At 40.0% G+C, this 144,179-nt stretch overlaps 2 protein-coding genes, 2 long non-coding RNA genes and 2 pseudogenes across 5 annotated transcripts; 1 reads left to right on the top strand and 5 right to left on the bottom strand.

The window, feature by feature from the left end:
- The first annotated feature begins 7,925 nt into the window (after positions 1-7,925).
- On the top strand, positions 7,926-40,006 carry LOC139644101 (protein TMEPAI-like). The gene is made up of 4 exons (XM_071519483.1): positions 7,926-8,025; positions 35,899-36,050; positions 38,184-38,234; positions 39,449-40,006. Exons 1-4 carry the CDS (start codon positions 7,926-7,928, stop codon positions 40,004-40,006), a joined length of 861 nt encoding a protein of 286 aa, XP_071375584.1.
- Positions 40,007-69,758: 29,752 nt separating this feature from the next.
- On the bottom strand, positions 69,759-71,244 carry LOC139644100 (uncharacterized). The gene is made up of 2 exons (XR_011695123.1): positions 71,168-71,244; positions 69,759-71,071 (listed from the first exon to the last, which is right to left on the bottom strand). It is a non-coding gene; the product is annotated as an uncharacterized lncRNA (long non-coding RNA).
- Positions 71,236-75,789, bottom strand: LOC139644099 (uncharacterized). Its single transcript, XR_011695122.1, has 3 exons — positions 75,751-75,789; positions 72,363-72,420; positions 71,236-71,281 (listed from the first exon to the last, which is right to left on the bottom strand). It is a non-coding gene; the product is annotated as an uncharacterized lncRNA (long non-coding RNA).
- Positions 75,790-86,658: 10,869 nt separating this feature from the next.
- Positions 86,659-112,122, bottom strand: LOC139644098 (serine protease FAM111A-like). Of its 2 annotated transcripts, XM_071519481.1 has the most exons (5): positions 92,983-93,062; positions 92,624-92,877; positions 90,499-90,556; positions 88,878-88,940; positions 86,659-88,781 (listed from the first exon to the last, which is right to left on the bottom strand). In XM_071519481.1, the coding sequence occupies exons 3-5, from the start codon at positions 90,523-90,525 to the stop codon at positions 87,195-87,197; spliced, it is 1,677 nt and encodes a 558-aa protein (XP_071375582.1). In that variant the 5' UTR covers positions 90,526-90,556; positions 92,624-92,877; positions 92,983-93,062; the 3' UTR covers positions 86,659-87,194. The 2 variants fall into 2 exon arrangements, with proteins under 2 accessions (XP_071375582.1, XP_071375583.1); XM_071519482.1 differs by lacking the exons at positions 92,624-92,877; positions 92,983-93,062 and adding an exon at positions 112,083-112,122.
- Positions 95,112-106,841, bottom strand: LOC139644104 (serine protease FAM111A-like; annotated as a pseudogene).
- Positions 112,123-122,447: 10,325 nt separating the features above from the next.
- On the bottom strand, positions 122,448-124,911 carry LOC139644097 (serine protease FAM111A-like; annotated as a pseudogene).
- Between the last annotated feature and the right edge of the window lie 19,268 nt (positions 124,912-144,179).

Raw genomic sequence — 144,179 nt, 5'->3', positions numbered from 1 at the left:
TCCTTGTGGATTTGTCATTGATGATTATTTTGTATAGTTGTATAGCTGCCTATTGTAATATGTATTCATGGAGTAAGTCCTGTATGTGAATTGTATCTGACATTAATATAATAATAATATCTACCCCAGGCTGTACCACATTTATACAGGTATTAGTCTATTTTGATACGTTTTCCTAAGCAACATTATGAGTTGTCCTAGTCTTTAGCAGATTTATACAGGTCAAAGCCTGTTCCGATATGTTTTTCTAACTTACAGGATGGGCTACCTTAGTTTTTACAACATTAACAGAGATAGTATCCTATTCTCATACATTTTCTGACACGACAGCATGGGATACCCTAGTCTGTACCACATTTACACAGGTAGTAGCCTATTTTCATAAATTTTTCTAAGCGACAGGATGCGCTACCCAATATGTTACCACATTTACACACTTAGTAACTTTTTCTGATACATTTTCCTACCTAAAAGGATGGGCTATCCTAATTTTAATGACATTTATACAGGTAGTAGCTGATTCTAATACATTTTCCTAACAGGATGGCCTATCCAAGTCTTTACCACATTTATACAGGTTGTCACTCATTCTGACACATTTTCTTAATGCTAGGGTAGGCAATTTATTTTAGAAACATTTTGGTTATATTTTTTGAAATTCTCTTTACATTCCGACAGCTACCAATAAATCAAATGCTCTGAGAAAAAAAAAGCATACTCCGGTCTCTGTGACTGTCCCAGGCCCTGTAACCAGCCACTCCAAAATTTCATTCGGGACGAGCTAACTAACAACCAATCAGGACAGCTCTTTCGCAAGGAGGCATGCCACCGCTGCCTGTCGATCACACGCGCACAGACAATCTAGTCCTGCCTGTCCTGCAAACTGCAGAGAGAAAACAAATATATTCACAGAAGAGATTAGATGAAACAGCCATAATCCAAACTGAATACTGGGACTGGAATATGCTTGTTGTGTAAGGAAGCCAGTTATTTTCTTCACTGCACAAGACTGTTCATCAGGAAGGAACAACATTCAGGTCAGTCAACCTGTTAGGTGGCCTACTGTAGCTATGGTTTTGACACTGTGGGAGCTAATCTGTGTAAAAAATTGTTGTTTTTGCCGGCAAATACTTTAGTAACAACTAGACTGAGCTAGCAGACCTCTGGATTATTAATTTATTTGGTCCAGACCTCTGCTGCTCTTTCAAAATAAAAGAATTCTGTGGAGCAGCTAGAAAGACACATTGACATCACGCTAACAGCAACACAATGCCTTTAGTGGAATTAAAGGGGAGAGTAGTCTGGTGGCTCGCCTGTCCTCTGATGGACATCCAGAGTTACTGAGTTGACCGACCACTGAGATGTCCAATCTGTTCTCTCTCTCTCTGTTGGACACTCTCTGTTCCACACCAATGGCAAAACTTAGCTGCTGTTATATCCTCAAAAAGAGTCTTGAGGATGTGTGTGTGTGTCAGAGGAAAAGCCACAAATCCTAGTTCACTCTCCCTGTGATGATGATGATGGTGCTGACAGTGATGATGTTGATGGTGATGATAATGATAATGATAGTGATGATCATGACAACAACACATCACAATCGCATCATTGTGTTTGCAAGCCGATGCTTTTAGTTCAAGTTTGAACCAGTTACAGGGGGTATAGTTAGCTGTACCTAATCTCCGTATGCCTCCTCACTTATGCATACCTTACTTTTGTGTCAGTTATCAACTGCAAGCTTCATGTTTGGAAACAGAGGGAGGGTTTATCATAGTCAGCACTAGGGGGCGACTACAGTGAGCATCAAACTTAGTTACCAGTTACCAGGTTAAGAGGCTTCAACACTGCTCCCGGGTCTGTTTTGTGTTTTCACCACTCAACAGTTCTATCTTTGATATGGCAGGACTAAATATGACATAATGAAATAAACAGATGTGACCAATGAAAAGAGTATTTATAGAAATATAGAAATATTACATATAAATAAGTAACTGAATTGGCAAGAATTTCTATTATATTAATAAACTACATCTTTTACACACTAACACTGGACACAATGACCAAAACCTGACACTCGTGCCCCAAACCCTTAAACCAGGTCTGCAAAAACGCAAACATGCTTTCTGCTTTTCACTCAGACTACAATTCTAAATTCACCATTTTTGCACAGCTTTACACAAGATTCTGTACATTTGGTACAATCTTCATAATTTAAATCTCTTGTATTCACATGGAACGTTCTGTGATTCCAAATGCTAAACTGAAATTACCAGTTTGTCACATTTACTACTCACAGGTACAAACACTAGTTGCTAAATTGTTCAATTACGAATCAGAGCAGAGGGCCAAAGATAAGGTGTCATGTTTTGGAATGGGTGGCAACATTGCAGTGTGAGGAAGAGGGAGAGGAAAGGTGAGGGTAAAAAGAAGAGGAGGGGGAGGAAGACAAAGAGTTAGGAGAGCAAACATCTGAGATGAGATCTGGGCCACTTTGGTTGACCATGTGGACAACTATATGGTTTGACAATGAGGGAGGCTGGGCAAAGTGTACAGCCTAACAGCCTGAGCCCCTTCACTATAGCTTTTATTGTCCACACTTTCAAAATGAGAATAGGTAATGCTACCTTTTTCCTGTAATACTACATATGCACACGGTATTCAATGATTACTGTACAGTATAATACACTATTGCAAGTGGACCATAGTACTGTAAACAGCAAGTATGTCCTATGTATCATATGAAATGGAGTTGGGAATTCCTATTTTCTCAATGGAAATGTATGTTTACTGAATAGTATGTTTTCTGTTACAGTAGGATTTACAGTATTTGAATATATTTGTGCATTTTACAGAACTGAAAGACTGCCAGGCCATGGTTGTAGAGACCTGAGCAGGAGATTTGTGAACATGGTACTGGCAAGCAATGCCATTAGACTGTGTTTGATGAAATATATACACTGTTTTGTTATGTATTGTATTTCTGTGTTCATGTATGAGTAGGTAACATGATAATATTTTACAACAGGTGTAACTGTTGTAACCGGAAAATGCAAAAGGCATACGCCTACTGATAAGATATTGATAGTAGTGTTTTTCATTGAGCAGTGTGTAGTTAGTTGTTAGAAATATGTATTCACACTTGAGTGTCATTTTGATGCAAAATTCCATTTTACAAAGAGATAACAGTTTTGAATGCAGTGTTTCGTTGTGCAAGAGATTTGTGGAGTTTGGCCTTTTGCGTTAGTGTTTTGGTGTTCAGAGTTTTGAGAAAATTAGCCTTAGTTTCAGGAAATGTGTATAAGCAATTTTCAAAAAACTGCAACACTTTTTTACTGTAGTATTATGGTACATTTTATATCCTTTTCTCCTCAAGAAACTAGGTTCTTCGCACACCTGTACCAGGAGACAGGTGTGTATAGTAGAGGACTTGGAAGCTGACAGAACATGCGAAGAGACTCCTGCACACTCCTGAGATGCAATTAAAACATTTTATTGAAAAATTGCAACGTTTCGGTTCTGAGACCGAGGTCAGGCTCTGCACGTCTTTCGACTAGTCTCTCCACTAGTCTCTAGTATCCATCACCGTCTCGAGTAGTATTCGCTATTTTTTTTTATTTATTTAGCTTTTATTTTACTAGGAAGTCCCATTGAGATTCAAAATCTCTTTTCCAAGGGAGACCTGGCCAAGAAATGGCAGCAGGGGTTACACAATAAAAAGTACAAAACAGTAGAAAATAAATAGTAAAATATGTAAAATAAAAAAAGATCACAATTTAGATCAGAAACAGGAGCATAAGACTGTGGATATTTTGTTTGAACTGATTTAGGGGAATAAAATGTCAAGCTGGAGCTTTAACTGGAGATTGTTCCAGGACGAGGGTGCAAAGTAATTAAATGCCTTTTCACCAAAAACAGTTCTGATTCTGGGAACTTTAAGAAGAATGCAGCACTGATCATAGACTATATAATAGGCATTGGTGGATATTTGGAGAATGGTCAAATAAGAAAGCAGTTTACCAATGGCTTTGCAAATAAAAATGTACCAGTTTATCAATCTTCTGGTGGCTGATACAGGACACAGTGAGTTAATGGTCTGAGGTTAGTGATAAAACGTAAAGCTGAGTGGTAGAGGGAATCAAGAGTGTGAAGTGTGGAGATGAGCGTGCATAAAAAATAATGTTGCGGTAATCTAAGACTGGCATTACGGTAGAGGAAACTAGTCTTTTCCTGGTGTACTGAGAAAAGCAGAATTTGTTTCAAAAAGAAGCAACCAAGCATGACTTTGAGTTTGAGTTTTTTTTTCAATTCGCTAATGTGCTCTTTGAAATTAAGATCCTTATCCAGCCAGACTCCCAGGTACTTGGAGCTTGTAACATGTTCAATGTGCATGTAATTTGCTGCCATAATGGGCTGAGTTGTGGGAGTAAGGGATTTTGACCATGAGCTTGGTCTTGTCAGAATTCAGCACAAGTCAGAGTTTAATTCAATTTTCCTGCAGGGTGTTAAAAGACTGGAGTTTAGATAGAGCGCTGACTGAGGAGGGGGCAATTGCATAAAGAACAGTGTCATCTGCATAAAAGAGATGCCAGCATCAAGATTGTTTATATAAACACTGAAGAGGATGGGAGGCAGAATCGAGCCCTGAGGAACACCATTTTTAACATTTAAAAAACTGGACTTCAGACTATCAATGAAGACACACTGCTTCCTGTTTGAAAGATATTGTTTAAAGGTCCCATATTCTACACTTTCCAGTGTTTTATTTTATGTCTTGAGGTCCATTCAAAGCTGTTTGTGTGGTGTGATGTATCAAAAACACCAAAGACACGGCAGCTACAGACAGCGACAGGTAGGAAAAAAAACCACTTTGTTAGTCTATTATTTCTTACAAAAATAATAATGAGCGAACCTTTGTGACGCCACAAAGTTACGGAAGTCCAAACGGCTCGTTTAGAGGCTCGCTTTTCTAATATGGATTGTGTGGATTTAGTTGGCTGTCTTGCATCTTGATACTTTTGCGATGTTTAGATAGCACATCCAACTCCTTTATAATCAAAGAGGCAATTATTTTGAAAATCGCCATACGGACAAATATTAGAAGAAGTGAAATTATCTACTGAGACCATAATCTTTTGTCTAAAAAAATTATTGACTTTATATTTTGAGTGAGAAGTTGGGCTGTGGTCCCATAGACATGAATGGAGTTTGGGCGGGATTTAGAGTCTTTTTGGAGCCAACCCTAGCGGACGTTAGAGGAACTGTAGCTTTCAACCACTTCCTTATTGGCTTCAAAATTCACCCGTGGTTTTGGCCGCTTGGTTTCAACTGAGATTTCATGAGGCTCTCCAGGGTTTTTGCCAGGGCAGATAATTTAGAAATGGGTCTGTAGTTATTCAATTTTGAAGGATCTCCACCATTGTGCAGTGGCAGAATGTGAGCCATTTTCGAGATAGAAGTTAGTTTGGATTGTGAATCGTGAATTGAATTGAATGTGAGTTAGTAGCATTGCAATTATGTCAGCCGCAGTTTTTAACAGACGAGGTGTTTAGCTTGTTGTTAGCAAAAATATTGCTTACAATGGAATACAATGTATGTAAAAAAAGTTATATAGTCTTCTTATATCTTGACTGTCAACAACCTTCTCCGTCTGCTGCTTTGATGTTGAGAGAGGGAATCCCACCACCAGGTGATGCAAATTATATGTGCCCAAGTGTTTAGCTTGTTGCTAGCAAAAATACTGCTTAGACTAGAAACGGTTACAGAAATCAACTGACCCAGTGCCATTAGAGAGATATACATAGGTAAAAATGGACCAACTTTGAAAACCATGCATGACTGTGACAGGGACAATTATTTGAAAACCCCATTCATTTTCCCCATAGAGAGATCGACGTCATTCAACCTACAAGATCTACTGAGGCTGGGTCCCCCTAGTGGGGAGTTCTGACACTCTCCACAAGTCTCTGCCAGTCTTTCCGCTTGTTTCTCCGGTAGTCTCTCTGCTAGTCGCCCTTATAGTCTCTCCACCACTCTACACTAGTCTTTCCATGTATTTCTCCACTAGTCTCTCTGCTACTTTCTACTAGTCTTTGCTAGTCTCTTCAGTAGTCTCTCTGCTTACGACTAGTTTCCCCTAGTCTATCTGCTTATCTCCACTTGTGTCTGCTAGTCCATGGACTGTGGAATGCATCTCCACAAGTAGGGGCCATAAAGTCAACTCACCCAGAGAGACATATTGCCATTGAGTTTAGTGCGTACTGCACAGGCTTCTACTAAACTTATTTAGCCTATATCTAGCCCATAAAGTCTCCACAGAAAACCCGGAAAATAATGCTAATGAAAAATGAATAACAGAGATTCACTGCTCCTGAAAACTTCCCATTAAAGTGCATTAGCGGTGATTCTCAACTTTTTTCATATCAAGGACCCCTAATTTAGTCCACATTAGGGCCACAGACCCCCATTTGATGAGATTTTTTTTCTCTCTGACCCACATCTGAGAATATTTGTATTGTTAGATATGATTTTGTCCAGAATTCCACGACTATCTGTATTGTAGGTAGAGAGATAACAGTGAAACTATGATCAAAATGGTCATTCTTCTACATTCTCTACTTGTGTTAACTTCATGTAAATGAAATAATGGTGAAGTTTAACAATTCATTTGCTGGGGACCCCCTGGAACCCCTCCAAGGACCCCTGGTGGTCCCCGGACCCCATGTTGAGAACCACTGGTATTGGAAACTGTAGCATGCTCTGCTTTTGAAATAATTGGTTTGATTTATGTAACTTATGCTGCCTATTATCTACTATTTTTTTCAGCTGACTGGTGACTTTCAAGTTGATGGGTGCATAGTTAGCCAATGAAAAAAAAAAAAACATCTAGAATGTGTCACTATTAGGTATTGTAGAGCAGGGGCGGACTTAGTGATTTGGGGGCCCTGGGCAAAGGCAAACATGGGGCCCCCTGAATCCCAACATTCACCCTTTTTTTTATATAATTTATTCTCTCCTCTTATACACTTTACAGTATTATCTCTTTAATCGTTTTTCTTTATTTATCTTATCCTGTATTTCTTATCTAATGTCTTATATACCTTCTATTTTCCACCACTTGCTAAGTTCTTTGCATCTTGCAGAAAATGGTGCAGTGGCAAAGCAAAATAAGGTTTAAGTCAAGAGGCAATATTGCGCTAGAAGTTGGAATTACCACTATAACCTGACATAAGATTAAAACATTTTTATTGTAACAAAAAGAGGGTTTCTTTTTAGTGTGTCTGTTTCTTTTAAACTGATGAGAAATATGTTTATTTAACTTGTATTCTAGTATATTGTGGGGCCCTCTGGCTGCTGGGGCCTAAGGTAGTCGCCTACCTTTGCCTAATGGTAAGACCGGCCCTGTTGTAGAGCAACAGAGGGACCAACAGAGTCTCTGCTAGTCTCTCTGCTAGTCTCCAGGGTCAATGAAAGGCTAGCTTTTTCAATGGCTGTCTGGATTGTTGGTGGCTGGCTGTAATTGTAAACGCCAGACAAGCCCCTCTCCCCCCCCCCTCCGCCATTGTCACCAGCCAGCCAGCCTCTCTCCCTCCCCCACGGCTGGCTGGCTGGCTGAGGAGGAGGAGGAGTGTCAAAGCCAGCCCACATCCCACAGCACTGAACAGTCGGCTATTCTTCTGAATGAACCGGAGGGGAGCGCACCGGGGGGAAAAAAAAAAAATATCAATACAGTATCTCAAGATGTGGGCGATCTATTTTCCACACGGAACTGCAGACATGTATCCAGGGAAGAGCAGAATGTCGTGATGGAGGATGTGTATGAAGGCTAGGGGCCGGCGCTGACAGCAGGCTGCTGGACCAGTCGTCCCCTCCGCTCCTCGGCTGGCGGCTGGCAGCTCAAGCTCCCCCGGCGTCCCGTTACTCCCAGCCCCATGCAAAACAGAACGGTCCCGGGAAGCTCCAGCAACACAAACTCCAATGTTTTTTGCTCCTGCAATTGCACCGGATCCCAGCCACAGGGCATGGATATATGTAAGTCATCCGCTTTTGGTGTTATTCGAGCTGTTTTTGGGCACAAATCTGTCCGGTTTTGCGCATTTCCGGGCGAGCTAAAGCGCGTCAATGTACGGTAATTGGTTTATCCCCAGACTCCGCTGCGTTGTAACGGCATAACTGTTAACTCTGTCGAGCTCTTGTGTTTAATCCGGTTCGAAAATGCGCTGAATTAATATCTGAGCTGAGACATATCTGGTGTAAAATCATTTAGGATAGGCTGAAGCCACTGGGAGTTTGGAAAGCCCAGCCATCGCGACGGCCGTGGCTCTCCGGCTGTAGCCCCACTGGTTTTCGAGGCCGGATTAATTCTCGGCTGCAATTTAACTGTCTGTGAGCATGGCTGGTCACAATATGTCATATTTATGTGGAGTTGTATGCTTATCGGTGTCTTTTTACGGCTACAGTTGAGTAATGCATCCCGGCCTATAAAATGCGGTTACAGCTGGAGGATAGGGGAGAGAGATAAGCTTGGCTAAGTTGGCATACTCCTACTAATGAGGCGGCTCAGAGTTGGCTAGACGTAGGCTACAGTAGACTGCGGTAGGTTAGTTTTTTTGGCCCTGTTTGGCCCAGTTCGGCCTGTCTGCTGTCTGTGCGGACAGGCTGATAGATCAGGCCTCCACCCTCCCCCACATCACCTCACCTCCCACCGCCAGGCTGCTGCCAGACAGCCCGGTCCCAGCAGGACAAAGACGGTAATGGAAACCAGTGGGGCCTCACTGGTGACAAATGGCCAAATGTATTGTCATATTCAGATGAGAGCAGACTGGTCCAGACTACTCCATCTGGCTGCTGGAGACCGCAGGCTCCGTGCAAGGCGCCGCGCACTAACTCACTTTTCTGTTCACTTTGTTTTCATTAATAATTGATTTGATTAATAATGTGTCCCCAATAAATGATGCCTTTAAATTGGTCTTGTTACAGCTGTTAATGTAATAATTTACTGTTAATAAACCAAATCAAATTGCAGCAATAGTGTAGTAATCCTAATGTCAGAAATTTCCCATTAATAAACAAATTAATAAATAAACGAATTAAACTTTTCGTGTTAACATAATAATTATTACGTTATTGTGTTTTATTACATTATCAAGATGGGTGATATTGCCAGTTTCCATAAATAAACAAATTAAATAAATAAAACTGGACTGATAATGTAATAATAGTTCACATTTAATACACAGCTGTCACCTTGATTATGACAGTATGTTGGGCCGCTGGAGTGCAAAACACCAAAGCAATGAGAATTTATCACCAAAATCAAGAAAAACAAGAATCTTGTGGATTTTCACGTTAAAATATTGAATAATTTTCGAACCAAAAAAAAGTACAGAGTTTAAGTCTATCTTAGAACATTATAGTTTTCCAACTTTGCTGAGTTGTAGGAAGTGTGAGAAGGAACAACTTCAAGTTACTGAACAACAACTTGAAGTTGCTGATGATTATGGCCTTCAGTCTCATCATAAAGATGTTTTTGCTCGGCGGTGTTGGCCTGTACTGTGTAGCTCAGTGGTTCTCAACGTGGGGTCCGTGGACCACCAGGGGTCCATCAGGGGGTTCCCACGCAAATTGATGAATTGTTAAACTTCAGCATTATTTTATTTACAAGAAGTTAACACAATTAGAGAATGTAGAAGAATGACTGTTGTGAATGTCTCTACCTACAATACAGATAGTCATGGAATTCTGGACAAAATCATATCTAACAATAAAAATATTCGCATATTTGGGTCTGAGACACAAAATCTCATCAAATGGGGGTCCGAGGCCCAAATGTGGACTAAATTAGGGGTCCTTGATATGAAAAAGGTTGAGAATCACTGGTCTAGCTGAACACAGGCATAGCTGCCTTCCAATGGCAACTCATCACTCTCACTCCTATAGCAGATGGCTGGGAGGGACATGGAGGACTTCTGTCTTGCTGTAGCAATGTTACGGCGCTATTCTAGAAAATTCTCATCCATCTGTCTTGTATAGTGAGATGTATTAGGTAGGTATATGTGTGCACTGAAGACCCACTACATGCTTATTTTAGTCAGAAGCTCTTATCTGCCAAAAGCCTGCTAGCTGGCAGCCATTTTCAGAGAGAATATAAGGCTATTTATAGACTGGTGTTGAGAGAGAAAGGTAGAAGAAATATCTCAATATCTCTGTTATTTGGTTGTGAAGTTGTTACGACAGTATTTAGGCAGACGGATCCATGCAGGCTTTCCTCCGACGAAACCCACGATCAAACACCACACTGTGAAACAGTTTTTCAAAGACTGGGTGAGGATCCAAAGTTGGGTTGCAGGAATATAAAAGGGCTACTAAAGAAAGTAGGGCTGCAACTAACGATTATTTTCATTGTCGATTAATCTGTCGATTATTTTCTCGATTAATCGATTAGTTGTTTGGTCTATAAAATGTCAGAAAATGGTGAAAAATGTGGATCAGTGTTTCCCAAAGCCCAAGATGACGTCCTCAAATGTCTTGTTTTGTCCACAACCCAAAGATATTCAGTTTACTGTCATAGAGGAGGAAAGAAACCAGAAAATATTCACATTTAAGAAGCTGGAATCAGAGAAATTTGACTTATTTTTCTTTAAAAATTACTCAAACCGATTAATCGATTATCAAAATAGTTGGCAATTAATTTAATAGTTGACAACTAATCGATTAATCGATTAATCGTTGCATCTCTAAAAGAAAGTGGCTTAGATTTTTAATATCTGAAAATAAATGTTCATTTTTAAATCATTCATTCATTCATTCATATTTCAAATGTCATATGTCAAAAGTATTGCTCTAAACCGTCCTCCTTTCCCCATGTTTGTCAAGTCGGCACCGCCAAAGATTGTAAAACAAGCAAGATTACCTTGTAGGGAACAGCTTGTACACTGACCCACAATGTATATAGAATCCGAGAAAGGTGATGATTTACTTCCACAGCTCAGCAATCATAGTTTTAGAACATCTTTGACACTGGAGTTCAGCTGCTGCTTGTGTTTTCTAAGTTGTATGGTACAATCTGTGCATACTGGCGGCTCCAATAGGCAGCAAGTGGTAACTGTTTGAATTTTGAAGCCTTCATTACCTAGAAATCCTGTAAGGTGACTTCGGTGAACCGCACACTGCCTCTTTTTCCGTCCTGTTTTTGTGTTTAGCTGATGCACTTGCACCTTTTTAGGTTCATCACTATGCATTTGTGTTGATACATTTATTATTTTGGCTAGATTTTTGTCCAGCTAACTCTCAGCAGTGTGTGGACTATGTACGACTTTTTTGGCGCGGCATTCTTCAACGTTTTTTCAAAATTACTTCCTTTGACGTAACCTGATGCATTGAATTTCTTATTCTGATGCTCATAAAACGCGCATTTTCCAGTTCTGATTTTTTCACTTCCTGTGTGGAGAAGATTTCCCACCAGTGACCATACCGACACCAGAGCTTAATTGGGGCAAATAGCAATCTACAGCATCTCCATTAGATGCTACATTGTTTTTTACCTAAAAAATCTTATGCATAGTGCAGCTTCAAATCAAAGGAGTTCTCCAGACAGACTGCATGGTCCACTGAAAAGTGAAAATGTGAAAAGTCTGCTCTTAACTCTTTGTTGCCATTGGAAAATGCATAGTTTGCTAGATGATTAGGGCTGGGCAATATATCGATATTATATTGATATCGTGATATGAGACTAGATATCATCTTAGATTTTGGATATCGTAATATGGCATAAGTGTTGTCTTTTCCTGGTTTTAAAGGCTGCATTACAGTAAAGTGATGTCATTTTCTGAAATTACCAGACTGTTCTAGCTGTTCTATTATTTGCCTTTACCCACTTAGTCATTATATCCACATTACTGATGATTATTTATCAAAAATCTCATTGTGTAAATATTTTGTGGAAGCACCAATAGTCATCCCTACAATATTGTCGCAATATCGATATCGAGGTATTAGGTCAAAAATATCGTGATATTTGATTTTGTCCATATCGCCCAGCCCTATTGATGATGATGAAGCTGCTGATCAACGTGAACCATAATCAGGAAGATAAGCGTGTAATGATGATTGTAAGCAAAGTTGTCTTTATGATGTTTGTCATAAAAGAAACTGCTTCAGTGCAAAGTAAGGAATTTCATGTACAGTCCACTTCCTGTTTATTTGCACTGGGGACATAATGACCCAAAAGACCCAAAAAATAAAGCATGGGTCTTTTTTCTCTGCATAAGGCTGAATGAATGAATGAGTAATGGATAGCGCCTGTTCCTGGCATGTAGTTTCAGAACTGTCTCAGGTTTGCCCACTCACCCCTTTTTGAAGCATGTCTGTGTGATGACAGTGCGTATTGTCTGATGTCCTCATAAAACAAGCAGATCAATAAGAATCCACGAGGGATGGGACGATATGCTTATCGATAGGATTCGATACGCGATATGGGCTTCACGATTCAATACAGCCACGATACAATGTAATAAATAACAGTTCAATGATAAAGTCTGAGTTTGCAGAATTCTGTTTATTTCTGAGACACAAATCTTTCTAGCGGTGGCACTGGGTTTAGAATGTAAACAACAATTTAAAAATGTAATTACAAAGTGCAAATAATATAATTTGGATGGAGAGCTTGTGAAATTGTGATGGGCAAGCCGTCTCATTTGTGATTGCTACAGCAGAACGACATGGAGATAATATCGCGATTCATTTTTCTGCCCCACGATGCGTATTGTCACATTTGTGTATTGTGATATATTGAATTTCAATATATTGTCCTGTCCCTGCCAAACTATCTGCCCTTTGCCTCTTCCATCCTTTCCCTCTTTTCTCTCCTAAATGCTGTTTCAGAGGCTTTTCAACCCCAACAAGAAGAAAATTCACAAAATGTAAAAAATGTAATGTAAAAAAAGATTATTTACTATGCAAAGAATGAGTGCCTCATTTAAAAAATTATGTTGTGAAAATTGACACATTTAAAGATATTGAATATTGGCACAAAGTATCATCTATAGGCAGCTTAAATCCAAAAATGTCTATCAGTATCAGCCTTCAAAAACATACTTTCCATCCTTTCCCTTCTTTCCATCTTTTCCATCCGTTGTCTCCTTTTCATCCTCTCCTATTCATTCTTTCATCCATGATCTCCTTTCAATCCTTTCTCTTCTCCTTCCCATTCTATTCTTTCCATCCTCCCTCCTTCCTAACCTTTCTCTCCTTTCCATTCTTTCTCCCCTGTCTCTCCTTTCCATCCCTTCTCTCTTTTCTCTTCTTTCCATCCTCCCCATCCTAACCCCTCTATCTTCTCCCTCTCTGTCCTCCTCCCTTGTTTCCAAGCAGAGGAGGCTCATAGTTCCAGCCCAGCAGTAATGTAGACCGTGTGTGTGTGTGTGTGCGTGTGTGTGTGTGTGTGTGTGTGTGTGGTTCGGGGGGGGGGGGGGGGATAATATCAGCTGTCAGACCAAGGAGAACAATGGAGGGGAGGAGGGGGATAGAAGAAAGGAAGAAAAGATGATAGGAAAGGTGAGAGGGGAGGAGAGATGGAGACAGTGGAATGGAGAATGGGAAAATGAGAGAAGACACTCGCTCTGTTTCCAAATGCCAAGAGAATCATACGCAAACTTTTGAAATGTGAACATAAAATGCAAATTAGGTACGTTTTCATCAGCTGAACTGAAGAATTAAATTTCCTGCATGTCAAAAAATGAGAAAAATGCAAAGAGTTTCTCAAGAATTGATTAGTATTGTGTAAGTTATTGTTTTTTCATGTCAACTAATTAGGGCTGGGCGATATGGTTGAAACCAGTATCATGATAATCATAAGGATTTTTCTCAATATCAATATATATCACGATATGGTTCATGTGTGCAAAATCACATTAAATAATCAAATTAATGTTCATCTCATTGAACCGAATGGTAATGTTAGGTGTGATGTCAAACAAAACAGAAATATTCAAATAATATTCCTACCATACCTCATTTTATGAGAGTTTTTAAGTCAAATTTGCTTGTCATCATCAATTCAGACAGCAGAAATGTGTGTCACAATATCAAAATATCTTCATATCATCACGATATGATTCCACTGAAAGACGATAAACGATAATATTGAATTATCGCCCAGACCTACAACTAATGTTGGTCATATTTCATGCTTTCATCTTAAGACAAAAACAAAGAAGTGTACTTGGTGATATTCTGTACCAGCCAACAATCATAAAACCACAATGGAGACTCCATGTTAGAAACAACACATTAGAAGTGATATTCTAATGTATCAACTACCAGGGATGGGAAGATATATCGAAATTCAACATACGTGTGGTGGGCCAGAAAAATGAATGGTGATATATCTCCATGTCATTCTGCTGTAGTAATCACAAATGAGACGGCTTGACCATCACAGTTTCACAAGCTCTCCATCCAAATTATATCATTTGCACTTTGTAATGACATTTTTATATTGTTGTAAGGCTGGACGATATGGACAAAATCAAATATCACAATATTTTTGACCAAATACCTCAATATCGATATTGCAACAACATTGTAGGGATGACTATTGGTGCTTTCACAAAATATTTACACAATGAGATTTTTGATAAATAATCATCAGTAATGTGGATATAATGACTAAGTGGGTAAAGGCAAATAATAGAACAGCTAGAACAGTCTGGTAAGTTCAGAAAATGACATCACTTTACTGTAATGCAGCCTTTAAAACCAGGAAAAGACACTTATGCCACATCACGATATTACGATATCCAAAATCTAAGACGATATCTAGTCTCATTTCACGATATCGATATATTGCCCAGCCCTATATTGTTGTTTATATTCTAGCAGCCAATGCCATTGCTAGAGAGATTTGTGTCTCAGAAATGAACAGAATTTTGTCACGCTTTGGTGACATTAAACTGTTATTTATTACATTGTATCGTGTTTGTATTGAATCATGAACCTCATATCGTGCATCGAACTGTATTGTGAGATAAGTATATCGTCCCATCCCTACTAATTAGTTAGCATTAATCAAAAATAAACAAAAAAAATCAATACAATGAGTTTAGAGCTTACCATAGACTCGTTCTCCAAACATCATTTTGTCATCCTTCAAGTAAAAGTTGTAAAGAACTGGGAAGCTTTGAATGACTGTAATCAACTTCTCGCCCTTTTCCCACTGGCCAGGCAGAACTATTCATGAAACAAAACCTCATTGGTAGGGAAACAAGGGCTTCTGGTGTACTTGTTTAAAGTGTTACTTGCAATGTGAACTCACCGCTAGTGTTTTAGGCCAAATATCAGCCTGATACAGGGTTCCTACGCAGGTCTGGAAAGTCTGGAAAAGTATTAAAAATGAATTTGATCATTTCCAGGTCTTGAATAGTTCGGGAATTTTAAAAAAATGTCTGGAAAAGTACGGAAAATGTTGCGGTTCAGGTCTGATACACACATAATTCTAGCTTTTATGTTGTTGTAGACCCACTTTGAGTCCACGGTTTTTGTTGATGTGAAGAATAATGTTCAGATAGAGGGACGCTCTTATTACCCAGCCGCTGTCAGCATGCATTATATCAAATACCCACCAAAATCAAATCCAGTCAAGAACATAGGGTCTGGGAAAAATATGGAATTTGAAAATGGAAACCGTGTAGGAACCCTGCCAATCATCTCACATATTCTGATATTTGTGGCTGTGAAGAACAATCTTCATCTATACAGTGATATGACCTAGTGAGCAGGGGCAAGATGTCTATCTGCGTAAATCATATTGAACACCAGGCAAAATCTTCAAAACAAATCAAGGTCTGGAAAAAGGATGGAATTTTTGAATTGAAAATGTGTAGGAACCTTGCTGATAGCAATGTGTAAGTATTTCAATTGAAGAGTGAAATCCTCCAGTCCACCAATCCGTGGACAAACAGTCTTCTACTGTCGGCCACTGAGCAGCTCCACTGGGGCAGTTGGGGGTTCAGTGCCTTGCTCAAGGGCACTTAGACCGTAGTTGTTGAGAGAGGGGAGAGCATTACTCGTTCACTTTCGCCATCCGGTCTGATTCGAACCAGAGACCTACCAGTCTGCTGTAAAAAAAAAAATCTCCAGGCTTTGTTATCTGGATGCACCGTCCCCTCTCCTCCCCCATTTAGCAATATGCTAAACTAGTTGTGTGGGGGTCGTGTGTGTGTGGGGGTGTGTGACCCCATGCTTATTTGTGTGCATTGCCCTCTGCCAGTAGCAGCTGAGGTCCCTATAGTGAGCCAGCCTTGACATTGGCCATGTTTCCCCTGTATGTGTGTGTGTATGTGTGAGTGTGTGTTCCATCCATAAATGACTAACTCCCCCAAGGGAGCTGCTGGGCAGATTTGTAGTCTGTCCCATGGTAGGGGCTGTCTCAGTGTGTGTGTGTGTGTGTGTGTGTGTGTATGTGTGAGGGGGTTATCTGGCTGTTTATAGATTCAGTGTGTGTTATGGTGCATCAGTCTGAGGTCTGGGTCTCGCCTGCTTTGTCTAAAAGACCTACAAGCTGATTGTATTGGGTTGGTTGGTAGTTGAGCAGCTCTACATTCCCTTCTATAGAAAACACTACTGGATACTGGATGCTGAAGACGGCTTCCAGGTTGGAAAGTAGGGATGTGAATAAGGTTGTGTTCATACCCAGCATCTGGAGTGTTTACTCCAGTTTTCTGGAGTGTTTCTGGAGTGTTTACGTTAGTTTTGGCCAGCTGAGAACAATGCCATTCAATCTCAGAATAATGGCACACAGACGCCTGAAAATGCAGGTCTAGCAAGAGAACTGTGGTGCGGTTTGTTAGGAGTGAGAACATGAACTTTTGCACTCTGGTTCAGACCAAAGAAAACCAACTAGAGGTGTGATCGCACTAGGGCTGAACAATTAATCGAAATTTTATCGAAATCGCAATATGGCCTACTGCAATTTTCAAATCGCAGGAGGCGCAATATTTGTTAAAGGCGAAATTGTGTCAAAATAGCATTTTAAAGTAAATATTGTGGTGCTGCAGAGATGTCCTGGCCTACACATCATATTCTACAGACTTAAGAAAACATCTTTGTTTGGTACAGATCCCCGCAAAAATCCCAGCATAATCATTTTAATACGTTTTTCAATGAAAATGAGAATAATGATGTAAAAATTATCATTCCCTCTAATATTGCAAATCATATTGCAATTGCAATATCAGTCAAAATAATCGCAATTAGATATTTTTTCAAAATTGTTGAGTCCTAGATCACACCCTAAGTCAATGCGATGTATATCAGTTAAACCCCTTGCAATCTCCAGCCCTGTGACTTAGCAGTATCATATAAATGGAATTACAGCCCAAAGTCTACTGAGTGTTTCTGATGCTGAACAAGACCAGGCTGAAAAGCATCCAGAGATTGGCAGAGATGAGAAGGGAAATACTGAAATGTGGACTGACAGACTGAACGGTATGGAGAACGTCTGACAGGAGAACCTGTGCTTTCTTGTCTGGTTTTTATTCTTGTCTTTATTTATCAGGGGGGAAGGTGGGTGGAGAGGAGGGCCGACGAGCCGACCAGACAGGCACTACAGATGCTAGACACACACGCACATACACACACACACATACACCAACAAGGTCATTACCAATGCACCAGACTCCTCATTATGAGCCGCCTGCTGTCCCGGCTCCGCCCCTCCCCAGGGTCAGGGGTGAAAGGTCAAGGCCTGTCAGTCATGGCGAGTCATTCAGCCTTTGTCTCTCTCTCTCTCTTTGTAGACACAGCGGATATCAAACGTCTACACACGCTTTCCAATTTTCTAGGTTTTATTGCCTTAATTTAGGCCTGAAATCAAAACCCATTGAATCAGACATTTCACCTTCATTTAAATACTGTATCATAACCATCCAAATTGAGGTAAAAACAAAAAGCTACACATTTCTGACAATATTAAAAATAGACAACTAAAATACCTTGGTCGCATAAGTGTGAACACCCCTATTGTGGTAATATTTAATTAATCACATTGCAAAGCACAAAGCCTTTATGAGATACCTTTATGAGACATCAGATAAAGTGATTCTCAGTAGATCAATTACAAACCAGGATGTCACTGTAGGTCAGTGTGCAGAGACAAGCATGGACAACAAAGGGCTAACACCAAATACAAATCCGATTTTTGAAAGGTTCAAATTTAGGAGAGGGAAATAAAACCATTTCCAAGTCCTCAAACAGGCCTTGAACAGTGAAGACTATAATGAAGAAGTGGAGGAAACATGGCAGCAGCAGGACCTTGCCTAGGTCAATCCCTGTTAAGATGGATGACTGACATGGAGGAAGCTCATCAGTGACGCCAGGAGGGACATAGCAACCTTAAAACAAGTGCAGGACTGGATGGGAGAGTCTGGACACTCCATGCATGTAACAACTATTGATTCTGGCAAGACGCAAGCCACTTCTCACTGAAAACAACAGCCAGTGCATTTTATGAAGATGACACAGTCAATTCCCCGAAACCATGTGGAAAATGTCCTCTGGTCTGATGAGACCAAGGTAGAAAAATGTGCTAACCTTCTGCAAAAAACTCAAGTTAAACAAGAATTTCATCTTTCAACATGAAAACAGCCAAATAAGCAAAGGAATGACTGAAAAAAGCAAGATCAGTATCCTGGACTGGCCCAGTCAGAGCCTGGACCTTTGATCTTATAGAACAGTGATTCTCAAACTTTTTCATATTAAGGACCCCTAATTTAGTCCACATTAGGGCCACGGACCCCCTATTTGATGAGATTTTGTCTCTCAGACCCAAATCTGAGAATATTTTTTATTGTTAGATATGATTTTGTCCAGAAATATGTGACTATCTGCATTGTAGATAGTCATAGAGAGAGATAACAGTCATAGAGAGATAACAGTGAAACTATGATCAATACAATCATCCTTCTACATTCTCTAATTGTGTTAACTTCTAGTAAATGAAATAATGCTGAAGTTTAACAATTCATCAATTTGCTGGGGACCCCCTGGAACCCCCTCAAGGACCACTGGTGGTCCCCGGACACCACGTTGAGAACCACTGTTATAGAAAATCTGTGTACTGGCCTAAAGACGAGTGTACATAGGTGGTTCCCTTCCAATCTGAGTGAGCCTGAACTCTTCTGCAAAGAAGAATGGCAGGACATTGCTTGGTAGAGAGTTGGTAGAGAATAGTTCAAACAGTCTTACTGCTGTTATCAAAGTAAAAGGTGCTTCTGTTAAGAATTAATGAAAGTGGCACACTTACCCAAGTTCCTCAAGGGATCATTGAAGTATCATTATTGTTTCATCTTATTGTGATGCAAACACCAAGGTGGTTTAGTTTTCCATTTTAATGCATTGCCAGAAATTAGTAGCCTTTTGATTTTTACCTTGATTTGTATTAGTTATTCTTAATTTCAGGAATTAGATGGATTGATGGTGGATGGATGGATGCATGGATGGATGGATGGATGGGTGGATGGTAGACAGTTAGATGGTGGATGGATGGTGGAAGAATGGATGGCTGGTGGATGTATGGATAGATGGATGGATGGGTGGATGGTAGACAGATAGATGGTAGAATGGTGGATGGATGGTGGAAGGATGGATTATGGATGGTGGATGTATGGATAGATGGATGGATGGGTGGATGATGGAGCAAAGTGCAGCAAAGACATGGTCTTCCAGGACTAAAAGCCTCTGTCATGATTACTAGCATTGTTGGACTTCTGAATCTCCAAGCTATTTCAAATATGGATTAACTCTATTCATCATTAGTAGATTACTCTCAGTGTATTTAGGTAATGTCAAAGTCACATCCCTCATGATAGAATTATATTCTAGTCATGTTTCATAACTCTGATATATATATTTTTTTCAAGTTAAATCTGTCCGGTTAACTTCTCCTGGATGACCCAAGGGTTTGTGCCCCTCCCACCCACAGACCCCATTCCCAGCATGCATTGTGTGGGGGTGTTGAAGGTCACCCCCGGCGCCTGACCCTCATTTATTTACCCGTCAGGATGTTGATTGGGTCCCGCTTGTGCTCTCCTAATGCACAATTGCACCACCCCCATACAGCTGCCCTCAACCAGCCCCCCCAGCTCTTAGTCTTTTACTGTATGGAGATCAGTCTGCTCTCATCTACCATCCTCTTGTATCTTTTATCTCTTTTTGTCTCCATTTCAGACACTACTGATCATATTTTGAGTAAACGTTTGCAAGATGTTTGGGATGTATGTGTGTGTTGGTATGGACCTAATTCAAATGTTTGCCATCAACCATATTTGGATTCCTTTTATCAGACCTACGAATGCTGTGTATGCTCTTTTTTCCTCTCATTTGTTTCCTCTTGTCTTTTTTTATCTGTATAGAGATATGTTGTAGTGAATTGATAAAGGGCAGTTTTAGATTGTAAATCTTTTCTGCGTCTGTCGCCTGAACTGATGTGGGTCAGTGTTACAAGACGATGATCTCTGCTAGCTAAGCCTCTTACTCCACTGCTTCCATGAGCTAAAATAGCCTCAGCACAATGCAAGTAGATTTATCCTTCACTTGACTTAAAAAAGGAGTTACGAATGTTAGAGCAATATTGCACTTAGTTTTAACATGGGTATTAATGGGCACTTGACCGCCATGAAAACCAGAATATAAACTAATCACCAAGATTGGATGCAGCTGGATGAGTTTGCAGCATTCAGATTTTTACTTCCCATTCATTTGAACGAGCCACGAAAATAGACTGAAAACTGACATTTAACACATTTGTGAACAGATTCAACAACAGATCCTGCTACTGTGATTTTCAACATATTTTTTAGAACATGATTTCACCAAATAGCATTTTTATTGATAGACAAGAACATAGCGGAGGGATACAAATATACAAATAACTAAACAAAACCTATTTTCAATGTAAAGTCTTTGAGTAGGCTAGTAAGCTAACTAGCTAGCATCACTCGGCTATCCAGCACAGGCAACCTGTGTTGGGTAACATTAGTTGGATAGTTAGCAAACTTTTGTCCTACCTGGTCAAAAATTGATAAAATATATGTAATATTACATTTGTAATTTAAGCAACTTGAGAGTTGGAGTTGGAGTTGAGAGACGATGTTTCATATGCAGATATCTGTTTATAGAGATTAGCCGAAATGTCGTCTGGACCTAAAACACCTACAAAAAGTATTGATGTTTGTTTATTGTGTGGAGAAACGTTCGACTCTCGCGTCTCAAGTTGCTAATCGGACTGTAAACAATGACCAGCGCACGGAAGAGGAAGTCTTGGCCCGGATGTCCGCTGGCTACACCGGAAACCCCGAAATATTGGCCGTCGCCCCCAGAGTCTAATCGTCGTCAGACCGATAGACGATGGGTTCCGAGATTGTGGCATATCCATAAACATTTGTAATTGTATGTATATAAAAGCAACAGTAAGATTTGCATGCTGTCCAGAAAAGAAAATTAAATGAATATACCCCCAAACTAAAGCATACTGTAAAATCTGAAAAAAGGAAGCCAAGGCACTCGTTGGTGTACAAAATTTAAAAAAAGCCTTTATTTTTTTCCGGCTACCCTACATGTTTCAGTGCCTTCATCAGTGATTACTCAGTTGCAGTGCAAAGACAGAAATACACCATGTACAACCCATAATCATTTCATGAATAACCCTATTTTCCTACTGTGCTGTTGGTAGATAGTGATATCTGTTGTGTTACGCATATATAAGCTCCTGCTGCCTGTGAGGCTTGTCAATGAATAGTTTCCAAGGAAGGGTTAGAGAACTCCAACTACCCGTTCCAATTACCCATGTTACCACAGTATGAGGCCAGTGTGTCGCCTTGATGTGTGGGTGGACTTCCTCTTTTCTTGATGCTCCTTTTCCCTCAGGAAGCCAGTCTCTGCTGCATCCAGCTGTGTGAACACCGCCAACTACATCCATCCACAGTACAGTCAAAGGAAAAATCCTCCTCAGATACTCTCACACTGTTAGATATCATCAACCTCTGATGTTCAATGCATTCCGGGAGTAACAAAGCATTGTAATTTCCTTTTAGGTGTACGCAATTTCTACCTCGTCTACCTCTACTTCAGTTAGTGATTTCTGACATTTCCCCAAATGCCTTTCGACAACCCCCAGAGAAGGGGCATGAACTTTCTTTCAACTAGAAGGGCACTCGGAGAGCGCAGACCTCCGCCAAGGTTCGTGCTATTATTGCTTGTTCGTGAGTCGGATCCGGATCCGCTCCAAAATTTAATGGGTTTGTTCTTGGCCCATGCTACATCCTCGTCCATGAAGTTTCCATGAAAATGGCCAGTAGTTTTTCCGTAATCCTGCTAACAGACAAACAGACAAACAAACAAACGGCACTGAAAACATAACCTCCTTGGCGGAGGTAATAACGGATACATGAACCATTGTCACTTAAATAAATGTTGGTATCTATGGATAGCCACTGAGAAGCCTTGTATTTGGCTATAGTACGCCTAAAAAAGTCACATAATTACTCCTCTGTAGTACATTAATGTTCCTCACAGTACAACTTGAGTTGTTTGTGGAAGAATAAGCAAAACTAGATAATTGTGTTCACTTACACATAGATAAAACCAGCATATCGCAGGTGGAAAAAGAATGGACCTGGTATAGCAGCTTAAAATGCCTAAAGTGCTGCAACTGGTTTCCGCAACAAGTTTGGATACGCAAATGTTACGCATGCTGTGTAGTTTTTGGTCAGAATCAATTGGCACTCTCACCACTGTTATCTCCCTATTATTATCTCCAGTGTAGACAATTCAAAATCAGCAACTAAAATCTTCACATATGGGACTAAATCTGATGAAATGGGGGTCTGTGGCATGAAAACATTTGAGAAGACCCGCTCTATAAATCAGCAGTTAAAATAACATTTTAAATGAGGTAGCATGCCTATGTCAATTGGTAATTTTAATTCGCAAATACAAATCTTTGACCCCAGCTCCTGGTAAACTACCATGACTTGACTTGACCCTGATACAATCCATGGCATTTCAACTTTCATTTAGCAGTTCATCACCTACACCTAGCTTTAACACAGCCATGTCTAGTTATAGGACGCTAAGTGTAAGTGGTAAGAGAGTATTGCATTGTGTGTGTGTGTGTGTGTGTGTGTGTGTGTTTAGGTAGGACAGGTGGCGTCTGGTCTTTTTGCTCCTGAGCCCTGGCATACTGATCCTACTCAGCTAACCAGCAGCCTCAATAATTCAGCACTAGTACAGTGTGTGTGTATGTGTGTGTGTGTGTGTGTATGTGGTGGGAGTGTCTAGACGTGTGTCTGGCGCCTGTATCATCCCTACAGCTCTAATACCAGGCCAATGCAGGTTACATAAGGGTTCAGTCGCTCTGTTTGTGTGTGTGTGTGTGTGTGTGTGTGTCTGTGCATGTGTGTGTGTGTTTGTTGACAGACAGATTGATGCAACACTGCTACCGGCATGGGTTATCCAGCTCGCCTTGACCTGGAATACAGATTAAGCTGATTGGTTGCAGTGTGTGTGTGTGTATGTGTGTGTACGTGTGTTTGTGTATGTGTGTGTGCATATGAATCTTTTTGTCCATCTGTTGAGATAAAGTTGAGATAATCGGGGACTACAATCTAAAACTTCCATTTGGAAATCCCATTTGTACAGAACATGACTTAAAGAAATACAGCGAGTGTTTCTCTTTTGCTGCTCACACAACTCACAATAGGGCTGGGCGGTACTGACAGAATCAAATATCACAATATTTTAGACCGAATACCTTGATATCGATAATGTGACGATATTTTGAGAAAGAACATTTTGAAAATGAGTAATGATCATTAGTAATCAGTAGTGTGTAATCAGTAATAAGTGGATATAATGAGCAGGTAAAGCCAATCATCATTCATTTTACTCAGGCAGAACAGGCTAATAAGTTCAGAAAATTGTATCTTTTATCTTATTTATTTTAATTTGTATCTATACTGTAACACAGCCTTCAAGACCAGGAAGAAGTAACATTGAAGTTTTTTTTTTACAATATTTTACAACATTGCAAAAAAAAAAAAAAAAAAAAAAAAAACACCATATGACATTCCATTTACATTAAATGGAAATGTATTTATATGAAAGTTTCACAGATTATTGGTTGAACATGTAAAAAATAAAAAAAACAGATAAAAAAAAACAAGAATAACAGTAAGATTAAATAAACTAATAAACTAATGAACTAATAAACATAATCTAACAAACAATAAACCTATACAACAAGCTCAATAAACAAATTCTCATAAACAACACAAATTAAATATTATTTATTATTTATTTGCCATTATTATTATTATTATTTATTAATTATGTTCGAAAAGGAGTAGGAAGAAGTATACACTTATATTTTTCCTACCCTTTTCTCAACTACTCATCCATAAACTCTTATATACAATTATTACTTTAAGTAAAAAAAGTACAGCATTTTAGAGAATTTTGTGGGGGTGTTTTTGAGTGTTTTTTTGTGCTTGTGTGTGTCTGTGTGTGTGTGTGTGTGTGCGCGCGCGTACTCTACAGGAGGGTTGTGTGTGAGCAGTTCTCTATCTTCTCCCGCGCACGTAGATCCAGATGGCCTCTGATTGGCTGCTATCTGCTTCCTGTCAGCCTCATCTGTTTCCTCTCTGAAGCAGCTGACCGGCCAGGCAGGGAGACAGGAAATGGCTTCATGAAAAATACATCTGATCTCTCTCTCTCTCTCTCTCTCTACCTCTCTTCCTCTAGCTCTCTCTCTCACTGTCTCTCCACACTTGCCCTATTTTAACACTAATTTGTTTTGACGGAAGATTCAACCCAATAGTGAGAGCTTTGGAATTGCTATAGTAGACATACGTAGCTGATCTGTCCATTTTTCAATTTTGAAAAACAATACAATTTTGTCATGATTGCCTGGTTCGTGTGATGGTTGGCTGTCCGGGAACAAGCTGGGAACAAGCTGCTTTCAACTCGTTAGCAAGGATATCTCTATGGACTTAGTGTTAGCTAATTACATGAACAGCTTCCGCCTGGTTGGCTAGACCCGAAACATGTAAAATGCTCTGTTCACACTGCAGCCGAAAGTGTCCCAAATTCAGATTTTTGCTCCCCGACATGTGACACAGATCTGATGTTTTTCGTAATCAGTGTGAACCGCAAAAAGCTTTTCTTCAATTTCGATCTTAGTAAAGTAAATCTTACATCATTTTTTTTTAGCAGTACATAGCAGAATGCAAATGTGAGAAATAAAGTGTAAAATAGAAAATAGAATAAAAATAAATTAATAAAATAAAATGAATCAAATTAAATACATAGACACATATCATAACAAACAGAAATATATAAACAAACGAGCAGACAAATAAATAACAAAAATGTTATATGTGAGGAAACCATGTGCGCCAGTACAATTGTGTTAAATTTCATTTTCACAGACATTTTCGGCAATTTTACGCTAACATACTGGAAAAACAGAATTTCCACTGCAGTGGATCTTTAAAGAAAAAAAAGAAAAGAAAAAAAAAAAACACACCTATTAAAGTAAGAGCTGTATGTTAGAACAGCCTAGGAATATAGGCAATAGCATGAGACCAGGTGGATAATGTCTCAAGTTTTGCACCTGTAACAACGCATTATGTAATAACACGACAAAATGTAATACATTTTCACTTCATTATGTAATAACACCCGCATTTTGTAATAATCTGCCGCATTTTGTAATCCACAGCTTGAACGCAATATGTAATAAATTTCCCCATTTTGTAAAAAATTATTACATTGTGGTGTGTGTGTGTGTGTGTGTGTGTGTGTCTCCTGACATTTGTGTGTACCAGTACTTAGATGTTTGTGTCAGTATAACACTCAGTGTCATGCAGTTTCTGTGTCTCTATGAACCCTGAAGTACAGTTTCTATTAAACTAAGGAATACAGTGACACTTAATGTAGTTTTGACCAATGAAAGATACTAATCTACTGAACCAATAGTATCTTTTTAAAATGAATTGTGAGTCAGTATGATTCATGCTAGAATGCATAAAATAAACATTGTTGTTATAACAATTTTTATGAATGAAGACATCCATTTTGGTTGGTCATTACATAATTCACCATATTATTACATTTTCATCAAAAAAAAAAGTGCAACTCCCGTATTTTGTAATAACCACCGCAATATGTAATAATTTATTCCAAAATGCGGGGAAATGTATTACATATTGCGTTCAGGCTGTGTATTACAAAATGCGGCAGATTATTTCAAAATGCGGGTGTTATTACATGATGAAGTGAAAATGTATTACATTTTGTCGAGTTATTACATAACGCGGTGTTATTACATAATGCGTTGTTACAGCACCATTAACCTTGGCTGTAGATTTTTCTAGAACACAGATATCATAGAACAGTACAGCCCAGACTCTATTCAGAACAATAATCGGTTCGAACCAGCTTTGAAGAATGGTCTTTAAATCTTACATCATTCACTTGAGACAATTTCTGTCCCCAAAATTTGTATTCCCTAGTAATATGTTTCCTTATATGTCCTCACTCTGCCCTGTGTGTTGGAAATTATCATGGGGGGGAAATGTGCTTAATACGTGACAAGTAGACTAATGTATAGCCTAACAACTTCCTTGTAGAATCAATGGGTGCTTGTGGTTTGAGATAATGAGATCACAAACAAGCATGACCTCCATTTATTACAAGGCGACTAGTTAAGATACTTGAGGTAGGCTGCTTTCATTCTTTGTAATCCAGTGACATGTTTTGAAAATGTTGTTTTACTGTTTCAAAAGCAAGCGATAGGCAAAAAAAAAATCCCCCAAAATTGAAATAGTGTTGTTCGTTTCTATCCTGGCATGAAATCAACACATTGCTTGAGGAAACATTATTTTATGGGAAGCAAATCTTGGCCCTTCTATGTTTGAAATCACATAGAGAGCAGGAGATGAATAGGTATAAAAACGGATGTGACATCTTCTGGTATTGTTACTCTGCTCATGGCTGTCAGTTCATATATATATCCTAGAATAGATATGAACAATCATCCAAAAAAATCATTGAGCATCATGGCCTGCAGTGGGAACGGAACCAATGACAGGCAAAAGACAAAAATAGCAGTAATGATGGTTCACATTGCTCGTGAGCTAAAAATTGCTACAAGAAAAATTGTGAAGCAGAAGAAATTCTTCAGGAATTCTATTTTTACTTGGACTTCTCCAGTGCAGCTTTTGAAATGAATGATATCAAAAACAGATATAATATGTGAGTGTATGTGAAAAGTTCTGGTTTTTTTTAATTGGATAAGGTTATATTTTGCTGGTTTATGTTTCCTCAGAAACACAAGTGACATAAACAGAAACAATGATAGTCAGTAGACAGTGGAGGCACAGCAACACACACGCACACACACGCACACACACACACCCACACACACACACACACACACAATAATACATGGGAGGGGATGGAATTATTTTTCTGTTACTTAATTTATTTATTTATTATTATTTTATTTTTTTTTGTTATTTGATAATTTTATTGATGATTAATCTCTTGTTACTTGCTTTGGCAATATTGTTTGTTTGTGAACTGTCATGCCAATAAAGCACCTTGAATTGACTTGAAATTGAAAAACCCTTTAGCTCCTCTTAACCAACACATTTCAATGATATTGTTGTTGCCTGTAGGAAGAGAGGGCAAAGTGTATCTAAAACTGGTAATGGAACCTTTTAATCGATCAAATTTGACAATTTTTTTTTTTTTCACCACTTTGTTTATTAGTTTTCACAATTAAAAAAGAAGCATTATGTATACAAAAGTACAGGAAAAACATTTTTTTTTTTTCAAGGAAACAAACAGACAAATAAGATAAAATAAAATGAGATAACAACGACAAAAACAACACAAACTCAACAATAATAGACAAGACGTGTGTGTGTGAGCGTGCGCAGTTTAGAATAAACAAATTCTACAGCAAATGTTGAAAACAAACAATCCCACAACCTCATAGCTGTTCAAGTAGATATGTAATGAAAGGTTGCCATACGCTGCTAAAATTATCCTTAGGCCCTCGAAGGGCAAATCTTATCTTTTCTAGCTTCAAAAACTGTAGTGTATCTCTGATCCAGTGTTTAAAGCAGGGAGGGGTAGCCTGTTTCCAATTGAGTAAAATGAGTCTTCTGGCTAAAAGAGTGACAAAAGCGATGCAATTCGACTGTGCCGTAGGAAGATCATCATCCTCACGTTGGATACCAAAAATGGCTGTAAGAGGATTTGGAACTATTGGTCTTTTAAGTATCTTGGATAGGGCATCAAAAATGGAGGACCAGTAACCCAAGAGCCTCGGGCAAAACCAGAATGTATGAGCTAGTGTTGCAGGTGAGTTTTTACATCTATTACAAGAATCATCAATCGATGGATACATCTTTGAGATTCGGACTTTAGACAGATGAAGTCTGTGTGCCACCTTGAATTGAATCAGGCCATGCCTGGCACATATCGATGAGGAGTGTATTCTTGAGAATATATCTGACCACTCAGCATCTGTAAATTGTATATTCAGATCAGCCTGCCACGCCTCCCTCAATGCATCAAGAGATGCCGTCTGCATAGATGAAAGTTTCATATACATAACAGATATCGTGCCTTTGAGGGATGGAGCTGTTGGGAATAGAATATCTATAGGCTGCTGTTCAGGAATTGCCGGAAATGATCCGGTGTGATTACGGGCCCAATCCCGAACCTGTAAATATCTAAAAAAGTGTGTTCTTGGTATATCAAATTTAGCTCTGAGCTGATCGAATGACGCAAAAACATCTGCCATGTACAGATCCTTAAATGAGATAATACCCTTCTCACACCAAACCAAGAAGGAGTCATTATGAAGTGAGGGGGGAAACTGATGATTTGCCACAATCGGGGCACACAATGAGCCACCCTGCCAGCCGAAGTGTTTCCGCACCTGAGCCCATATACGTAGTGACTGATGAACTAAGGGAGTGGTGGAAGTGTGGTGCGGGGTGATAGGCATTCTTGAATACAACAAAGCTGGGAGGGATGTTGGCAGGCAAGAACCAGCCTCCATCTGCACCCAGGCAGGAGCCTCATCATTGCCGTAGGTTTGAAGCCAGTATGCCAAAGCTCTCAGGTTACTTGCCCAGTAGTATAATTGGAAATGTGGTAGAGCCATACCACCCACTGATCTAGGTCTTTGTAAAAATTCCTTACGGATACGAGGTGGTTTCTTATTCCAAATAAAGTCAGAAATAATCTTATTGAGATGCGAAAAAAAAGATTTGTTAATAAAGATTGGTATAGTTTGGAACAGGTATAAGAATTTGGGCAAAGTGTTCATTTTAATTAGATTAATTCTGCCTGCTAATGAGAGAGGAAGCATAGACCATTTGTCGAAGGCCACTTTAGTGCGCTCCAAAAGAGGAGCAAAATTAAGCTTAAAGAGGTCAGAGATCTTTCGAGCCACAACTACACCCAGGTAAGTAAAGCTGTCAGTGGTCACCTTAAAAGGATAGGAATTAAAGGAAAATGATTGTGCAGCAGAGTTTACAGGAAAGAGCTCACTTTTTGAAACATTAATCTTATACCCAGAAAGTTTGCTAAAGTGACTTAGTACAGTCATTATGCGGGGTAAAGTACTCTGGGAATCAGTTATATATAACAATAAATCGTCAGCATATAACGATAGCTTATGTTCCCTTCCCCCTCTTGATATACCGCGAATCTCAGGTGAGGAACGTAATGCTATCGCGAGAGGCTCGATGGCTAACGCAAATAGAAGAGGGGAAATTGGGCATCCCTGCCTCGTGCCGCGTTGTAGTGGGAAATACTGGGAATTAATATCATTAGTGCGCACTGAAGACATTGGTGACCTGTATAACAACCTCACCCATGATATGAACTTTGGACCAAATCCAAATCTCTCTAGACTCTGAAAGAGGTAGCCCCATTCAACTCTATCAAACGCCTTTTCAGCATCCAGAGAGATAATTACCTCGGGCAGTGGTTGATTGGGATCTGAGGAATGCATGATATTTAAAAGCCTGCGAATATTAAAAAAAGAGAGGCGGTTTTTTATAAAACCAGTTTGGTCTGGAGAAATAATAAAAGGTAGGGTGGACTCTAGGCGATGAGCCAAGACCTTAGCCAACAATTTACAATCCACATTAAGGAGCGATATAGGACGAAATGACCCACAACTAAGGGGATCCTTATCCTTTTTCAGTAAAATAGAAATAGAAGCCTCACAGAAAGTTGGTGGAAGGTGGCCCTCGACAAAGGATTCCTCAAAAACAGAGAGCAAGACAGGCAGCAACTTGTCCCAAAATCTCTTAAAAAATTCAACAGTAAATCCATCAGGTCCTGGAGCTTTTGCATTTTGCATATTGTAAAGGGCTGCTCTGGTTTCCTCCATAGATAGAGGTTTTTCCAATTGTTCCATGAATGATTCACTAACTTGAGGTAGATTCATGCTCTGAAAAAACGAATCGAGTTTAGCAAGGTCATGGACCACCTCAGATGTATAGAGAGAGGAATAAAATCTTTTAAACTCATTATTAATCTCCTGCTCATCATTAGAAATCTGACCATCGTGTTTACGGATGCTTGAGATCAGAGTAGAGGCCGTGGACTGTCTAATCTGTTGGGCGAGAATCTTGCCCGCCTTATCTGAATGTTCATACAGGCCAGAGCGAGATTGAAGGAGTAGCTGTTCTGTATGGCGGGTGGTCATCAGGTCAAACTCTGTCTGCAGAGTTGACCTCTCCTTTAAAAGTTCAGGAGTGGGAGCAGTTGAATACTTAAAGTCCAGCTGCTGAACTCGGTCGGAGAGATCTTTAAGACGCCGCTTCCTAGTCTTGCCCTCCCAAGAGGTGTATGAAATAATCACTCCCCTTAGAAAAGCTTTAAGGGATTCCCAGAGAGTGGATTTGCTAACATCCGGTGTATCATTTATGGACAAGAAAATATCAATTTGTGTATCGATATGGTTAACAAATGCCTCATCAGTGAGCGAGACATTGCCAAAACGCCAAGGGCGCCGAGTAGCTTTCTTTGGAAAGGATATTTGCAATACCACAGGCCCATGGTCAGAAATGACAATGCCCTCATACCTACAATCTCTAACCGAGGTCAGCAACCGGCTATCAATTAAAAAATAATCAATGCGAGAATAGGAATGATGCACAGCGGAGAAAAATGAGTAATGTCTTAAATCAGGATATAGGAAACGCCAGGGATCAGACATATCATATAACTGTAGAAAGGAATTAATAGTCTTTGCGGATCTTGTTATATTGTAGGGAGTGTTAGAAGAGCGATCCAATACTGGATGTAACACACAGTTGAAATCACCCCCTAGAATAAGCCTGTGTGTGTTTAAGTTAGGTAGTGAGGATAAAAATGTTTTCATAAACCGTGCATCATCCCAGCTCGGGGCATATACATTGGCCAATATTAAAGGTACATTGTACAGGGTACCTGTGACCACAACAGATCTCCCTCGATGGTCTGTAGTAACATTTTGCATAATGAAAGGAGTATTCTTATTAATAAGAATAGCAGCTCCCCTAGACTTGTCTTGATAATTAGAATGATATAATTGCCCCACCCATCCTTTGCGTAATCTGTTATGGTCAGAAGTTCTCAGATGGGTTTCTTGAAGGAAAGCGATGTTAACATCCAGACTTCTCAAATGAGATAAAACTCTATTACGTTTAATAATATGATTAACACCCTTGGTGTTCCAACTAATACAATTTACTGTAATATTGTCATCATTACTGCTGGTTAGCAATGAGTTAGCCATGATCATCAGAGGTTAATAAGGGATTGACTGCTGAGAGAATATAGCCAACATCGCCACACACACCTTGACACAAAATATGTAATGATACGTACAAACATAAAACACAATGCCCCCCCCCCCAAAAAAACCAACACAAATTACCACTCCGCAAACGAGAGGTAAGAAACCCTGAACACACTTGGTACTTTTCCATTGCGCTGCCATACGCAGAGAAAAACAACAAACACACTGCTCCTTAAGTGTGTTATAACTTTCAGTAGACACAACTAAAGAAAAACTAAAATCTCCAAGTCAGTATCTAAATGTAAACAGAGATCAGCTCGTGATAAAGTGGGAAACAAAAAACCAACAAATTAATAAGAAAATAAAAAAATAGCGGTCTCCTCCGAAACGAGGATAGGAACTGACCTTTGTAGGCTATATGTCAAAATGTAAACATACTGGTACCGTAACCTGGTCGAGACTGGGGCCAAACAGACTCGTGGAAGATATGTGCAGTCCAACTCTTGCTGGTGATGTGAATAACTGTCCATCCAAATACATCCCATAACAGAAATGTTATTTCTTCCTTCCTTATCATTAATATTTAAAAAAAAACAAACAAACAAAAAAAAACCCAATAATTGTCCGTAAATCGAGTCCAATAAAACTCCACCCTCGAAAAAAATAATAATATTGGGATGTAAACCAAAAACTGTCATCGGAGTATCATTAGGTTATAGCACATCGCCTTCTTCCTTTATTTACGTCTCCGAGGAGGGACGAATCCGTTTAGTGAGGAAATCCTCCACATCTGCGGGAGCCTTGAAGGAGTATGAAACGCCGTCGGAGGTGAGACGCAGCTCAGCTGGATGGTACAGACCGTATGTGATGCCTGCCTGTCTGAGCTTGGCCTTGACCGGGGTGAAAGCTGCCCTGCGGCGGCTGAGCTCGGCACTCATGTCCGGAAATATGTGAACCCTTGCCCCTTTGAATTTGAGCTCGCCCTTATTTCTGGATACTTGTAGGATCTTCTCCTTATCCGAGTAGTAGTGAAGCCGCACTATCACGGGTCTGGGGCGGTCGCCGGGTTTGGGTTTAGGAGCCAGAGATCTGTGAGCGCGGTCTAGCACCAGGGGGTTAGTTATCTCATCGCCCAGAACCTCGGTAAAAAATGAAGCCATGAATGCAGTGGGTTTGCCATTTTCTGCACCCTCGGGGATCCCGATAATCCTCAGATTCTGACGGCGGCTTCTGTTCTCTAGGTCATCATTCCGGTCCTTCAGATTCCCAACCACCTGTTTGAGTCTTGAAATGGTACCCTTTATCTCGTTGATGCTGGAATCATGGCGGTTCAGCGCGCCCTCGATCTCCCGAATAGCTGTGGCCGTCTCGGTCTGTGTTGAGCGCAAAGACGCCATCTCGGCTCTGAACTCCGTTTTTAGAGAGGCGATATCAGCTTTGGTGTCATGTCGGAGGGCCTCCAGGTCTTGCTTGATTTCAGCACGGAAACTAGCCATCTCTTGTTTGATTATGTCACCCAACAGTTGACGAGAAGTGCCCATCTCGGCTTTAACTAGCTGGAGAAGAGCGTTGTCCTCGGGTTGCTGTATAGGCGATGGAGGATCCGGGTGACGGACGGTAGTGTTAGCATTAGCCATTAGCGTTTGTTTGAGTGCAGGGCTAGCCAAACTTTGCGCCGCGACTTTGGCTGACTTCTTCTGGGTCTTACTCGCCATTACACGCACAAATGGTTCTGCAATGTGTAGGCTACCGAGCTATGCCACCAGAATATTAAAATGTCGTGTCCTACTGAGAATAACAAGCTAAAATATACGGAGCACGTTAGACTTGCGACTACTCCATGTCAGGTGTAAACCGGAACCAAATTTGACAATTTTTAAAGCACAATTTTATTAGATTCTTTTGTTCGTAGCTTTTGTAGTCTTTAGAGTCCAGGGGAAAAGAAAAGTTGACTCTTTGCTGTGTTCCTTCTCTATCTATATGTACTGTGTGTGTGTATGTGTGTGTGTGTGTGTTGAGAGTGGGGTGGGGGGTTTGGGGGAGTCCCTGTCTGAGACTTTGGCCAACTGAGGTTTGGGATTAGAGCCTCTTGTGTAAAGTGAGGTTTGTGGGTATGTGTGTGTATGTGCGTGATCAGATAATCCAGCTAAGGCCAGGAGACTGCCAGATTGGAAGCTTTATGGAGTGTAGGGGTGGATATGTGTGTGTGTGTGTGTGTGTGTGTGTGTGTGTGTGTGTGTGTAGCATTTTTTTGGTCACTCCCATGTTGCACCTCATGCAGGCCTAAATAAAGTTCAGGCCATTTTTTTGCATCAGTTGGCCTCTTTTGGATTTCTTCCATTTTTAGCAGTGTGCAAGTTCTGGTTGGTTTCTTTTCAGTGTGTCCTCGAGATCACATATATCAAACTCTAGGCCTGGATTCGGCCCACATATGAATTGGGTTGTTCATGGTGGCCTGCCTAGCTGCACAGCAGTTAGCCAACGCCTGCTCCCAGACCTGTTATCGGCATCTATCTGTATCTTTTGTATCTTAAAAATGTCTTACTTGGTTGCTTCTGCCATCATTTATACAATAATTGTACTGTAATTGTCCTATATTTTTGTATTTATGTATATTTTGGAGTAATAAGACCAGATGAATCATTATATTTTTCTCACTCTCCATCATACTGGGCTGTTTGCACTTTGGTTTCAACCTTTTTGAGCCAGCGTTCTGTCCAGACACGTGTTTATACGTGTGAATATGAATGTAATTCACTTCAGCTAATCAGTGTCCAGCCTCTCTGAATAAATGTATACAGCATTCATTGAAGAGTTCAGAAAATAATAGGACAATAGAGATTTATTAGTGGAGGTCCTCAGCTCTTGGGCAACAGCGGGTATGAACAGCTGTTCGGATTTCTAAAAGTACGACCTCGCTGTCTCAACAGAATTGAATAGATATTTACTTTTCATTTACTAATTTTCTTTTTTTTGTTTAGCCAGCTTGTTAGCTAGCTATCTGGTCTGCTATTAACACATTTGCACACTAGCTAACATCTAAACGTTTGTGTTAGTAGTGGCTAGTCATCACAAATTAACATTAACATCATTTGTTTTGCTAAATTATCCTGCTGACTAGTTAGCTAGCCATCAAAACCAACCACCAGCTGTTTGTTCAGGTTAAAGGAATAGTTCACCCAAAAATGAAAATTCTGTCATCATCTACTCCCCCTCATGCCAGTTGAAACACAGGTGAAGTTTGTCCATATAACACACAGGGAGGTTGCCAGCACAACTCCATAGCAGCCTTCTCCAAAACAACTGAAGTCAGTGGGGACCAGTTCTTCAGAGTTCCAAAAAGACCTACAGTATATTTACACCATCATTTAGTGCAAATCTTAACTACAGCTGATTGATTTGCAACAAATAATGGTGTATAGGTCTTTCTATTCACAGTGTGATTGTTTGGCTGTTTTTGTTTTGGAACTCTAAAGAACAGGTCCCCATTGACTTCAGTTGTTTTGGAGAAGGCTGCTACCAAGTTGTGCTGGCAACCTCCCTGTGTGTTATATGGACTAACAAATTTCACCTGTGTTTCATTTGGCATGAGGGTGAGTAGATGATGACAGAATTTTCATTTTTAGGTGAACTATTCCTTTAACTGAGCTGACTCTTCTCAAGCTACAACTCAGTGTTTTGGAGTAGAGACTAGGGCTAAAGACAAGACAGTTTACTGTGTCACAGTAACCTACATTTGGAAGTAAATCCACCTTTTCAGACTATTACTTTCACAGCCACAGCACAACAATCTCTTTTTCAGGTATCTCTGTTTTTGTAGCCTGGTTGTTATATATTTCAGACATTATTAACGAACAGCTAATTCTCCGGTGGACCTCCACGATGGAGCCATCTGTGGTTGATACATTTGTGACACAACTGCAAAGCCTCTAATATGTGCAGTGTGGAGGTTATTTAAATACTTAAATGGGTAAAAAAAAAATCGTCCTTATAATTTTTTCTCTGTGCTTCTCTCTATCTTTCTGTGTTGACAGCTGAACTGGAGTTTGTTCAGATAATAATTATCCTGGTGGTGATGACAGTGATGGTAGTCGTGATCATCTGCCTTCTTAACCACTATCGGCTGTCAGCCCTGGCCTTCCTCAGCAGGCACAGCCACGCCCAGAGAGACCAGGCCACACAACTGGTAGGTGGCGCTACAACCACGTCTGCACATGTTTACCTGTTCTAGCTTATATATTGTATTTTATGACATTGGACACCAAACCATTTATGTGTCCCCATTGAATCGTTAGCTCTGGTGCTCCATGCTAGCACTAGGTTCAGTTATAGTAGGCGCAATTAGCATACACTATGTTGAGTGATAGTAGGCTCTGCGCTAACACTTTAGCATACACGATGTTGAGTGATAGTAAACACCATGCTAACACTTTAGCATACACTGTGTTGAGTGATAGTAGGCTCCATTAGCATACACTATGTTGAGTGATAGTAAGCTGTATTAGCATACACTCTAGCATACACTATGTTCAGTGATAGTAGGCTCCATTAGCATACACTATGTTGAGTGATAGGCTGCTTTAGCATACACTTTAGCATACACTATGTTAAGTGATAGTAAACTCCATGCTAACACTTTACCATACACTATGTTGAGTGATAGTAAACTCCATGCTAACACTTTAGCATACACTATGTTGAGTGATAGTAGGCGCCATTAGCATACACTATGTTGAGTGATAGTAAGCTCGTTTAGCATACACTCTAGCATACACTATGTTGAGTGATAGTAAACTCCATGCTAACACTTAAGCATACACTATGTTGAGTGATAGTAGGCGCCATTAGCATACACTATGTTGAGTGATAGTAAGCTCGTTTAGCATACACTCTAGCATACACTATGTTGAGTGATAGTAAACTCCATGCTAACACTTAAGCATACACTATGTTCAGTCATAGTAGGCTCCATTAGCATACACTATGTTAAGTGATAGTAAGCTTGTTTAGCATACACTCTAACATACACCATGTTGAGTGATAGTAAGCTCCATGCTAACACTAAGCATACTATGTTCAGTCATAGTAGGCTCCATTAGCATACACTATGTTGAGTAATAGTAAACTCCATGCTAACACTTAAGCACACACAATGTACATGTGTATGCTAAAAGTGTTAGCATGGAGCGCATTGGAGCCAACGATCTACCGGGGACCCATGGATGATATTCGTGTTCTCACTTAATGGAGAATACACCATTTTCTGAGACACACACACACACACACACACACACACACACACACACTCTATCTATTCCAGACCCTTCCTGTCTTCCCTGTTTCGAGGTGAATGGTCCAGCAGCCACAGTCTAGACTGTAGACTCCTTTGTGAGCTCCTCATAGACAGAAGATAGGCACACACACACACACACAAGCCAGTTCTCTCATCTTTAGAGACAGAGACAACAGGAGCAGGGTATTCATGGGTGCTTAAAAAGTCTTCCATTAAGTTCTATACATTTATGGCCTTAAAAAGTATAAAAATGTTAGTAAGGGATAATGTGCGACCTGTCATTATTGCAAAATAGGTCTGACAGGATGAATCAAGATCTCAACACTGTACTTTATCTCACTTATTACATAGCTACCTACCAAGGAGGTTAATCATTTGATATGAAATATTGATATAAAATGATTTTAGTCCAGCAGAACTGTCTGCAGTAACCAAGCAGTAACGTCTTTTAGTCACAAGGTGTCACCAGTTACTTTGATTAGAAATCAACAGAATTGACTGGACTTCATTGTGGAGCGATATTATGATATGTGTAACAGCGGTCTGTCATGTGAAACAGTATATCACTAAGACCAACTCTGTCTAAATGTTGTTAGTTTTACAGATTAATAATAATAGGAAATATCTATGGACTTTTATTGGCAGGTACTGGCTACTGTCTACAGCCTATTGGCTCATGAATCATGTTTTCAGTCAGTCATGTCAAATAAAATGTACTGTCTCATAAATCCCTGAACAATAACACCAATGTAGCCTCAGTGTGAAGCAGGTACCACTTGACTGTCTGCTGTCTTCATTAGTTCTAATAGGACTACAGCTGTGTGGGGGCTAGTGGCCAGTCAGACTGCAGAGAGAACCCACTGCAGCCGACACACACACACACACACACACACACACACAGACAGGGCTGCAGCAGAGATTCCTCTTAGTCAGCACTTTATGCCAGACACAGCCAAACTGAATTTTAATGACCTCCGTCCTCATACTCTGTCTTTCTCTCTCTCTCTCTCTCCCTCTCTCTCTCAGGATGGCAGCGTGTGGCCAGACAGTGTGCTGACTCAGCAGGGAACGACTGAGGTAAGTACGGATGTTGAGCCGCATCATTAACTTTTACACTCTAACGTTGATAAGAGGTCACTGTTGACAAATATTGGCCTACAAAATTAATGTTTTCTGACTAATGCTGCGTTCACGTCATATCAGAAGAAGCAGAAACGCCCACATCCAAGATGATGCTACGTAAAGGTTAAATGTGTAATATTTCTGCTGTACTGAAGCATAATATGACTAGTAAATTTCAGCAGAGGTTCACGAATGGTAGTGAGTGAAACAAAGTGAACAGCCACAGCGCACGTGCTGCAGAGATTGTTTTTGTTGTGTTTTTGTTGTTTAGTTTGAAGGCCCTCCTGCCACGCCAAGGTCCATTCAAAAATCTGGCTTTTTTTTTTTTTTGCCTTACTTATTGGCAAAAAACACACATCGGAAAATATAATTTGAGACTTTATTACCAATCGGTAGGGTCTTCTGGTAAATTCGGAGTGTATATAATCCTCCAAACAGCTCGAATTCTAACGGATTGGCCCAAATGCGCCGGGGAAGTGGTGTTACTTCACGCACAAAATAGTGACTCTTTATCTTCGATATGTTCCACAGACAGCAGGAATCGTGGAAATGTCAGTATCCTAATCACGGCAAGTGTCCATCGAACAAAAAAAATGCGCTAACTTGGTAAAATGTGACAGAACGTTCATTGTTGTTGATTGTGAAACAGTCCGACCGGTGTAGCCAGCGGACATCCGGGCCAAGACTTCCTTCTTCTGTGCGCCGGTCATTGTTTACAGTCCGATTCATTGTTTACAGTCCAACTTGAGACGTGAGAATGGAGTTGGAGTTGAGAGACGACGTCTCATATGCAGATATCTGTTCATAGAGATTAGCCGAAATGTCGTCTGGACCTAAAACACCTACAAAAAGTATCAATGTTTGTGTATTGTGTGGAGAAACGTTCGACTCTCGCGTCTCAAGTTGCTAATCGGACTGTAAACAATGACCGGCGCACGGAAGAGGAAGTCTTGGCCCGGATGTCCGCTGGCTACACCGGAAACCCCGAAATATTGGCCGTCGCCCCCAGAGTCTAATCGTCCTCAGACCGATAGACGATGGGTTCCGAGATTGCAATGACGCTGAATGATAGAAGCCAGCATTGGACCAGAAATGACACATAGACCCTGTAAAGCACCTGTGCCTGTTGACTGAAATTCTTTTCCTTTGGTGTGTGTGTGTGTGTCCAGGTGATGTGTGGGCGTCTAACCAGCAACCTGCCATCCTTCATGCAGCAGCAGCAGCAGCGTCTGTGTCGCTTCCAGCCCACCTACCCCTACCTGCCGCAGGAGATCATCGACCTCCCCCCCACCATCTGCCTGTCGGACGGGGAGGAGCTGCCGCCCTACAAGGGTCCCTGCAGCCTGCAGCTCCGCCACCCGGAGCAGCAGCTGGAGCTGAGCCGGGCCTCGGTGCGCGCCCCCCCGAACCGGACCGTCTTCGACAGCGACTTCATAGACATTTACATCCACGGCGGGAGTCTGCAGCCGCCCAGCAGCAACTCCGGAGTGAGCGCCGCCAACGCCAGGATGGAGGGCCCGCCGCCCACCTACAGTGAGGTGATGGGACACTACCCGGGCTCCACAGCCTTTCACAGCCAGTATAGCAATAACGCCCCGCCGCCGGGCCATAGGTTAGGAACCAGCAGTTCCCAGACAGTGTACCAGGCCGGCAGCGGTGGCCAGGAAAGCACAACGGCGGCCTCCAGTGGCAAGAGCAAGGACAGTCAACGGGGGAATCTGGTGTGAGAGAGGAAAGAGGCAGGAGTTGGAATGTACAAAACAAACTCCACTTTACTCCTCCCTTCTATCACCTAAAAGGAGAGTAGCCTACCTAACCGAGATCTACTCCCTCCCTCCAAACACTGAACAAACACTGAGGAACCGAGTTTATGAGAGGATCTTTTTTGTAATATTTGAGCTGGAGCTGTGAGCTTTCGCTTGGATACTATGGCTTACTAGCTCATTTTGTTTGTTTTTGTCTATTTTTGTATGCTTTTCATTTACGTATGTTAAGATTGTGGACATGTGAGATTGCTGAACTTGTTGGAAAGAGGACTCAGGCCAGGCATTGGAAAAAAAAACAGGCATTTTTGTTGTTATTTATTATTTCCCAGATCTGTGCACAAACCTTCAGAATCCAATCAAATCCAAATTTTGTAGTGCCATGATTCACACCATTAATCAGGGGGATGTATGTAACAGAAGCAAATCTGAAGTTGCACTAACTTATTGTTTAAAAGCAGATAATGCTTCTGTTGTTTTGAGTTTCTTGTCAGTGAGCTCCTGAGTTGTATTGTCAGTATATATGGTATGTTTGGGTTTGTTTTCATTGAATCTGTTGAGAGACAGAACTCTGCTCCAGCCTAAAATATTCAGATGTTAGACGTTCAACTACGAGCCATTTTTCTAGTTCTGTTCCCTGAGATGGACTAGAAAATGGTCCATCCAGTCTTTGTTTGGATGCCACCATCTCTGCAAGCCAGTCCAGTAGCACTTTGTGCGTTCGTCAGTCCATTGCTTTTTACGGGGACCCAAGAGCAGGAGGAATCGTGGGAAGTTTAGTTTACATGGGGTTGTGGTTTTTTCTGCATGGTCCCCGACTTTGTTTACGTGAAGTGCAGAGTCTCAGGAAATGTGCTTTACAGTTTTCAAAATTGCTCCCTTTCAAGTCCACGCATTACCAGGTCTCATTAAAATCCTAAATTTGAAATACTGGAAAATTTACCCACAAGGTCTGGGATTACACACTCTTACATTTAAGTTATAGCATCCTGGTTCGATTGATAAAAGATAATAATACATATGAAATTTCTAGATTATTACTTTTGGACAGTGGAGGATTTCAGACTTTAAATTTGAATGTTTGTCTCTTATGAAACCAAACAAGCATTTACATGCATATCATGGAACCTGGAGTACAGTATTTCACCATTCTCGAAGATCATTTAAGTTTAAAAAAAAAACTCGGCCGTAAAAAAAAAAAATATAATAATAAAAAAAAAACAACCCAGAAAACAAATCCTATCTAGCTGCAGCGGAACTTCTAGTTGTGCACAACCACCTAGTTAATAAGAGTTATGAGCTCAGTTTTGTCTTTCTTTTCTTGGGGAAGTGTCCCAGAAAAATAACAAAGTCAAATAGTTTCTTGATGGTGCCTTTAATCCTGAAGTCTTTTAATGCATGTAAGGAGCGATCTTACTTGAAGAGAAGAATAGCTGACTGGAAAAGTGAGTTAAATCCCACTTGGTCGATGTCTGTAGAGCGGTCCAATCGGCAGTGGAGAAAACGGCAGCCCCTTCTCACCCGTCTCCCGCGCTGGCACATTTAAGATTTTACAAACAATATTCCGGCAGACACTCCACGGCAATACTAGTATTTAAGCACTTGCATTACTTTCTTACACAGAGCTCATACACAATGCTCTCTTCAGGAGTTTTCACAGTGCAATACACATTTGAACAGTAATGATTACTAGTCCATACTCCGCGCAGACTTGCCAAAAATGCGCATAAACAACGTAGATTTTGGAAAATGGAAAAATCAGCTTTGTCAGTCCCTGCCTATGCCAGTGCTCAATACCCATTTACAGTTTCAGATTGATTGGCCAACCCATTGAGGAGCAAAATGGATGCAGACAGACAGACGGACAGAGCTTTCCTCGTTTTATAGTAGGATAAAGCATTCCCTGCATACTGCGTGGTTAGTCTTCAGCATAGATAGCAGGCTACATTTGCTTGGTAATAACGGAACACATTGCGTAACATAAAATCAAACTTTCACCAAACATGCTCCTCATAAACCATAACATGTAACACCTATATGAGGCATGTAAAATAATTGAACAAGGCAAATCCAGTCATGGCATGAATTCTATCAACTAGCAAAGTATTTTGTGCAGCTAAATAGCTAACAGACGATTGCTAGCATGTTTTGAACTGTGAACTCCCGACAATGCGGTTGTAATATATCACAGAAAACTTAGTTTACAAGGACCCAAACTTGAATGAGCTTACCTATTTCAAAAGTAAGATTTTAGAAACAATATTACGGCAGACACTCCATGGCAGTACTAGTATTTGGTGAAGCCTGATGCCTAATGGTGAAAAGTAGGGTACTGCACTGCTCATCTGTTATTGGCTGGTCTTTGTGCCAGGTGATGTCACCACCTGTTGCACTCTATGGAAGGTGACATCCCCTGGCACAAACACCAGCCAACAGCAGACGGCCAGTGCAGTACCCTACTTTTCACCAGTAGGTGTCAGGCTTCACTAAAGATTTGGGTGGGGTTTAGTTACTCTTTAAGCACTCGCATTACTTTCTTACACAGAGCTCATACACAATGCTCTCTTTCTCCCTTCAGGAATTTTCACAGTGCAATGCACATGCGCCACCTATCCACACAACATGGCATTACCGTAAAGCACTTTCACTGCTGAAAAATTGTGTAGCCCTTGCCTTGTGTGTATTTGGATCAAAATGCAACAGAAAATGCAAGATGACATTAATTACTACAGTGTGATTTCATATGTGGGTTACACATGCATAGCAATGGTCGGCCTCGCTCAAGTCTATTGAAAGAGATTTGTGCCCGCAGACGTTGCATTTGAATTTGCCACGCTCATATTGAACTGTTGAATTCAAAAATGTAATTTGTAAGGCACAATTTAAAATTGAATGCAATAACTTGAAATTGAATGTGATTATTACTGAATTTAACTTTTAACTACATAATTCAACCATATATTTATATATATGTATTTCAAATTCAGTTTGGCCAATTGGCCACAGGGTAGCTGTTGTAGTGTGCACTCCTCCATTGTAGGACTCGATCTTTGCTCGTTTGCTTTTCCTAAGTTCATTTAGTGTGTCTCAGAGAGCTCAATCTGAATCGAGAAAACTGAATTTGAATTAAGAATTGAGAAAGATAAATTTGAAATAATCGTGTAAGTTAAATTCAGTAGTAATCACATTCAGTTTCAAGCCACTGCATTCAGTTTCAAATCGCGCCTTACAAATTAAATCTTTGAATTTATGCAAAAACATAATTAAAAATAATATTCATTTTTTTAATTCAGCAGTTCAAATTTATGCAATTCTAATACAAACTCTGCTGGCACATAATTGACCTAACATCAAAGCTCACATTTCACCACATCAAATACTGGGAGAACTTAATTCCAGTGTTAGATATCGTCTATTTGAAAAATCTGGCCACATAAAGATTGTTGAGATGAAAGTAAAAACTCATTATGAAATAACATTTGTTATTAGCTAGCTACCAAAAGACCTGTGCCAACAAAATAATAACATTTTTGACGATCGGATCATTTTCACTTCTGAGATATGTCATGAATTTCAACAATTTTCAAGATATATGCCAATTTTGAATGAAAGCAAATTGCTGAATGGTTAGATCAGCAGTGTTAGTTATACCTGAAGACTCACAGATATCAGCAGGAACAAAAGGAGGAAATGAAAACAAAGGCTGATCTGAATTATTGACATAAAAATGTTGAACTTGAAGCTTTGGCCCACACATTTCACAGCAAAGAATGATAATGCAGTTGGTATGCCGCTGGACAAAGAGTGAAGTTTAAGTTTTGAATGGTTCAGAGACCTGGTGTTGTGGACCCAAACGTTTCAAGAAAAAAACACTTGTTTGTGGACCCTCTGTTTTAGATAGACCCACGTAAAAACTATCTGAGAAGAGTTTATTTATTCTTATTTATTTGATGTTACAGTTTGAGGGGATGTTTTTGTTTTTGTTGTTTTCCATGAATGGCGAAGCCATTTGATAAGCGGTAGCTACAAACTTAATTTGTTCATGCTGGGGCCGTGAATTTCACCCAAGTTTCAGTTTCTACATGCTCATTTGTGTTATGAATGCTGAAATTCTAGCTCAAAGGAAATGGCCGTTGCTCGATTCCACCTGACAGCAGCCCGGCCTCGGACTTCAAACTCCATTCTCCTGGTTTTTGCTCCTTGTCACTCATTCTGAGCGCCCAGGTGAAGCTCTGTTATTCAGTATTGCTGCTGCTATGTGCTGCTTCTTCGTGCTGCTGCTGCTGCTGCTGTTGTCAATGTTAGTACGTCCGCTCTTTCCATTGGTATGTGTTCAAGACGTTATTTCGAGAAAAACTATAGAAAGTCAATGTTTTTGCTCTTTTTTTATGTTTCCTTATCACAAATAGGCTTTTTGCTCTTGTAGTTTACAAAGGATACGTTTTTTCCAATTTGTTTTTAAGAGGGTTTGCATGTTAAATATATATGTGAGCTAATTCGGTGCCTGATGGTGACGTTGGAGCAGCCATAGGAAACCACTTGCACTCAAAAAGCCCCCACCTTTGTTGTGCCTCACTTCCAATGGTGCTTTTTTCAGTGGTCTGACTCTGTTTATTTGTACAGTGTTGTATATAATTTTAATATATTATGCACATGTCCTACCCAATGGGTAGAAAAACCACAAGAGGAACATTGTTAATACTGTAACATAATGTAAAGAAGACATTAAAAAGAAAAAATTAACACAAGTGGCGTCCGTTTTTGTGAATGTCTGCAACTGTTTTGTATGGAAAAAAGAGATGCATGTTCACAATAGTCATAGGGAGGAACTAGTTAGTTATTTTCGTTTATTATCCTTTCAGAAATTCTCTTTGTGTCTGTGGCAACTGTCAGACAAATACAACCACAACAGAAAGGACATTACAATGAAAGACAGACATTTAACAACAAAGTGCTCCACATCAACATCACCAACAATCAAGAATTAAGTACAACAAAATGCAAATGACACACCTCATATCATCAGGATTTGTTTAACAGAGCTATACTGGAAGGTATAAAGGATCTCTGGGCACGGGACGTCCCAGTACCTCCGTCCTGATGGTAACAACTCATATTCACCATAGAGAGGGTGTGATACGTCACTGAGGATCGCTGCCCTTTCCCCGCCACTCGGGACTCACAGAGCAGTGTCATACTATGTTGTTGCTGACCCGCAATCTTGCTAGATTCTTGAGTTTGTTCTTGTTAACTACAGACAGTGAGAAATACCAGGCAATAAAGCAGAAAGTTAGAATACTCTCCACAAATGAACGATAAAAGAGAACCGTTATATGTCTGTCCACTCCAAACTGTCGAAGCTTCCGCATGAAGTACACTCGTAATCCTTTCCTGTAAATGACACCTGTGTTTAAATCCCATGATAGTTTTTTATCAATTACTGTCCCTAGATATTTGTATTCATTTACCACTTCCATACAGTCACCATCAATAGCTACTTGTTGGTGTGTCCTTCTACTCGCTCTGAAATCAAAAATAATTTCCTTAGTTTTTTTGGTATTTAGCTGAAGAAAACTGGCGTGACACCAATTAACAAACTCATCCACACATCCACAATACTTTGTTTCATCTTCAGTGATCAAACCAACAATCACTGTATCATCAGCAAATTTAACATTGAAAACATCAGATGAGTTATCCCTACATTCATTTGTATAAAGAGCATTACCAACACTGGGGCCCTTGTGGGGCCCCAGTGTTGGTAATACTAGGGGAGGACATTGCAGCATTTACTCTGACACACTGTGATCTGTCAGTCAAAAAGGACTCGACCCATCTGATGATTCTGCTATTCACCTCTAACCATAACAGCCTTTCCATTAAAATATGCAGTTTTATGGTATTGAATGCGGATGGAAAGTCCATAAACATAGCGCAGACATATCATTTTGGTTGATCAAGATGAAACTGAATTCTATGCAATACATACAAAAGCGCATCTTCTGTGCCCCTCCCCCTTTTATATTCAAATTGCAGTGGGTCAAGTTTGTTTTGCACCTCACTGAGAACACGATCTAACACTATTCTCTCAAGACTCTTCACTACAATAGATGTTAAGGCTGGACGGTAATCATTTAAGGCCTGTGGTTTCCATGTTTTTGTGTGGTTTCCCACTATAAGTGAAGATTTCCAGGCTCTGGGAACACAGTGTGTATCAAGTGAGATTTGAAACAAGTGACTATAAACAAAACTAAGCTCTTCCCTACACTCCTTCAGTACCCTGCCAGTTAATCTGTCAGGACCAGCTGCTTTCCTTGTGTTAATCCTTTTAAAAGTTCGACTAACTTCCTCTGCTGTTATGATAACTTCCTGGCCGGGGTCAAGTTGTTGCCTAATCAGATTCCGCTCAGTGTTGAGAGCTGATGTATCAAACCTGCCATAGAATTTATTTAATTCATTTGCAAAGGTCAAATCATCCCCATGATTACCTACAAGTGATTTATTCTTCTTTTCCTGTCCTATCATTGTATACACTCCCTGCCATGCCTGCCTTAAGTTGTTCTCCCCCATCTTCCTTTCTATCTTCTGCTTATATTTATGTTTACACCTAATGACAATTTGCCTAATTTCCTTCTGCATAACTCTAACCTGCCTACTATCACCCTGCTGAAACGCTTGCTTTTTCCTCCTCAGTGCTGCTTTCAATTCTCCATTGGTATCCGTGGTTTATCATTTGAAAAAATCTTGATACATTTCCTTGGTATAACATTGTCCACACAAAAGTGTATATAGTCTGTTGCCACAGTGTTGAGCTCGTCCAAGTTCTCACTGGTATCTATGAAGATGTCCCATGATGTACAGTCAAAACATCCTCTCAGACAATCCACTGATTCATCATTCCATGTCTGGATGCTTCTCAACTCAGTCTTGCTGGTTTTAAGCCGCTGTTTATAGAGAGGGACCAGGTGGACAGCGTTATGGTCTGAGTCCCCTAGTGGTGGTTTTGGATACCCCCTACATGCACCCTTTATGTTGCCAAAGCACAGGTCAAGTGTCCTCTCTCCTCTAGTGGGACAGGAAATGTAATGTAGGTAATGCACACACACACATATATATATATACATATATATATATAGAGAGAGAGATATACATATAGATATAGATATATAAACATTTATCAACCATCAAAGACAGTCTGACACATGTACCCAACTGTGGGCTCGATTATCGTTCAATGGATAAAACACCAACAAATGTGGAAAATAGTAGATCTAACTATGGTTCAGTCAACTATGTTAGCTAAAAATGAGATTAGATAAGATTAGATTAGACTTTATTGTCTGCTAAAGTAGAAATTTGTCTTGCATCCAATAGTGGCAGCAAACCAAAACACCCCACATCAATGAACATGAAAAAACAACAAACACAAAACAGACACATCATATCACTAGTAAATGTGTTGTGTTCTTCGAAAAATACACACACACACACACACACACACACACACACACAAGTGTTGCCAGAACAAATGCCTGAACCTGCTGCTGAATGCCACACTACAACACTTAACATTTGGAAGTGGAGAACAAACATCTTAGCCTGTTCTTGAACGCCACACTGCAAAACTTTAACCAATTAGAATTAAAGAACAAACAACGAAGCTTGCTGCTGAAAACCACACTGCAAAACTCTAACGAATTAGAATTGAGGAATAAACAAATGAACCTGCTCCTGATGCAACACTGCAAAATTAACCAGTTGGAAGTGGGTAACAAATGACTGAGCCTGTTCCTTAACACCACACTGCAAAACTCAAAGCAATCAGAATTGAAATAGAAACGACTGAGCCTGTTCCTGAACCCCACGCTGCAAAACTCAATGAAATTAGAATTGAAAGAGAAACAACTGAGCCAGTTCCTGAACGCCACATTGCAAAAATCAAAGCAATCAGAACTGAAAAACAAATGACTGAGCCGGTTCCTGAATGCCACACTGCAAAATTTACCAGTTGGAAGTGAAGATCAAACGACCGAGCCTGTTCCTGAACGCCACACTGCACACCTTGAAAGAAATTATAATTGAAAAAGAAATGACTGAGCCTGTTCCTGAACGCCACACTGCAAAATGAACTACTTGGAAGTGAAGTTCAAACGACTGAGCCTGTTCCTGTACGCCACACTGCAAAATGAACTACTTGGAAGTGAAGTTCAAACGACTGAGCCTGTTCCTGAACGCCACACTGCACAACTCAAAGCAATTAGAACTGAAAAAGAAAAGACTGAGCCTGCTCCTGAATTCCACATTGCAAAATTAACCAGTTAGAAGTGGAGAACAATTGAAAATTGAATGAGAAGCGACTAAGAGTCACTATACTGTGCCAATCTCTCATTCACTGTCAATGGAGCAACCTACACAAAGCAGGCCTGAGAGGCTGCAATGTCTTAATTAAACACCAGAGGGCGCTGTTGTCTATGTTATCAACCTCTTTCCCTTTGAAATATTATAGTGAACATCTATTTATCTCTATTTGTCTCAGTTGCTTTATTGGCATGATTAGACTTGGTTCACATTATCAAAGCAGAGTACAGCAGCATTTACACCAACTCTAATAACACTGACATAAATGGCAGGTTAAATGGAAGACTGTTCATATCAATCAAAGCCATTTATCCTTGTAAGGTGAAATTGAACAAATATCATATGAAACAATTGAAACCATCAATAACAGATATTTCTTTTACCATGGACACGACAGGATAGAAAATTAAGAGAGGAATATCACAGAATTCAACAATCACTTTTGTATCTTGGTGCACGGCATTACAAGTTTATGTTTCAGTTCTCTGATGTTCAGAAATATTGATTACACTGCCCTAGATCATAAGAATATGAATTTTATGAATAATTCAATAGGTTGAGGTTCTGAATACTGAACCCCTGAAAAGCTTAGGTGTCACTTCAACTAGATCAGGTGCATTTGTTACACTGTAAAAAAAAAAAATAGTTCATCCTGACAACTAAACAGGAGTTTTAAATGCATTTTGAGGCTGTAGAATGTTTGGCTCTGTTAGTAAAGTTTGTGAGGTAAAATGAGGTAAAAAAAAAGTTGGTAACACTTTCTATGACGCCCATGTCTATAATGCATTATAAACGTACTTATAATGCATTATAATCTGCTTATATCGCTGTATAATTATAGTTACAAGCACTCATAAATATTCATAATGCTTTATAACAATAATCATAACCCTTTATAAAGCATTTTATAATGACTTATAAGGTCAAGTATCATAATACTTTATAATTGCTGGTCACTCACTGACTTTTTTTTGCAAGGATCATAGTGTATCATAATTCTCGTATCAGATTATAAATTCTAAGTCTGAAATGGAATAATGTCTTATAAACATCAGTAATACGCTATAGCATGACATTGCTTGAAGTAAAGTGACAGCACTGTATAGGGTTATTAGCAATTGTATGATACTATAACACAATTATGACGACTTATGAGCAGTAGCTATTTGCTGGCTGTAAATAAAGTGTAAGTCTATAAATACTTTTCACAATGATTATTAAAGCCATGTGAGGTTTTAACTTAAGTAATAACTGAGAAAGTTATTACTGAACACTGGTCTGTAATAACCTTTTTAGGGTTGCCAACTGTTAACATAGATAACCAGAGGCGGCCTTAAGCATCTGGGGGCCCGTTTCAAGAGCTAATGTGCGAAAAAAAAAACATAAAAGAGAAAAGAGAAAAAAAGCGAGGATTCAAGTTGGTTTGCATCAATAATGGTATATTTTCGGACTTCAACTTAAATGCATTATGTGCACTTTCAGCATCATGGACTGCTCAACATAATAAGAAATAATCCAAACAAATAATCCAAACAATTCACACAAACAATTACAACTGAAACAATGACATTTTTGCTTTGGAAAAAAACCTTCTCGGTAACTACTAGTCTGCATTGAGTAGCACTAGGCCTATGTGTTATGTAACAGCTTAAACAATTCCCTTACATTAAATTAACAACAAAAGCAATGCCATATTTTCCTTGGGAATGAAAAGTGTCTGAAACTACAGGTTGTTTACAATGAATTGTGCTTGGTGCTCTTTCAGCACTGTGGACAGCTCAGTCAGGCCTGGAGAGCTTGTTATTCATGCACTGTTGGCCTGGTAGGATTATTTAACCCTAAATAATTGCTTATAGAGATTCTTTTAATTATGTGTATTTGCTTTAGTTTGAGAATTTACTAGTTCGTATTAGTTGACACTGTTAGTAATGTTTGTAGTGAAAGAAATGACCCGTCTACCGTTTTGCTGTGAATATTGAACTGCTAACTGGTTCTAACTGCAATTAAAGCTGGCTGCTAGCTTTGAAACGGTGTCCAGTGCGTTATCTTTCATTGAAGTAACCACAGCTCGCCACAATATATATATATATATATATATATCAAAAAAATTAAAGGAACACTTTTTAATCAGAGTATAGCATCAAGTCAATTAAACTTCTGGGATATTGATCTGGTCAGTTAAGTAGCAGAGGGGGTTGTTAATCAGTTTCAGCTGCTTTAGTGTTAATTAAATTAACAACAGGTGCACTAGAGGGGCAACAATGAGACGACCCCCAAAACAGGAATGGTTTTACAGGTGGAGGCCACTGACATTTTTTCCCTCCTCATCTTTTCTGACTGTTTTTCACTAGTTTTGCATTTGGCTAGGGTCAGTGTCACTACTGGTAGCATGAGGCGATACCTGGACCCTACAGAGGTTGCACAGGCAGTCCAACTCCTCCAGGATGGCACATCAATACGTGCCATTGCCAGAAGGTTTGCTGTGTCTCCCAGCACAGTCTCAAGAGCATGGAGGAGATTCCAGGAGACAGGCAGTTACTCTAGGAGAGCTGGACAGGGCCGTAGAAGGTCCTTAACCCATCAGCAGGACCGGTATCTGCTCCTTTGTGCAAGGAGGAACAGGATGAGCACTGCCAGAGCCCTACAAAATGACCTCCAGCAGGCCACTGGTGTGAATGTCTCTGACCAAACAATCAGAAACTGACTTCATGAGGGTGGCCTGAGGGCCCTACGTCCTCTAGTGGGCCCTGTGCTCACTGCCCGGCACCATGGAGCTCGATTGGCATTTGCCATAGAACACCAGAATTGGCAGGTCTGCCACTGGCGCCCTGTGCTTTTCACAGATGAGAGCAGGTTCACCCTGAGCACATGTGACAGACGTGAAAGGGTCTGGAGAAGCCGTGGAGAACGTTATGCTGCCTGTAACATCGTTCAGCATGACCGGTTTGGTGGTGGGTCAGTGATGGTCTGGGGAGGCATATCCATGGAGGGACGCACAGACCTCTACAGGCTAGACAACGGCACCCTGACTGCCATTAGGTATCGGGATGAAATCCTTGGACCCATTGTCAGACCCTATGCTGGTGCAGTGGGTCCTGGGTTCCTCCTGGTGCACGACAATGCCCGGCCTCATGTGGCGAGAGTATGCAGGCAGTTCCTGGAGGATGAAGGAATTGATACCATTGACTGGCCCCCACGCTCGCCTAAATCCAATAGAACACCTCTGGGACATTATGTTTCGGTCCATCCGACGCCACCAGATTGCACCTCAGACTGTCCAGGAGCTCAGTGATGCCCTGGTCCAGATCTGGGAGGAGATACCCCAGGACACCATCCGTCGTCTCATTAGGAGCATGCCCCGACGTTGTCAGGCATGCATACAAGCACGTGGGGGCCATACAAACTACTGAGTACCATTTTGAGTTGCTGCAATGAAATTTCAGCAAAATGGACTAGCCTGCCGCATCATTTTATCTCTTTGATTTTCGGGGTGTCTTTGAATTCAGCGCTCTGTAGGTTGATAATTTTCATTTCCATCAAACGATGTGGCATCCTTTCGTTCCTAACACATTACCCAGTCCATATCAGTATAGATATCCAGCATGATTTTTTTTCCCATTGAGATCTGATGTGTTTTCAAAGTGTTCCTTTAATTTTTTTGAGCAGTGTATATATATCTTCTATATATATATATATATATATATATAGAAAAATGTGGGTGAATCATTCAATGCTTGCATGTCAGTCGGGGGCCCTTTGGGAGTACGGGGGCCGTTTTAGTTGAAACGGGTGAAACATAGCTAAGGCCGCTACTGTAGATAACACGCTAGTGCTGTTTCAGCGCCCAAGAGTGCTTTATTTTGAAAGTATACTGGAAGTAGCCTACACTGGCTAGCTCGTTAGCCAGCAATCAAACGATGCTTTATATAATACAGAACTGATAACTGATAATATCACGCTGTATTTCCAAACACAGAACCTACAATCATAATTACGCATCAGTACAGAACACTCTGGGTTCCAACTCAAACGTTAGTTGTTGCTAGCTAGCGTTTGCAAGGTGGTTAGTCGCTAAGCTAATTCTCACTTAATGGTTAGCTAGTATTCCTGTAGCGAAACATTGAGTTACTTATCCACCAAATGTCTAAAAAGGAAGAGAGCAATAGTTTAGGAATGCTCTCATGAAGTTGATTTATTTATTTGTTTTAGTACTTAACAGCACAGTGTTGGAAAAGAAGCAATGGTTGAGGCCACATGAGGCTGGTGCCTCTTGCATCTCTGTAGGTATAGGCTGTAGGTGTGTTGCCTCATTGAGTGAAGAGTTTGCTTTTTGGTAGAAATCCCATGCTGACTCTCACACCTTTACTGTGTGAGAGTCGATTTTCCCCTTTAAGGAGTTTCTGTCAGATGGTTTTTATGCTCCACCAGTCACTCACTCACACATTGTTTCACTTCCCTTTAAGAAGCCTCTCATGCATATCAGCACAGAAAGATTCCTCAAATGATCAGGAATAAATTAAATCACAGTGGAAATAAATTTGGCTACATTTAAAAAAACAACTTAAAATTAGTTTTGTTTACTCACTGTGAAACGCAGTTTGTAAACGCTGATGTAATAACTTGCTAGACTTTCAATTTATGCCCCAAATTTACAACATTAATAACTTTTCATTTGTGTTTGTGTTCATTTGTAAAGTTTAGCTTACATACATTGTTAATCAAGAGTTTGGTAACTTGATTGATCCATTTAGAAACAGCATCATCACAGTAATCCAAGTCCCTGTTGGAGTCAGTCAGAGCATTTCCATAGAGAGCCACTTTGCATCAGCAGCACCATGCTCCAGTGCTCTGGGAGAGTTTATAGTCCTGAGAGTTGAACACTGGATGACTGACAGCTGTCCTTCATGACAACAGAAGCCACAGAAATCCTCCTCATCAAAACATGACTTTGATCTCCATCCTCATCTGGACTCTCCTCTGCTGCTGCTTCACTGGTAAAGTCCAGAGAATCAAACTCCTCTCCTCTATGAACATCTGTCCCTCTGAAATGAAGTGGAGAAAACCATGACGGTGGTTTATGTTTTTGTCTCTGTATCCTCAGAGTCCAGAGGCCAGATCACAGTGACTCAGCCTGGAGCAGTGAGGTCTGCTCCGGGAGGCTCGGTCACCATCAACTGTCGAACCAGTCCGAAGGTTCATATTGAGAGCAGCTACCACTGTTTAGCCTGGTACCAACAGAGAGATGGAGAAACTCCTAAACTGCTAATTTACTATGCTAATCAGAGGAAATCAGGTATTCCAGGTCGTTTTACAGGCAGTGGATCAGGGACTGACTTCACTCTGACCATCAGTGGAGTCCAGACTGAAGATGCAGCAGTTTACTACTGTCAGAGTTACCATATTATCAACAGTCAAGGTCTGTTCACACAGTGATAAAGCGTCGTACAAAAACTTCCCTCAGTCACACTGAACAGAGACTGAACTGACTGCTGCAGCTGGAAGCTACTGCAGGAACTGATACAGTTCACTGAGAAGAATACACACACACACACACACACACACACACAACTTGGTTGGTGAGTTGTTAGATTAGATTAGATTAGATTAGACAGTTTTATTAATCCCCAGTGGGGAAACTCATTTGCCACCAAGTCAACTCATACAGACAACAAACAAAATAGACATTGCAATTCACAGTACACAACAAATAGATAACACCATAAAAATCCATTTGAGACATAATTAACAGCTGAAAAGTGCGATGGAACTAGACCACATCTAGAAGTGTTCATTAAAAAATCTGACCGCTGCTGGAACAAAAGACCTTCTGAGTCGTTCAGTAGAACACTGAGGCATCACTAGTCGCTCACTGAAAGAGTTTCTGAGTCCGTTAAAAACACTGTGTAATGGATGGCCTTCAAAATACAGAACCGTTTTTAGTTTGGCCCTTGTTCTCTTTTCTACAGTGACCTCAAGTGAGTCTGGGGTAAGGCCAATCACTGAGCCAACCTTTCTAATCATTTTATTGATCCTGTTTTTATCATCCGCAGTGATGCTGCCCCCCCAGCACACAAGCACACAAGCACCAAGAACAAGGAAACTACAGAGGAAATGAGGTAAACTAAATATATTGAATACTGATACAGTTTAATAATAAATGTTATTGTATATGTTACAGGTACCGGCTGGTTCCAAATAGACAGATAATAATTTCTGCAGACAGGAGAAATAAATGAGACAGGGCTAATGCACTTCTGTTCGTTAAGCCTCGCTCAGCAGAAAGAGAGATTTATTCACCATATATCATATAAAGCTTTTTCCTTTACTACATTGTTTCAATATGTTCATTTATGCATTGTCATACTGTATCTCCCATATGAAAAAGACATATTCTCCAAAATAAAATACAGCCACACACGTTGTGTCTTTACACATTTCAACATTCAGTCTATTTACTGAGTTATAAGTTCTGTTGGTTTAGCCAACCAAAATAAAATAATAACAATAACTGTTACACTTCTAGGTTGTCTTATGTAACCTTAAAATAAAACCTAGCATACTGCTACTATTTGTATATGGCCATTAGTATATGAGCTTACAGCTTTTTACTTTACTTTCAACCTTTTCAAACTTACCTAAACATTTTACCATTTTAACAATCTTACACATTAGAAAAATATAATGACGTCAACCCAAATGTTCGTGGAGCCAAAAATAAAACTCTGATTGGCGTGACTCGAATATCAAGAACAAAGCTACCGTAGCGCCATCTTATAATGAACACGGCACACCGGAAAATCCAACTACTCAATTACTCACAACCAACTCAATGCATCCTTACAAGAATCAATTTCCTGGTTACCCAGTTATAAAGCAACATGTTTATATAGCAACACTTAGTTAGTTAACTTGGATTACTACACCACAAACCTGCAAACAGGAGAAATAAATGAGACAGGGCTAATGCACTTCTGTTCGTTAAGCCTCGCTCAGCAGAAAGAGAGAGACCGCAAAGCGCCAATCCCGTCGTAAAGACCGTCCTGGAGCGAAGTAAAGCGCCACTCCCGTCGTAAAGACCGTCATGGAGCGAAGTAAAGCGCCACACTGCCCTCTGCCGGCTACAAACTAGAGTGTACATAACGTACATAGTAGAAGCATGTTAATTATTCATGATATAAAGGCTAGAACGTATATAATGTACATACTGTGAAAACATGTTGGCTACACATGGAAACAAAATACATTAACACAAATGTGACACATTGGTGGGTGTCACACACTCCCTGACAAAATAAAAAATGGCTCCTGACATTTACCAAAACCCTAAACTCTTAAAGTCTTAACACTCTCAACTAGTACACCGGTGTAATGTATGGAATGTATGCTGGTGGTACGTGTGATGCGGGACATGTTTGCGGCATGTATGTGGGTGATGTGAAAGGTGCAGCGTGTGTATATGGCAGGTATGGGAGTGGTGTATAACGTACAGCTGGGTATAGTGGCTGGATGGGTATACCGTAACCAGTCAGGTGTGGTGTAGTGTATGCCCCAACCGTATTAACTGTGTTTTGTAGCTGTCTTGATGGCTGGCCAAGCGTCTCATAAGTGAACATTTGTCGCGGCCTTCTGTCACGAGTGGACCTCCTAACCTCAGTGTGAGTATGAACTACCGGGGGGGTCAACGGTCTCTTCTCTTGTTCAGGTTCTGAAGGCTCGTGCTCACTCTCCAGTCCAGTTGAAACAGGTAAGTGTTCCTGTCTGACTTGTCTCTCCCTTTGTTTCCTCCTTGGAGATGCCTGGATGGGACTAGATACGAATTCCCTCACAGCTTCACCTTCATTACCCACACTCATTCCAACTGGACAGTACTCCGGTACACCTTGTTGCTCTTCCCTTTCAGGTACATGAACTGGTTCCCTCTGGGTTAAAGTTGGTTGTCCACGGTAGGTATTTTGTTCTGTTTTGTCTATTGGTATTCTTAACCAGTAACTTCCTCTGCTGAATTCCTCCTCAGAGTCGTCTCCAAAATTGTCACTGTCCTCAGTCTGTCTTTGTGTGTTAGACACTCTCCGTTGTCTGTTACCTTGTCTTGATCTTTCCTTAGGTGTTGGCTCGGTGGGTTGGGGAGGGGCCTCAAGAGGTAGGTCATTAACCAGAAGTAGCAGATTACGGTGCAGTGTTCTGGTCTTCTGCTTGTCTCCAGATTCAGGATAGACTACGTACACTGGATTCTCAGCTACCTGCTTTTTCACCATGTAAATGGCCTTTTCCCAGTATGACCTCAACTTACCAGGCCCTCCTCGCTCACCAAGGTTCCTCACCAGAACCCTATCGCCAGGCTGCAACACCACTCCTTTCACTTTCTGGTCGTAGTATGACTTCCCTCTTGCACTGGACTGTTTGCTGTTCTCATTGGCTATTCGATATGCTTCAGCCATTCTCCCAGCCCACTTGTCAGCATACCCTTTAGTCGAAACTGGTTCTGGTTCTGTGTCTTCGGTTAACCCAAACAGCAGGTCGACAGGCAGGCGAGGGTGACGGCCATAAAGAAGATAGAAAGGCGAGTACCCAGTTGATTCATGTCGTGTGCAATTGTATGCATGTACAACATGGGGGAGATGGTCTTTCCAGCGCTCTTTCTCTTTGTTAGTCAGTGTTCTCAGCATCTGGAGTAACGTGCGGTTAAACCTTTCAGCTGGGTTCCCTTGCGGGTGGTATGGCGATGTTCTTGAATGGCCAACCCCTGACAGCTGCTGGAGAGTCTGGAAGAGTCTGTTCTCAAATTCACGACCCTGGTCATGATGCAACTTGGAGGGGTACCCAAAGCGGGGTATGAAATCATTAAAGATACGCTCTGCAGCTGTCCGCCCGCTCTTGTTCTTAGTAGAGTACGCTTGCGCATATCTTGTAAAATGATCAACCACCACCAGGATATACTCATACCCTCCTCGACTGCTCTCTAGGTGTAGGTAGTCAATACAGACGAGCTCAAGGGGAGAACTAGATGTGATACTGCCCATGGGAGCTCGGACATGTATTACTGGCTTCTTTGATTTGATGCAAGGACATTTCCGGGTCACATATTCATCTATTTCTTTTGCCATATAGGGCCAGTAGAATCTCTCCCTAGCGAGGTGTAGTACCCTCTCTCTCCCAACATGTCCCATCTCATTGTGAAGATGTCTCAGGGCTAGGCTCCTATACTTTGTAGGAAGGACTAGCTGTTTCCTCTCACTTGTCCGCCTGTAAAGGAGTCCCCCGTCCAAATGCAGCTTGCTCCACTCGTGTAATATCTTCTGGGTGACACCACCAACTGCCTTTCGTATGTCATCTGTCAGCGTTGTATTTGACTCTTTCAATTTTATCACCTCACTGATAGCTTGGTCCTCTTGCTGTGCTTTCACAAGCTCATCATGACTGATAGTGGGTAAGCTTGTGCAAGGTTGTGGGTGGGCATTTTGAGAGGAAATCTGCAGTGCGGCAATCCAAGCCACATCTTTCCGGTTAGCTGCTCGACATCCATCCCATGTGGCATTTACCACATCTTGCGATAGCTCCTCCGTACACGCTTCCACGTATCTGTCTATGTCCAACGGGATCCGGGACAGAGTGTCCGCGTCGATGTTCAACTTCCCAGGTCTGTACTTTATGTCAAACTGGAAATCTGACAGTTCTCCAACCCATCGATGACCCGTTGCGTTGAGTTTTGCCGTACTCATGACATAAGTCAGTGGGTTGTTGTCAGTGAAGATGGTAAAGTGTGGGGCGTAGTAAAGGTAGTCCCTAAACTTTTCACACACAGCCCATTTTAACGCAAGAAACTCCAGTTTTCCACTGTGCAGATGATAGTTTCGTTCGGCTGGCGTCAACGTCCTTGAACCGTACCCAATGACCCTTAACTTGCCATCCTGATGTTGATAAAGAACAGCCCCGAGACCCTGGTCTGATGCGTCTGTGTGCAGCGTTAGAGGTAGGTTGAAGTCAGGATATGCCAACACCGGTGGATTAGTGAGGAGGTTGACAAGCTTCTCAAGTGCTTTCTGCTGTTCGTTTGTCCAGTCCACTGGCATCCTGGAAGGCAGCTGTGGGCCCCTGCCCTTTCCTGCATGTGTCTGGGCTTGTGGCATGCCCGGTTTAGTTTGAAGGAGTTCATAGATGGGTCTGGCTATCCTTGAGAAATCCTGGACATAGGAGCGATAATAGCCAAGGAAGCCAGTGAGTCTCCTGACATCGCCAACTGTTTGTGGTGTTTTCCTGGTAAGGGAGTGTACCGCTTCCAGGTCCTTCGGATCAATTTTGACTCCTTCAGCGGAGACGAGGCGTCCCACATATCTGACTTCTTGCTGGAAGAGTTCACATTTCTCTGGCCTCAGCTTGACTCCATGGCGTTGGAGGGCCTTGAGGACATTGCGGACTCCTTCCAGGTGCTCGTCGAATGACCTTGCATAGCAGAGAACATCGTCAAGGTAAGGGATACAGCATTCGTCCCTGAGGGAGCCAAGCATCTCCTCCATGCTCCTTTGAAATGCTGCGGGAGCGTTAGAAAGGCCAAATGGGATTCTAACCCACTCATAGAGTCCCCACGGAGTTATGAAGGCAGTGACATGTCTGGAACCCTCTGCGATGAAACCCTGATGGTACGCTTTGCCCTGGTCCAAGATACTGAACCAGGAGTATCCACCGAGGGTGTCTATCAGGTCCTGTATCCTGGGTAAGGGGTGCCGATCCGGGACAGTTTTCTGGTTCAAGAGGCGATAGTCAACACACAAGCGAAGTGTCCCATCTTTCTTTCGAACGCATACCACTGGGGCAGCGTATGGAGATTTTGACTTCACTATCCAGCCTTTTACCATAAGTTCTTGAATGTACTCCTTTACTTCTTTGAACAATGGTCTTGGTACTGATGAATATGTTCTCTGTACTGGAACATTGTCTTTGAGGCTGATCGACATCTGCAAACTTGGGATACATCCAATGTCGTTGTTGTCTTGAGCAAAGGCTGCTGATTCCTCAGATAGCATTCTCTTAACTTTTTCTTGTTGCATCTCATCTAGGTGGCTGACATCGACGGGAGGCTGCCACAGTGTCTGCTTGGTGTCCTTGGGAGGGGGAGCAACACTGTTGACTTTGACCGTGGTCTTATTTTTGTCAGTTGAGTCTGTCTCTATCACTCTTTCGATGGGATGTATGCTGCCAAGGGCGGTTTTTCTTGGCAGAGTGATAGCGTGTTTTGTATTATTTCCCACAGGCACGGCTACATACGGTTTCCTCTGGTTCTGAACTTCCAACAGGCCCTCTCCTACATCCAGTTGCGCTAGTCGTGAATCGTCCCCCTTTGGCTCAAACAACACCCGAGGATCAGACAGGTCCATGTTCGGTGGGACTTTGCACTTCAACCAAGCTACTTGGCCTGCTGGGATGACCATGTCTTGTCTGCCAGTCCGTAAATGTCCCTGTTGCACTTTGGGCCTGCCCGTCTGAATGAGGTTCACAAGAGTCTTTGCTTTTTCAGCAGGTATTGAGATTGCTCCACAGAGAAGAGTGATGAGGAGTGGGATCAGTTTCTCTGGTTGCCCCTGTATCACTTCCTCAAGCACGTTGAACCCTAGCAGTGGGCGTTCAAGGGTGAAGTTACTCACAAGGAAAGGAACACTGATAGACAGGTTGGGGTCCTCGTTTCCAGGTAAGTTTACGGTGATAGTGACCCAGCCATCAAATGGAAGGGGGTCTCCGTTTACAGCATACACTGCAAGCTCTTCCTCTTCTTCAATGATTTCAGCGAGTGGTCTAATATCAGTCTCAGGTAAGTACTTATCTTTCCACTCCCTGTCTATCATGCTGACTTGAGCTCCAGTATCCAGCAGAGCACTCACGGCTAGACCATTTAGATAACACTGGGTGAGCGCTTTTTTTCCTACAAGCCTTGCAACCTGCTCATTTTTAGTCACTGGTAGGTCAGGAGAGGATGGGAGTGACATTTTTCCCGGCCCATGTTTATTTTTCCCTCCAGCTGTTTTGTTGTCCGTTGACCCAGTGTTTCTAGCGTTAGGGCCCTCTAGACTGGGATCGTTTCTGTTGGTACTGTCAGGTTGGGACAGCGGTTGGAGCCCGGTCACTGGGTGTCCCTTGGCAGAGACCGGCTCCCGTTTCCCTGACGCGTTGGTTTCTTGAGACAGCCAACCGCTCTGTGGCCTTCTTCACCACAGTAGAAACAATGGTGGCAGTTCGGAATGTTTTTTTCAATACAATTTGGACAGCCATAGAGTCTGTCTTTTCTGGGTGGCATTCTACCTGGATACCCCTGAAACATATGTTCTTGCCGTCGTGTCTGGAATGGCTCTGTCATTGATTCAATTATGCTGGAAAGCTTCTCTACTTTTTCTGTGAGCTGTTGGATTATGTCTGACGCGGGCTTCTGCTCAGACCTATCTCTCCTGGTACCTGAGCCATGTGTAGCGTTGACCTCAAGCTCAGCGTTGTGTACATTTGCCTGTCTTTGACGCGGGCCCTGGCCTAGCCTACGCAGCCTCTCATTCTCGTCACTTGTTATCTTCATCACATGCCTCAGTATTATCTCATCAGATACTTTGCAGTCTGAGAGTAGTGGTTTGAGTTCTCGACGGATGTCATCATGTTTGTGCCCTAGGCCTTGGTAAACGGTGTGAAGGAAGACATCTTGAATTGTGTCTGCATTGTACTTCACGTCGGTACCAGCATGTTTTGAGGTGAGTAGGATCTTTTGTTTTAGTCCTATCACACGGTACAGGAACTGTTGCGGGGTCTCCCTATCATTTTGTTTGGTGCACATTAGTTCTTGGAAAAGTTCCATGCTACTTTGGCCCCCTAAGTGGGACTGGAGAAACCCCTTGAGCTCCTCTACTGTCAAGTCATCTTTGTTCATTAGCATCTCCTTGAAATTTCCTGGCTTAACTGCCTTCAACACACTTCTGATTATTTCTGCTTCGCTGAACTGTTCTTTTAAACCCTCATCAATTTGTCTGCAGGCACTGTTATAGCTTATGTCTGACCCTTGGTCACCAATCTGACCCCCTTGAATCTTAAATTCTCTGCGGTGGAGGTATGAAAGATCTCTTAGGGAGACTACCTTCTCGTGTTTTTCATGTGTGGCCTGTACAGACTGACTGCTGGTGTGTGGTGTGCTGCTGTGATTGAGTGACGTTGTCAGTGGAGATGTTGGTAGCACAGGCTGTGGGGTCGGAATAGCCATGTACTGACTGAGTTTGTTACTAAGCTCCTCGTAGCTTGCAAGCATACTCTTCAACTCAGTGTCTGGTATAGGCTGGGCGACATTAGTTATGGCTGGAGAAATCAAATCAACAGTTGGGGTGGGGCTAGATTTACTAACCATGACCATTGGGGAGGTGTTAGCAGTGGAAGCAATATTAGATGTACCCTTAAAAACTGTGCTCTCTGTGATGTCTTCATCAATAGGTTGAGGGTTATGAAATGTGTGTTGTGACTCAACATTATCAACTGCACCGACATGTGAGGTGTTAGCATGACTCTGTATCACAAAATCAATATTATCTTTCAACATTAACAACTCAACCATCCCCATATCTTCCGACTCAAGTAAAGACTTACTGTACATGAAACCCTGAATATACTCAAAGCAGCCTTCTTCATCTCCCACTTCCAGTGTCGACCGGTCCTTGTCTGGCACTGGACCCACACTCTTGGCAATCTGGAAAAGTTCATCAGATGAAAGAGAGAGAAGGCTCTTCCTGATGGTCCACACCAGGCTTTTCCTCTCACCGTCTGACATGACTACTTCTTCCCTATTCCTCACGTATGGTCACACAGTCCAAAACCCACAGTCACAGTCTCTGTTCTCAATGGATGGCACGTATCATGTATTACAGTTCAGTCTCTGTCTTTAGTCATTAGTAGGTGGTGGATACAACCCTCGCTCGGTTCTTCATCAGTCGTGCAAGTTGTTGCAACAGTAGCTGCTCCTGTTGCATGTGTCACTGACTGAAGCATCAGCTCCTTATCGGTCCAAGGTTTCAGCAATCACTGGATCAGCTCCCATGCAGCAGGTGGTGCCGATCCCGGACGAGCCCCCAAAAATCTGTTACAGGTACCGGCTGGTTCCAAATAGACAGATAATAATTTCTGCAAACAGGAGAAATAAATGAGACAGGGCTAATGCACTTCTGTTCGTTAAGCCTCGCTCAGCAGAAAAAGAGAGACCGCAAAGCGCCAATCCCGTCGTAAAGACCGTCCTGGAGCGAAGTAAAGCGCCACTCCCGTCGTAAAGACCGTCATGGAGCGAAGTAAAGCGCCACACTGCCCTCTGCCGGCTACAAACTAGAGTGTACATAACGTACATAGTAGAAGCATGTTAATTATTCATGATATAAAGGCTAGAACGTATATAATGTACATACTGTGAAAACATGTTGGCTACACATGGAAACAAAATACATTAACACAAATGTGACACATTGGTGGGTGTCACACTACCACAAAATGAAGTACGAGAAAGCAAGGGCAGTGAGGGCATCAGAGAAGTTGTGCACCGCCAATACAGCTTTATTTGTGGCTACTAAAATCTTTGTGCTGTTAGAATGGGCCAGTGGTTGAAATATAGGGAGTTACAGGGCCGACTGAAGCATCTTGTGTGGTTGATGTTTCCACCAAAATATTGTTTAAAGTGCTCCCAAACACTGATATCAGTGTTTCAACTCGAGCACCCCCCAAACACCAATTCCAGTGTACATAGCACTGCTTCTGGTGTTTCAGAACCTGATAACTGCTGTCTCCGTACTCCCTCTTCTAACAGTGTAGGAAATGACTGAATGATATTAGAAATGGCAGCAGGGTGCAATTTGTAGACAAAAACAGAAGGGGGATAGTTTTGGAATGCATTTTTGCCTGGTGATATGTTACACAAGGAGGTATGAAAATGAAAAATACAAGTGCAAACCGCTATCATACAAGTAATGTTTCCCTAAAGAATTCTATCCATATATGAGACACACACAGAGAGAGAGAGAGAGAGAGAGAGATTGCTTCTGAGTAGGAGAACACCGAGTGTGCGTACCTCCATGCAAACATGTGGACACTTTCTGACTGAGCTGAGGTGAGTGTGATATAGCTATGTGGCAAAGAGAAGGATAATATCAAAGAGGGAATTTGTGCGACATTTTATTTTGAGCCTTAATCTTTTCAGTCCATAGCAGCCTGTTAGGTCTCAACAGAGTTAAATATATACCAGTGGAGTAAATAAGTTTCCATATTGTCACCATATCGTAAGGTAATGTGGGAATAGGAATAACGCACAACGGATCATAAATCAGACCTACTGTGTGACTGTGCGTAATGGCTGTGCGTAAAAATACCTTTGAAGCTTTGGCTTTTTTTTTTTTTGGCAATTATTACTATTAGCCTACTGAATTATTCTAGAAACGATATAGCTGCAATTATTCTAGAAATGACTGAATTATTCTAGAAACGATATATATAGGTATTATAGAAATGACTGAAGTAAGCAGCAGTGTGTCTGTGTGCTTCTCTCTCTGTCCGCCACCACACGTTGCTATTTGTCACTTTGATCATGACTGTTATCTAGGCAGAAATACATTTGATTTAAAAAAAATATATAATCTGGTGCATTTTCAGCAGCGGCGCCTAGAAACACTGGATCTACAGTTCTCAATGCACAGCAGCATAGCCTACCAAGTGAGACTATTTCGACCAAAAATACAGTTATTTTGAACATATCTTTAGCATGGCATGTCATGATCTTACCGTGGCAGCCGGCCACAGTAGAATATATACAGTAGCCTATAAGGGAAATTACCGGGTTTACGTGACAAGCTCAATAAAGCCAAAAAACACGCTGCAAAAGCCGGGGAGAGTGGAGCCGCAGGGGAAGAGATACAGAGGGAAGAAAGGTGTGTGTGTGTGTGTGTGTGTCTGTTTACCACCCCTCCCCCTTGTTTGACGGACAGCCTCCAGCTCCTCCTACAAACCCTGTTGTTCTGAAGAACCATGAAGGTTCAGGGCTTCTGGAAGTTCGTTTTGGGAGGTTCTCAGAAGCGGTTCTGAGGAAGCATATCCAGGCCTTTAGTGAGATGATGCGCTTTGTCAGATGACCTCTAGAGGGCGTTTTTGACTGTGAGATGACTGTGAGGTTTTGAGATGCAGTGTTTCCCATACAGAAGCACACAATTTGGTCAGTGTGTAGAAATGGATCTAAATCGATCTCTAATGCGCATCATGTCATGTATGTCATTTGGAGATGTGCAGACAGCAGACCAGCAGCACTGAAGTTAATCCACAGTCTCCCAGTGTGAAAACAAAAGTGAAACTTGACATTCCATAGTCAGTAACAGGGATTTGTAGACAGTAACTCGTCTTCGCTGCCCTACAAACTGTAACGGTAGGTGACTTTAACGTTACCTTGTGGTATTTAAGTAACGTTAGTGGAATTAGGTCATTTAACCGTGTCGCAGTGCACACGCACCGTGGGTCTGTACAGGATCTGTGCTTGTTTACATTTCTGATCTCTAGAGGAGAAATTACTATATCCCCGAAATGAGTTTTGGGGATATTATGGATATTATTATTATTATGGATTCACCCCACCCGCCGCCGCTTCCTTCATGTGAACACAATAACTTGAGCAGTTTTTATAAGAATCTTTTCAAATTTGGTATGGACATTGATGACCCCTAGAGGAAGAACTCTATTGATTTTGATATGTTTATGATTATTATAACTGTTATTAATTAACTGATTAAATTCATGTCAATGTCCCTCCTGGAGCTGGTTGGGTTCAGTGTCTTGTTAAATGACTACAATTACAGCTGCAACCCCTCATGCTACAGTAGCATATTACCTATCTGCTGTGGTCATCAGAGGTTTAGGTATCTCAGAGCTACCTTGACACAAAGGTAATAGATTTCACACACACTGGTTTGACCATCTGTTGAGGTCAAGTTCACCAGTTTGAGATTCATAATGTTCTGAGGTAATTTTATGCACAAATGATTGTGAGGGGTCGGCGGTATGCGTAATTGTGAATGGATAGACAATGACTGTGCAAAGTCTTTGGTCATGACACAGTGAGATGAGTTGGTCCTTGGTCGAGAACTGAGGGTGTGCAGAACACTCTCATTGGACCCAACTGACTGTAAGGTGTATAGGCAGCATGCATAGAACATATAGAATCTCTCCTCCCAAACCTCAGTCATAAGCTCCATAAAAAGCTTCTCCAATATCAATACATGAATTCTGTGAGGACTGTATAGCAATTTACCGTCAGTTTGCGGAGTCCCTCTTCCATGTTTTGAGGATTCAGGGAAGTCGACTCTGTCCTGTACAAAGAATTGACATGTTCAGCACCCACAAGATATTTGATCATTATTATTATTAGTAGTAGTATTAGTAATAGTACTAGTAGTATAAAGGAATGTGCATTAAGAGGTTAAATGAAATACAATGTTAGTTGACTCTGTGTAAGGCTGCCAGTGGTTTAGTGCTTTGTAAATATAATACACACAGGAATGTGTATAAAGAGGAAATTAGTTTGGTGTACCCTGATTGTGAGGTTGAGAATTATGAAGACACAAGCAGCACTGCAGCAGTAGATCACTCTGCATGGTTAAAAACAAGTGCCGGATAACTATGGGACAAAAAACAGGCAAACACTGAGTCATTTTTATCACATCACTTGGTAACTAGTGTACAACAAAATAACTGGGTTATAAAAAGGTAAATTGGTTTCACTCAGTTTAAACTTGACACATTTTAAATTGTTTATCTTAGTTCTCCAGATCTCAAGTTGATGTATGGGTCACAACAAAGCACATCAATTGTCAAATGCAATGAAAACACTTTTAACTATTCTAAATTCCTTTCTGCATTAAACAGTTGTCTAATTAATCAGGATGTAAGTCACGCCTGTGTGTTGATTAGTGATGAACCCATAGAGATAAAACAGTAGAGGGGACATTACATCATTAACTGTGTGAGAACCGTCCGCCATCTTGCCTGGGTCCACGTTGCCTGTTAACTACAACAGCTGCCTATTGGCAGCAAACATGGCTGTTCTGATTTGTACATAACTGCTGCACATCAGTATAGAGTAGAAGACAGAAATTGTTTTACATACTAGCTTTAACTAAGACACCTTAAAGCACAACATTTCTGGCTAGTAGCCAACAGACTGGAGTTCTATTTGAAATAGTTTGTAGCCTAACGGTAACGTTAGCTAGTTAGCTGTTAGCTGTTAGATGCTATCGTTACATTTCAGTTTGTATGTTAGTTGGCTAGGTCTCTGCTATTGCCACACAAACACTGATGTTTCTGAGAGCAATCAGCACACTGCATCCATCATTATGTTCACACAGCTGTTTCTATAGCAAAAGGAACATAGCATTAAAACATATGTGTACACATACTTTCACATACATGCACACATAAATACATGATACAATTACAGCAATAACCCCCCCCCACTGCTATTAAGTGTGAAATTATAAAATCAAATAATTGAAACAGAGCCCCCCATTAAAAACAATATTAAAAGAAAAAAGAAAGAAACATTATTGTAGTACTTTGCTGTCCTGCATGCTGTCCAACCATGCTGCCCTATTGTAACAATAGTATTTCTTACATATCTATGACCCGGTTTACCAAATGCTGTGAGCTATCAAATTAACAACTTTAACAAAAGCAAAGAGAGAGAGTGAGTTACTTTGAGGCCTGCTTCCACCTCTCCAACGCACCAGATGTGCTCTGCTCTCCCCTGTGATCTATTTTTGGCAATATTTACTCCTGCTGCACAGCTCAGAACTATGCGTGGGGGTTCCTGTGCATGAGTAGTTCGAGTGATCGGAGGTTGTGATAACTTATTTTCAAACTTTTTTGCCCCGTCAGCAAGGCCAACTTGCCTATTAGCAACATTAGCCGCAAGATATGTAAAGAAAACATCAGTTTTCTCAGTCAGCTGAGATCTAGGACTGCCTCTAACGGAAAGAGAACTGTTACAAAGTATTTTTTAAAACTTCTAATCTCAGTTTCTTGCTCTTTTCTCTTGTGGCTGTGGGAAAAAATGCCAGTGCTCACCTCGCTGTTGCCTCCTCCTCTCTGCCGTGATTTCCTCGGGTGAGAGATGCTCTCAGGTCAACATCGTCATTCCCTTTATTCAAACAGTGATACATCATATCCTTTCCTCCTCTGTCCTGAGGTGGAAAATCCCAGGCACAAACTTGGAGCTAGGCCCAAAACTGAAACATTTGCGTGTTCTACACATGCAATTGCTAAGCCAGATTCAAGGTCTGTCCAGACAAGGCATAAGAAGAAGCATGTACAGTATATGCTATCATCAGCATGTGCCATTCAGCATGTCAATTTTATTGACCGTTTCTGTGGTGTTTCTACTGTTTAGTTGCATTAAAAATACAAGGTTGAGGAGGTTGTAAGCTCAAAAGTTGTGGAACAAGTTGGATTTTAAATATTTTTGTAACAGCAAAAAAAACAACATTGTAAACTACCTCTACCCTAGATCCCCTTTAACAGAGACCCAGCACTCTTAAACTATCATTAACTGTTTCTGTTTCCCAGCGAATACACTATATACACTCAAACATATACACAAATATGCTCGTATGCAAGCTTACATGGACACACAAACATAGACACACACATGCACACAAACACACACACACACATTAGTAATGACAGAGTGAGACAGGAATTCTACACAGCCCTGACTAGATGAGATTCTGCCTTCTGATGAGTTGATAAATTAGAGTTAATCACACATACACAGGCAGTCTATGCATGCACATGCAAACACACACTGACAACACTTCCTCAACAATTGCTGTTGGGCCACTAACAAGTGTTCAGATGTTCTTCTGCCAATAAATGCTGCTCTGGTTGGGCATTACTGTGGTTGCTACTCATTTTACTGTAATTGGCTCAAGTGTGGACTTTGTGTGTATTGTGCTTGGTAATGTGATCGCAGCCTTGAACTTAAACACTATAAACAAGTACATCATTACTGAACATGTATAATGTAGATATTACTGGCATGTCTTATATAGATGCATATCATTCATTCACAAAACTAGATCACTCTGCCAGTAACGCACTGTCACCCCACAGCAGTGTGTGCTGCAGCAGAGAAAATATGACCTCATTCACAGCAAAAGCACAGCGTTCTGCAACTGCTACATATACCTGAGTATGTGAAGCATTTGTCTACTCTAACCCTAAAATCACTGTTGGATCATGTATAGTGGCAAAGAGGCCAACATGAGAATACTGTATATTCTTCAGCATATGACTTGAATACACACACACACACACACACACACACACACACACACACACACACACTGCGGTTAATAGACTTTGTCTGCACAGATTACTCTACATAACAGGAAACATCAGTGTTGATCCCTCCATTATATAGGGAGGGATTGGTCACCCTGCTTCAGGGAGCCGTCTTCCAATCCTGCCTACTGCACATCCATTGGAACAACAGTAGTAGGCCTAATGGATGCTGATTGGCCGGCTGTAAACAAGATGAGTCTGAATCTCTGAAGTAAAAAGACAGCTGTAGTCTACTTTTGCGTAGGCCTGCGTTAAGGCCGACTTCTATATCTTTAAAAAGCCTTTGTTTTCATTTCTGTTTCCACTTTCCACCGTATTCCATGTTGTCTGTCTGTGAGTCACCAGTAAAAATGACAGAATCTTCCCCTGTTTTTGTGGTTTGAATTTGAATTGAATGTCTTTTTTTTCTTTTAGTCATGTCAGTATCATGATAAAGTATGAACTTGACCACGGTCGTCATTCTGTGCATTTTGACTGTCAAAATAAAAGCTAAAGGAGGTCAAACAGGCAGTGACTAGTGGACACCTGGATTACAGCGCCTCCTAGTGGATTAAAGTCCACATGTCAACAAGTATCTGCAACCTCTAGTCTGTGGCATGAACTTTGATGCCACTGCTATGACAAGAAGTCTTTCTGTACAATAGGACAGCATTTGTTCATATCTCAGGAATTGTTTTCATAAGTATCTGTATCATAATGTAATGGGTTGTTAGTTGAGAAAAAGAAGCACAATGGTTATGATAAAAAACAATAGGACAATACAACATTAAAATGAAATTCATTGTGCAGGAGAGGAAAGAAGCCTAGAAGGCTTGTTCAAGGTCACTACTCATTTTACAGTAATTGGCTCAAGTGTGGACTTTGTGTGTATTTTGCTTGATGTGACCACAGCTTTGAACTTATTATTGAACACGATACACAAATACATAATTCCTGACTGAACGTCAGATCAAACCCATCTTTTGTCAGAAAAAAGGCCAAGAGATAAAAATGATTAAATGTTTATTATCATATATAACAATTTTAAATTGATAACATCCATGTATTATTATACATCATGTATTCCAAAATTACATTTTCATCTACTAACAACTTTATTCAGATAAAAAAAAAATAAAAATAAAAATAAAAGGTCACCTCATATTCATTGCTGATACACAGATTCACTGAATTTTGAATTCATTTGCAATGGACTATGTTTTTCATTGGTTATAACAGATGTAACCCTTCACCAGCACTAAACTAAACTATTGGATTTGTAAGAGAAATCACCGACTCAATGGAAGATCTGAAAATGACAGGAGCATTGTCTGTTGTCAAGTCAGTCACTTCTCTTACCCATTTAGAATGAGACATTTTTAATAAATCACAAGATTGACATATTTACATTTACATAATCCTTTCTTTTTAAAATGACTGTAACCATTGTGTAACTGGGAGTAAACAATGATTTGATGATCAACTGGAAAACACTAGCTAGGTCTAAGGCTGGGGGTAGGTTAGGCTATCTTGTGCTTTTTGCTATGCTTGTCCTATATCTTTTTGTTCACCACTGATTTTGTGATCTAGCTAGGCTCACTCTCTGTAAAGTCCTCTGAGACATGCTTGTGATAAAGGGCTAAATAAACAAACAAACTTGAACTCGAACCTGAATCAAGTCCATCCATTACCTCAGATCTGGAAACTGCTCACCTGCTCTCTCTGCACCGTCAGTGTAACTAACTATGGATTTGCTCCTCGTGGAAGACATATCTTTAACTCTCTTCCATCGAGGTTGTTAACCTGTTGATCATGTTTAATGAGTAGGTCTGGATCTGCATTATCAGAGAGGGAGAAGTTGCCGAGGGTATTCATGAAGCGACCATCTCTTCTCAGAGCTTCTCCCACAGTGATCCCCCTCTCTGCATAGACACAGAGATACTTAACCTGTCTGATAATGTTATTTATAAACAGCTTCTTTCTTGTGGCGTTTGTTCCTCCCTCTCTATCAATGTAGAATGTAATGTATCTACTCTCTGGGAGTATTGCTTGCTGGGGATCTTGGGTCTCTTCAACCTGTTTACATGATATGACCACCAAGCCATCATCCTCAATCAAATGACAAGGAAAATGTGTTGCAACAGCAACGTCCCTGTCTCTGCCCAACTGAATTACAACAGTGTTATCTGCATACTTTTTTACATTGTATTCATCTCTTGTTTTTAGAGCCTCCAGGACTGTGCAGGGCTGTTCACAGGTAATTCTGTACTTCCTGGTATTGTTGATGAATTGAAATCTGAAACGACGAGGATATCCCTCCTGCAGGAAATCACAGCAAGAAGATAAAAGTGAGATTTATGTGGTAAACATGCAACCTGTTTTATGCATGTAGAAAACATTACACAGTCTACTGACCATGGAATCATCATCCTCCTCCTCCTCCTCCTCCTCCTCTTCCTCCTCTTCCTCTTCCTCCTCCTCCTCCTCCTCCTCCTCCTCCTCTCTCTCTTGACTGGGTGCAGGATTGATCTGTGAGAAGACAAAAGGATTTAGATTCTATCAGATGCTTTTCCAGAGTGATACTGTAGACAGACTGTTTTGAAAGATATTTTCTAAAAATTTTGATATTATGGCATTTATTATGGCAGAATCTTTGTTTTTCAAAAATATTCACCATAAAAAAAAAAATCTCCCTGGTATGTCCACTGTAACTTCTGTTCCAGACAATGTGGCATAATATGTAAGCTTTGGTTTCCATTCTTAAAGTCTCTGCTGTTGAGTGAGTTCATAACTAGTTAAGACAATTGTGTGTATTTTTAAGTAAAAACTGGATAAGGTCTTGGTATGTCCTCATGTGATCCAAGCTGATACGTATTTCAGAGTCACAGTATGTTGTAGTGTGTTGCATATATTTGCACTTTGCAACATATTTTTTTAACCAGAAGGGAAATGATTTTAATGCTAGTCAGGTTGCACGGTCTACAATTACAGCTGCAACCCCTCATGCTACAGTAGCATATTACCTATCTGCTGTGGTCATCAGAGGTTTAGGTATCTCAGAGCTACCTTGACACAAAGGTCATAGATTTCACACACACTGGTTTGACCATCTGTTGAGGTCAAGTTCACCAGTTTGAGATTCATAATGTTCTGAGGTTAAATTATGAGGGGTCGGCGGTATGCGTAATTGTGAATGGATAGACAATGACTGTGCAAAGACTTTGGTCATGACACAGTGAGATGAGTTGGTCCTTGGTTGAGAACTGAGGGTGTGCAGAACACTCTCACTGGACCCAACTGACTGTAATGCACCTAAAAAATTTGTAAGTGGAGGAAGAGGGACACAAGAAATGGGTGAACTGAGGAGAACAGTAAAGTACCTCAGATATACTAAAGGTGGTGAGTTCTGATTGGTTGAGTGATTGATTGGTGGCGCTCTACCCCCTAGGGTGCGCCCTAAGGTGCTGCAGGTATTTAAAGACAGTGTGGTGGTATAGGCAGTGTGCATAGAACATATAGAATCTCTCCTCCCAAACCTCAGTCATAAGCTCCATAAAAAGCTGCTCCAATATCAATACATGAATTCTGTGAAGACTGTATAGCAATTTACCGTCAGTCTGCGGAGTCTCTCTTCCATGTTTTGAGGATTCAGGGAAGTCGACTCTGTCCTGTACAAAGAATTGACATGTTCAGCACCCACAAGATATTTGATCATTATTAGTAGTAGTAGTATTAGTAATAGTAGTAGTACTAGTAATATAAAGGAATGTGTATTAAGAGGTTCAATAAAATACAGTGTTTGTACACTGTGAAAGGCTGAGTGGTTTAGTGCTTTGTAAACAGGCGTGTACATTCTATAGCAGTTAGCTGAACAAAATAATTTGGACAAACCTTCCTCTCTTTTGTGTTGCCCTCTTATTCATTTATTTTTTTTATTTAGACAACCACAGAGAGCAGGATATGTGTTGAAGATGAGCCCTGTGCTTCACACACCCTCATATTTAACATTCCATCTGAAGATTTGGGTACACACTGATTATTTCAACCTACTCCAACAGGTAGCCTTCCCCCAGTGTACAAAGAGGAAATAAGTTTTTGATAAACCCTGATTGTGAGATTGATAATCGTGAACACGAGCAGTGCCGCAGCAGTAGACCACTCTGCACGGCTAAAATGCAGTAAATGCTAGCAGAACGTCAATGGAAAGCCTCAGTAAAGCATATAGCATCTTTGTTGCTATAGCTACCTAGATGACACAAACCTAAACCTGTCAAGTGCAGTCGATTGTGTAGTGCAGATCATAGAATACGCTACGTTGGTGGGTGGGACAAAACAATTTGATTGACACATGGTAGTAAACTGAATTGTTTATGTTGCTTGTGAAAAAATAAATGTCAAGGCAATCAAATGCAATGATAAAATTTGGTAGTGTTCATTTGGTAGTGTTTTAACATTTCAATATTTAGTTTAATTGCATTGATAACATTTAATATGATGGCATCTTATATCAAAATGTAGCTGTTCCTATGTCTATTAACTAGAAGTAACACATTTCCAATATCTCTATCTAACACAGTTTTATAATATGTTTAGTCCACAGACCACTTTTTTACTTTCAATACTATAAAACTGAAATGTTACCCTCACCAAAAAAGTTAGTGACTTTCAGATGTTTTAACACAGTAGATGAGTGCAGGTCAAGAAAGCAAACATTTTGATGTTACATTTTTTTTCTGTGACCTTCAAAGGACCAGAAAATAGCTGTGTGCCAACCAACCCTGGTCTCCACATGATGGGATCTATATTAATTATTTCTTTATATGGATGTAATCTTAATTGTAGGCTAATCTTGTCATGCCAGTAAAGTTTAAAAAACATGTTAGGGTCTACTGTCCATTGTCACCTGCTGAAGTTGGCTTAAAGCTGTCACACTAATCATTTAATGAATAGCACTAAATCACATTGGTCTTTTTCTTTTGTCTATTTTTCTATCTGTGTGTACCTGTCTGTTTCAGTGTTGGTGATATTCAGTTGCTGTCAACATATTCTGTCTGTTGCTACAACAATAGATCATTTCAGAGGGTTTTACATTACAAATATTTTTTAATCATTATTTCATTTATACTCTTAACACAACCACTCCGAATACCAAAGAAATATGAGAATTAAGTCTTCTTGAAAAAATTATGAACAGTTTCTGCAAAATAAATGCATCATAAAATACTTCCAGAAGATTGAAGACATGATTAGCTAACATAGTTAAGCTATTATCTAAAAACTTTCCTAAATGCCTCATGTTTGCTACCATTTCAGACAGTCACAGTTGTCTTGCACACAATGCATTAAATAAAAAATAGTAGTGATGCTTCGCTAAAAAAATATTAGCATTATAAATGCAGCATAAGCCACTTTCACCATTGGTTCCAATTACAGTGGACCCAGGTAAGGCGGCTGCCATACGGTCCTGTTGCAGAACAGGAATTCTGTTGGACATGTCCCCTCTACTGTTAAATCTCTATGGATAAACCCACTTTCTGTTTGCAAGTGAAGAGAGCCTTCAACAAATAGGATGCAAGTCTTACTAAATGTTTTAGTGCATACAGACTAGTGATGCGCGGGTCAGGTTTTTTCCAACCCGCGACCGCCCGATCCGACACATTCATATCCGAACCCGCCCGACCCATTTTCATAAAACAACGACCCGAAACCGATCCGCAACCCGGGAAAAAAAAAGATTCAAGAGGCCAGGTAATTTTCCAAAGACTCGTGTAACTAAGGTAGCCTAATACTTCATGCTGCAGTGTGTCAATTTAAAACTTAATTTAGTCTAGAATTCACACCGGAATTCGGTGGTGACAACCGACTTTATGAAGGAGAGTGAATTCGCATGTGTCTGGTAGGCTACACCATAGAGATATAACACTATATATGTATATATATTTATATCTCTATGGGCTACACACTGGAGCAGAGCAGAGTTTAGGCTGTGTCTCAAAAATTAAATATTTTAATTCAAAAATTAAAAATAAAATTAGAGGTTAACAGGAGTCACCCCACTCGTATTTTCAGTTTACTTGAGTAAAATTAAACAGTAATCAACAGCTCTGGGAGACCGTACTTTTGTAATAGACTGTAGAATAAAACGTACACTGAGGAGACAATTTATGCTATTTATCTAGACCTGGATAAAGACAATAGATTTACTTGAATGAAATTTCTTATTTAAAAAGAAAGAGTGAAAAATAACATTGCAAAAGCAGTTACATAACATGTTAGCCTATTCTTCTTCTGCTATTATTATTATTATTATTATTATTATTATTTTCCCTTCAAATGGTTACATTTTCAATGTGCAATTAAAAATATCTATATTTGGTTACATGGCTTATTAAAAGCAGACTGCAGCAGCAGCAGGTTGGAGGCGGTGGAGTCTGGAGGCTCTGACTCGCTTCACGGACACAATAAACTTCACAACCTGGGAATATTTGCATTACTTTGAACTGATGGAAGAAAAGGGTCAGAACATTATTGTTACCTGTTACATCTGAGAACTGAAAGCACCTGCCAATGTGTTGTGAGCTATCCGCCTTTTATTTTTTAGACCAGACATGATTAATCGAGGCTGCCTCTGTGATCATACTAGTTTACCATAAAGACGATCAGACCCCGAATAAATGAAAGCTGCTTGTTAAGTAGCCTACCTGAATTTTCAGGGAGTCAGTTCGGTTGTAGAATGGTAGCAGTGTGTGTGTGTGTGTGTGTGTGTGTGTGTGTGTGTGTGTGTGTATCTTCAGTCGACCCTAACCCGCCCCACCCGCGGGTTTCGGATTGGCATCAGTAATACAGACAAAGACTTTTAAAAGGCTTGAACGACCTCATTAAGAATTCATTATCTCGTCATTACCTCGTTTTGCAGGGTGCATCCACCCTGAACAAAGATGAACAATCTGCATAAATCAAATCAAATCAAATCTTTCTTAACTGCCATCATACGTTACCTGGTAGAGGTGAAGATTCTTGTCTCTCTGATCACAGCGGTGCAAGTAGGGGTAGAGTGAAGTTTCTGTGTGGCTCACAGAGTATATAGTTTTTCTTTTGTCCAATAGGAACATTACAATTTGCTCTTATCCAATAGGAATATGACAACAACATTACAGGAACCTATTACACGGCTTTGTTGAATACTCGATTCTGATTGGTCAATTGCTATGCATAATGAGTAATAATAATGATGATTTCTATAGCCTGCTGGTGAGAACATCACCAGAAGACATAAAGCTTGTTAAGTTTTTAAGCGGGTAACTTGAAAGCACTCGACTGAGTTACTTTTAATAAACTTAGTATATCCACATATTAGATATCAAACTGTTCTGCTACTTCTTCTGCCACTCACAATGTAAATATCTAAGTCATAGCTTTTATACTTTTTGAGTTAGGGACGTTTGCAACACAATACAATACAACACAAATATAGATACATATACACACACATGCACATACACACAATACATAAATACAGATCTACACAACAGCACAACCCAGCAGAAATGACATACAAACATACAAAAAAGGCCTGTAATACTGGACAATATGGAATATGGAATATTCCATTCCTGGAATATGAAACAATGAAGATCAAGAAAGGGCCAACTAGGCTAAACCTGGTTAATTCTTTGAATAATCTCGATAGCCTTGGACCAGTTAATAAGGGTATCAACATCTGCACCATTGATTCTAGCAGTGGACCTCTCAAGTCCACAAATATCTAGAAAAAAAGTGAACCAGGTTCTCCTCATGATAATAGCGGGTTCAAACCAGTTCTTAATGATGGTTTTCTTAGCTGCAGTTGAAGCTTCCATTAGTATTCGCTTCTCCTGAAAGGAGACAGACACATTTGGATTGAACCCCAAGAGATAGAGAGCAGGTGGGAAGAGGTTTACCAATAATGCTTCCAACAACTGTATTAATGTATTCCCAGAAAGATTTAATCATAGAGCAACGCCAGAACATATGAAAATAATCCCCTCTCACAGAATCGGGGCATTTAGAACATATATCATTATCTGACATTTTCAATCTTAATCTGCGCTCAGGGGTGAAATAAAATGTATGTATGAATTTAAAATGAATTAGCTGAATCCAAATTGTGGACCAATTCTGTTCGAGACCAAGAAATTCTAAATCTTTTTCCCAACTTTTTAATACTGGAAGTGGTTTGATGTTACCCAGGGGCGTGTCTAGGGGGGGGCACTGGCCACCCCTGAAATCTGATTGGCCACCCCAGGTGCCACCCCAAAATCCTGAGTTATGACTGGCTGATGGCCATGTTAGAGGCGGGACCATCAAGCCAGTTCATTTCTTTTTCCAAAACTACGCTGCTTGAGTTCCAAGAAACACGCCAAGAGGAGCAAAGAGAAAATCAAATTAGGGATCTGTGTGAAAAAAACACTGTCTGACCAAACAGAATGCAGCACACACCTGAAGATAAAGACCAAGAAGTAATGTTAGTAGCATACATTTTTTTTAATATGCATACAGTTGACAGTGATGCCTGATAATTCTGGTTTTCAGCCTGGGCCTTGTATGGAAGAGGATTAGGGCCACATGTGAAAAATGTATTTAAATTCTGAGACTAATATAATAAAGTCAGAATTCTGAATTTAAAGTCGGAATTCTGACTCGGAATTCAGAATTCTGACCTGGGACCTGCCTACATCCTTCCTAAATGCCGCGCCCACCTCAGCCACCCCAGTCAAAATAGCCTGGACACACCACTGATGTGACCTGAGTAGAGCTTGCTGTAGGTCAGTGCTACTAGTCTGGACTTGGAGGAGAACATTGTTGAGTTAGGGCCGTTTGTTCAACACTAGTGCAAAACTGTGTTTTACAATACTTTTCTCTCCTTTGACTGTCACTATTCCCACAATTTTCACAGTACATACATACACTGTAATGAATTGCTGTAAATTTACTGTGGATTTACGACAGTATCTTACTGTTAACCGGTTAACCAATAACAGTAGATAACTGTCATTTATCAGCATATAACTGTATTTTCTGTCAAGATGTGGAAATATGCGCTATCATCCCTTTACAAGTCCAGTCACTATCCATCGACATCGTACTGATGATTGTAGGCTGATGTTTCTGTTTTGATGGTAACACTTTTTTTTTTTTTTTATTAATGAAACTGCCATACTCATTTTTGAGTGACACGTGACGTGGCTATTCCTGAGCTTGACTTTGGACAGCACAGCTTCAGTATGAGAGCAGTCCACACGGAGTTCAACCAAGCGAGGAGGTAACGTTATACGCTTATCTCCCCGCAAATGACACAAGGGCCCCGCCTCCCCCTCGTGTCAAAGCGTGTGTCAATGTTTACAACTTCGATGAGAGGATGAAGCGGAACTCTCCTTCTGGTCACGAAAAGAGGGGGGGGGGGGGGAAAACACCATGAGAGTGAATTGCGGGAACAGCAATCAGGTAAACTTGTGTTCTCTCCTCTCCAAGTTTGATGTCGGTAAATAACAGTAAGGTTAAGTTGATGTGCTAGCTTGCAGTGCGTCTCTCTCTAGTCTGTGTGTCTTGCTAACCAGCTGCAGTGCATCTCTTGGTCTGTCTGTGTCTTGCTTGCAGCCACTTCCAGGGCTGTTCTGTGACTTTGTGCCTGACAAAAAGTGAAAGTGAAATACAACAATTTATTCCGTTTGATAAACGCCAACGGGCAGCGCTGTTTATAGACTGCTGCTCGGAAAAGATAACCGCATCGCGCGTGAACATGCGTTCATATGCACGTGCACAAAATGAAACTCGCGCTTTCCAGCAGCAGCCTCTGTGGGGACCAGTCCAGTCCAGTCGAGTCCAGTCGAGTCCAGTCCAGACAGTATATGGGCGTGATGGCACTCCTCATAGGCACATCATTTTAAAACAAGACAATGATTATCTAGTCTCTCAGTCAAGGTTTAGTTACAACTCTGGACTAATGCAAGATGGAAAGCAATGGATTGACATTGACTATTGATTCAATATTGAATTTAAAATGTTGATTAGCTGGGCATACTGGGCAATATGGATGCACATTTCTCAGTAAATAATAACCATCAAGTATTCAGCCAAGCCATAGAATAAATAGTATTTTATATTTGAAAATGTATAAAAGGAAATCTGGGGGAGCCAGTTTGAATGGGCCTGATGCAGCTGATAAAATGAATAATAGCAGGCTATTGTTATCTATAATTTACAGGTGCTATGCTTACTTGTTGGATTGTAGTGGGAGCACTGGGGTGTCAGGTGTGACTGTGTGGCAATGGCAAATGGTTTACATGGCTCACGGGTCAGGTAGGAGGGCCCCTTAGCAGAATTTTGCTTAGGGCCCCAGGTAGGTCAGGACCGGCTCTGCTCTCAGCAGATGGAGAAGTGAGGTGTGTCAGTGTGTTATTCCCAGGAGCAACATTGTCTCTTACTGTTCTCTCTTCTTTGTACTTTTTGTCCTGTCTGTAACCATTTTCTGTCTCTCCCTTGAACACTGTTTATTGCTCTGGCCCCTTCCTCTCCCCCCATACTTGTAAAATAACAGTAAGATGCTGGCGTCTCTGCTGAATTCAGCATTCTGACCTGGGACCTGCCTACATCCTTCCTAAATGCCGCGCCCACCTCAGCCACCCCAGTCAAAATGGCCTGGACACACCACTGATGTGACCTGAGTAGAGCTTGCTGTAGGTCAGTGCTACTAGTCTGGACTTGGAGGAGAGCATTGTTGAGTTAGGGCCGTTTGTTCAACACTAGTGCAAAACTGTGTTTTACAGTACTTTTCTCTCCTTTGAACAGTCTTGTCTTTGACACATTTTTAAACTGTCACTATTCCCACAATTTTCACACTACATACATATATTTTACATCAAACCTCCATCCTTATGGATGATGGAGGCTTAAGATCATTTGAAGATCTTAAAAGCACATATAATTTATCCAGAACATCTTTTTACTTTTATTTACAGCTGAGAGTTGCTTTTCAAAGTTATGGAGTCCCATGCAATAATTCTCCTTCTATACACCCACTGCTTAAGCTTTTATGTATTAAACCTAAATGTGGGGGTTTTGTATCCAATCTGTATAAAAAGTTACAGGAATCTACAAGTCCTATAATGGGGGTGACCAAAGTCTGGAATGTTGACTTAAAGGATTGGGAGCAAGTTATTAATTGGAAGAGAGTATGGGGAAATATCAAAGTTGCATCACGAAATTTTAGTCATCAAATGATTCACTACAAATTTATTCATAGACTGGACTTCACTCCCAGGAAACGCTGTCAACTTCAACTTTGCTCTACACCCATTTGCCCTCTGTGTAATAATGGAGAAATAGGAACCTACTTGCATACAATGTGGCAATGTCCAGATGTGGAGTTTTTCTGGTCTCAAGTGGCATCCCTGATGGGAGCTATAATTGGAATCTATGTACCTTGTATTCCGACTATTTTACTCTTAAATGACGATTCTTCATTATCTCTTAATTTTTCTCAGAGAAGACTGTTGCTCCTAGGTTTGACAGCTGCAAAGAAAATGCTAATACAGAGGTGGAAGCCCCCACATACACTTCATATTACCCATTGGATTGTCCTGGTTTATGACATAATCTCTCTAGAACTTTCCATTGCCCGGTCAAATGGGGCCATGGCAAATAAAGTTGAGGTTCTGTCCAAGGCAATGGAGAAGGTTAAATCTATCTATATGAATCAGGTTGGCCAGTAATGTTTGGTTCGCTATGCTAAATGTAATTTCTAACCCTAACCCTTTCAAATGTCATTTTATTTTATTTTTTTCTGTGGAGAGGTATGTGTGTGTATGCATAAATGTATTTGTATGTATATGGGTATGTGTAGGCATGTGTATGTACATGTATACAGTATGTGTGCACGTACAGTATATGCATGTATATATCTATTAGTAGTAGTTTTATTATTAGCATTATTAGTATTATTATTAGCATTATTAGTATTATTATTATTATTCAATTAGATTATTATTATTTATGTATTTATTTATGTATTTTTTTCCTTTTTTTTATTTTTTTATTTTTATGTATTTATTTATTTATTTTTATTTTTATAGTCATTATTATTTTCGCCTATACTATATGCCTAGGTATTACGTAATCATGCATAGGGAGTTATCTGAAGCCAGCCAGGGGAGGGGAGGGGAAGGGAGTAAGCTAGGGAGGGGAGGGGAGGGGAGGGGAGGGGAGGGGAGGGGAAGGGAGGGGAGGGTGGGATAAAATGTTAGGTTTCTTTCTTTTGTTTTTTTTCTCTTTTTCTTGAATTACACTGTCCGCAACATTGTGTTAAGGAGATGTATAGACACATATGGATGTGATACATGCGGGTATATGTATTTGATTTATTATCGTTACACTGTAAAGAAACAAAATCAAAATTTGATCACAAAAAAAAAAAGTGGGTGAATTATTCAATGCTTGCATGTCAGTCGGGGGCCCTGTGGGAGGGCGGGGCCCGTTTCAGTTGAAATGGGTGAAACATAGCTAAGGCTGCCACTGCTGGTAGTAGTAGTAGTAGTAGCTGTAGTAGTAGAAGTAGTAGCAGTAGAAGTATTAGAAGTATAAAGCCTCCCAACGTGAGAGAGAAAGAGAGAGAAGAGAGGCACAGAGAGAGAGAGGTATGGAGTAAGCAGTCGATCAGCAGGAAGACAATATTCAGGAAGGCTTATGTGTAAAAGCATGAAGGTATAGGAAGTACAAATGTTGAGTATAAGGTATATTTTGAGTAGAATAAAACTGAAAGTAAGGAAGCGACAAGTATGAAAATATGTAAAAGACATGTTAAAATGGAGGAGAGTGAAAAAAGGAGAAGTGGAGAAGAGCTGCATGTGAGCAGCAGTGGAACAGAAAGTGACAGAGTGGAGCCCTAGTGTCGAACAAACGTTCAAAACTCAAAAACTATACATCATATTGCTTATATATTTACATTGTGAGAGCAGAAGTAGCTGAAGAGTTGAATATATAACATGTATGTAATGTTAAAGTTGTGGAAGTGATTGAAGTTTAAAAGCAGAAACCTGTTCAAAATAGACACACACGGTATAGGTGTTGAAAAAACACCCTAACTCAAAAACTACAAGTGCTTTTACTTAGATATTTACATTGTGAGTGACAGAAGAAATAGCCTAAGAGTTTGATGTAAAATGTCTAATTGCTTTTTAGTTGCTTTTTAAATGAGTCTAGCACACCACAGACATCACTATCTTATATTTACAGGGTCTCTTGAACCTTATGTGCTCTGTTTAGCTATATCTCTGTACAATGCATCAGACTTCTTGGAGGTTTATGTTTTTATTGTAAGTGGTCCCTGTTAAACAGAAAACATCACTATCTTATATTTACAGGATCTCTTCTCCCTTATGAGCTCTGTATATATTATACACACTGGTGGACATCTGACAGACAGATTGTTGTAGTGTTTGTATATTTCCTCCTATTTTGGAAGATTTGTTGTTGTGTATGTGTATTGTACATTTGTTCACCTGCCCAGGGACTGGGGATGAAAATGAGCTGTTTAGCTATATCTCTGTACAATGCCTCAGACTTCTTGGAGGTTTATGTTTTGTTACAACCCAAGTACAAGTAACAAAGGATGATGGACACACAAAACAAATAAATGTGCAATAGATTTATTTAAAAGAATAAGACAGAACCAACAAGGCAGACGGGGAGGGAGACGGAATACCTTTGTTAAAGATTAATTATCTCGTCAAACACTCTGAACAAAGATGACAAATCTGCGTAAATCAAAAGAAATCCTTCTCTCTTAACTGCAGTCAGACTTTACCTGGTAGTGGAGCAGATACTCGTCTCTCAGATCACAGCCGTACCAGACAGAGGGTTTGAGAGAAGTTTCTGTGTGTGGCTTCGAGAGTATATACAGTAGTTCATCCAATAGGAACATTACAGTTTTTCTCTTATCCAATAGGAAGACATTACGTAGTGACGATGCGTGTCAAGCGCTGCCCCCCCCCCACCCCTGGCATTCCACCAGCTCTCCCAGTCCTTAAATGCCAGTGATCTTTTGAAGCCTGAATGTAGTGGGAAAGATGGTGTCTGTATCAAAGACATGTTTATGAAATACAAAGAGGAACAACAGTGACGACCATGTCAGCAAAACTTTCTTTATAAATTAACATTATTACATCGCCTAAGGTCTGAACTTACCATCAGATGTATGGGGTGGAAGTAAAAAAAACCTTAATAACTCAAACAGTGAATGGTTTAAATAGCTATCAAATTAAATGGTGGATTGAATTTAACGCTGCTTTTAACACCACTTCATTAGATTTGTGACGACTCTCCCTCTCTGTCTGCCTTGTTGGTTCTGTCTTATTCTTTTAAATAAATCTATTGCACATTTATTTGTTTTGTGTGTCCATCATCCTTTGTTACTTGTACTTGGGTTGTAACAAAACATAAACCTCCAAGAAGTCTGAGGCATTGTACAGAGATATAGCTAAACAGCTCATTTTCATCCCCAGTCCCTGGGCAGGTGAACAAATGTACATTACACATACACAACAACAAATCTTCCAAAATAGGATGAAATATACAAACACTACAACAATCTGTCTGTCAGATGTCCACCAGTGTGTACAATTTATACAGAGCTCATAAGGTAGAAGAGATCCTGTAAATATATAAGATAGTGATGTCTTATGTTTAACAGGGACGTTAAGTCTGATGCATTGTACAGAGACACCTCACAGCAGTGTGTGCTGCAGCAGAGAAAAATAGTTGTGAAAATGAAATGAACACAGACAGACACAATGGATCAGCGTGGCTGAAGCCTGTCTCTTTAAAAACAGAGGCAGCACAATATGTCCTCATCACCTCATTCACAGCAAAAGCACAGTGTTCTGCAACTGCTACATATACCTGAGTATGTGAAGCATTTGTCTACTCTAACCCTAAAATCACTGTTGGATCATGTATAGTGGCAAAGAGGCCAACATGAGAATACTGTATATTCTTCAGCATATGACTTGAGTACACACACACACACACACACACACACTGCGATTAATAGACTTTGTCTGCACAGATTACTCTCACATAACAGGAAACATCAGTGTTGATCCCTCCATTATATAGGGAGGGATTGGTCACCCTGCTTCGGGGAGCCGTCTTCCAATCCTGCCTACTGTACATCCATTGGAACAACAGTAGTAGGCCTAATGGATGCTGATTGGCCGGCTGTAAACAAGATGAGTCTGAATCTCTGAAGTAAAAAGACAGCTGTAGTCTACTTTTGCGTAGGCCTGCGTTAAGGCCGACTTCTATATCTTTAAAAAGCCTTTGTTTTCATTTCTGTTTCCACTTTCCACCGTATTCCATGTTTTTAAAAAGCCTTTGTTTTCATTTCTGTTTCCACTTTCCACCGTATTCCATGTTGTCTGTCTGTGAGTCACCAGTAAAAATGACAGAATCTTCCCCTGTTTTTGTGGTTTGAATTTGAATTGAATGTCTTTTTTTTTCTTTTAGTCATGTCAGTATCATGATAAAGTATGAACTTGACCACGGTCGTCATTCTGTGCATTTTGACTGTCAAAATAAAAGCTAAAGGAGGTCAAGCAGGCAGTGACTAGTGGACACCTGGATCACAGCGCCTCCTAGTGGATTAAAGTCCACATGTCAACAAGTATCTGCAACCTCTAGTCTGTGGCATGAACTTTGATGCCACTGCTATGACAAGAAGTCTTTCTGTACAATAGGACAGCATTTGTTCATATCTGAGGAATTGTTTTCATAAGTATCTGTATCATAATGTAATGAGTTGTTAGTTGACAAAGTCTTTTCACACACTGAAGTTACATTCAGTAGTTCTAGTGTTGTGCCTTTGTTGTGTTGAGTCAGGCAGTTCACTATGGTGTTTCTACTGTTTAGTTACATTGAAAATACAAAGTGGGTACGTTCACACTGAGGTTGTAAGCTCAACAGTTATGGAACAAGTTGGAATTAAATATATTTCAACAGCAAAAACACAACATTGTAAATGTCCTGACCCTCTTCTACAGAAGCCCAGCACTCTTAAACTATCATTAACTTGAGTGACTGAAGTATTCAGCTAACTCTAACTCTAAAATCAGTTCCATGTCTGACTGTACACCTCATGTTTCTGTTTCCCAACAAACACTGGACTTCAGTTTCATTTTATTTGCCCAATGGTTATGATAAACAAGATTAGGTAGACCAAGTAAGCCGGGCCTCGTGTAACACCTGTGCTGTACTGCCCTCTGCATTGTAGTGATATACTATAAGTGTGGTGGCCCATGCACATGGTGAAAATTTGACATGTTTAATTTGTGATATTTAGATTTTGAGTTTTCTAATCTGTTGTGTGTAAAACGTAAAAAAAAAAGTGAGTAAAAAAAAGTGAGAAAAATGGCTCTAAACATTCCAAAACATTCCATTTTCTCCAGTGGCGTTCCACCAACTTAGTCTACAGGAGAGAGTAAGGAACAAACACACCAGCACTGAAAATAAATCCAATATGATTTTTTATCCTCAACCACATACGTGGTCACTAAGACGGTCTTGAAACGCCGCGGTGCGTTGGCCGCTCCACATTTGCATATTGTTGAGGTCTAGGCTACTTTATGCAAATCAGGGGCGTCCAGCGTGACTCGCCGCCTCTGGGAACTCCTGAAACTCGTGTACAGGCTTTTAAACTAGCCGTTGTCGACGTAAAATGGAGACAGATTCAACCACCGCACGGCTTATTTGTCGCCTCAAATGTTTTCAGAAACACATTTCGGTGAACTATTTTTGTAATATAAGAGAAAGTTTCCAAACGATGTGAACCGTGTGTTTCCAGTTTGAAATCCGGGGGCAGACGGCCCAACGAGCGACAGCGTTCGTCCAATCAGGTGCAGCAAGGAAATGTTTATTTGTTGGTCTGTCTGGTAGATAGAGCCAGTTTAATACATCCATGAGATAGAGGGGCACACCCATCCCTCGCGTGAAATGACGACCCTGTGGAAAATAACAGTGCAAACAGTGCAATATCAGTATACCGCCATAACTGTGTAGGTCTTGATGCCTATTCTCGCGCGACTTTCAACAATAGTCAGTCAGAATGAAATTCATTGTGCAGGAGAGGAAATAAGCCCAGAAGGCTTATTCAAGGTCCTCCCCTTAATTTCAATAAGTCATAAAAAACATTCATATAAAACATACATACCAACATTACCAATTATTAACATCCCACCATCAGTCATCAAAACATACTGTATATACAAAAGAGACAAAGCAGAAAAAAGAAAACAGAAAAATAGATTTCTTGTGCATACATAAATATGCACAAGAGCCAGTATACAGCTGCTGAAGCACAATCTGTGTTAGATATAAAATATTTTTGTGACTTGAAAACTATTAGAGAGGATAATGACTTCAATGTCGTGTTCAGTGAATTCCATAGATGAGGTCCTCTACTGACATTGAATAGCTGACGACAACCATCGTCTTCACTGCAACATTAGGACTGGTACAGAGAAATAGGCACACAACTCACACACACACACACACACACACACACACACACACACACACACACACACACACACACACACACACACACACACACTCTGCCAAAACTGTTGGGTACAAAACAGTGTTCAGATGTTCTTCTACCAATAGATGCTGCTCTGGTTGGGCATTACTGTGGTTGCTACTCGTTTTACAGTAATTAGCTCAAGTGTGGACTTTGTGTGTATTTTGCTTGATGTGACCACAGCTTTGAACTTATTATTGAACACAATACACAAATACATAATTCCTGACTGAACGTCAGATCAAACCCATCTTTTGTCAGAAAAAAGGCCAAGAGATAAGAATGATTAAATGTTTATTATCATATATAACAATTTTAAATTGATAATATCCATGTATTATTATTCCTCATGTATTCCACAGTTACATTTTCATCTACTAACAACTTTATTCAGATAAAAAAAATAAAAATAAAAGGTCACCTCATATTCATTGCTGATACATAGATTCACTGATATTTGAATTCATTTGCAATGGACTATGTTTTTCATTGGTTATAACAGATGTAACCCTTCACCAGCACTAAACTAAACTATTGGATTTGTAAGAGAAATCACCGACTCAATGGAAGATCTGAAAATGACAGGAGCATTCTCTGTTGTCAAGTCAGTCACTTCTGTTACCCATTTAGAACGAGACATTTTTAATAAATCACAAGATTGACATGTTTACATTTACATAATCCTTTCTTTTTAAAATGACTGACCATTGTGTCACTGGGAGTAAACAATGATTTGATCAACTGGAAAACACTAGCTGCTGTGCTAACAACCTGTGACCAGGGAACAAGAAGTGGTGTCTGACATCCCAGTATGAAGGAGCTGTAACCAGCTACCTAACTAGTCTCCATTGGCTCCACAGGGTCTGATGGCTTAACATCACTGACAGACTCAAGGGCCTCTTTAAGAGGGGCCTTCAGATAGAGGTTGTTCTTTACCTCCTCCTTAACTTTCTCCAAAAGCTCGTCATTTTTGCTTTTCTTCAGCTTAATCACAAATGTCTTGAATATGGCGATCAGAGGATGAGCGTACTCTATCACACTGCTGTCAGTCTCTTTACAGAAGCCACCAGTGTGCAAACCAAACACTCGGCCATGAGCATCAAACACTGGGGAGCCAGAAGAGCCGTGATACATAAAGGTGTTGTAGGTCACTACTTGGTTCTTGGTTCTTGGTTGATTTTTGATCACTTCACCAACTGAGTAGAGACTAAACACATGGTCTTGGTAGGTATCTACATATTTGTCTTTAGCCTCCTTTCTCTTCTCTTTCTCAATGATACATATGGGATCCAGTTTTTTCACGCCTCCTGCTGGGTGACCGATAATGCAGGCTTCACCATTCACAGGTACTGGACCACATATCTTAAGGAGTCCTGGTGGTAGCTTGGGCTTCTGTTTTGTCTGAGGAGCTGCTGTCTGTGTGTCAGGGTCAAGCTCAAGCTCAAGTATGGCATAATCCAGTTCATCTCCACTTGCCTCATAATGGCAGTCAGTGATTGTTTTCTTAACTTTGACCCGATAGGAATTTCTACCAGATGGCTCTTCATAGTTAAATATAGCATGTACATCTGTAGTTACCTGCCACTTATCTCCATCTTGTACAACACAGTTTTCGAATAAGTGTGCATTAGTCAGGATGAAGTTATCAAACAGGATAAAGCCTGTGCCCTGACAAACATCCCCAACAACAACTTTGCAAACTGAGTGGCTCAGCTCTAGCAGCTTCCTGACTCTGTGAACTTCACTAAATGACTGCTGGATCTTTCCAAAGTCTTCCTTCCTCAGATCCAATGCTTTCTGATAGGAATCACCTGGGAATCGACTCTCCGTCCATTGTTTCAGATTGAGTCCTCGTGGAAGACATATCTTTAACTCTTTTCCATCGAGGTCGTTAACCTGGTGATCATGTTCAATGCATAGGTCTGAATCTGCATTATCAGAGAGGGTGAAGTTGCCGAGGTCTTTCCTGAAGCGACCATCTCTTTTCAGAGCTTCTTCCACAGTGATCTCCTTCTCTGCATAGACGCAGAGATACTTAAACCGTTTGAAAGCGTTATTTATAAACAGCTTCTTTGTTTTGGCGTTTCTTCCTCCCACTGTATCAATGCAGAATGTAATGTATCTACTCTGTGGGAGTATTGCATGCTGGGGATCTTGGGTCTCTTCAACCTGTTTTGGTTTACATGATATGACCACCAAGCCATCATCCTCAATCAAATGACAAGGAAAATGTGTTGCAACAGCAATGTCCTTCCCTGCTCTTCCCAACTGAATTACAATATTGTTATCTGAATAGTTTTTTGCATTATATTCATCTCTTGTTTTTAGAGCCTCCAGGACTGTGCAGGGTTGTTTACAGGTAATTTTGTACGTCTTGCAATCGTTGATGAATTGAAATCTGAAACAACGAAGATATCCCTCCTGCAGGAAATCACAGCAAGAAGATAAAAGTGAGATTCATGTGGTAAACATGCAACCTGTTTTATGCATGTAGAAAACATTACACAGTCTACTGACCCTGGAATCACCATCCTCCTCCTCCTCCTCCTTCACTCTCTCTTGACTGGGTGCAGGATTGATCTGTGAGAAGAGAAGTGATACTATGGACACCATTTTGAAAGATTTTTCTAAAATTTTGATATGGCGAAATATTCACAAAAAAACTCCACTGTTTGAGTTCATAACTAGCTGTTGACAAACACAATTGTTTTTTTTGTTTTTTTAAATGTGTAGGTGTTGTCCTCATGTGATCCAACTACAAGCTGATACATATTTCAAAGTTACAATATTTTGTAGTGTGTTGTGTATATTTGCACTTTGCAACATATTTTTTTTACATTTCTGATGACTAGAGGGGAAATGATTTTAATGCTAGTCAGGTTGCACGGTCAGCCTCATGAGCAGTGTCCCTCCTGGAGCTGGTTGGGTTCAGTGTCTTGTTAAATGACTACAATTACAGCTGCAACCCCTCATGCTACAGTAGCATATTACCTATCTGCTGTGGTCATCAGAGGTTTAGGTATCTCAGAGCTACCTTGACACAAAGGTAGTAGATTTCACACACACTGGTTTGACCATCTGTTGAGGTCAAGTTCACCAGTTTGAGATTCATAATGTTCTGAGGTAATTTTATGCACGAATGACGATTGTGATGGGTTGGCAGTATGCATAATTGTGAACGGATAGGCAATGATTGTCACAGTGAGATGAGTTGGCCCTGGCTGAGAACTGATGTTATGCAGAACACTCTCACTGGACCCACCTGACTGTAATGTACCTAAAATGTTAATGATGTAAATGCTAATACATCAGTTGTAAATAATAAAAAGCTATGGTGGAGGAAGTGGAGGAGGAGGCAAGAAACAAGTGAACTGAGGAGAGAAGGCGAGTACCTCAGATATATGAAAGGTGGGGAGTTCTGATTGGTTGAGTGATTGATTGGTAGAATGGCGCTCTGGGCCCTAGGGTGCTGTAGGGTTTTAAAGAGTGTGGTGGCATAAGCTAACCTGACTTCCCAGATGGTTTGTTACACAGAACCATCTGGGAAGTCGTCCTTGGAAGCTGTTTGGAAAAGGGCAGGCACTTTCAAAAAATACTCGGCAGGTGATTGGATGAACCATCTGTCTATCACCATCTATCACGGGCTAACTTCAACCAATCAGATCAACGAACCATATAAACAAACTCTTGCCGAAGCCGGTCGGGAGAAGAGCGAAAACATCTTTTCCATCCAGAAAAGCCTTCAGTGTTCTTTGCTCTTCTTTCAATGAAGAAATACTCTGCAGTTCAGAAATAACTGATGTTACAGCAGCATCTATGCTAGCCTCTTTAGGAGCCGCCATTGTTGTGAACGAACAGTCGCTTCTCTCTGTCGTCACACCTAAGCCCCGCCCCCAGCTGCCCTCACAGGACGCTGATTGGTCCGCACCGCTGTGGTTCAGCCACAAACTCATAACTTGAAGCCTGGCAAGATGGATTCTCGCGTGATCGTGATCTCGCGAATCCAGCTGCCTCGCAAGGTATAAGCGGCATGCATAGAACATATAGAATCTCTCCTCCCAAACCTCAGTCATAAGCTCCATAAAAAGCTGCTCCAATATCAATACATGAATTCTGTGAGGACTGTATAGCAATTTACCGTCAGTTTGCTGAGTTTCTCTTCCATGTTTTGAGGATTCCGGGAAGTCGACTCTGTCCTGTACAAAGAATTGACATGTTCAGCACCCACAAGATATTTGATCATTATTAGTAGTAGTAGTATTAGTAATAGTAGTAGTACTAGTAATATAAAGGAATGTGTATTAAGAGGTTCAATAAAATACAGTGTTTGTACACTGTGAAAGGCTGAGTGGTTTAGTGCTTTGTAAACAGGCGTGTACATTCTATAGCAGTTAGCTGAACAAAAGAATGTGGACAAACCTTCCTCTCTTTTGTGTTGCCCTCTTATTCATTTATTTTTTTTATTTAGACAACCACAGAGAGCAGGATATGTGTTGAAGATGAGCCCTGTGCTTCACACACCTTCATATTTAACATTCCATCTGAAGATTTGGTGACTACACACTGATTATTTCAACCTACTCCAACAGGAAGCCTTCCCCCAGTGTACAAAGAGGAAATAAGTTTTTGATAAACCCTGATTGATAATCGTGAACACGAGCAGTGCCACAGCAGTAGACCACTCTGCACGACTAAAATGCAGTAAATGCAAGCAGAAAGTCAATGGAAAGTATCAGTAAAGCATATAGCATCTTTGTTGCTATAGCTACCTAGATGACACAAACCTAAACCTGTGAAGTGCAGTCCATTGTGTAGTGCATAGATCATAGAGTACGCTTTGTTGGTGGGCGGGACAAAAAAAATTTGATTGACACATGGTGAGACCACTATTCAATCAAATGAAGTGGCGTTGAAAGCAGCATGTAATTAAAGGTGGTAATGAAAGCAGCAATGAATTAAAAGAAGCGGTGGTGATTGGAAATGCAGTAAACTGAATTGTTTATATTGCTTGTGAAAAAATAAATGTCAAGGCAATAAAATGCAATGATAACATGATTTGTAAATAATTTAATTTCATCACTGTGCAATCATTTCATTTGGAAGTGTTTTAACACTTCAATATTTAATTTAATTGCATTTCATTTGATGTAACATTTAATATGATGACATTTTGTTCAATCCACCATTTAATTTGATAGCTATTTAATCCATTCAGTGTGTAATTTATTATTTTTGTTACTTCCACTCATAGATTTTAAGTTGATTCAAGTAGAGAAATGTTGTTTTTTTTCACTATACTTGTTTAAATTATGGGATCTATATACATTTTTTTTCTTTATATGGATGTAATCTTAATTGTAGGCTAATCTTGTCATGCCAGTAAAGTTTAAAAAACATGTTAGGGTCTACTGTCCATTGTCACCTGCTGAAGTTGGCTTAAAGCTGTCACACTAATCATTTAATGAATAGCACTAAATCACATTGGTCTTTTTCTTTTGTCTATTTTTCTATCTGTGTGTGCTGTTAGGTGTGTTTCAGTGTTGGTGATATTCAGTTGCTGTCAACATAGTCTGTCTGTTGCTACAACAATACATCATTTCAGAGGGTTTTACATTAAAAGTATGTTTTAATCATTATTTAATTTATACTCTTAACACAACCACTCAGAATACCACAGAAATCTGAGAATTAAGTCTTCTTGAAAAAATGATGAATAGTTTGAATGAATAGTAGACATGATTAGCATCTATAGTTAAGATATTATCTAAAAGCTACATAAATGCCTCATGTTTGGTACCATTTCAGACAGTCACAGTTGTTTGCACACAATGCATTAAATAAAAAATAGTAATGTTTGGATAAAACAAATATTAGCATTATAAAGGTAGCGTAAGCCACTTTCACCATTGCTTCTAAATACGGCAAGCTGACACGTGGACCGAGGTAAGATGGCTGCCATGCGGTCCCATTCCAGAACATTCTCTGACATGTCCCCTCTACTGTTTAATCTCTATGGATAAACCCCACCACAAACACACAGCCAACGTCAATTCTTACTAAATGTTTGTGCATACAAAGACTTTTTAAAGGTTTGAACGACTTACAACTCAAAATTGTAATTCCTTCTTTCTTTATCTCAGATATATGGAATACCTTCGTTAAGAATGAATTATCTCGTCAAACTCTTGAACACTCTGAACAAAGATGACAAATCTGCGTAAATCAAAAGAAATCCTTCTCTCTTAACTGCAGTCAGACTTTACCTGGTAGTGGAGCAGATACTCGTCTCTCAGATCACAGCGGTACCAGACAGAGGGTTTGAGAGAAGTTTCTGTGTGTGGCTTCGAGAGTATATACAGTAGTTCATCCAATAGGAACATTACAGTTTTTCTCTTATCCAATACGAACACATTATGTAGTGATGATGCGTGGCAAGAGCTGCCCTGGCGTTTCACCCTTAAACCAGCTCTGCCAGTCCAACCCGTCATGCCAGTGATCTTTTGACAACTGAATTTTTCTGTATCAAGGACAGCACAATAAATAGTTATCAAATTAAATGGTGGCTTGAATTTAACGCTGCTTTAAACGCCACTTCGTTCAATTTTTGACGATTTGTGCTCACCTCAGCCAATCATCTCCCAGACTCTCCCCCTGCCAGCCAGCTGTCCCTCATGTGTAATCAGTCTGTGTGTATATCTTGTCTTTGTTCCTTGTACTACATGCCAGGTCATTGTATCCTGTTATGTGTTCTGTTCTGTCACCTGTTACCTGCCTCGTTCCTTGTTACCCTGTGTTTCCGCCTTGCTGTGTCACCACCCAGGTTTGGTTCTGTTTTGTCTTTTGTTCTCCCAGCCTGGTTGTGGTTGTTTTTGGTTATCCATCTGTTAGTTTTGCTTTTGCCTTTTGGATTTTTTTCTTGCGTTTGGGTCCAGCCCCCCATGTAACATATGTGTGTCAAAGTGAAATGTGAATTTGACATTTTCACATGGGTTTTTTTTGTATTCACATGTGAAAAAAGGTTTTCACAGGTGAAAATGAAGTCTGTGTCACAAAGGCACATGTGAATTTGACTTTTTCACGTGATTGGTTTTATTCACATAAGAACTGAAATTTTTACATGTGAACTGAAATTTTTACATGTGAAAATGAATGAATGTCACATGTGAGTTCGACATATTCACAGGTGATTGTCTCTATTCACATGTGAAAAAAGGTTTTCACAGGTGAAAATGAAGTCTGTCACAAAGTCACATGTGAATTTGACATGAGATGTGAAAATCACAAATCACAACATAAAAAAATGTTTTGGTAATGACCATGTAAATTTGTGTAACACACTTGGATAAACCAATGTCCAGGTGTGTGTATGTTTTTAAAACATTTATTCCTCCCAGGTCAACGTGAAATACAACACACAGTCAACTGCATCTCTCTACACCTGTGGCTATCGGTCAGTTAATTACACACGACAAGGACCTCTCCAAAAAGGCCCCAGGGCTGCCCCCGTGTGCCTGCGTGCAATTCAATTGTTCTCAACAGACCTTATAAGGGAATATGATAAACAATTTGCTGACATTACTTAATAATTATTTAAAGAAATAAAAATAAAGAACATATAAAAATAAAGAACATTATGGGGGCGGTGTCCTAAATTCTGCCTAATATTACTATGAGCCCCACACTTGCTTCAGCAAATCACACTTATACACTCTTATTTACTTCTTTATTAGTCTAGTTGCTTCAGCAAGAACACTATTATTATCCGTCTTACTCACAATTCACACTAGCCTTCCAAGCCGATCAGCTTTCAATATTCAAAATCTTGCTGTTCTGAATGGCGTACCGCTATGATCTGAGAGACGAGTATTTCACAGGAAAACACCATAGAAAACACTGTAGATGGTCATATCTCCATTATATCACCACAGAATCACAAATATATTAAATGATCAACTTACCAGCACTGATGCAAGTTTTAAATGCAACACATTGTAGGATGATGATCTATCTGGTTTTGAATTATCACTTGTCTTTTGAAAATTGCGTCTGTTATTGAGTTACCACAAAAGTAAACAAGGATACATGTTTAGGTTTGTTTATTTATAGCCTACTTAATTTATTTAGGCCTATATGTTATTATTTAAAGAGACAGAGAGGGGGGGAGAGAGAGATATCTACGTCCCCTAGGCTTTCCTAATTATTGCCTGATCACAAGTCACGACTCTTGCTGAGAAAACAAACAAATAAACGTGACAGCTTTGATATGAGGGAAGGTTTGTGAAGAAAGGGGGAAATTAAGAAGATGGAAAATATAAAGTTCATCCCTGATGTGGAAAAGTCCAGTGAGCTGTCAGCAGTGTTTCTACAAGGACAGCAGTGAACAGATGAAGCTTTGGTGGCTGTTGGAACACAGTGTCAGCAGCTACAGCCTGTTTCCACGGGGGTTTCTCCTCCTGTAGAGCAGAATCTCTTGGTGACCGGCGCGTTAGTCCTTCCTGCAGCGGCCTGGGTTCAAATCTGGCCCATGGTGCTTTTCTGCATGTCCTCCCCTCTTTCTCTCCCATACCTTCCTGTCTCTCTCTGTCAGTAAAGCATAAAATAAATCTTTAAAAAAAGACTAGAGCCAAGGTGTGTTTCATGAATTTCCCCATTCTTTCCCCAGTCAGAGAGAGTAATTGAGAAAAACAAAACACAATGATAGAAACACAATGTGTTAATGTATAACAAAGAAATCACTGACTCAGTGGCAGATCTGACAATGACAGGAGCATTCTCTGTTGTCAAGTCGGTTTATTTTGAATACATTTCGAATAAATCAAAAGATTGTTTGACATCCCAGTATGAAGGAGCTGTAACCAGCTACCTAACTAGTGTCCATTGGCTCCTCAGTGTCTGATGGCTCATCATCACTGACAGACTCAAGTGCCTCTTTTAGAGCTAACAGCAGATATATGTTCTCCTCTACCTCCTTAACTCTCTCCAAAAGCTCGTAATTTATGCTTTGATTCAGATGAATCACAAATGTCTTGAATATGGCAATCAGAGGATGAGCGTAATATATCACACTAGTGTCAGTCTCTTTATAGACGAAGCCAGCAGAGTGTGTAGTGGTGATAGGTATTAATGGTGTCTGGTATCAATATAATTTAGAGTTAGCTTCAACGAGAATTAAGAACGGGGCACCAGATAACAGACAGCATCAAAAGGTCTCATCTGAAGGAGTGAATTCTCGGCATGTTTGAATTTAAACCCACACACTGAACACAGGAGGTGACTTTATGCAAGATAGTATGTTTATTACTAAACTAAAGCACACTCAATAATCAGGTAAATACAAGTGAATATAGTACAGTATATACAAGCGGTATACCTATGAATTGTGATGAATCAATGGCAATAGGAATAAATGATCATGTGAATATGCAACACTGATAATGAAACCAACATTTCAGCAGACACAATCATGGAAGATGAGCAGTGGCAGACATGAGTCAGCAAGATAGGAATAAAGGGGCGACAGTATAACTACCTGGAAAACTGACTCAAATTAATCTTTGAATAACTGAATGGTTAGGCTACTATAACCATAGGGAGCCGTCATAAAGTGTGTGATATGTGTGTGAAGTGGGAATGTAATGGAATAGCTATGTGTGATGTATGATATGATGCCCAGTGGACAATGATCAGTACATACGACACCAGCGGAGGTCCGGAGGGAGATGAAGCACGCTGAGGCCGGGAGGCTGTGAGGAGTCTCGGCTCGACGAGGTGCTGGAGGATGAAGATCCGACGTCTGTTCAGTTGATCTCAGCAGGCCGCAGAGTGAAGCACGCAGGCTGGAGCACGCAGGCTGCTGGACAGGGCTGTGGGTCTCTCAAGGCTAACGCCGACCCACTCTGGAGGTTCTGATGATTCTTCAGAGTTAACCTCAGCAGGATAGCTGATAGTGAGGTTGTAGCAGGCAGGACACACAGACACACGTGCTGGTGTGTGTGTGTATTTGTCAGGCAGATAGGCAGGCAGCAAGGCAATCTTCACTGTTTCGGATGAAACAGGCTTTCTACTTGGCTTGATGATGATGATGCAGTTGAGTCCGTCTTTGGAGACAAACTTTGGAACAAAGTTGTTGTCAGACTCCGTTAGCACACGTGTCGCGACCACGTAAAGTGCATGAAATCCGCGTTGGAAATGTGTGTGTTTGGTTTTGTTGTGATCAGTTGAGGGGTGTGTGCGTGGGCTGGCATGTCTAGTTTTACGGCTCATTACATATGCATGAAACCCTAATTTTGGTTCCCAGATCTATCCAATATAATTGACCGTCGTAACATTAACATTATTAAACTCAGCACAAATTCCTGAACACTTTAATATCAAACATGGCTATCGAAGCCCTATGTAAAGATAACGAAATTGAATAACGTAAATAACTATTATATAAAACATCACAGTTACACATAAAATTAGTCATATACATTAGAGTCCACCACAATGTGATACCCAAGGTTTCAGTCTGTATCAAAGATTTCTCTTGATTTTGGCAACATTCCGATGGGTGTCATCTCAGACTCTCTGTCTCTTTGGGGATTACCAAAGACAGGGCTGAGTGTTGGTGTTTTATGGTTATTTACCAGGTCTGGTCCTTGATACCAGCTCTGGAGAGTGAAAATGGAGTGATTTACCAAGAGGTCAGTGGCCTCCTTTACGATCCAACCACTTTCCATCCACTTTCCTGATCCGTTATCAGGGAAGAGGCTCACACACAGGATGCAAGGCCCTTCCAGATGTGTGATGACAATGACGGTGTGGGTGCAGTTACTACATTATCTCTTAATTTTTCTCAGAGAAGACTGTTGCTCCTAGGTTTGACAGCTGCAAAGAAAATGCTAATACAGAGGTGGAAGCCCCCACATACACTTCATATTACCCATTGGATTGTCCTGGTTTATGACATAATCTCTCTAGAACTTTCCATTGCCCGGTCAAATGGGGCCATGGCAAATAAAGTTGAGGTTCTGTCCAAGGCAATGGAGAAGGTTAAATCTATCTATATGAATCAGGTTGGCCAGTAATGTTTGGTTCGCTATGCTAAATGTAATTTCTAACCCTAACCCTTTCAAATGTCATTTTATTTTATTTTTTTCTGTGGAGAGGTATGTGTGTGTATGCATAAATGTATTTGTATGTATATGGGTATGTGTAGGCATGTGTATGTACATGTATACAGTATGTGTGCACGTACAGTATATGCATGTATATATCTATTAGTAGTAGTTTTATTATTAGCATTATTAGTATTATTATTAGCATTATTAGTATTATTATTATTATTCAATTAGATTATTATTATTTATGTATTTATTTATGTATTTTTTTCCTTTTTTTATTTTTTTATTTTTATGTATTTATTTATTTATTTTTATTTTTATAGTCATTATTATTTTCGCCTATACTATATGCCTAGGTATTACGTAAGCATGCATAGGGAGTTATCTGAAGCCAGCCAGGGGAGGGGAGGGGAAGGGAGTAAGCTAGGGAGGGGAGGGGAGGGGAGGGGAGGGGAAGGGAGGGGAGGGTGGGATAAAATGTTAGGTTTCTTTCTTTTGTTTTTTTTCTCTTTTTCTTGAATTACACTGTCCGCAACATTGTGTTAAGGAGATGTATAGACACATATGGATGTGATACATGCGGGTATATGTATTTGATTTATTATCGTTACACTGTAAAGAAACAAAATCAAAATTTGATCACAAAAAAAAAAAAGTGGGTGAATTATTCAATGCTTGCATGTCAGTCGGGGGCCCTGTGGGAGGGCGGGGCCCGTTTCAGTTGAAATGGGTGAAACATAGCTAAGGCTGCCACTGCTGGTAGTAGTAGTAGTAGTAGCTGTAGTAGTAGAAGTAGTAGCAGTAGAAGTATTAGAAGTATAAAGCCTCCCAACGTGAGAGAGAAAGAGAGAGAAGAGAGGCACAGAGAGAGAGAGAGGTATGGAGTAAGCAGTCGATCAGCAGGAAGACAATATTCAGGAAGGCTTATGTGTAAAAGCATGAAGGTATAGGGAGTACAAATGTTGAGTATAAGGTATATTTTGAGTAGAATAAAACTGAAAGTAAGGAAGCGACAAGTATGAAAATATGTAAAAGACATGTTAAAATGGAGAAGAGTGAAAAAAGGAGAAGTGGAGAAGAGCTGCATGTGAGCAGCAGTGGAACAGAAAGTGACAGAGTGGAGCCCTAGTGTCGAACAAACGTTCAAAACTCAAAAACTATACATCATATTGCTTATATATTTACATTGTGAGAGCAGAAGTAGCTGAAGAGTTGAATATATAACATATGTATGTAATGTTAAAGTTGTGGAAGTGATTGAAGTTTAAAAGCAGAAACCTGTTCAAAATAGACACACACGGTATAGGTGTTGAACAAACACCCTAACTCAAAAACTACAAGTGCTTTTACTTAGATATTTACATTGTGAGTGACAGAAGAAATAGCCTAAGAGTTTGATGTAAAATGTCTAATTGCTTTTTAGTTGCTTTTTAAATGAGTCTAGCGCACCACAGACATCACTATCTTATATGTACAGGATCTCTTGAACCTTATGTGCTCTGTTTAGCTATATCTCTGTACAATGCATCAGACTTCTTGGAGGTTTATGTTTTTATTGTAAGTGGTCCCTGTTAAACATAAGACATCACTATCTTATATTTACAGGATCTCTTCTCCCTTATGAGCTCTGTATATATTATACACACTGGTGGACATCTGACAGACAGATTGTTGTAGTGTTTGTATATTTCATCCTATTATAGTGCTCCAGTCTGGGTTCAGAGCACGTCATAGCACAGAATCCGCTCTGTTAAAAGTTACTAATGACTTACTCTTAACTGTTGATTCTGGGGACTGTGCTATTTTAATACTGCTGGACCTCAGCGCTGCTTTCGACACGGTGGACCACAAAATTCTTCTTTCACGTCTCAAATATGGGGTCGGCATTCAGGGAACAGCCTTAAATTGGTTCATGTCATACCTACAAAATAGAACCTTTTCAGTTGAGATTGGCAATCTCTCATCCTCCTCTGCCCCCCTCACCTGCGGGGTCCCCCAAGGGTCAATTCTAGGTCCCATTCTATTCTCTGTATATCTGCTTCCCCTGGGTTCCATTATCCGGAAACACGGCATCTCCTTCCATCTTTACGCTGACGATACCCAGCTGTACCTCCCACTAAAACCAAATAGAACACGCTCCCTGAAACCCCTGTTCGACTGCCTTGAAGAGATCAAATCCTGGATGTCCAAAAATGCTCTTATGTTAAATGACAATAAAACTGAGATAGTTCTATTCTGCCCCCCCGAAAACAGCAATGACATCTGTACATCCCTTGGACCACTATCTTCCTTCACTAAACCACACGTAAAAAACCTTGGTGTGTTGTTCGACTCTGCCCTCAAATTTGACAGGCAGATCAACTCTGTTGTAAAGGGAAGCTTCTTCCAACTCAGACAGCTAGCAAAAATCAAGTCCTTTCTCTCTGCCCATGACCTGGAGAAAGTCATTCATGCTCTCATTTCTTCACGGCTGGACTACTGCAACTCACTGTATACAGGAGCTGCTCCCTCTCCCGGCTGCAGCTAGTCCAGAATGCCGCCGCTAGATTCCTGACTGGTACCCGTAAGCGGGACCACATCACACCTATACTGGCCTCCCTTCATTGGCTTCCAGTCAAATTCAGAATTGATTTTAAAGTTTCATTATTTGTTTTTAAAGCCCTGAATGGACTGGCACCACCCTACATCTCTGACCTCCTGTGCCCCCATTCCACTTCTAGATCACTTAGATCCTCTGACCAGATGCTTCTCACTGTCCCGCGAACCCGGTTGAAGCAAAAGGGTGACCGTGCTTTTTCGGCTGCTGCCCCAAAACTATGGAATAGCCTGCCCTTCATTGTTAGGCCCGCCCCTTCCTTGGACACTTTTAAGGCGAGACTAAAGACTTACCTTTTCTCCCTGGCCTTTGAATCTTATTAAAATCACTTTGTGTATCATGCGCACCTTTTCTATCTTCTGTTCTGGGTTATTGTCTGTCTGTCATTTTCATTTATTTTTATTTTTTATTTATTTATTTATTTTTAATTTTTATTTTTTTGGCTGTTTTAACTCATATGCTGTTACCGCACACGCTTTGAATTCTTTTATAATGTTCTGCGTATCATGCACGTCTTTATCTTCTGTTCTCTATATTATTGTCTGTCTGTTATATATTTTTATGCTGTTTTTACTCACATGCTGTACAGCACTTTGGTCAACTCTGGTTGTTTTTAAATGTGCTTTACAAATAAATTGACTTGACTTGACTTGACTATTTTGGAAGATTTGTTGTTGTGTATGTGTATTGTACATTTGTTCACCTGCTCAGGGACTGGGGATGAAAATGAGCTGTTTAGCTATATCTCTGTACAATGCCTCAGACTTCTTGGAGGTTTATGTTTTGTTACAACCCAAGTACAAGTAACAAAGGATGATGGACACACAAAACAAATAAATGTGCAATAGATTTATTTAAAAGAATAAGACAGAACCAACAAGGCAGACGGGGAGGGAGACGGAATACCTTTGTTAAAGATTAATTATCTCGTCAAACACTCTGAACAAAGATGAAAAATCTGCGTAAATCAAAAGAAATCCTTCTCTCTTAACTGCAGTCAGACTTTACCTGGTAGTGGAGCAGATACTCGTCTCTCAGATCACAGCCGTACAAGACAGAGGGTTTGAGAGAAGTTTCTGTGTGTGGCTTTGAGAGTATATACAGTAGTTCATCCAATAGGAACATTACAGTTTTTCTCTTATCCAATAGGAAGACATTACGTAGTGACGATGCGTGTCAAGCGCATCGTCCCCCCCCCGGCATTCCACCAGCTCTCCCAGTCCTTAAATGCCAGTGATCTTTTGAAGCCTGAATGTAGTGGGAAAGATGGTGTCTGTATCAAAGACATGTTTATGAAATACAAAGAGGAACAACAGTGACGACCATGTCAGCAAAACTTTCTTTGTAAATTAACATGGTCTGAACTTACCATCAGATGTATGGGGTGGAAGTAAAAAAAAACCAAATAAATCAAACAGTGAATGGTTTAAATAGTTATCAAATTAAATGGTGGATTGAATTTAACGCTGCTTTTAACACCACTTCATTAGATTTGTGACGACTCTCCCTCTCTGTCTGCCCTGTTGGTTCTGTCTTATTGTTTTAAATAAATCTATTGCACATTTATTTGTTTTGTGTGTCCATCATCCTTTGTTACTTGTACTTGGGTTGTAACAAAACATAAACATCCAAGAAGTCTGAGGCATTGTACAGAGATAAAGCTAAACAGCTCATTTTCATCCCCAGTCCCTGGGCAGGTGAACAAATGTACAATACACATACACAACAACAAATCTTCCAAAATAGGATGAAATATACAAACACTACAACAATCTGTCTGTCAGATGTCCACCAGTGTGTATAATTTATACAGAGCTCATAAGGTAGAAGAGATCCTGTAAATATATAAGATAGTGATGTCTTATGTTTAACAGGGACCACTTACAATAAAAACATAAACCTCCAAGAAGTCTGATGCATTGTACAGAGACACCTCACAGCAGTGTGTGCTGCAGCAGAGAAAAATAGTTGTGAAAATGAAATGAACACAGACAGACACAATGGATCAGCGTGGCTGAAGCCTGTCTCTTTAAAAACAGAGGCAGCACAATATGTCCTCATGACCTCATTCACAGCAAAAGCACAGCGTTCTGCAACTGCTACATATACCTGAGTATGTGAAGCATTTGTCTACTCTAACCCTAAAATCACTGTTGGATCATGTATAGTGGCAAAGAGGTCAACATGAGAATACTGTATATTCTTCAGCATATGACTTGATTACACACACAAACACACACACACACACAAACACACACTGCGATTAATAGACTTTGTCTGCACAGATTACTCTCACATAACAGGAAACATCAGTGTTGATCCCTCCATTATATAGGGAGGGATTGGTCACCCTGCTTCGGGGAGCCGTCTTCCAATCCTGCCTACTGTACATCCATTGGAACAACAGTAGTAGGCCTAATGGATGCTGATTGGCTGGCTGTAAACAAGATGAGTCTGAATCTCTGAAGTAAAAAGACAGCTGTAGTCTACTTTTGCGTAGGCCTGCGTTAAGGCCGACTTCTATATCTTTAAAAAGCCTTTGTTTTCATTTCTGTTTCCACTTTCCACCGTATTCCATGTTGTCTGTCTGTGAGTCAGCAGTAAAAATGACAGAATCTTCCCCTGTTTTTGTGGTTTGAATTTGAATTGAATGTCTTTTTTTTTCTTTTAGTCATGTCAGTATCATGATAAAGTATGAACTTGACCACGGTCGTCATTCTGTGCATTTTGACTGTCAAAATAAAAGCTAAAGGAGGTCAAGCAGGCAGTGACTAGTGGACACCTGGATCACAGCGCCTCCTAGTGGATTAAAGTCCACATGTCAACAAGTATCTGCAACCTCTAGTCCAGTCATCCTCAAAGTCCGGACTCCGGTCCGGATCCGGACCGAACCACAACTGTCTCCGGACTCTGAGCAAATTATACTTTTCATATGTATTATTTGTCTGCGAGACTTCGCCGCAACGCAACGAGTCAAAATTATCCGCTTTCTCCACTGCAAGCAGCGCTCTGAATGTCCGACTGACATCATTTGTTCATATCTGAGGAATTGTTTTCATAAGTATCTGTATCATAATGTAATGAGTTGTTAGTTGACAAAGTCTTTTCACACACTGAAGTTACATTCAGTAGTTCTAGTGTTGTGCCTTTGTTGTGTTGAGTCAGGCAGTCCACTATGGTGTTTCTACTGTTTAGTTACATTGAAAATACAAAGTGGGTACGTTCACACTGAGGTTGTAAGCTCAACAGTTATGGAACAAGTTGGAATTAAATATATTTCAACAGCAAAAACACAACATTGTAAATTTCCTGACCCTCTTCTACAGAAGCCCAGCACTCTTAAACTATCATTAACTTGAGTGACTGAAGTATTCAGCTAACTCTAACTCTAAAATCAGTTCCATGTCTGACTGTACACCTCATGTTTCTGTTTCCCAACAAACACTGGACTTCAGTTTCATTTTATTTGCCCAATGGTTATGATAAACAAGACTAGGTAGACCAAGTAAGCCGGGCCTCCTCTTGGCTTTCGCACCCTAGTATAACACGTGTGCTGTACTGCCCTCTGCATTGTAGTGATATACTATAAGTGTGGTGGCCCATGCACATGGTGAAAATTTGACTAGAGTTTTCTAATCTGTTGTGTGTAAAACGTAAAAAATAAAAGTGAGAAAAATGGCTCTAAACATTCCAAAACATTCCATTTTCTCCAGTGGCGTTCCACCAACTTAGTCTACAGGAGAGAGTAAGGAACAAACACACCAGCACTGAAAATAAATCCAATATGATTTGTTATCCTCAACCACATACTTGGTCACTAAGACGGTCTTGAAACGCCGCGGTGCGTTGGCCGCTCCACATTTGCATATTGTTGAGGTCTAGGCTACTTTATGCAAATCAGGGGCGTCCAGCGTGACTCGCCGCCTCTGGGAACTCCTGAAACTCGTGTACAGGCTTTTAAACTAGCCGTTGTCGACGTAAAATGGAGACAGATTCAACCACCGCACGGCTTATTTGTCGCCTCAAATGTTTTCAGAAACACATTTCGGTGAACTATTTTTGTAATATAAGAGAAAGTTTCCAAACGATGTGAACCGTGTGTTTCCAGTTTGAAATCCGGGGGCAGACGGCCCAACGAGCGACAGCGTTCGTCCAATCAGGTGCAGCAAGGAAATGTTTATTTGTTGGTCTGTCTGGTAGATAGAGCCAGTTTAATAAATCCATGAGATAGAGGGGCACGCCCATCCCTCGCGTGAAATGACGACCCTGTGGAAAATAACAGTGCAAACAGTGCAATATCAGTATACCACCATAACTGTGTAGGTCTTGATGCCTATTCTCGCGCGACTTTCAACAATAGTCAGTCAGAATGAAATTCATTGTGCAGGAGAGGAAATAAGCCCAGAAGGCTTATTCAAGGTCCTCCCCTTAATTTCAATAAGTCATAAAAAACATTCATATAAAACATACATACCAACATTACCAATTATTAACATCCCACCATCAGTCATCAAAACATACTGTATATACAAAAGAGACAAAACAGAAAAATAGATTTCTTGTGCATACATAAATATGCACAAGAGCCAGTATACAGCTGCTGAAGCACAATCTGTGTTATATATAAAATATTTTTGTGACTTGAAAACTATTAGAGAGGATAATGACTTCAATGTCGTGTTCAGTGAATTCCATAGATGAGGTCCTCTACTGACATTGAATAACTGACGACAACAATCGTCTTCACTGCAACATTAGGACTGGTACAGAGAAATAGGCACACAACTCACACACACACACACACACACACACACACACACACACACACACACTCTGCCAAAACTGTTGGGTACAAAACAGTGTTCAGATGTTCTTCTACCAATAGATGCTGCTCTGGTTGGGCATTACTGTGGCTGCTACTCGTTTTACAGTAATTAGCTCAAGTGTGGACTTTGTGTGTATTTTTCTTGATGTGACCACAGCTTTTAACTTATTATTGAACACGATACACAAATACATAATTCCTGACTGAACATCAGATCAAACCCATCTTTTGTCAGAAAAAAGGCGAGATAAGAATGATTAAATGTTTATTATCATATATAACAATTTTAAATTGATAATATCCATGTATTATTATACATCATGTATTCCACAGTTACATTTTCATCTACTAACAACTTTATTCAGATAAAAAAAATAAAAAAGGTCACCATATTCATTGCTGATACACAGATTCACTGAAATTTGAATTCATTTGCAATGGACTATGTTTTTCATTGGTTATAACAGATGTAATCCTTCACCAGCACTAAACTAAACTATTGGATTTGTAAGAGAAATCACAGACTCAGTGGAAGATCTGAAAATGACAGGAGCATTCTCTGTTGTCAAGTCAGTCACTTCTGTTACCCATTTAGAATGAGACATTTTTAATAAAGCAAAATACTTGCATAATCCTTTCTTTTTATGACTGTAACCATTCTGTCACTGGGAGTAAACAATGATTTGATCAACTGGAAAACACTAGCTGCTGTCTCTTCACAGAAGAAGCCACTAGAGTGCAAACCAAACACTCGGCCATGAGCATCAAACACTGGGGAGCCAGAAGAGCCATGATACATGAAGGTGTTGTAGGTCACTACTTGGTTCACTTTACCTCCACCCTGCAGTATGTTGTGAATGCCTTGATTTTTGATCATCTTTGTAGGTCTCTACATATTTGTCTACAGCCTCCTCTCTCTTCTCTTTCTCAGTGATACATGTGGGATCCAGTTTTTTCACACCTCCTGCTGGGTGACCGATAATGCAGGCTTCACCATCTACAGGTACTGGACCACATTTCTTCAGGAGTCCTGGTGGTAGCTTGGGCTTCTGTTTTGTCTGAGGAGCTGCTGTCTGTGTGTCAGGCTCAAGCTCAAGTATGGCATAATCCAGTTCATGTGCACTTGCATGATAATTGCATGCAATGATTGTTTTCTTAACTTTGACCCAATAGTAATCTAAAACAGATGGCTCTTTATAGTTAAATACAGCATGTACATCTGTAGTTACCTGCCACTTATCTCCATCTTGTACAACACAGTCTTTGAATAAGTGTGCATTAGTCAGGATGAAGTTATCAAACATGATAAAGCCTGTGCCAAACTTCACTAAATGAGTGCTGGATCTTTCCAAAGTCTTCCTTCCTCAGATCCAATGCTTCCTGATAGGAATCACCTGGGAATCGACTCTCCATCCATTATTTCAGATCTGGAAACTGCGTATGAAGGAGACTAGAAATCTCTGCATGGTCAATGTTGTCACTGCTGCTGACACTGTGGCTGCTCTGTTGCACTACATCTGAGATTGGTGTTGCCTCTGACTTATCATCACTGGGCTGTGAATCATGTGATGCCGCTTGATTCGCCTGCTGATTTTCATTCGTTTCTTCACAAACTGTGGATTTGTCACTTCTTCTTCGTGGAACACATATCTTGAACTTTTTTTCATGTAGGTTGTCAACCACTTGAGTATGTTCAGTGTGAGAGGTTGTATCTGCATTATCAGAGAGGGTGAACTTGCCGAGGTTATTCATGAAGCGACCGTCTCTTTTCAGAGCTTCTTCCACAGTGATCCCCCTCTCTGCATAGACGCAGAGATACTTAAAGTTTTTGAAAGCCTTACTTATTAACAGCTGCTTTGTTTTGGTGTTTTTTCCTCCCTTTGTTTCAATGCAGAATGTAACGTAACTGCCCTGTGAAGCTATGTCTTGATGTTTAGCTTCAACCTTTTCTGATTCAGAGACTATGACCAGAAACTCATCTTCCCCAATCAAATGACAAGGAAAATGTGTTGCAATAGCAATTTCCTCTTCTGCTCTGCCCAACTGAATTACAATTTTTTCATCCAGATATGTTTCCGGATATTTTTCACTTGTTCTCAGTGCCTCCAGGACTGTGCGACGACGACCACAGGTAATGTTGTAGTTATTGGGAGCGTTGCTCAGTTTAAATCTGAAATGATGAGGATGTTCCACCTGCAGGAAATGAGAGTAAGAAGATAAAAGTGAGATTCATGTGGTAAACATGCAACCTGTTTTGTGCATTTAGAATGCATTACAGTCTACTGACCCTGGAATCACCATCATCCTCCTCCACTCTCATTTGACCGGGTGCAGAATTGATCTGTGAGAAGAGAAGTGATACTATGGACACCGATTTTTTCCTAAAATTTTGATATGGCATTTTTGTTTTCCAACCAGAGGAAATATTCACAAAAAAAAAACAATCTCCTTGGTATGTCCACTGTAACTTCTGTTCCAGACAAGCATAACATGCAAGCTTTGGTTTCTATTAAGGTCTCTGCTGTTGAGTGAGTTCATAACAAGCTGTGTATTTAAGTGAAAAATTGAAAATGTCTAGGTATGTCCTTTTGTGATCCAACTACAAGCTGATACATATTTCAGTCAAAATAATTTGTAGTGTGTTATGTATATTTGGCAACATCTTTTTACATTTCTACAGAGCCCCTAAAGTCCCGAAAGGAATATATCACCTTTCGGGACTTTAGGGCCTCCGTACATTTCTGATGACTAGAGGGGAAATGATTTTAATGCTAGTCAGGTTGCACGGTCAGCCTCATGAGCAGTGTCCCTCCTGGAGCTGGTTGGGTTCAGTGTCTTGTTAAATGACTACAATTACAGCTGCAACCCCTCATGCTACAGTAGCATATTACCTATCTGCTGTGGTGATCAGAGGTTTAGGTATCCCAGAGCTACCTTGACACAAAGGTAATAGATTTCACACACACTGGTTTGACCATCTGTTGAGGTCAAGTTCACCAGTTTGAGATTCATAATGTTCTGAGGTTAATTTTATGCATTAATGACGATTGTGATGGGTTGGCAGTATGCGTAATTGTGAACGGATAGGCAATGGTTGTCACAGTGAGATGAGTTGGCCCTGGCTGAGAACTGATGTTATGGAGAACACTCTCACTGGACCCAACTGACTGTAATGTACCTAAAATGCTAATGATGTAAATACTAATACATCAGTTGTAAATAATAAAAAGCTATGGTGGAGGAAGTGAAGGAGTAGGGACGCAAGAGGAGAGAAGGCGAGTACCTCAGATATATGAAAGGTGGGGAGTTCTGATTGGTTGAGTGATTGATTGGTAGAATGGCGCTCTGTGCCCTAGGGTGCTGTAGGGTTTTAAAGAGTGTGGTGGTATAAGCGGCATGCATACATGAATTCTGTGAGGACTGTATAGCAATTTACCGTCAGTCTGCGGAGTCCCTCTTCCATGTTTTGAAGATTCAGGGAAGTCGACTCTGTCCTGTACAAAGAATTGACATGTTCAGCACCCACAAGATATTTGATCATTATCAGTAGTAGTAGTATTAGTAATAGTAGTAGTACTAGTAATATAAAGGAATGTGTATTAAGAGGTTCAATAAAATACAGTGTTTGTACACTGTGAGTGTAAGGCTGAGTGGTTTAGTGCTTTGTAAACAGGCGTGTACATTCTATAGCAGTTAGCTGAACAAAAGAATGTGGACAAACCTTCCTCTCTTTTGTGTTGCCCTCTTATTCATTTATTATTTTTATTTAGACAACCACAGGGAGCAGGATATGTGTTGAAGATGAGCCCTGTGCTTCACACACCCTCATATTTAACATTCCATCTGAAGATTTGGTGACTGCACACTGATTATTTCAACCTACTCCAACAGGAAGCCTTCCCCCAGTGTACAAAGAGGAAATAAGTTTTTGATAAACCCTGATTGTGAGATTGATAATCGTGAACGCGAGCAGTGCCACAGCAGTAGACCACTCTGCACGGCTAAAATGCAGTAAATGCTAGCAGAAAGTCAATGGAAAGTATCAGTAAAGCATATAGCATCTTTGTTATAGCTATAGCTGGTTGGCACAATGTTAAAATGCTATAGTTACAAAAAATGAAGCAACCAATAGAAACAATTTGAACATTTAATTCAAACAAGAACCAGAAAACATGACATTTAATAGAGTATCTGCCCATTTTTAAAACCAAACAACACTTTTAAGCAATTCATCAGTAGGAATGTCTAATTACTTTGCCATTTACCGTTCAAAATATGTTTTATTATTATTATTGAGTATTATATTATATTATAATTATTAGTATATATTGTTATATACAATAGATATTAATATATATATATACACTATATTTTATATTATATAATAATAATGACAATAATAATAATAATGGTGCTAATAATAATAATTATTATTATTATTATATATTTAATAATTATTATTTATTAAAGGGCAGTGACCACAATATTTTTAAAGGGACAGTAACCACAACAGTAGCCCCCCCCCCCCCCCCCCCCGCCCCCCAAACACACACAAAGAATGCCTATAAAGCCAAAATCAATGTGCCAACCAACTCCGCTCACATTTGACCCAACTTTGTGATGAAATGATGTTAGCCTCCATCACTCATCACAGACTTTCAAATCTTATATCAAAATGTAGCTGATTCCTATGTCTATTAACTAGAAGTAACACATTTCCAATATCTCTATCTAACACAGTTTTATAATATGTTTAGTCCACAGACCACTTTTTTACTTTCGATACTATAAAACTGAAATGTTACACTCACCAAAAAAGTTAGTGACTTTCAGATGTTTTAACACAGTAGATGAGTGCAGGTCAAGAAAGCAAACATTTTGATGTTACATTTTTGTTTCTGTGACCTTCAAAGGACCAGAAAATAGCTGTGTGCCAACCAACCTCTGTTGCCAACCAACCCTGGTCTCCACATGATGGGATCTATATTAATCATTTCTTTATATGGATGTAATCTTAATTGTAGGCTAATCTTGTCATGCCAGTAAAGTTTAAAAAACATGTTAGAGTCTACTGTCCATTGTCACCTGCTGAAGTTAGCTTAAAGCTGTCACACTGATCATTTAATGAATGGCACTAAATCACATTGGTCTTTTTCTTTTGTCTATTTTTCTATCTGTGTGTACTGTTAGGTGTGTTTCAGTGTTGGTGATATTCAGTTGCTGTCAACATAGTCTGTCTGTTGCTACAACAATAGATCATTTCAGAGGGTTTTACATTACAAATATTTTTTAATCATTATTTCATTTATACTCTTAACACAACCACTCCGAATACCAAAGAAATATGAGAATTAAGTCTTCCCGAAAAAATTATGAACAGTGTCTGCAAAATAAATGCATCATAAAATACTTCCAGAAGATTGAAGACATGATTAGCTAACATAGTTAAGCTATTATCTAAAAACTTTCCTAAATGCCTCATGTTTGCTACCATTTCAGACAGTCACAGTTGACTTGCACACAATGCATTAAATCAAAAATAGTAGTGATGCTTCGCTAAAAAAAATATTAGCATTATAAATGCAGCATAAGCCACTTTCACCATTGGTTCCAATTACAGTGGACCCAGGTAAGACGGCTGCCATACGGTCCTGTTGCAGAACAGGAATTCTGTTGGACATGTCCCCTCTACTGTTAAATCTCTATGGATAAACCCACTTTCTGTTTGCAAGTGAAGAGAGCCTTCAACAAATAGGATGCAAGTCTTACTAAATGTTTTAGTGCATACAGACTAGTGATGCGCGGGTCAGGTTTTTTCCAACCCGCGACCGCCCGATCCGACACATTCATATCCGAACCCGCCCGACCCATTTTCATAAAACAACGACCCGAAACCGACCCGCAACCCGGGAAAAAAAAAGGATTCAAGAGGCGAGGTAATTTTCCAAAGACTCGTGTAACTAAGGTAGCCTAATACTTCATGCTGCAGTGTGTCAATTTAAAACTTAATTTAGTCTAGAATTCACACCGGAATTCGGTGGTGACAACCGACTTTATGAAGGAGAGTGAATTCGCATATGTCTGGTAGGCTACACCATAGAGATATAACACTATATATGTATATATATTTATATCTCTATGGGCTACACACTGGAGCAGAGCAGAGTTTAGGCTGTGTCTCAAAAATTAAATAGGCCTATTTTAATTCAAAAATTAAAAATAAAATTAGAGGTTAACAGGAGTCACCCCACTCCTATTTTCAGTTTACTTGAGTAAAATGATTAAATTAAACAGTAATCAACAGCTCTGGAAGATCGTACTTTTGTAATAGACTGTAGAATAAAACGTACACTGAGGAGACAATTTATGCTATTTATCTAGACCTGGATAAAGACAATAGATTTACTTGAATGAAATTTCTTATTTAAAAAGAAAGAGTGAAAAATAACATTGCAAAAGCAGTTACATAACATGTTCTTCTTCTGCTATTATTATTATTATTATTATTATTATTATTTTCCCTTCAAATGGTTACATTTTCAATGTGCAATTAAAAATATCTATATTTGGTTACATGGCTTATTAAAAGCAGACTGCAGCAGCAGCAGGTTGGAGGTGGTGGAGTCTGGAGGCTCTGACTCGCTTCACGGACACAATAAACTTCACAACCTGGGAATATTTGCATTACTTTGAACTGATGGAAGAAAAGGGGAAGAACATTATTGTTACCTGTTACATCTGAGAACTGAAAGCACCTGCCAATGTGTTGTGAGCTATCCGCCTTTTATTTTTTAGACCAGACATGATTAATCGAGGCTGCCTCTGTGATCATACTAGTTTACCATAAAGACGATCAGACCCCGAATAAATGAAAGCTGCTTGTTAAGTAGCCTACCTGAATTTTCAGGGAGTCAGTTCGGTTGTAGAATGGTAGCAGTGTGTGTGTGTGTGTGTGTGTGTGTGTGTGTGTGTGTGTGTGTGTGTATCTTCAGTCGACCCTAACCCGCCCCACCCGCGGGTTTCGGATTGGCATCACTAATACAGACAAAGACTTTTAAAAGGCTTGAACGACCTCATTAAGAATTCATTATCTCGTCATTACCTCGTTTTGCAGGGTGCATCCACCCTGAACAAAGATGAACAATCTGCGTAAATCAAATCAAATCAAATCTTTCTTAACTGCCATCATACGTTACCTGGTAGAGGTGAAGATTCTTGTCTCTCAGATCACAGCGGTGCAAGTAGGGGTAGAGTGAAGTTTCTGTGTGGCTCACAGAGTATATAGTTTTTCTTTTGTCCAATAGGAACATTACAATTTGCTCTTATCCAATAGGAATATGACAACAACATTACAGGAACCTATTACACGGCTTTGTTGAATACTCGATTCTGATTGGTCAATTGCTATGCATAATGAGTAATAATAATGATGATTTCTATAGCCTGCTGGTGAGAACATCACCAGAAGACATAAAGCTTGTTAAGTTTTTAAGCGGGTAACTTGAAAGCACTCGACTGAGTTACTTTTAATAAACTTAGTATATCCACATATTAGATATCAAACTGTTCTGCTACTTCTTCTGCCACTCACAATGTAAATATCTAAGTCATAGCTTTTATACTTTTTGAGTTAGGGACGTTTGCAACACAATACAATACAACACAAATATAGATACATATACACACACATGCACATACACACAATACATAAATACAGATCTACACAACAGCACAACCCAGCAGAAATGACATACAAACATACAAAAAAGGCCTGTAATACTGGACAATATGGAATATGGAATATTCCATTCCTGGAATATGAAACAATGAAGATCAAGAAAGGGCCAACTAGGCTAAACCTGCTTAATTCTTTGAATAATCTCGATAGCCTTGGACCAGTTAATAAGGGTATCAACATCTGCACCATTGATTCTAGCAGTGGACCTCTCAAGTCCACAAATATCTAGAAAAAAAGTGAACCAGGTTCTCCTCATGATAATAGCGGGTTCAAACCAGTTCTTAATGATGGTTTTCTTAGCTGCAGTTGAAGCTTCCATTAGTATTCGCTTCTCCTGAAAGGAGACAGACACATTTGGATTGAACCCCAAGAGATAGAGAGCAGGTGGGAAGAGGTTTACCAATAATGCTTCCAACAACTGTATTAATGTATTCCCAGAAAGATTTAATCATAGAGCAACGCCAGAACATATGAAAATAATCCCCTCTCACAGAATCGGGGCACTTAGAACATATATCATTATCTGACATTTTCAATCTTAATCTGCGCTCAGGGGTGAAATAAAATGTATGTATGAATTTAAAATGAATTAGCTGAATCCAAATTGTGGACCAATTCTGTTCGAGACCAAGAAATTCTAAATCTTTTTCCCAACTTTTTAATACTGGAAGTGGTTTGATGTTACCCAGGGGCGTGTCTGGGGGGGGCACTGGCCACCCCTGAAATCTGATTGGCCACCCCAGGTGCCACCCCAAAATCCTGAGTTATGACTGGCTGATGGCCATGTTAGAGGCGGGACCATCAAGCCAGTTCATTTCTTTTTCCAAAACTACGCTGCTTGAGTTCCAAGAAACACGCCAAGAGGAGCAAAGAGAAAATCAAATTAGGGATCTGTGTGAAAAAAACACTGTCTGACCAAACAGAATGCAGCACACACCTGAAGATAAAGACCAAGAAGTAATGTTAGTAGCATACATTTTTTTTAATATGCATACAGTTGACAGTGATGCCTGATAATTCTGGTTTTCAGCCTGGGCCTTGTATGGAAGAGGATTAGGGCCACATGTGAAAAATGTATTTAAATTCTGAGACTAATATAATAAAGTCAGAATTCTGAATTTAAAGTCGGAATTCTGACTCGGAATTCAGAATTCTGACCTGGGACCTGCCTACATCCTTCCTAAATGCCGCGCTCACCTCAGCCACCCCAGTCAAAATGGCCTGGACACACCACTGATGTGACCTGAGTAGAGCTTGCTGTAGGTCAGTGCTACTAGTCTGGACTTGGAGGAGAACATTGTTGAGTTAGGGCCGTTTGTTCAACACTAGTCCAAAACTGTGTTTTACAATACTTTTCTCTCCTTTGACTGTCACTATTCCCACAATTTTCACAGTACATACATACACTGTAATGAATTGCTGTAAAGTTACTGTGGATTTACAACAGTATCTTACTGTTAACCGGTTAACCAATAACAGTAGATAACTGTCATTTATCAGCATATAACTGTATTTTCTGTCAAGATGTGGAAATATGCGCTATCATCCCTTTACAAGTCCAGTCACTATCCATCGACATCGTACTGATGATTGTAGGCTGATGTTTCTGTTTTGATGGTAACACTTTTTTTTATTTTTTATTAATGAAACTGCCATACTCATTTTTGAGTGACACGTGACGTGGCTATTCCTGAGCTTGACTTTGGACAGCACAGCTTCAGTATGAGAGCAGTCCACACGGAGTTCAACCAAGCGAGGAGGTAACGTTATACGCTTATCTCCCCGCAAATTACACAAGGGCCCCGCCTCCCCCTCGTGTCAAAGCGTGTGTCAATGTTTACAACTTCGATGAGAGGATGAAGCGGAACTCTCCTTCTGGTCACGAAAAGAGGGGGGGGGGGGAAACACCATGAGAGTGAATTGCGGGAACAGCAATCAGGTAAACTTGTGTTCTCTCCTCTCCAAGTTTGATGTCGGTAAATAACAGTAAGGTTAAGTTGATGTGCTAGCTTGCAGTGCGTCTCTCTCTAGTCTGTGTGTCTTGCTAACCAGCTGCAGTGCATCTCTTGGTCTGTCTGTGTCTTGCTTGCAGCCACTTCCAGGGCTGTTCTGTGACTTTGTGCCTGACAAAAAGTGAAAGTGAAATACAACAATTTATTCCGTTTGATAAACGCCAACGGGCAGCGGTGTTTATAGACTGCTGCTCGGAAAAGATAACCGCATCGCGCGTGAACATGCGTTCATATGCACGTGCACAAAATGAAACTCGCGCTTTCCAGCAGCAGCCTCTGTGGGGACCAGTCCAGTCCAGTCCAGTCCAGTCCAGACAGTATATGGGCGTGATGGCACTCCTCATAGGCACATAATTTTAAAACACGACAATGATTATTTAGTCTCTCAGTCAAGGTTTAGTTACAACTCTGGACTAATGCAAGATGGAAAGCAATGGATTGACATTGACTATTGATTCAATATTGAATTTAAAATGTTGATTAGCTGGGCATACTGGGCAATATGGATGCACATTTCTCAGTAAATAATAACCATCAAGTATTCAGCCAAGCCATAGTATAAATAGTATTTTATATTTGAAAATGTATAAAAGGAAATCTGGGGGAGCCAGTTTGAATGGGCCTGATGCAGCTGATAAAATGAATAATAGTAGGCTATTGTTATCTATAATTTACAGGTGCTATGCTTAATTGTTGGATTGTAGTGGGAGCACTGGGGTGTCAGGTGTGACTGTGTGGCAATGGCAAATGGTTTACATGGCTCACGGGTCAGGTAGGAGGGCCCCTTAGCAGAATTTTGCTTAGGGCCCCAGGTAGGTCAGGACCGGCTCTGCTCTCAGCAGATGGAGAAGTGAGGTGTGTCAGTGTGTTATTCCCAGGAGCAACATTGTCTCTTACTGTTCTCTCTTCTTTGTACTTTTTGTCCTGTCTGTAACCATTTTCTGTCTCTCCCTTGAACACTGTTTATTGCTCTGGCCCCTTCCTCTCCCCCCATACTTGTAAAATAACAGTAAGATGCTGGCGTCTCTGCTGAATTCAGAATTCTGACCTGGGACCTGCCTACATCCTTCCTAAATGCCGCGCCCACCTCAGCCACCCCAGTCAAAATGGCCTGGACACACCACTGATGTGACCTGAGTAGAGCTTGCTGTAGGTCAGTGCTACTAGTCTGGACTTGGAGGAGAACATTGTTGAGTTAGGGCCGTTTGTTCAACACTAGTGCAAAACTGTGTTTTACAATACTTTTCTCTCCTTTGAACAGCCTTGTCTTTGACACATTTTTAAACTGTCACTATTCCCACAATTTTCACACTACATACATATATTTTACATCAAACCTCCATCCTTATGGATGATGGAGGCTTAAGATCATTTGAAGATCTTAAAAGCGCATATAATTTATCCAGAACATCTTTTTACTTTTATTTACAGCTGAGAGTTGCTTTTCAAAGTTATGGAGTCCCATGCAATAATTCTCCTTCTATACACCCACTGCTTAAGCTTTTATGTATTAAACCTAAATGTGGGGGTTTTGTATCCAATCTGTATAAAAAGTTACAGGAATCTACAAGTCCTATAATGGGGGTGACCAAAGTCTGGAATGTTGACTTAAAGGATTGGGAGCAAGTTATTAATTGGAAGAGAGTATGGGGAAATATCAAAGTTGCATCACAAAATTTTAGTCATCAGATGATTCACTACAAATTTATTCATAGACTGTACTTCACTCCCAGGAAACGCTGTCAACTTCAACTTTGCTCTACACCCATTTGGCCCTCTGTGTAATAATGGAGAAATAGGAACCTACTTGCATACAATGTGGCAATGTCCAGATGTGGAGTTTTTCTGGTCTCAAGTGGCATCCCTGATGGGAGCTATAATTGGAATCTATGTACCTTGTATTCCGACTATTTTACTCTAAATGACGATTCTTCATTATCTCTTAATTTTTCTCAGAGAAGACTGTTGCTCCTAGGTTTGACAGCTGCAAAGAAATGCTAATACAGAGGTGGAAGCCCCACATACACTTCATATTACCCATTGGATTGTCCTGGTTTATGACATAATCTCTCTAGAACTTTCCATTGCCCGGTCAAATGGGGCCATGGCAAATAAAGTTGAGGTTCTGTCCAAGGCAATGGAGAAGGTTAAATCTATCTATATGAATCAGGTTGGCCAATAATGTTTGGTTCGCTATGCTAAATGTAATTTCTAACCCTAACCCTTTCAAATGTCATTTTATTTTATTTTTTTCTGTGGAGAGGTATGTGTGTGTATGCATAAATGTATTTGTATGTATATGGGTATGTGTAGGCATGTGTATGTACATGTATACAGTATGTGTGCACGTACAGTATATGCGTGTATATATCTATTAGTAGTAGTTTTATTATTAGCATTATTAGTATTATTATTAGCATTATTAGTATTATTATTATTATTCAATTAGATTATTATTATTTATGTATTTATTTATGTATTTTTTTCCTTTTTTTATTTTTTTATTTTTATGTATTTATTTATTTATTTTTATTTTTATAGTCATTATTATTTTCGCCTATACTATATGCCTAGGTATTACGTAAGCATGCATAGGGAGTTATCTGAAGCCAGCCAGGGGAGGGGAGGGGAAGGGAGTAAGCTAGGGAGGGGAGGGGAGGGGAGGGGAGGGGAAGGGAGGGGAGGGTGGGATAAAATGTTAGGTTTCTTTCTTTTGTTTTTTTTCTCTTTTTCTTGAATTACACTGTCCGCAACATTGTGTTAAGGAGATGTATAGACACATATGGATGTGATACATGCGGGTATATGTATTTGATTTATTATCGTTACACTGTAAAGAAACAAAATCAAAATTTGATCACAAAAAAAAAAAAGTGGGTGAATTATTCAATGCTTGCATGTCAGTCGGGGGCCCTGTGGGAGGGCGGGGCCCGTTTCAGTTGAAATGGGTGAAACATAGCTAAGGCCGCCACTGCTGGTAGTAGTAGTAGTAGTAGCTGTAGTAGTAGAAGTAGTAGCAGTAGAAGTATTAGAAGTATAAAGCCTCCCAACGTGAGAGAGAAAGAGAGAGAAGAGAGGCACAGAGAGAGAGAGGTATGGAGTAAGCAGTCGATCAGCAGGAAGACAATATTCAGGAAGGCTTATGTGTAAAAGCATGAAGGTATAGGGAGTACAAATGTTGAGTATAAGGTATATTTTGAGTAGAATAAAACTGAAAGTAAGGAAGCGACAAGTATGAAAATATGTAAAAGACATGTTAAAATGGAGAAGAGTGAAAAAAGGAGAAGTGGAGAAGAGCTGCATGTGAGCAGCAGTGGAACAGAAAGTGACAGAGTGGAGCCCTAGTGTCGAACAAACGTTCAAAACTCAAAAACTATACATCATATTGCTTATATATTTACATTGTGAGAGCAGAAGTAGCTGAAGAGTTGAATATATAACATGTATGTAATGTTAAAGTTGTGGAAGTGATTGAAGTTTAAAAGCAGAAACCTGTTCAAAATAGACACACACGGTATAGGTGTTGAACAAACACCCTAACTCAAAAACTACAAGTGCTTTTACTTAGATATTTACATTGTGAGTGACAGAAGAAATAGCCTAAGAGTTTGATGTAAAATGTCTAATTGCTTTTTAGTTGCTTTTTAAATGAGTCTAGCGCACCACAGACATCACTATCTTATATTTACAGGATCTCTTGAACCTTATGTGCTCTGTTTAGCTATATCTCTGTACAATGCATCAGACTTCTTGGAGGTTTATGTTTTTATTGTAAGTGGTCCCTGTTAAACATAAGACATCACTATCTTATATTTACAGGATCTCTTCTCCCTTATGAGCTCTGTATATATTATACACACTGGTGGACATCTGACAGACAGATTGTTGTAGTGTTTGTATATTTCCTCCTATTTTGGAAGATTTGTTGTTGTGTATGTGTATTGTACATTTGTTCACCTGCCCAGGGACTGGGGATGAAAATGAGCTGTTTAGCTATATCTCTGTACAATGCCTCAGACTTCTTGGATGTTTATGTTTTGTTACAACCCAAGTACAAGTAACAAAGGATGATGGACACACAAAACAAATAAATGTGCAATAGATTTATTTAAAAGAATAAGACAGAACCAACAAGGCAGACGGGGAGGGAGACGGAATACCTTTGTTAAAGATTAATTATCTCGTCAAACACTCTGAACAAAGATGACAAATCTGCGTAAATCAAAAGAAATCCTTCTCTCTTAACTGCAGTCAGACTTTACCTGGTAGTGGAGCAGATACTCGTCTCTCAGATCACAGCCGTACCAGACAGAGGGTTTGAGAGAAGTTTCTGTGTGTGGCTTTGAGAGTATATACAGTAGTTCATCCAATAGGAACATTACAGTTTTTCTCTTATCCAATAGGAAGACATTACGTAGTGACGATGCGTGTCAAGCGCATCGTCCCCCCCCCGGCATTCCACCAGCTCTCCCAGTCCTTAAATGCCAGTGATCTTTTGAAGCCTGAATGTAGTGGGAAAGATGGTGTCTGTATCAAAGACATGTTTATGAAATACAAAGAGGAACAACAGTGACGACCACGTCAGCAAAACTTTCTTTGTAAATTAACATGGTCTGAACTTACCATCAGATGTATGGGGTGGAAGTAAAAAAAAAACAAATAAATCAAACAGTGAATGGTTTAAATAGTTATCAAATTAAATGGTGGATTGAATTTAACGCTGCTTTTAACACCACTTCATTAGATTTGTGACGACTCTCCCTCTCTGTCTGCCTTGTTGGTTCTGTCTTATTGTTTTAAATAAATCTATTGCACATTTATTTGTTTTGTGTGTCCATCATCCTTTGTTACTTGTACTTGGGTTGTAACAAAACATAAACCTCCAAGAAGTCTGAGGCATTGTACAGAGATAAAGCTAAACAGCTCATTTTCATCCCCAGTCCCTGGGCAGGTGAACAAATGTACAATACACATACACAACAACAAATCTTCCAAAATAGGATGAAATATACAAACACTACAACAATCTGTCTGTCAGATGTCCACCAGTGTGTATAATTTATACAGAGCTCATAAGGTAGAAGAGATCCTGTAAATATATAAGATAGTGATGTCTTATGTTTAACAGGGACCACTTACAATAAAAACATAAACCTCCAAGAAGTCTGATGCATTGTACAGAGACACCTCACAGCAGTGTGTGCTGCAGCAGAGAAAAATAGTTGTGAAAATGAAATGAACACAGACAGACACAATGGATCAGCGTGGCTGAAGCCTGTCTCTTTAAAAACAGAGGCAGCACAATATGTCCTCATGACCTCATTCACAGCAAAAGCACAGCGTTCTGCAACTGCTACATATACCTGAGTATGTGAAGCATTTGTCTACTCTAACCCTAAAATCACTGTTGGATCATGTATAGTGGCAAAGAGGCCAACATGAGAATACTGTATATTCTTCAGCATATGACTTGATTACACACACAAACACACACACACACACAAACACACACTGCGATTAATAGACTTTGTCTGCACAGATTACTCTCACATAACAGGAAACATCAGTGTTGATCCCTCCATTATATAGGGAGGGGTTGGTCACCCTGCTTCAGGGAGCCGTCTTCCAATCCTGCCTACTGTACATCCATTGGAACAACAGTAGTAGGCCTAATGGATGCTGATTGGCCGGCTGTAAACAAGATGAGTCTGAATCTCTGAAGTAAAAAGACAGCTGTAGTCTACTTTTGCGTAGGCCTGCGTTAAGGCCGACTTCTATATCTTTAAAAAGCCTTTGTTTTCATTTCTGTTTCCACTTTCCACCGTATTCCATGTTGTCTGTCTGTGAGTCACCAGTAAAAATGACAGAATCTTCCCCTGTTTTTGTGGTTTGAATTTGAATTGAATGTCTTTTTTTTCTTTTAGTCATGTCAGTATCATGATAAAGTATGAACTTGACCACGGTCGTCATTCTGTGCATTTTGACTGTCAAAATAAAAGCTAAAGGAGGTCAAGCAGGCAGTGACTAGTGGACACCTGGATTACAGCGCCTCCTAGTGGATTAAAGTCCACATGTCAACAAGTATCTGCAACCTCTAGTCTGTGGCATGAACTTTGATGCCACTGCTATGACAAGAAGTCTTTCTGTACAATAGGACAGCATTTGTTCATATCTGAGGAATTGTTTTCATAAGTATCTGTATCATAATGTAATGAGTTGTTAGTTGACAAAGTCTTTTCACACACTGAAGTTACATTCAGTAGTTCTAGTGTTGTGCCTTTGTTGTGTTGAGTCAGGCAGTTCACTATGGTGTTTCTACTGTTTAGTTACATTGAAAATACAAAGTGGGTACGTTCACACTGAGGTTGTAAGCTCAACAGTTATGGAACAAGTTGGAATTAAATATATTTCAACAGCAAAAACACAACATTGTAAATTTCCTGACCCTCTTCTACAGAAGCCCAGCACTCTTAAACTATCATTAACTTGAGTGACTGAAGTATTCAGCTAACTCTAACTCTAAAATCAGTTCCATGTCTGACTGTACACCTCATGTTTCTGTTTCCCAACAAACACTGGACTTCAGTTTCATTTTATTTGCCCAATGGTTATGGTAACAAGACTAGGTAGACCAAGTAAGCCGGGCCTCCTCTTGGCTTTCGCACCCTAGTATAACACCTGTGCTGTACTGCCCTCTGCATTGTAGTGATATACTATAAGTGTGGTGGCCCATGCACATGGTGAAAATTTGACTAGAGTTTTCTAATCTGTTGTGTGTAAAACGTAAAAAATAAAAGTGAGAAAAATGGCTCTAAACATTCCAAAACATTCCATTTTCTCCAGTGGCGTTCCACCAACTTAGTCTACAGGAGAGAGTAAGGAACAAACACACCAGCACTGAAAATAAATCCAATATGATTTGTTATCCTCAACCACATACTTGGTCACTAAGACGGTCTTGAAACGCCGCGGTGCGTTGGCCGCTCCACATTTGCATATTGTTGAGGTCTAGGCTACTTTATGCAAATCAGGGGCGTCCAGCGTGACTCGCCGCCTCTGGGAACTCCTGAAACTCGTGTACAGGCTTTTAAACTAGCCGTTGTCGACGTAAAATGGAGACAGATTCAACCACCGCACGGCTTATTTGTCGCCTCAAATGTTTTCAGAAACACATTTCGGTGAACTATTTTTGTAATATAAGAGAAAGTTTCCAAACGATGTGAACCGTGTGTTTCCAGTTTGAAATCCGGGGGCAGACGGCCCAACGAGCGACAGCGTTCGTCCAATCAGGTGCAGCAAGGAAATGTTTATTTGTTGGTCTGTCTGGTAGATAGAGCCAGTTTAATACATCCATGAGATAGAGGGGCACGCCCATCCCTCGCGTGAAATGACGACCCTGTGGAAAATAACAGTGCAAACAGTGCAATATCAGTATACCGCCATAACTGTGTAGGTCTTGATGCCTATTGTCGCGCGACTTTCAACAATAGTCAGTCAGAATGAAATTCATTGTGCAGGAGAGGAAATAAGCCCAGAAGGCTTATTCAAGGTCATCCCCTTAATTTCAATAAGTCATAAAAAACATTCATATAAAATATACATACCAACATTACCAATCATTAACATCCCACCATCAGTCATCAAAACATACTGTATATACAAAAGAGACAAAACAGAAAAATTGATTTCTTGTGCATACATAAATATGCACAAGAGCCAGTATACAGCTGCTGAAGCACAATCTGTGTTAGATATAAAATATTTTTGTGACTTGAAAACTATTAGAGAGGATAATGACTTCAATGTCGTGTTCAGTGAATTCCATAGATGAGGTCCTCTACTGACATTGAATAACTGACGACAACAATCGTCTTCACTGCAACATTAGGACTGGTACAGAGAAATAGGCACACAACTCACACACACACACACACACACACACACACACACACACACACACACTCTGCCAAAACTGTTGGGTACAAAACAGTGTTCAGATGTTCTTCTACCAATAGATGCTGCTCTGGTTGGGCATTACTGTGGTTGCTACTCGTTTTACAGTAATTAGCTCAAGTGTGGACTTTGTGTGTATTTTTCTTGATGTGACCACAGCTTTTAACTTATTATTGAACACGATACACAAATACATAATTCCTGACTGAACATCAGATCAAACCCATCTTTTGTCAGAAAAAAGGCCAAGAGATAAGAATGATTAAATGTTTATTATCATATATAACAATTTTAAATTGATAATATCCATGTATTATTATACATCATGTATTCCACAGTTACATTTTCATCTACTAACAACTTTATTCAGATAAAAAAAATAAAAAAGGTCACCATATTCATTGCTGATACACAGATTCACTGAAATTTGAATTCATTTGCAATGGACTATGTTTTTCATTGGTTATAACAGATGTAATCCTTCACCAGCACTAAACTAAACTATTGGATTTGTAAGAGAAATCACCGACTCAATGGAAGATCTGAAAATGACAGGAGCATTCTCTGTTGTCAAGTCAGTCACTTCTGTTACCCATTTAGAATGAGACATTTTTAATAAAGCAAAATACTTGCATAATCCTTTCTTTTTATGACTGTAACCATTCTGTCACTGGGAGTAAACAATGATTTGATCAACTGGAAAACACTAGCTGCTGTCTCTTCACAGAAGAAGCCACTAGAGTGCAAACCAAACACTCGGCCATGAGCATCAAACACTGGGGAGCCAGAAGAGCCGTGATACATGAAGGTGTTGTAGGTCACTACTTTGTTCACTTTACCTCCACCCTGCAGTATGTTGTGAATGCCTTGATTTTTGATCATCTTTGTAGGTCTCTACATATTTGTCTACAGCCTCCTCTCTCTTCTCTTTCTCAATGATACATGTGGGATCCAGTTTTTTCACACCTCCTGCTGGGTGACCGATAATGCAGGCTTCACCATCTACAGGTACTGGACCACATTTCTTCAGGAGTCCTGGTGGTAGCTTGGGCTTCTGTTTTGTCTGAGGAGCTGCTGTCTGTGTGTCAGGCTCAAGCTCAAGTATGGCATAATCCAGTTCATGTGCACTTGCATGATAATTGCATGCAATGATTGTTTTCTTAACTTTGACCCAATAGTAATCTAAAACAGATGGCTCTTTATAGTTAAATACAGCATGTACATCTGTAGTTACCTGCCACTTATCTCCATCTTGTACAACACAGTCTTTGAATAAGTGTGCATTAGTCAGGATGAAGTTATCAAACATGATAAAGCCTGTGCCAAACTTCACTAAATGAGTGCTGGATCTTTCCAAAGTCTTCCTTCCTCAGATCCAATGCTTTCTGATAGGAATCACCTGGGAATCGACTCTCCATCCATTATTTCAGATCTGGAAACTGCGTATGAAGGAGACTAGAAATCTCTGCATGGTCAATGTTGTCACTGCTGCTGACACTGTGGCTGCTCTGTTGCACTACATCTGAGATTGGTTTTGCCTCTGACTTATCATCACTGGGCTGTGAATCATGTGATGCCGCTTGATTCGCCTGCTGATTTTCATTCGTTTCTTCACAAACTGTGGATTTGTCACTTCTTCTTCGTGGAACACATATCTTGAACTTTTTTTCATGTAGGTTGTCAACCACTTGAGTATGTTCAGTGTGAGAGGTTGTATCTGCATTATCAGAGAGGGTGAACTTGCCGAGGTTATTCATGAAGCGACCGTCTCTTTTCAGAGCTTCTTCCACAGTGATCCCCCTCTCTGCATAGACGCAGAGATACTTAAAGTTTTTGAAAGCCTTACTTATTAACAGCTGCTTTGTTTTGGTGTTTTTTCCTCCCTTTGTTTCAATGCAGAATGTAACGTAACTGCCCTGTGAAGCTATGTCTTGATGTTTAGCTTCAACCTTTTCTGATTCAGAGACTATGACCAGAAACTCATCTTCCCCAATCAAATGACAAGGAAAATGTGTTGCAATAGCAATTTCCTCTTCTGCTCTGCCCAACTGAATTACAATTTTTTCATCCAGATATGTTTCCGGATATTTTTCACTTGTTCTCAGTGCCTCCAGGACTGTGCGACGACGACCACAGGTAATGTTGTAGTTATTGGGAGCGTTGCTCAGTTTAAATCTGAAATGATGAGGATGTTCCACCTGCAGGAAATGAGAGTAAGAAGATAAAAGTGAGATTCATGTGGTAAACATGCAACCTGTTTTGTGCATTTAGAATGCATTACAGTCTACTGACCCTGGAATCACCATCATCCTCCACTCTCATTTGACCGGGTGCAGAATTGATCTGTGAGAAGAGAAGTGATACTATGGACACCGATTTTTTCCTAAAATTTTGATATGGCATTTTTGTTTTCCAACCAGAGGAAATATTCACAAAAAAAAAACAATCTCCTTGGTATGTCCACTGTAACTTCTGTTCCAGACAAGCATAACATGCAAGCTTTGGTTTCTATTAAGGTCTCTGCTGTTGAGTGAGTTCATAACAAGCTGTGTATTTAAGTGAAAAATTGAAAATGTCTAGGTATGTCCTTTTGTGATCCAACTACAAGCTGATACATATTTCAGTCAAAATAATTTGTAGTGTGTTATGTATATTTGGCAACATCTTTTTACATTTCTACAGAGCCCCTAAAGTCCCGAAAGGAATATATCACCTTTCGGGACTTTAGGGCCTCCGTACATTTCTGATGACTAGAGGGGAAATGATTTTAATGCTAGTCAGGTTGCACGGTCAGCCTCATGAGCAGTGTCCCTCCTGGAGCTGGTTGGGTTCAGTGTCTTGTTAAATGACTACAATTACAGCTGCAACCCCTCATGCTACAGTAGCATATTACCTATCTGCTGTGGTGATCAGAGGTTTAGGTATCCCAGAGCTACCTTGACACAAAGGTAATAGATTTCACACACACTGGTTTGACCATCTGTTGAGGTCAAGTTCACCAGTTTGAGATTCATAATGTTCTGAGGTTAATTTTATGCACGAATGACGATTGTGATGGGTTGGCAGTATGCGTAATTGTGAACGGATAGGCAATGGTTGTCACAGTGAGATGAGTTGGCCCTGGCTGAGAACCGATGTTATGCAGAACACTCACTGGACCCAACTGACTGTAATGCACCTAAAATGTTAATGATGTAAATGCTAATACATCAGTTGTAAATAATAAAAAGCTATGCTGGAGGAAGTGGAGGAGCAGGTACGCAAGAAACAAGTGAACTGAGGAGAGAAGGCGAGTACCTCAGATATATGAAAGGTGGGGAGTTCTGATTGGTTGAGTGATTGATTGGTAGATTGGCGCTCTGGGCCCTAGGGTGCTGTAGGGTTTTAAAGAGTGTGGTGGTATAAGCTAACCTGATGCGCCAGATGGTTTGTTACACAGAACCATCTGGGAAGTCGTCATTGGAAACTGTTTGGAAAAGGGCAGGCACTTTCAAAAAATACTTGGCAGTTGATTGGATGAACCATCTGTCTATCACCGTCTATCACGGGCTAACTTCAACCAATCAGATCAATGAACCATATAAACAAACTCTTGCCGAAGCCGGTCGGGAGAAGAGCGAAAACATCTTTTCCATCCAGAAAAGCCTTCAGTGTTCTTTGCTCTTCTTTCAATGAAGAAATACTCTGCAGTTCAGAAATAACTGATGTTACAGCAGCATATATGCTAGTCTCTTTAGGAGCCGCCATTGTTGTGAACGAACGGTCGCTTCTCTCTGTCGTCACACCTAAGCCCCGCCCCCAGCTGCCCTCACAGGACGCTGATTGGTCCGCACCACTGTGGTCCGCCCACAAACGCATAACTTGAAGCCTGGCAAGATGGATTCTCGCGTGGCATGTATAGAACATATAGAATCTCTCCTCCCAAACCTCAGTCATAAGCTCCATAAAAAGCTGCTCCAATATCAATACATGAATTCTGTGAGGACTGTATAGCAATTTACCGTCAGTTTGCTGAGTTTCTCTTCCATGTTTTGAGGATTCAGGGAAGTCAGCTCTGTCCTGTACAAAGAATTGACATGTTCAGCACCCACAAGATATTTGATCATTATTATTAGTAGTAGTATTAGTAATAGTAGTAGTACTAGTAATATAAAGGAATGTGTATTAAGAGGTTCAATAAAATACAGTGTTTGTTGACTGTGAAAGGCTGCCAGTGGTTTAGTGCTTTGTAAACAGGCGTGTACATTCTATAGCAGTTAGCTGAACAAAAGAATGTGGACAAACCTTCCTCTCTTTTGTGTTGCCCTCTTATTCATTTATTTTTATTTAGACAACCACAGAGAGCAGGATATGTGTTGAAGATGAGCCCTGTGCTTCAAACACCCTCATATTTAACATTCCATCTGAAGATTTGGTGACTGCACACTGATTATTTCAACCTACTCCAACAGGAAGCCTTCCCCCAGTGTACAAAGAGGAAATAAGTTTTTGATAAACCCTGATTGTGAGATTGATAATCGTGAACACGAGCAGTGCCGCAGCAGTAGACCACTCTGCACGACTAAAATGCAGTAAATGCTACCAGAGAGTCAATGGAAAGCCTCAGTAAAGCATATAGCATCTTTGTTGCTATAGCTACCTAGATGACACAAACCTAAACCTGTCAAGTGCAGTTGATTGTGTAGTGCACAGATCATAGAGTACGCTACGTTGGTGGGCGGGACAAAACAATTTGATTGACACATGGTAGTAAACTGAATTGTTTATATTGCTTGTGAAAAAATAAATGTCAAGGCAATCAAATGCAATGATAAAATAATTTGTAAATCATTTCATTTGATCACTGTGCAATCATTTCATTTGGTAGTGTTTTAACACTTCAATATTTAGTTTAATTGCATTGATGTAACATTTAATATGATGGCATCTTATATCAAAATGTAGCTGTTCCTATGTCAATTAACTAGAAGTAACACATTTCCAATATCTCTATCTAACACAGTTTTATAATATGTTTAGTCCACAGACCACTTTTTTACTTTCAATACTATAAAACTGAAATGTTACCCTCACCAAAAAAGTTAGTGACTTTCAGATGTTTTAACACAGTAGATGAGTGCAGGTCAAGAAAGCAAACATTTTGATGTTACATTTTTGTTTCTGTGACCTTCAAAGGACCAGAAAATAGCTGTGTGCCAACCAACCTCTGTTGCCAACCAACCCCGGTCTCCACATGATGGGATCTGTGTTAATTATTTCTTTATATGAATGTAATCTTAATTGTAGGCTAATCTTGTCATGCCAGTAAAATTTAAAAAACATGTTAGGGTCTACTGTCCATTGTCACCTGCTGAAGTTGGCTTAAAGCTGTCACACTAATCATTTAATTAATAGCACTAAATCACATTGGTCTTTTTCTTTTGTCTATTTTTCTATCTGTGTGCTGTTAGGTGTGTTGGTGATATTCAGTTGCTGTCAACATATTCTGTCTATTGCTACAATAATAGATCATTTCAGAGGGTTTTAAATTAAAAAATATTTTTTAATCATTATTTAATTTATACTCTTAACACAACCACTCCAAATACCAAAGAAATATGAGAATTATGTCCTCTTGAAAAAATGATGAATAGTTTCTGAAAAATAAATGCATCATAAAATACTTCCAGAAGATTGTCTATGATTGAAGACATGATTAGCTAACATAATTAAGCTATTATCTAAAAACATTCATAAATGCCTCATGTTTGCTACCATTTCAGACAGTCACAGTTGTCTTGCACAGAATGCATTAAATAAAAAATAGTAGTGATGTTTCGCTAAAAAAATATTAGCATTATAAAGGCAGCATAAGCCACTTTCACCATTGGTTCCAATTACAGTGGACCCTAAATGTTTTAGTGCATACAGACAAAGACTTTTAAAAGGCTTGAACGACCTCATTAAGAATTCATTATCTCGTCATTACCTCGTTTTGCAGGGTGCATCCACCCTGAACAAAGATGAACAATCTGCGTAAATCAAATCAAATCTTTCTTAACTGCCATCATACGTTACCTGGTAGAGGTGAAGATTCTTGTCTCTCTGATCACAGCGGTGCAAGTAGGGGTAGAGTGAAGTTTCTGTGTGGCTCACAGAGTATATAGTTTTTCTTTTGTCCAATAGGAACACTACAATTTTCTCTTATCCAATGGGAACATGACAACAACATTACAGGAACATATTACATGGTCAAACTGCATGTCGAGAGCTGCCTCACCCTGGCATTGCACTCACAAACCATCTCTGCCAGTCATTACATGCCAGTGATCTTTTGAAGCCTGAATGTTGTAAGATGGTGTTTATATCACAGCACAACATGTTTATGAAATAAAAAAAAAGGAACAACAGTGATGACCATGTCAGCAAAACGTTGTAAATCAACATTATTATTATAGAGCCTAAGGTCTGAACTTATCATCTGATGAAGGTGCTGCTTGAATGAAACCAGTGTCCAACCCTGCTGATGACTGAACACCTGACAGCACAGCCTCTTCAATTACTTGGCAGGTAATGACTGGCAGAGTTGGTTTGTGGGTGGAATGCCAGGGTGAGGCAGCTCTCTCCATGCAGTTTCACTATGTAATATGTTGGATTAAAGAGAAACTATATACACAGACTCAGTCCTTGGACCTCCTCTTTTCACAATTTATATAAATAATATTGACAAAAATATGGAAAATGCTAGTTTTCATTTTTATGCAGATGTCATTTATGTTGAGGACCTTCAATGTGCTTTTAACTTTACTTGAGAAATAAGTCCTGCTTTTCTTTTGAGGTGAGAACACAGCTGGTCACAGCTACTTTTCTAACTGCTCTAGATTATGGAAACATTTTATATATGTAGGCTTCAGTGTGTCTGCTGGACACTGTGTATCACGGGGCCTTGAGGTTTGTTACAAACTATAAATCTTTAACACATCACTATTCTCTATCAGAAAGTGGGTTGACCCTTCCTGGCCTTATGTAGGCTGAGTCACTGGTATAGTTTTATTTATTAAGCCATACTGAAACAATTCCCATCTTATTTCTGTACGTATAATGTCCAGCAGACGAATGAAAATTACTGGCTACGCTCACAAAACTGTTTTACTGAATGTAAAAAAGGCTTGTACAGAGTTTGGTAAAAAGGCATTTTAGTTCTCAGCCCCTATGGCATGTGAATGAGCCCCAGAGTCTCCAGCAGGCTACAGGTACGTACTGGGCAAAGCACTCTTTGCCATTTTCATCATTACCCAAGAACAAGAGCACAGACTCAACATAGTTGAAACTCTTTTTAAAAGCACTCATCCTCTTTAGGTCTGTACTGACCTCCCCTGTTGTAGAGCTTCAGTAAATCCCCTCCGTTCATTTCATCAGTGATGTTGCTTATAGTGGCCTCTGGGATTCCAGGTACCTTCAATTTATCACTCGGGATCTTAAGTGAATGTGACGGACCAATTTCATGGGCATTTTGAAAGTCCTTAGCTCATAATTTCAAATAGAGAAGTGTAATGTTATGTCATAAGAGTTTCTTCTGGTTTATAACCATCCTCATCACAAATATGTGAATATGGCTGACTAGGCTGACTCAAAGGCTCTGTGGGACAGACTTATCTAGAACAGAATCATCTACATTCTTTACACTAATATGTTTCCTGGAAATGTGAGGCTAAACTGGACACAACTGGACACAACCCTGTTTAACTCAATGCATTTGCACAACCAAAGTTAGCTATAGTTTACTAATGTAATCTAACTAAATGTTGCACAATCCTCTACTTGCTGCCATGTGGTTTCACTATGGAATTTTCCACAACAGATGCAAGATGGAACAAAGCTGTTTTGTTTTTTCAGTTTATTTTTTTTATATAAAAGTCAAGTTTAATTGCACTTTTATCTTATTGGTTAGTCTAACCGCTCCAGCACGCAATGGTTCAAATAACCACCCAGGCTAACCAGCTCTAGTCTGTCTGCCTGTGCAAGCATATGAGCACAGACAAGCGGTGGCAGGAAAATGAAACTGGAGAATGAATATGTATAACAGTGTAAATAAAGCTGTCTGACAATGAACATGGCAGTTGATTTCTGACTATTCACACCATTGTTCTTAATGTCTGTTATAAAATGGATTTTAAACAACGGTTAGTTCCAGTCGAGTAATTTGATTGGACAAGAGTCATTCCATGAGTGCTGATATACAGTATAAAAGCACTGGGACTTTTTACTATATGTATCACTCCACTTCACAGGTGTTGTAATGTAACCTTTGATTACACAAAATTCTAACTTCATTCACCTAGCGACAGTGCAAATATGGATACATTTCCAAAAATTACATTTGACCTAAATTATGAACGGTCGTCAGAGGAGGACGAGGGGGAGGAAAGTAAGCGGAATTCATCTGTGCAAACCTGTGCTGATATTACATCAGCAGACCTTGACGAATTAGAGAAAAATAAAAATGAAGCTAGCTAGTTATTAGAGTTTTCACGATACTAGAATTTCTAACTTCGATACAATACCCAGGAAAATATCGATATGCAATACCATTTTCTATACCGGGGGGGGAAAATATGAGTTTTCAATCTTTTCTTTTTAAATATTGCTTTCATGTTAAAATATAATTTTAACGTGAAAACAATATTTTAAAGTTTTAAGTCAAACAACATATTTTTGATTGACAGGTGTCAATCGCAGTCATGATTTGCTCTTTTTTATTGAGGGGAGTGAGCTTATACTGCACAAGCATGTGAAACATCATATTGCCTCCTGGCCTCTGCAGCAGAGACTATAAGCAACTGAGCAAAAAACAGAGACACAGAGACCCAAACTAGTCACACACAGGGGGAAATGCCAGTGCTTGTTGAAGCAACAGATACCCACCAATGAGAGGGAAAAATCAGCAGGGCTAGAGTTAGAGGATTATTATTGACAGAATGATTTTAATCGGACATTTCAACGTCCGGTCGAGCCTTCTGACCGGGCCGGACAATGCATCTGGCAAACCTACTTGATAACGTTAGCTAGCTCTGTAGCTAACGTTTGGTTTGCTAGCTAAACTAAAACGGATGATGTGCAGGGTACGTTAACGTTTATGATAAATGTTTAATGCTTCAGTGATGTTGAAACGGGAGCTTTAGCTAACCTCTCGAAATTCTTTATATAGACTGGCGTGTCGGTCCTTAAGGTGCTTCGCCAAGTTTGAGATGTTCCCCCCCTTCGTCGGCAGGCACCACTCTGTAGCATTGTTTGCTGACTGAAGGCAACAACCCAGCTGACTGCTAGAGGAGGGGCTGTGGGCAGCAGTGCAGGGTGTGTGTGTGTGTGTGTGTGTGTGTGTGGCTAGTGGAGGCGGAGAAATAATATGTTTGATTTTTCATTATGAGAAAGCACTGCTGGTATCGATACTGTTGCAAATGAGTATTGTATCTGTTTAAAATTTTTAGTATCGATACTTATCGAAGTATTGATACTTTTGACAACCCTACTAGCTATAGCTGTAGCTACCCAGATAACAATGACTTGTCGGCCCAACGGTGGCCCATCGGAGACGGTTTCGTTGGCAGAACGTTGGCAGAACGTTGGCAGCCAGTGAAACTGTCTACGTCTTTTTGGCCGCTGGCATTACATTGGCCCAACGTCGTATTTTAAACAGATGTGAATGGGGTTCGGGTGGCTACATTTTCGTTTTCTCCAAACTTTCCACGGCCGGCTCAACATTGACTCATAACCAATTGCCACGTTTGAATTTTGGTCTGAATTCCTTAGCTTATGATGAAAGGAAGACGAAAAGAAAAAATCAAATCACATGCTTTTAGGCTACAGAGCAACAGTAACAGTAACCAATATCAACAAATTCAACCATATATCACATATTACCGGTTACCTTGGCTGAGTGTTGATCGCATAACAGTTGTTCCAACGAAAAGTAGCTAATTAGAGGTAGCGTTAGTGCTCAAGCTAGACGACAGTTGAGATAGTTAGCTTGCTTGTTGAGAACTGCAGCTTTAGTCGCTAAGGAATCATGTCATCTAGTCATGCGCACTGCGCTAGATTTTATTATTAGACTACTACTACTAATAATAATCATAATGATGATAATAGTAAAAAACGTAATAGCCTATGTTTTCATTTTTATGCAGATGACAGTCATTTATGTTGAGGACCTTCAATGTGCTTTTAACTTTACTTGAGAAATAAGGGGGCGATCACACCGAGAAGCGTCGCTAGAAACGCGTCGCCACCAAAACGCGTTGCCACCAAAACCATTGTTTTCCTATGGTACGGCGCGCCTGGCACGCGCTCTTCTGTTGCGCCGCACGTCGCGTTTTTCTGGCGGTTTTTAGGCACGCATAAAAGTTAAAATAATCTCAACTTTTCAGCGCAAGGCGCGGAGTCTCACCGCTCGTCAATGTCACATTTGGGCCAGGCAGCCAATCAAATCAAGCAGAAGGCGGGCTTTCCTTCCTGTTGTGATGTGGTATGATGTGGTGGGAATAGTGGGACACTGGCAAACACACATGAAAAGCTGATATTAGCGGTCTTTAACCCAGTCGCACACGCAGCCCTGCTCCTCAGTGCTCCATAGGCGCACCAAGCTGTTTTGCCCGACGCGGTCTGCCTAGGCGTTTTTGAAGCGGCTGCGCCTGTAGCGACGCTTCTCGGTGTGATCGCCCCCTAAGTCTTGCTTTTCTTTTGAGGTGAGAACACGGCTGGTCACAGCTACTTTTCTACCTGCTCTAGATTATGGAGACATTTTATATATGTAGGCACCTGTGGCTTCAGTGTGTCTGCTGGACACTGTGTATCATGGGGCCTTGAGCTTTGTTACAAACTATAAATCTTTAACACATCACTGTATTCTCTATCAGAAAGTGGGTTGACCCTTCCTGGCATTATGTCACTGGTATAATCTTATTTATTAAGCCATGCTGAAACAATTCCCATCTTATTTCTGTACGTATAATGTCCAACAGATGAATGAAAATTACTGGCTACACTCACAAAACTGTGAATGTAAAAAAGGCTTGTACGGAGTTTGGTAAAAAGGCATTTTAGTTCTCAGCCCCTATGGCATGTGAATGAGCCCCAGAGTCTCCAGCAGGCTACAGGTACGTACTGGGCAAAGCACTCTTTGCCATTTTCATCATTACCCAAGAACAAGAGCACAGACTCAACATAGTTGAAACTCTTTTTAAAAGCACTCATCCTCTTTAGGTCTGTACTGACCTCCCCTGTTGTAGAGCTTCAGTAAATCCCCTCCGTTCATTTCATCAGTGATGTTGCTTATAGTGGCCTCTAGGATTCCAGGTACCTTCAATTTATCACTCAGGATCTTAAGTGAATGTGACAGACCAATTTCATGGGCATTTTGAAAGTCCTTAGCTCATAATTTCAAATAGAGAAGTGTAATGTTATGTCATAAGAGTTTCTTCTGGTTAATAACCATCCTCATCACAAATATGTGAATATGGCTGACTAGGCTGACTCAAAGGCTCTGTGGGACAGACTTATCTAGAACAGAATCATCTACATCCTTTACACTAATATGTTTCCTGGAAATGTGAGGCTAAACTGGACACAACTGGACACAACCCTGTTTGACTCAATGCATTTGCACAACCAAAGTTAGCTATAGTTTACTGATGTAATCTAACTAAATGTTGCACAATCCTCTATTTGCTGCCATGTGGTTTCACTATGGAATTTTCCACAACAGATGCAAGATGGAACAAAGCAGTTTTTAGGGGTCCAAGCACGTAGTGCTGGGAAGCCTATTGTTTTTGTTAGGATTATTATTCCGCTTCTTCTTCTGCCCTAAAAGTATCTGGATCTCAGAAACCGTAAGAGCTACAGTGACCAAACTTGGCAGATAGGTCCAAAGTCTCAGCCGCTACTCAGGTTAAGAAATCCACGTCAATTGGGCTCATGGTGGCGCTATAGCAAGCAACTTTATGTTTTGGCCTATAACTTCTGAACTGTAGGGGGCACAATCAAAATCCACTTTCCCTGGATTCCTTGGTTCATTCTGCATCCATCCATATAGGCCCCGCCCATTTCCGCCTAACTAGATTTTCCGCCATTTTGAATTGTGTCCAAAACTGTTTTTTCGCTACTCCTCCTACAAATTTTGTCCAATCTTCACCAAATTTGCCACACAGCATGTCTGGACTGTCCTGCACAAGTTATCGCAAAGTTATCGAGCAGTTTTTTGATAGTCCACACCGTTTTCATATAATGGACTTCCAAAGTTTGGTCAACTGTCGTGGGTGGGGCCTATTTCACAAAAATCGCCATAACTCAGGAACGCATTGTCCTATGGTAACCAAACTTGGTACATGTGTGCAGGTATGTAGTCTCAACTACTATAAAAAAAAATCGGTGTTATTCCGCCTATAGGGGGCGCTATAGCAACATTTCAAATTTTAAAAGGCCATAACTTGGTGACTGTAGATCATAGGAACAAAATTCCTTGATTGCTGGATTCCTTGGGCCAAGTTGCATCTGTCCATATAGGCCACTCCCATTTCAGCCCACAAGGTTTTCCGCCATGCTGAATTTTGTCCAAAACAGTTTTTTTCACTTCTTCTCCTACATATTTTGTCCAATCTTCACCAATTTTCGCTCACAGCATGTCTGGACTGTCCTGCACAAAAGTTATCGAGCAGTTTTTTGATAGTCCATACCGTTTTGCTACAACTGGCTTTGAAAATTTGTAGGCAAAGCCTAATATACAAACATTGCCATAAGTCAGGAATTTATTGGCCTACCTTCAACAAATTTGGTACATATGTGCACAGGTCAACTCTGAGGTAGCATGCAACATTTGGTGGTATTGTAACCATAGTTGGCCATCATTAAAATCCTCAGTAGCCTAATGGTTAATGCATAGGACTGCAATGCAAAAGCTCGCCGGTTCAAGTCCCGTGGGTAACGCTATCGCCTCACACTGCTAAGCTTGTGATAACTAAGCCTAATGTGTTAAATTTCTAATCTTTGGACAAATGACAGTATGAAAAGATGAACTTGACAGAAGTCACGGGCCGACACGAAAGCCGGTGTTAGACCGCATGTCCGAACACAAAACATGTCAGTTTTGGTACCTTCTGTAATGTTTTGTCTATCTGTCTGTCTTATCAAATTGTGCTTGGACCCCTCAATCGCCGCTTGCGGCCATATTTTTGTTTTGGTTTTTTTTTACATAAAATTCAAGTTTAATTGCACTTTTATCTTATTTGTTAGTGCCTTCCATGCAGATTTTATTTTCAAGTTGCAGTAAAGTCTGCTTTCACAATACTCTCTAGTACAGCTCCAAATACAGCAGACAATGCTTCAAATAACCACTCGGCTCTAGTCTGTCTGCATATGAGCACAGACAACAGTGGTGGTAAGAAAATGAAACTGGAGAATGAATATGTATAACAGTGAAAATAAGGCTGTCTCATGATGAACGTGGCAGCTGATTTCTGACTATAATGTATTGTATCACTTTTGTATAAAATGCACATTATATAAACATTGATTTGGATACTTTGCTTTCCTGTTTTGGCTTCAGGAGGTAAGGCTCCATGATACATGGCTCATATGAGCAACGCAAGTTCAGACAGGAACTCTGGCTTCAGCTAATTGGACTAAGTTTACAAGTGGACCAATCAACATATAAAGTCTTTTATATGACACACACTCATTCACTGTCTAGCTCACTCAAGGACCACATACAATAAAAACATAAATCTCCAAGACGTCTGATGCACTGTACAGAGATATAGCTAAACAGAGCACATAAGGTAGAAGAGATCTTGTAAATATATTAGATGTGGGGTCTGTGGTGTGCTAGACTCATTTAAAAAGCAACTATTAGCCCAGATAGACATATAGACTTACAGAAAGTGCACTTAATATAAAGAGGCAGTGAGCTGTGCAGGTAGCATTTATTACTATGAGCATATAATGTGCCTTTTCTGTCTTTTGTTACAGATTGGGGAGGTTGAGCTATCGCTCTCTCTCTCTCTCTCTCTCTCTCTCTCTCCCCCTCTCTCTCTCTTCAATTCAATGAGCTTTATTAGCACAACATACAAGTGTATATATTGCCAAAGCATATAACAACAAATACAACAAAATGTAAGACAAGATGAAGCATGAATTCTACAACAGATCAGAGTGTTTTTACACTGAATAACTACGACAACGATCAGCGTCCCATAGTTACTTTTACACTAATGCACATGTAATTATTAATTATTATTATTGACTATTTGGAAAATCAATCACGGAGGAACAATATAATTATTGACGGTGTCCCTGAGGATAAAGGTGAAAATTGGGAAAAGTCAGAAATTAAAGTACAAGAGATACTGGGAAAGAAATTGGGCTTGAATGTAAAGGATATTGAAATAGAACGGGCCCATAGAGTCGGGAAGTTTGATGAAAGCAGGCCGAGACAGATCATAGTCAAACTCCTACGTTACAAGGACAAACAGATGATACAATCACAGGCAAAGAAACTCAAAGGTACACGGATTTACATTAATGAAGACTACTCCGACCTTATCAAGAAGAAAAGGAAGGAGTTGATGCCTGAGCTGCGGGCCGCATGGGAGAGAGGTGATTCTGCAGTGCTGAGGTACGACAAGTTGATCATCAAACCCAAAAAAAGTTCCTGAACTATGTACATCTGACTTCTGACTTTCTCATCCTAAATAATGACATCGGGACCTTTAAAGTTCCCAAATAAAGGCTTGGTAATTGCACATGTGAACATTTGTAGCATAAGGAATAAGATACATGACTTAAATGATTTGGTGCTTGTTAATTCAATTAATATATTGGCAGTATCAGAGGATATATATTGGATTCATCTATTCAGAATTCAGAATTATTGGTTAACGGTTTCTCACTTTTCAGGAGGGATAGAAATATACATGGTGGGGGGGTTGCAATTTTTGTACAAAACCACCTTCCTGTTAAATTATGTTCTGATTTCATGCTGAAGGATGTAGAAGCATTGTGGATTCAGGTACATCTACCCCACCTGAAACCAATTGTGGTGGGCTGCTGCTATAGACCTCCTGATGCTGATGCCGACTATCTTGCCCTATTATGTGAAATGATTGACAGAGTCTCCGATGTGAACAGTGAAATATACTTGCTTGGTGATATGAATATAGACTGGATAGCCAGTAACTGTCCAAGGAAGAAAAAAATATCATCATTAATTAGTGCTTGTAATATATCACAAATTGTTTCCTCACCAACTAGAATCTTTCCCAATCAAGCAGGCCATACTTCCTCTACATGTATTGATCATATATATATCAATGTACCTGAGCTATGCTCTAATACAGTCTCTGTACCTGTAGGTTTTAGTGACCACAATTTGGTTGCTTTCAGCAGGAAGGCCAAAATTCCTAAAGCAAGAGCAAAAGTTGTATATAGACGATCATACAAAATATTTTCTAGTGATCACTTTGTGGAGGAGGTTAGAAATGTTGATTGGAATGGTGTATATAATGCTGATGATCCAGAGGTTTCCCTAACTGCTTTCATGAATATATTTATGGAAATTGTTAACAGACATGCACCTATGAAAAAGTTCACAGCTAAAACTAAATCAGCCCAATGGATTGACTCATCTCTAAAGCAGTTAATGAAACATAGGGACAAATTTAAATTGGTGGCAGTTAAATCAGGTTTACTGGAGGACAGATTAAAATACTGTAAACTGAGAAACCAAGTAACTAAACTGAACAAAAGTAAGAAGAAGGAATATTATAGGCAAAGAATTGACAGTGTCAAACACGATGGTAAAAAACTTTGGAACACCTTGAATGAAATCATGGGAAGAAAGGAAAATGCATGTGCATCTTTTGTTGAATCAGATGGTATATTTCTAACTAAGCCCCAAGAGATTGCCCACAATTTTAATATGTTTTTTATCAATAAGGTGAACAATCTGAGGCAGGGTCTAGGAGGTACTGATACTAACCCTTGTGAACTGATATGTAATGAAATAATGGATGGTAAAAATTGTATGTTTCAATTCAAGTGTGTAGAGGATAGAGATGTCAAGATATTGTTGAAGACTCTTCCTGAATATGGCAGTGCAGGCACTGATAATCTAGACAATAAGGTATTAAATATTGCTGCTGATTACATTTCGGGTCCTTTAAGTCACATTGTGAATAGATGTCTGTTATGTGGGGTATATCCTAGACTGTGGAAGGAGGGAAAAATTATTCCATTACTTAAGGATAACAAGTTACCTTTTAGTGGGCCTAATCGTAGACCTATAAGTATTCTTCCTGCACTTAGCAAGGTTATGGAAAGGATTATCCATGTTCAGGTCCAAGATTACTTTAACAATAATAACTTGATTACCAAATATCAACATGCATACAGAAAAGGTTACTCGACTTGTACAGCTCTTATACAAATGACTGATGATTGGTTGAGGGGGATTGCTGACTTTAAAATAGCAGGAGCAGTTATGTTAGATTTCAGTGCCGCATTTGATGTCATTGATCATGACATTTTAATTGACAAGCTGAAGTGTTATGGTAGCCAAGCTGCAACTACCTTGATGAAGAGTTATCTTATAATGGTAGTTTATCAGATTGTAGTAGTTTAATATACGGTATACCCCAAGGAAGTTGTCTGGGACCACTTCTGTTCTCAATTTTTATTAATGATCTGCCCCTAGCTGTGAATAATGCAGGTATAACAATGTATGCAGACGATTCTACTGTGTATTATGCAGCAACGACATGTCAAGAATTAAATCAAGTTTTATCTAGTGAGTTAAATATAGTATATGACTGGATTAAAACAAATAAATTAGTCCTAAATATATCCAAATGTAAAGGTATTGTTTTTGGGTCACGATATAAATTGATTTCTAAGCCTAAACTGGAGCTATCCATATCTGGTGAACCCATAAAACAGGTGGATAAAGCTAAATTGCTGGGCTTAGTCCTTGATAGTCATCTATCATGGACTGAGCACATCAATACAGTTGTCAGTAAAATGGGCCGAGGCATTGCAGTTACAAGAAAGTGTTCTCCTTATGTACAATCACACATGCTGGGTCAAGTGTCTAAATCATTAATTTTGAGCCACTTGGACTATTGTTCAATAGTATGGTCGTCTGCATCCAAAACTAATTCATCGCAAAAAACTGTCATTTACAGAGCCATAACATACTGGAATAGTTTACCTTTCAAAATTTGTTTAATTAAAAATAAATTATCCTTTAAAAAGGACATGCAGAGGCATCTGCTGGCCTGTAGATGAGTGGGAAAAAGTAGAAGGTATACTTGTGCGTGTGTTTACAATATTGTGTGTTTCTCCAAGTAGTGTAATCTTTTCTTTGTCTTTTGTCTTTTAAAATAAAAATATTTTCAATATATTGATTTATTTAGTATTCTACTTTTAAAGTATGTAGCCTACAGTGTACCCAATATTGAACTGAAATGACTGAATGTAATTCCTTTTTTCAATCTTTCTTCTTTATTTTCTTTTTTTTGTTTAAATTTTACATAACATAAGTTTAGTATTTTATTAATGTAAATTGATGAAATTGGATGTTTTACATGTAATGTAGTGTAATATATTGTATGTAAGGTGTGGACCCCAGGAAGACTAGCTGATTGCCAAGGCATTCAGCTAATGGGGATCCTTAAAATAAACAAAATAAACAAATTATAATACCTTCACATAAGTGTAAACAATTTTGAACTAAAAGCATCAATCTGTACATACTCATGTCCATATACACATAAACATACATGAACATATTGCATGCATACATACAATTATAAGATACAAATAATATTCATTAAATATAGGGTGTGACAAATTGCAATGTAATTTCTTTTTTGATTTAACTTATTTCTCTAGCCATGTGACAGGCAGTTACAAATTTAGCAGAAAGAGTTGCAAGAAGTTACTCTCTCTCGTGCCCTAAAATAAAAATATTTAATTGATGTTTATGTGTTCTGTGGATTATTATTGTTATTGGGGAGTGTTGCCTCTGTTTTTTCTCTAAAGGGAATATTTTAGGAATGTGAATAGTTAACCTGCCTATTCTAAAACGCATTGAAGCATAACCTTATGAATAGACTAAGACATGAATTAATGCTTCCATGCAGCGTTTTGGAATAGACCAGAAAACCATTCAGGAAAGTTCCTAAAACATTCCTTTTAGAGAAAAACAAAAGGGAACTCTCATTTGGAGAACGTTCCTATAACTATGCTATGTTCTGGTAAGGCTGAAAGAACGTTACGGGAACCACATTTTTTACCAAATGGGAACGTTCTGTTTCCATTAAGAAAACTTTCCTAGGAAACTGTGTGGGAACATTACTTTGCAACCTCATGAGAACATTCTCTTAACCTTCCAAAAATCCTGGAACCAAAAATTGTTTGATCTATTATTATAATAACAAACAGAGGACTTCTTGTATAATCTCCCTGGCACATGCACGTGTCTTACGGTCCATGGGCACGTGCATTGGGTGTCTTCCTCTGGTGTTCTCAAATCCTTTACTGAAAGCAATATTCCACTTAGTTTTAACATGAAAACCAGAATATAATGTTGGCATAATCAACAAGATCAATTGCAGCGAGTTTGTAGTGTTCAGATTTTTACCTCCCATTCATTTGAATGGAAACTGACATTGAACACGGTGAACGGATTCAACAACAGATCCTGCTTTTAAGACAATAAAGCAGTAACTGGTCTGCATTCAGAAGTTTACTTATGTAAAAGTATAGAAGTATGTCACATTAAGAACATGTCAGCAAGACTTTGTAAATCAACATTATTATTATAGAGCCTAAGGTCTGAACTTATCATCTGATGAAGGTGCTGCTTGAATGAAACCAGTGTCCAACCCTGCTGATGACTGAACACCTGACAGCACAGCCTCTTCAATTACTGGGCAGGTAATGACTGGCAGAGTTGGTTTGTGGGTGGAATGCCAGGGTGAGGCAGCTCTCTCCATGCAGTTTCACTATGTAATATGTTGGATTAAAGATAAACTATATACACAGGCTCAGTCCTTGGACCTCCTCTTTTCACAATTTATATAAATAATATTGACAAAAATATGGAAAATGCTAGTTTTCATTTTTATGCAGATGTCATTTATGTTGAGGACCTTCAATGTGCTTTTAACTTTACTTGAGAAATAAGTCCTGCTTTTCTTTTGAGGTGAGAACAAGGCTGGTCTGTTATAGAGCTTCAGTAAATCCCCTCCGTTCATTTCATCAGTGATGTTGCTTATAGTGGCCTCTGGGATTCCAGGTACCTTCAATTTATCACTCGGGATCTTAAGTGAATGTGACAGACCAATTTCATGGGCATTTTGAAAGTCCTTAGCTCATAATTTCAAATAGAGAAGTGTAATGTTATGTAATAAGAGTTTCTTCTGGTTTATAACCATCCTCATCACAAATATGTGAATATGGCTGACTAGGCTGACTCAAAGGCTCTGTGGGACAGACTTATCTGGAACAGAATCATCTACATCTTTTACACTAATATGTTTCCTGGAAATGTGAGGCTAAACTGGACACAACTGGACACAACCCTGTTTGACTCAATGCATTTGCACAACCAAAGTTAGCTATAGTTTACTGATGTAATCTAACTAAATGTTGCACAATCCTCTAGTTGCTGCCATGTGGTTTCGCTATGGAATTTTCCACAACTGATGCAAGATGGAACAAAGATGTTTTTAGCAGCTCTGCTGCTGGTCCCTGTTGTTTTTCCCAATTTCTTCTTCTCCTTCTTCCTCCAAGGAAATCTGCCTTCCCATGCATGAAAATAAACCAAACTTTGCACATAGGTCCAGTCCCATGCCAAACTTACTCAACTGGCTTTGGGGGTCAATAGTCCTGATGGTGGCGCTACAGCAACCGTCTAAAGTTTAAAACTTTGAAAATTCATAACAAATCAGTCGTACATGCTACGGCTTTGCAACTTTCACCAAAATGTAGGCCCAAGTGAGCAGAAAGGTTCAGATGCTTCGAGCTGCCAGGAATTAAGTCCATCACTCTGTTTTTTTCAAAAACTGTAAAACTAATTAAACCTATCTCCTCCCACATTTTTTGCTCAATTGACACCAAACTTGCTACACTGTATCTTCAGACTGTCCTCCAAACGATCCAGCCAGATTTTTCAATGATCAAAATTGAGCCACAGTGCATCAAAATGTTTTACTGTAAACAGCTACTGCAAATTCTCGCAAAATAAATCTCCAATGTTCATGAAAATAAATACCAGAATTTTCCAGTCATGGTAGATGAAGTGTGTAAAATTTCAGAATTGTATCTCAAAAACTGAATTTTGGACAGTATTTTGAATTCTGCCCTCATGTAAACTATTACAGTCAATGGAAATAGAGCATCTTTAAACATCAATTTTTCACTTATGAAGCAATCAATCTTTGTAAAAATAAATTACAGACATCTCTATGTTGTCTAGATGAAGTATGCAAATTCTCAGAATTTTGTCTTGAATACTGAATATTTGACACCAGTTTGAAATCTGCCTGTAAATGCATGGACAGCTGCACCCTGGTGGTTGCCTAAGTTCTAGTGTGAAGCCTCCTCTAAATTGTCCCACTTCTCAGGTAGCTCAACACGATCAAGACTTGCCATTGGTGGCAAAGGTTGTGACAATGTAAATATCTAAGTGATAGCATGTGTAGTTTTTGAGTTATGGACGTTTGTTTCAGAGTTTTCCACATCCCATTGCTGTTTTTTCCTTCAGTCGAAAGTGTGTGATTAAAGGATTCAAAACACCTGGTGACAGGTGGGAGACAGGGAGAGAGGGAGAGAGAGAGAGAGAGAGAGAGAGAGAGAGAGAGAGAGAGAGAGAGAGAGAGAGAGAGAGAGAGAGAGAGAGAGAGAGAGAGAGAGAGAGAGAGAGAGAGAGAGAGAGAGGAGAGAGAGAGAGAGAGAGAGAGAGAGAGAGAGAGAGAGAGAGAGAGAGAGGAGAGAGAGAGAGAGCACAATGCTACTCAGTGGACTCAGTAGCCTAGTGGTCAGTGTAAAGGTTTGCAATCCAGAAGATTGTGGGTTTAAATCCAGTGGGTAGCATTATCTTCTGACACCACCAAGCTTGAAGCTTTTTAATACTGATAGTCCAAATACTACTACTACTGCTAATTGTATTACTTCTACTCCTGATATTACAACTGCTGCTTTTACTACAACCCATAATACTACAACCTTCAAAAAGGCACACGCACAGACAACACACACACACACACACACACACACACACACACACACACACACACACACACACACACACACACACACACACACACAACACAGGTGTAATTACCATTAAATGACTGATTCTACTTCCATTACAACTACTGCTGCTACTACTACTTCTACTGCTACTACTACTACTGGCACTTCTACTGCTACTCCTGCTGCTACTACTACCACTATTGCTCCTTTACTGGTTTGTAATACTAGTAGTCCCAATACTACTACTGATAGAAAGCTTCTCTCCTTTCTCTACAGACACTGCCGGCAGAGCTCCCCCTGGTGGC

Source organism: Centroberyx affinis, unplaced genomic scaffold, assembly GCF_046629955.1.
Source record: "Centroberyx affinis isolate AG114_WGS23_722 - 3 ecotype Tasmania unplaced genomic scaffold, CSIRO-AGI_Caff_v1 ptg000701l_1, whole genome shotgun sequence".
In the NCBI taxonomy this organism is placed as follows: domain Eukaryota; kingdom Metazoa; phylum Chordata; class Actinopteri; order Beryciformes; family Berycidae; genus Centroberyx; species Centroberyx affinis.
The sequence above is the reverse complement of the archived record's forward strand: the minus strand, read 5'-3'. Positions and strand labels throughout refer to the sequence as shown.

Excerpts from the sequence above, each read along its gene's own strand:
- LOC139644101 (XM_071519483.1), top strand. The coding sequence starts at position 7,926 with ATGCAAAACAGAACGGTCCCGGGAAGCTCCAGCAACACAAACTCCAAT. Across the intron at positions 8,026-35,898 it reads GCCACAGGGCATGGATATAT|CTGAACTGGAGTTTGTTCAG; the intron begins GTAAGTCATCCG and ends CTGTGTTGACAG. Across the intron at positions 36,051-38,183 it reads GAGACCAGGCCACACAACTG|GATGGCAGCGTGTGGCCAGA; the intron begins GTAGGTGGCGCT and ends TCTCTCTCTCAG.
- LOC139644098 (XM_071519482.1), bottom strand. The coding sequence starts at position 90,525 with ATGGAAGAGAAACTCAGCAAACTGACG. Across the intron at positions 88,941-90,498 it reads AGAAACTCAGCAAACTGACG|ATCAATCCTGCACCCAGTCA; the intron begins GTAAATTGCTAT and ends CTCTTCTCACAG. Across the intron at positions 88,782-88,877 it reads AGGAGGATGGTGATTCCAGG|GAGGGATATCTTCGTTGTTT; the intron begins GTCAGTAGACTG and ends GATTTCCTGCAG.